The sequence below is a fragment of the Gossypium hirsutum genome, chromosome A12 (assembly GCF_007990345.1).
Source record: "Gossypium hirsutum isolate 1008001.06 chromosome A12, Gossypium_hirsutum_v2.1, whole genome shotgun sequence".
Classification (NCBI taxonomy): Eukaryota; Viridiplantae; Streptophyta; class Magnoliopsida; order Malvales; family Malvaceae; genus Gossypium; species Gossypium hirsutum.
The window spans coordinates 83,038,989-83,183,167 of NC_053435.1; the positions used below are offsets into that span (position 1 = coordinate 83,038,989).

Genomic DNA, 144,179 nt, shown 5'->3' on the forward strand with positions numbered 1-144,179 from the left:
GATATAGCTCATGGATGGCATGGAAATATTTGAGAATAATTAGCTATTGGAGTGGCTAATCGAGATTATATTTGATAATACGTATGCTTTATGTGCTAACTAATCTATGGAAATCCATAAAATGGTGAAATTGGCTATAAAACAGAATCACACAGCAGCAGTGACGTGAATTTGAAAAATCACTAAAAATAGTAGAAATATAATTAGATGATTAATAAAATATTTAATTGAAGCTTAATGAATCTATTTTCATGTGGAAGAAACAAAATAGGTAAAAAAGTTGTATTTTATGAGATATTTACGTTTTGGTGAAATAGGGTCAGAGCGATTTCTGGATCCCCTGTTCTGATTTTATAAATTCACCATAAATTGTGTAAAAATAATTAGGACTCACATTTTATATGTATGGATTCCTTATTGAGTCTAGTTTTATAAAAAACAAATGGAATAGTCATTGAAATAGTGCACAGGGAGATATCTGATTCGTAATTCACAGGGGTCAGAGTAGCCGAACCTTGAAACAGGGGAGACTTTAACTAATAAACTGTACTAATTGGCCAGACCAAAAATTCTAGAAAAAAATTAGTAAGTAGATATATGAGTCTAGTTTCAATAAAAATTTACGGAATTGGATTTCAAGTTTCGTAACTCGTGATTCGTAATTATATATTATTTGATAACACGTATGCTTTATGTGCTAACTAATCTATGGAAATCCATAAAATGGTGAAATTGGCTATAAAACAGAATCACACAGCAGCAGTGACGTGAATTTGAAAAATCACTAAAAATAGTAGAAATAGAATTAGATGATTAATAAAATATTTAATTGAAGCTTAATGAATCTATTTTCATGTGGAAGAAACAAAATAGGTAAAAAAGTTGTATTTTATGAGATATTTACGTTTTGGTGAAACAGGGTCAAAGCGATTTCTAGATCCCCTGTTCTGACTTTATAAATTCACCATAAATTGTGTAAAAATAATTAGGACTCAAATTTTATATGTATGGATTCCTTGAAATAGTGCACAGGGAGATATCTGATTCGTAATTCACAGGGGTCAGAGTAGCCGAACCTTGAAACAGGGGAGACTTTAACTAATAAACTGTACTAATTGGCTAGACCAAAAATTCTAGAAAAAAATTAGTAAGTATATATATGAGTCTAATTTCAAGGAAAATTTACGGAATTGGATTTTGAGTTTCGTAACTCAAGATATGTATTTTTTAGCGACTGTGACGCAGATAGCCAGCTTGTCTGGAAATTCTAAAATAAATTGTTGAGCTGTTTAATTAATGAATTAAGTCTGTTAACATCTCGTGCTCGACTCCGGAGACGGTCTCGGGTACGGGGGTGTTACATTTGGTGGTATCAGAGCTATGGTTTAGTCGATTCTCGGACTAACCTAGCATGTGTAAGAGTCTAGCTATACATGCCACGGATCCGTGATAGTGTGGTGCCTCCCGACGCGTATGAGCACCATCTTGTTTAGACAGAGGTACTCTCCAACCGAGCTGCACTGACCATGTTCAATGTGATGCGAAGGTGTTTGAATAAAATTACGATTATGATGAATCTCGATTCAGAAAAGTATGAATAAAAGTTTATATGTGATAACACGTGAGATGATTCATGTTGTGATAAATATCCATACTTGCTTAATGCTCATATGATGTAGTGCACTTGGCTTACTTGATAAGATGAATGGGATAACGAGAAATTCGTAGAGGTATGAGTAAAGGTTCCTAATATCATTATATGAATGAAAATGTCATTGCTTTGATTGAACGTTGAATGTTGATGAATGTCAATGATATTTTTTATGAGATAAATGATTATAATGAAATGAATTTATCTATGTTAAATTGTTTGGACTGAATTATATGATTGTAATGATATGTATATGATGATGCACGAAATGAAAGTTGCAATTGTGAAGCAAATATTTATGTTTGTTTAACCCTTATATGATGTCAAGAGTATGATTTGTTTGAGTAGATGAATGGATAAGTCAAGCTATCCAGAAAACATAGGATGCATGCATAAGTATACTTGTCTAAATGGGATAACTAGAAAATTTGTGTAAACCAACATGAATGATGGATTGCCTAAATGAATGATATGATTTTGATGATGTTGTTATGATGATGGAAATTGTGTCATATCTATATGTATGAGAAAGTCGAGTCAGAGGCCCTACAACCCCTCCCCCTTACCGAAGTGGAGCTTATAATGGAATTTCATGAGATTTGTACTGAATAAGTTTCCGGTTGAGAAACCAAAAGTTTAGAGCTAGAATAATTATAAATATGATTAGAGATTGAAGAATGAGTTGGTAAGTAAAGTCAAATCTAGAAAAGTATCAGATTGACATAAGGATTATTAGAGTTATGTACTATTCCAGTTAGAGAAGAAATTTATTTTGATAAATCGAATTACTAAGGTACAAGGTCGAGAAAAGTGCAAATCAAAATTTATTCAGAACTAGTCTTCTTTAGTGAAAAGTAATATGAAATTTGTGATGGCAGAAATAGTTGAGGAAATGATATCTGAAATGTGTAATATCTGAGTGTGACAGTTACGGCTGGACAGATTTTAACAGTTTCTTCTGAGATGTTCTATGTATTTATCCGTTCTCAGAAAAAAAATTTCTATGGCTGTTGATCTTTTGAAGAAATTCTTGTTATATGGGAATGTTTTTTAATCCTGGTGTTAGATGGATGCATTGGTAGTTCGACTGGTTTATAATTTGTATTACTGTATTTCCTAGGGGAATTTATTACATTTCGTCTGATAAGAATTGATGAGAGGATATGTATGATATTATGATACTGATTCTTCTACTTAATGCTCCATTTGATATATATGTATGGGAATATACATTGTTCTTGTTATATTTGATTCCAGTGGGATTAAATGATGCTTTCTTCTAGACTTCTTTTCTCTGAGGAATTTTCGAGATCTTCTATATTTTCCTATGAGTTAGGTTTTTGATTTTCCAGCATAGTATCGTATCTTGGATTTCTTTATTCTGGGTTTCTCTATCTTGGATTTCTTTATTCGGTTTTTTTGTTATCTTTATTCCATAATTTGTCAATTATGACTCATGTTCGAAGTGCATTCTTTAGCTCGTGATAATCATGTCAAGTATGACTATACTTCTGATTTGATTTGGGTAATGTGGTGATTTCAGTATTGGGATTTTTCTAATTTTCGTTTAAGGTTTGACAACAGTAAAGGCATAAGTGATAAAAGTGCGAGTTTCAATCGGTATGGTGGATTACTTCTCTCAAGTAAGTCAATTATAGTTAATGTCTTCAATTGAGATATTTTGGTTACTTGAGCTAATGCAATTGAGATGGTTTTGATTAACGTAAGGAATGAATAGTAAAGGATGGCATGATGAATTGTTTTGTAACTAGAAGAAAGGATTACTTGAAATGTCATTCACTGGTGATTAAGATCGACTCGAGTGTTCAATCTGTATGAATTGTAATGTGATTCAAGACAATAAGGTAATGTAATAGTTTAGAGCATTCGATGCCATGGAAAATCTGAGTTGTTAATGGGGTTAAAGACGAGCATCAGGATCTACCAGAGTTATCTCTGCCAGTATTGATATTAGGATGAAAATGAGAAAGGATTATTTTCGAGGCTATATCAGAATTATTTCTGTAGCGGAAAGAGGAAAATGTGATAGTGAGTAGTAAACTAAAAGAGTACAGTGAGGATCGACTTCTGATGTTGAATTTCAGATTGGATCTGATTCATGGTATTATTATTCTGAGGCTTATACAGAAAGAATTGTATGAAGCTCACAGTGAAAATTTGCCTATTCATTCAGAGAGTTATGACATGTACTGTAATTTGATTCAGATGTTATTGGATTGTGATTTATCGATGATGAAAATCTGTATGATTATTTCGGAAGAGTGCAGGTCCCTTTGATTGTTGGATTTCTTGGAATTCTAGTCTCCATTAACCAAATTGAGATTAGGGTTTTATGTCAAGATGACAAGGGAAACTGAGAAGGGTTGAAAATTTAAGAACAATTGAGAGATGAGTCCATAAGCTTTCAGAATATATGAGAAATTAAAGAGATATATTGGAGGCACTGCCAGAGTGAAAGTTCTTCAGCACCGAATATGAAATTGAGGAATCTAAGTTGTAGACACTCAAATTTGCCCGGCCCTTTTCAGTATTTAAAATAATAAACCCCAAAAAATAAAAATAAAACAAAGTCCAAGTCCAGTACAAAATTACAAACATATAATTTGGCCCAATCAGAATGGCCCATTACTTGAAAAGATTTAAGGTCATCTATAAGCTTGACTCATATGGAAATATAATCTTTAAGGAAATGCAATCTTAGATATGATATGCAATCTTAGATATGATACAATCTTAGATATGATATGCAATCTTAGATATGATATGCAATCTTGAAGATATGATCTTGTAATCTTGGAGATTTAATTTGTAGATATCCTTTAATCTTAACCGTTGATGTAATTGATCTGTACCGTTGGATTTGGAGAGGCTCAACTATAAATAGAGGCCTCTCCATTCATTGTAAATCACTTGAGTTTTGGGAAGCAATACAAATTCTTGAGAGCATTCACTCAATTTTCTCTCCCTCTTGCGTTCTTACTCTCTATGGTTTCTTCTTATTTTATTCTTCGTCTATCTTAGTTTTTCAACATTTTTTATTTTAATTTCTTCATTTTTCAAATATGTATATTTATTCCTATCTTTTATATATTTGATTATGTATTTTATATATTATAATATTTAACCTTTTTATATAGTTTATTTTCAAATATATATTTTCTATGCATGTATATATATTATATTATATATCATGTATATCGTATATCATCTATTATATTATTTATGTTTCACGTTATTCATTCTATTATTTATAATTCTAAAATTTGTAAATTATCATTATTAAATATCATATTTTTTGTATTGTATGTATATTTTGTTAACAATTACTCACTTTATTTTATATTTTTTATATATACTAATTCTTTTATATATTTTTATATTGTATATATCATTTATGTATTAAATGTTATTTTACAATTATTATGTGATGTTGTATTTTATGAACATGTACATTGATATTATATTACTATTTTTTTTATATATCATGCATCATTTTTTAAATTAATTATTACTTTGTATGTTTGTATGCTTTGCTTATTCTTCTTCAATATATGCTATGTATAGCTTTGTACGTATATTGTTAAGATTTGCTATATTTATTATATGTATGTATCTAACGTATGATTTTTATGTTATTGCTAACATATTGTTTAGATGCATGTTTTATTATTGCAATATTCTTTCTTATATGTTACAATGTGTATGATTCTTTACATATCAATAAAAAAGAGATTCCAAAGTTTTCAAATAAAAAAGGCAATGCTTGGTATTTGGAAGCTTCGAGAAAGGTGGTGCCCTAACTTACTGGGTTGCAGCTTTTCTTGTTGAGTTCGAATAGTCAAGCACCCTTCTAAGTTTTTAAGGTTTTCAAAATATGAGCAACTGTCTTAGAATTTCAAAGCGTTGTGTCCTAACTTACTGGATATGGCATTTTGTTGTTTCAAGATAGGGATTTTCAAAAAAGGCTAGCTGAGTTTCGAATGTCATAAAAATATTGCATCCTAACTTATTGGATGTGATATTTTGATTTATTTGATACAAGTGAACTGTAATTTTTTTTAAGGGGATTACATTTTAAAACTTTCAAATTCCCGACATTAAAGACACTTGATAATCAATTAGGTACCAATTTTGGGCGTTACGAGGGTGCTAACCCTTCCTCGTACGTAACCGACTCCCGAATCCGTTTCTCGACTTTCGTAGACCAAAACTAATGATTTTAAAACAAAATGTTTTAAAGGTGATCCAATCACACCTAAAAGATTGGTGGCGACTCCCGTTCTCGTTTTTCTTAAAGTCGATTCCCATTTTCCAAAACTCGATTTAAAAATGGTTTCGACAGCTTGGCGACTCCACTGGGGACTAATAAGAGAGTCAAGCCGTATAATTGATTACCTTTTTTCTTAATGTCGAAAATTTGAAAAATTTTAAAATTCAATCTTCTTTGCATTACATGTGTTTGTATTATTGCATATGTTATATATTCTGATACGCATTGCAGTTGCATGACCGTTGTGGTCACACCCTTAAGTGGGAGTGAGAAACTACACCTTCGTGAGGTTTTCGCCTCCGTGCAGGATAGTGGATCACTTTCGGGATACATCCGTACCTATGGTTTCGTGAGATTTTCATCTTCGTGTAGCCATAGGGAAATGTATTCCCCTGAACTGAACTCGATTCAAATGAGCCTATAATGGGTGAGAATCGAGGAATCTATTGGTTCAGGTACCTCAACTTTAGAACTAAAACCTCATATAGAAAAACCGTAAGAGCTCAACTTAGTTAGAATTATACTTTAGATATTACCTTCACATATCATTTTTGAGTTTATTAATATTATGTGATACTGACTGTTTCTTTTTTTCATTGCATGTCATTTTGCATTTAAAAGGTATCGATTCACGGTCAGTTTCTAAGTTAGAAAGTTTTATTATGGAGAACGGACTTCTTGATAGAGTGGAGGGCAACGCTAACGTCCATAGATGGTCTGAGCAAACTCAGCTAGGAAAAGGGGATAGCATAACTGTGGGATATATGTCAGAGTTGTCAGACTACACTCACATCAGTGTCACACAGAATAATCTGTAGGAGCTTAAGGCGATTTGGGATCAATGGGGCAATGAGACCAAGCAATCATTCTGCGGTAAGTGTGGAGATTTTCCCTATTTGTTTGATATTTAGGTTGATGAGAACTTGTTTCAAGCTCTCTCTTAGTTTTGGAACCCAGCATACAGTTGTTTTACCTTTGGGGAGGTAGATTTAGTGCCTACTGTGGAGGAATACACAGCCTTACTTCGGTGTCCTAGATTTCAGTGTGATAGGATTTATTCTCGAGCTACTTGTGTCCCAACCTTTGGTAAGAAGCTGATGACCATTACGGGGATGGGCGAGCAGTGGATCATGGCTAGAATTAAGGAAAAGGGTAAGAGTAAGTGCATTTCGTGGGGAGCTTTGAAAGATCTGATCCAGACACATCCAGACGAGGCGAAGAGGGTAGACATTTTTTCCTTAAGCTTACACGGATTGATGGTTTTCCCCAAGGCCTTGGGATATGTGGATGAGGCAACCACGGATCTCTTCCATCGACTTAGCAAGCGGGTCACTCCTGTTCCTGCGATTTTGGCGGAGACATTTAGGTCCTTGAATGCATGTAGGAGGGCCAGTGCGGGCAGGTTTGTTGGTTGTGCTCAGTTACTTTTAGCGTGGTTCTACAGTCACTTCCGTTTGATAGATAGGGTGGTTTGTCGGGTCTTCGAGGATTACTCCCTGTTGAAGGATATAGCAACTTCAACTAGGAAAGTTGATGTTCCTGAAAAAGTTGGATAGCACTACTTCAGAATCTGTAGTCAAAGGACGTAGAGTGGAGGGCTCCATGGATGATTCCTGGTGAGATTCTTTACCGATGCGGCAGTTTTGATTGGGTCCCTCTGTTGGGAATTTGGGGTGCCATTGGTTATGCCCCTTTGCTTATGCTAAGGCAACATGGATTGAGACAGTTCATACTGGTAACTTACGGTTTGGTTCAAAGTGAGTTCATGTATAGAGGAGCTGACTACAAGAGGAAGGTCAGTGAGATCTCTAGTGCTCGGAACAAGACTTGTCAATTAAAGGCAGTAGTTATTAGCTCTGCTACGACTCTAGAGTACGTCGAGTGGAGAGGCAGAAGGATTAATGATAACATCCCTAAGCCAAGCGTGGAAGGAGCTCGACTGATGGAGGAATATTTGCAAGTGACACCCTCGGAGTTAGAAATTATAAAGCAAGAGTTTGAGAGAAAGAACTTGGAGCTCAAGAAGAGGGTAGCAAAGCTCGAGGAAGAAAAGATATACTTGAGCCTAGATGTCGATATGCAAAAGATGGAGGTCGAGAAGGTAAAGAAGGAAAAGAGAAAGATAGAGGAAGATCGAGATGATTTAAAGGAGCACTACAAAAGGGCACAAGTAGCTTGGAAGAGAGCAGGACTAAGAAGGTCTTCAGATCAGTTGCAGAAAGAGGTCCGAGAGGAAAAGTCCAAAGCCGAATATTGGGAGAGGAGGTTCAAGAGATGCAATTATGGAATTTGACCTTAGAGAAAGAAAATCAAGGGTTAAAAATTAGGGTGACTGAGCTTGGGCGATCCCTTCATCTGCAACGAAGTAGTGATTCCACGGTAGAGGTAAAGAAGCTAAAAGGCAAAGTTAAGGAGTTGGAATCAGCATTGCAAGATAGTAAGCTTTTTATCGAGCAGCTTGAGGCACGAGAGGATCATTTAAAGGGAGAACTGCGCCAGTCTAAAAAACAAGTCACAGATAGAGATTACCTTATTGGAGAAGCCATAATTCAGATCCGAGAGGTAACTGAACACGTTTGAGACTTGGCAGTACGAGCTGACGTATTGAGTATGATGCATGAGTCATCGTCGAATGTAGGTCGAGAGTTAGCCCTTTTATTAGATAGAGTTAAAACTTTGGGCATTAGGGCGAAAGCGTATTTGTAATCCATTTATATATAAAGATATTCTTTTTCTAAATAAAGTTTTCTAAATGAGATTGAATCGAGATCGATACCTTTTGCATTCATTTGCATCTTATAGCATTTTATTGCATCATTTGCATTCAAAATTATAAAAAGACCCTAATTAGTTAAAGTTATTAAAAAGAGAAAGAAAAAGAGAGAGAGAGAGAAGAGGGTCACGGCTGAGTGAAAAAAAGTTGAATGGGAATTAATGACGTTCCCTTACATATCCCCGACTTTTGTGTCAGGAGGGATAGCTTACCCGAAGAAGAGGGTGTTTGGAAATGAAAATCATCCCATCAATGTCATACATGAGAAAGGGACTGAACAAAGAAACCTTGAGGGCATTCGCTCTTAGGAACCGGGAAGTTCTTTAACAATTGGACTGCAGAAGAACTTCCTGTAATCTTTAGGAATTTTACGGAGTAATATTCAGAACACTCTTGTTGCTCTAAAGCCTAGGAGTAATGAGATTTCTTTTGAGAAGTGGGTTCATGTTCAGACATTTTATTTTCAATAAAACATACTTTTATTATTTATCCGAGTAAATATTCTTTCATTCTGATTCTTTTGACCTTTGACATTCTTTATAAATTTTCATTTCATGTAAATAGTCATTCTTGAATTCATTTATTCCTTGTATATTCTTTTGTGTACCTATCATAGATCCCTAGATATCAATGACATGGGCAACGATACTACAGATTCAGAGTTCCTTTTGAGTGCGATATGTGTTTAGAGGAATCTCAGTACTTTGAAGGTGACAGAAATTGTGACTTATTTTTGAATTTGTTGAAAATGGTTTTTACCCCATGAAGTGGTGGTAGGAAATATAGCCTTAGAGGAAGGAAAGATTGCGAAATTGGAATTAGCTGAGGAGACAAAACAAGACCTTGTTGAGACTATTATGGGAATTCAAAAATGTGGTCCAAAGACGCATGCAGGAGGATTTACAGTTGCTAAGATAAACATGAGGTTTTGGGGCATTGTTAGTCCACCATGGAAAGGGATCGCATCAGTTGTGCAATGAATGCCAAATTTAAAGGAGTCAAGACTTATGGGGCATGTATGTTATTGGCCCGAGCTCGTCAAAAGTTTCAAGCTGACAATGACTCATCTTTGTGGACGTCAACTACTCCATTAAGAGGGGGAGATAGCTTCATATGCCAATATTACAAAGTCAAAATTTATCCATTTCAAAAAAAAAGATTATATAACTGCACAATGCCAAAAGTTTGCAGTCTTTTCAAAGGTAATGCGCCATACCACAGTACAACAAAGGTTGCCAAAAGAAAAGAAAAAGAAGAAAAAAACAAATTATAGAAGATGACCGAGACTGGTAAAAATTGGCATAAGAAACTACCGCCTACTCTCTATGCTTACGCTGGGGCAAACACCTTCAATTCCAGTTGTTTCAAAGGTTCCAACCATCATCCTTGGAATGAGTGCATTGTTTGGCTTTCCTGAGTAGTCTGATGTGCCATCAATGGTTAGCTCCAGGCGGTGGCCATTGATTTCCAGCTATGGGGCATCAGGCCGTACACAGTCTCTGAAGCTTAAAATGATAGATTCTTTCATCAAAACCAGTTTCTGACAAAGTGGATGACGGTATAATGAAGGAAGCTCTCTTAGACTTCTATACAAGTTCAGGGAAGAGGAAACCTAATCCAATCATTATTTTCAGGGATGGGGTTAGCGAGTTTCAATTCAATCAAGTTTTGATCAAGTTGTTGAAGCTTGCAAGTTCCTTGACGAGAAGTGGAACCCTAAAGATTGTGGTTATTGTTGTACGAAAAACCATCATACCAAGTTTTTTCAGCAGGGATCTCCTGACAATGTGCTACATGGTACTGACATTGAAAACAAAGTATGCCATCCAAAGAACAATGATTTTTACCTTGGTACCCATGCTGGAATGATTGGAATCACGAGGCAGACCCACTATCATGTTCTCTTAGACCAGGCTGGGTTTTCAGCTGATGATCTGCAAGAGTTTGTTCATTCTCTATCCTATATGTATCACCACAGCCATATTTGTTGTGGCTCCTATTTGCTACGCTCATTTGGCAGCTTCACAGTTGGGGCAATTTATGAAGATTAGGGATGCTTCAGAAACATCATCGAGTCATGCTCCGAGAGTAATCTCTGTACCTCAGCTTTCCAAGTTGAAGGATAAAGTCAGCAACTTCATTCTTGTCTGCTGAGAATCATTTAACCATCTTTTATAGGGTTTGACAAACAACAGCCAGGACTGCTGCTGGGGCAATCCCTTTCTCATGAGTTTATGAATCAAGATTTTTCCTCCAAGCTTTGATGGAGTCAAGAATTGAATACCTCTAGTAAACTTAACTTGAAAGTATTCATCCTAAGCAAATGTACCAAGAATGGATGACACAGACTTATGACAAAGAAGGTTCGTCCAAAAGAATTTCATAAAGGAAACCTTGTGCTGAAAGGGATCCTTCCCATGCAAAAGGATACCGAATTGGGAAGGGCCATACGTTGCGAAGAGGGCTTTCTCTAGAGGTGTACTGATTTTGACAAGAAATGGATAGGAAGAATTTATCTGATCCAGTGAATTCGGACTCGGTCAAGGAGTACTTTGTCTGAAGGAGAAGGGAAGCCAAGGTGAAAACCCGCAAAGGGCACTTTGGGACTTCTGTTTCAAAAAAAAGGAAAAAAGAAAAGAAAAAGAGGAAAAAAAATAAAAATAAAAAATAGAGAGGCCAAGGTGAAAACCCGCAAAGGTCGCCTTGAGACCAAAGGGGTTTTGAGTTGAAAACCCGAAAGGACAGCTCAAATTTGGAAAGTCATGCAGTGACCTTGCTATACTGGATTCAAAGAGAAGTGAAGTATGTTACATATCGAGGCCTCAACGAATTACTTTGGATCTTTTAAACACATGTTGAACTCAAGAAAGTCTTCATGGAGCTGGTGTATAGACACTTAAGCGGCGATATCGGGGGCATCTGATTTCTGTCCTATTTACTATCTTTGGATTCTTTTTCTTTGCAAAGATATGTTCTCAAGTTAATCTTTTTGTATTCCTTCCAATAATTTGTCCAAATCTAATTATCCTCAGGATCAATTTATTTGTCTCCCATTATTCATAAAGCATGTTACATTGAAATAATGATAGATGAACTAAAATATCTTCACAAATGAAGTTTTGCATATTACTCTAGAAATTTCTAGATAATACAAGAAACTGAAACAAAACAATTTTTTTAAGGAATTCCCATATGTGAGGGTCGGATGTACTCGGGGAAACTAAAATTTCTTCTTCATTCTAAATGATGATTGAACAAATCAAACGATTCGATCCTAGGAGAGGATCATCTTACAGACATTTTCAGCGGGTCATAGCATTTGAAGAATGGTACAAACCCACAAGTTGAGTTGGAATGAGACTTCGAGAGAAGTAAGGATAAACTTCGATGAAGGAATGAGTGATGACATTCGAAATAGGAATCATTTTCATAACATTTTGCATTATAAAATGTCTAATTAGGAGAATTTGACTCACTTCGATCATAGCATCCTAATTATTAGGCATGAACTCATACGCATTCTATAGGTTATGTCTTTTGTAGGACAATGTAGATCAAAGAAACAAGATTTGGCATCCTTGTGTTTATAGGGAACAGATCGAAGATAGCAGATTTGACATTCCTGTGCTTACAGCGAAGCAGATCGAAGATTTCAGCATGGCATCCCTGTGTTTATAGGGAACAAGTTGAAGATAGCAGATTTGGCATCCCTGTGTTTATAGGGAACAGATCGAAGATAATAGATCTGGCACTCTTGTGCTTACAGCGAAGCAGATCGAGGATTTCAGCATGGCATCTCTGTGTTTATAGGGAACAAGTTGAAGATAGCAGATTTGGCATCTCTATATTGTCAGAGATCACATCGAAGATAGCAGATTTGGCATCTCTGTATTGGCAGAGAGCAGATCGAAGACATAGCTGATTTGGCTTTCACCTGTTTACGTTGAAGCAAATCTAAGATGATTTGGCATCTATTTATTGTCAGTGAACAAATCGAAGTCTGGCATCTCCACTTCGACGGAGGGCAGACACATAGCAGATCCAACCTTCAGATGTTTATACTGAAGCAGATCCAAGATGGTTTGGCATCCTTGTGCTTACAAGGAGCAAATCGAAGACATAGCTGATTTGGCTTTCACATGCTTACGTTAAAGCAAATCTAAGATGATTTGGCATCTCTGTATTGTCAGGGAACAAATCAAAGAAGCAGATTTGGCGTCTTTGTGTTCGACGGAGAGCAGATCGAAGATATCAACATGACAGTCATGAGTTTGCAAGGAGCAGATTGAAGAAGCAAATTTGGCGTCTTTGTATTAGACGGGGAGCAGATCGAAAATAACAGATTTGGCGTCTCTGTATTAAACAGGGAGCAGATCAAAGATAGTAGATATCGCCTTCCTGAGTTGCAGTGAAGCAGATTGAAGCCGTCAATAGCCCATTTAAAGAAGATCAAGGATCAAGAACTCAAGACTCGACGAGCCCGGGCAAAATTTGTCCTTTTATAGTCTTTGCTCTATTCCTGTTACACAGCAATGAGCAAAGAGGGGCAGCTGTAGACACTCAATTTTTCCCGGCCCATTTCAGTATTTAAAATAATAAACCCCAAAAAATAAAAATAAAACAAAGTCCAAGTCCAGTACAAAATTACAAACATATAATTTGGCCCAATCAGAATGGCCCATTACTTGAAAAGATTTAAGGTCCATCTATAAGCTTGACTCATATGGAAATATAATCTTTAAGGATATGCAATCTTAGATACGATATGCAATCTTAGATATGATACAATCTTAGATATGACATGCAATCTTGGATATGATATGCAATCTTGAAGATATGATCTTGTAATCTTAGAGATTTAATTTGTAGATATCCTTTAATCTTAACCGTTGATGTAATTGATCTATACCGTTGGATTTGGAGAGGCTCAACTATAAATAGAGGCCTCTCCATTCATTGTAAATCACTTGAGTTTTGGGAAGCAATAAGAATTCTTGAGAGCATTCACTCAAATTTCTCTCCCTCTTGCGTTCTTACTCTCTGTGGTTTCTTCTTATTTTATTCTTCGTCTATCTTAGTTTTTCAACATTTTTTATTTTAATTTCTTCATTTTTCAAATATGTATATTTATTCCTATCTTTTATACATTTGATTATGTACTTTATATATTATAATATTTAACCTTTTTATATAGTTTATTTTCAAATATGTATTTTCTATGCATGTATATATATTATATTATATATCATGTATATTGTATATCATCTATTATATTATTTATGTTTCACATTATTCATTCTATTATTTATAATTCTAAAATTCGTAAATTATCATTATTAAATATCATATTTTTTTTTGTATTGTATGTATATTTTGTTAACAATTACTCACTTTATTTTATATTTTTATATATACTAATTCTTTTATATATTTTTATATTGTATATATCATTTATGTATTGAATGTTATTTTACAATTATTATGTGATGTTGTATTTTATGAACATGTACATTGATATTATATTACTATTTTTTTATATATCATGCATCACTTTTTAAATTAATTATTACTTTGTATGTTTGTATGTTTTGCTTATTCATCTTCAATATATGCTATGTATAACTTTGTACGTATATTGTTAAGATTTGCTATATTTATTATATGTATGTATCTAACGTATGATTTTTATGTTATTGCTAACATATTGTTTAGATGCATGTTTTATTATTGCAATATTCTTTCTTATATGTTACAATGTGTATGATTCTTTACATATCAATAAAAAGAGATTCCAAAGTTTTCAAATAAAAAAGGCAATGCTTGGTATTTGGAAGCTTCGAGAAAGGTGGTGCCCTAACTTACTGGGTTGCAGCTTTTCTTGTTGAGTTCGAATAGTCAAGCACCCTTCTAAGTTTTTAAGGTTTTCAAAATATGAGCAACTGTCTTAGAATTTCAAAGCGTTGTGTCCTAACTTACTGGATATGGCATTTTGTTGTTTCAAGATAGGGATTTTCAAAAAAGGCTAGCTGAGTTTCGAATGTCATAAAAATATTGCATCCTAACTTATTGGATGTGATATTTTGATTCATTTGATACAAGTGAACTGTAATTTTTTTTAAGGGGATTACATTTTAAAACTTTCAAATTCTCGACATTAAAGACACTTGATAATCAATTAGGTACCAATTTTTGGGCGTTACGAGGGTGCTAACCCTTCCTCGTACGTAACCGACTCCCGAATCCGTTTCTCGACTTTCGTAGACCAAAACTAATGATTTTAAAACAAAATGTTTTAAAGGTGATCCAATCACACCTAAAAGATTGGTGGCGACTCCCGTTCTCGTTTTTCTTAAAGTCGATTCCCATTTTCCAAAACTCGATTTAAAAATGGTTTCGACAGCTTGGCGACTCCACTGGGGACTAATAAGAGAGTCAAGCCGTATAATTGATTACCTTTTTTCTTAATGTCGAAAATTTGAAAAATTTTAAAATTCAATCTTCTTTGCATTACATGTGTTTGTATTATTGCATATGTTATATATTCTGATACGCATTGCAGTTGCATGACCGTTGTGGTCACACCCTTAAGTGGGAGTGAGAAACTACACCTTCGTGAGGTTTTCGCCTCCGTGCAGGATAGTGGATCACTTTCGGGATACATCCGTACCTATGGTTTCGTGAGATTTTCATCTTCGTGTAGCCATAGGGAAATGTATTCCCCTGAACTGAACTCGATTCAAATGAGCCTATAATGGGTGAGAATCGAGGAATCTGTTGGTTCAGGTACCTCAACTTTAGAACTAAAACCTCATATAGAAAAACCGTAAGAGCTCAACTTAGTTAGAATTATACTTTAGATATTACCTTCACATATCATTTTTGAGTTTATTAATATTATGTGATACTGACTGTTTCTTTTTTCATTGCATGTCATTTTGCATTTAAAAGGTATCGATTCACGGTCAGTTTCTAAGTTAGAAAGTTTTATTATGGAGAACGGACTTCTTGATAGAGTGGAGGGCAACGCTAACGTCCATAGATGGTCTGAGCAAACTCAGCTAGGAAAAGGGGATAGCATAACTGTGGGATATATGTCAGAGTTGTCAGACTACACTCACATCAGTGTCACACAGAATAATCTGTAGGAGCTTAAGGCGATTTGGGATCAATGGGGCAATGAGACCAAGCAATCATTCTGCGGTAAGTGTGGAGATTTTCCCTATTTGTTTGATATTTAGGTTGATGAGAACTTGTTTCAAGCTCTCTCTTAGTTTTGGAACCCAGCATACAGTTGTTTTACCTTTGGGGAGGTAGATTTAGTGCCTACTGTGGAGGAATACACAGCCTTACTTCGGTGTCCTAGATTTCAGTGTGATAGGATTTATTCTCGAGCTACTTGTGTCCCAACCTTTGGTAAGAAGCTGATGACCATTACGGGGATGAGCGAGCAGTGGATCATGGCTAGAATTAAGGAAAAGGGTAAGAGTAAGTGCATTTCGTGGGGAGCTTTGAAAGATCTGATCCAGACACATCCAGACGAGGCGAAGAGGGTAGACATTTTTTCCTTAAGCTTACACGGATTGATGGTTTTCCCCAAGGCCTTGGGATATGTGGATGAGGCAACCACGGATCTCTTCCATCGACTTAGCAAGCGGGTCACTCCTGTTCCTGCGATTTTGGCGGAGACATTTAGGTCCTTGAATGCATGTAGGAGGGCCAGTGCGGGCAGGTTTGTTGGTTGTGCTCAGTTACTTTTAGCGTGGTTCTACAGTCACTTCCGTTTGATAGATAGGGTGGTTTGTCGGGTCTTCGAGGATTACTCCCTGTTGAAGGATATAGCAACTTCAACTAGGAAAGTTGATGTTCCTGAAAAAGTCGGATAGCACTACTTCAGAATCTGCAGTCAAAGGACGTAGAGTGGAGGGCTCCATGGATGATTCCTGGTGAGATTCTTTACCGATGCGGCAGTTTTGATTGGGTCCCTCTGTTGGGAATTTGGGGTGCCATTGGTTATGCCCCTTTGCTTATGCTAAGGCAACATGGATTGAGACAGTTCATACTGGTAACTTACGGTTTGGTTCAAAGTGAGTTCATGTATAGAGGAGCTGACTACAAGAGGAAGGTCAGTGAGATCTCTAGTGCTCGGAACAAGACTTGTCGATTAAAGGCAGTAGTTATTAGCTCTGCTACGACTCTAGAGTACGTCGAGTGGAGAGGCAGAAGGATTAATGATAACATCCCTAAGCCAAGCGTGGAAGGAGCTCGACTGATGGAGGAATATTTGCAAGTGACACCCTCGGAGTTAGAAATTATAAAGCAAGAGTTTGAGAGAAAGAACTTGGAGCTCAAGAAGAGGGTAGCAAAGCTCGAGGAAGAAAAGATATACTTGAGCCTAGATGTCGATATGCAAAAGATGGAGGTCGATAAGGTAAAGAAGGAAAAGAGAAAGATAGAGGAAGATCGAGATGATTTAAAGGAGCACTACAAAAGGGCACAAGTAGCTTGGAAGAGAGCAGGACTAAGAAGGTCTTCAGATCAGTTGCAGAAAGAGGTCCGAGAGGAAAAGTTCAAAGCCGAATATTGGGAGAGGAGGTTCAAGAGATGCAATTATGGAATTTGACCTTAGAGAAAGAAAATCAAGGGTTAAAAATTAGGGTGACTGAGCTTGGGCGATCCCTTCATCTGCAACGAAGTAGTGATTCCACGGTAGAGGTAAAGAAGCTAAAAGGCAAAGTTAAGGAGTTGGAATCAGCATTGCAAGATAGTAAGCTTTTTATCGAGCAGCTTGAGGCACGAGAGGATCATTTAAAGGGAGAACTGCGCCAGTCTAAAAAACAAGTCACAGATAGAGATTACCTTATTGGAGAAGCCATAATTCAGATCCGAGAGGTAACTGAACACGTTTGAGACTTGGCAGTACGAGCTGACGTATTGAGTATGATGCATGAGTCATCGTCGAATGTAGGTCGAGAGTTAGCCCTTTTATTAGATAGAGTTAAAACTTTGGGCATTAGGGCGAAAGCGTATTTGTAATCCATTTATATATAAAGATATTCTTTTTCTAAATAAAGTTTTCTAAATGAGATTGAATCGAGATCGATACCTTTTGCATTCATTTGCATCTTATAGCATTTTATTGCATCATTTGCATTCAAAATTATAAAAAGACCCTAATTAGTTAAAGTTATTAAAAAGAGAAAGAAAAAGAGAGAGAGAGAGAAGAGGGTCACGGCTGAGTGAAAAAAAAGTTGAATGGGAATTAATGACGTTCCCTTACATATCCCCGACTTTTGTGTCAGGAGGGATAGCTTACCCGAAGAAGAGGGTGTTTGGAAATGAAAATCATCCCATCAATGTCATACATGAGAAAGGGACTGAACAAAGAAACCTTGAGGGCATTCGCTCTTAGGAACCGGGAAGTTCTTTAACAATTGGACTGCAGAAGAACTTCCTGTAATCTTTAGGAATTTTACGGAGTAATATTCAGAACACTCTTGTTGCTCTAAAGCCTAGGAGTAATGAGATTTCTTTTGAGAAGTGGGCTCATGTTCAGACATTTTTATTTTCAATAAAACATACTTTTATTATTTATCCGAGTAAATATTCTTTCATTCTGATTCTTTTGACCTTTGACATTCTTTATAAATTTTCATTTCATGTAAATAGTCATTCTTGAATTCATTTATTCCTTGTATATTCTTTTGTGTACCTATCATAGATCCCTAGATATCAATGACACGGGCAACGATACTACAGATTCAGAGTTCCTTTTGAGTGCGATATGTGTTTAGAGGAATCTCAGTACTTTGAAGGTGACAGAAATTGTGACTTATTTCTGAATTTGTTGAAAATGGTTTTTACCCCATGAAGTGGTGGTAGGAAATATAGCCTTAGAGGAAGGAAAGATTGCGAAATTGGAATTAGCTGAGGAGACAAAACAAGACCTTGTTGAGACTATTATGGGAATTCAAAAATGTGGTCCAAAGACGCATGCAGGAGGATTTACAGTTGCTAAGATAAACATGAGGTTTTGGGGCATTGTTAGTCCACCATGGAAAGGGATCGCATCAGTTGTGCAATGAATGCCAAATTTAAAGGAGTCAAGACTTATGGGGCATGTATGTTATTGGCCCAAGCTCGTCAAAAGTTTCAAGCTGACAATGACTCATCTTTGTGGACGTCAACTACTCCATTAAGAGGGGGAGATAGCTTCATATGCCAATATTACAAAGTCAAAATTTATCCATTTCAAAAAAAAGATTATATAACTGCACAATGCCAAAAGTTTGCAGTCTTTTCAAAGGTAATGCGCCATACCACAGTACAACAAAGGTTGCCAAAAGAAAAGAAAAAGAAGAAAAAACAAATTATAGAAGATGACCGAGACTGGTAAAAATTGGCATAAGAAACTACCGCCTACTCTCTATGCTTACGCTGGGGCAAACACCTTCAATTCCAGTTGTTTCAAAGGTTCCAACCATCATCCTTGGAATGAGTGCATTGTTTGGCTTTCCTGAGTAGTCTGATGTGCCATCAATGGTTAGCTCCAGGCGGTGGCCATTGATTTCCAGCTATGGGGCATCAGGCCGTACACAGTCTCTGAAGCTTAAAATGATATATTCTTTCATCAAAACCAGTTTCTGACAAAGTGGATGAGGGTACCATGAAGGAAGCTCTCTTAGACTTCTATACAAGTTCAGGGAAGAGGAAACCTAATCCAATCATTATTTTCAGGGATGGGGTTAGCGAGTTTCAATTCAATCAAGTTTTGATCAAGTTGTTGAAGCTTGCAAGTTCCTTGACGAGAAGTGGAACCCTAAAGATTGTGGTTATTGTTGTACGAAAAACCATCATACCAAGTTTTTTCAGCAGGGATCTTCTGACAATGTGCTACATGGTACTGACATTGAAAACAAAGTATGCCATCCAAAGAACAATGATTTTTACCTTGGTACCCATGCTGGAATGATTGGAATCACGAGGCAGACCCACTATCATGTTCTCTTAGACCAGGCTGGGTTTTCAGCTGATGATCTGCAAGAGTTTGTTCATTCTCTATCCTATATGTATCACCACAGCCATATTTGTTGTGGCTCCTATTTGCTACGCTCATTTGGCAGCTTCACAGTTGGGGCAATTTATGAAGATTAGGGATGCTTCAGAAACATCATCGAGTCATGCTCCGAGAGTAATCTCTGTACCTCAGCTTTCCAAGTTGAAGGATAAAGTCAGCAACTTCATTCTTGTCTGCTGAGAATCATTTAACCATCTTTTTATAGGGTTTGACAAACAACAACCAGGACTGCTGCTGGGGCAATCCCTTTCTCATGAGTTTATGAATCAAGATTTTTCCTCCAAGCTTTGATGGAGTCAAGAATTGAATACCTCTAGTAAACTTAACTTGAAAGTATTCATCCTAAGCAAATGTACCAAGAATGGATGACACAGACTTATGACAAAGAAGGTTCGTCCAAAGAATTTCATAAAGGAAACCTTGTGCTGAAAGGGATCCTTCCCATGCAAAAGGATACCGAATTGGGAAGGGCCATACGTTGCGAAGAGGGCTTTCTCTAGAGGTGTACTGATTTTGACAAGAAATGGATAGGAAGAATTTATCTGATCCAGTGAATTCGGACTCGGTCAAGGAGTACTTTGTCTGAAGGAGAAGGGAAGCCAAGGTGAAAACCCGCAAAGGGCACTTTGGGACTTCTGTTTCAAAAAAAAGGAAAAAAGAAAAGAAAAAGAGGAAAAAAAATAAAAAATAAAAAATAGAGAGGCCAAGGTGAAAACCCGCAAAGGTCGCCTTGAGACCAAAGGGGTTTTGAGTTGAAAACCCGAAAGGACAGCTCAAATTTGGAAAGTCATGCAGTGACCTTGCTATACTGGATTCAAAGAGAAGTGAAGTATGTTACATATCGAGGCCTCAACGAATTACTTTGGATCTTTTAAACACATGTTGAACTCAAGAAAGTCTTCATGGAGCTGGTGTATAGACACTTAAGCGGCGATATCGGGGGCATCTGATTTCTGTCCTATTTACTATCTTTGGATTCTTTTTCTTTGCAAAGATATGTTCTCAAGTTAATCTTTTTGTATTCCTTCCAATAATTTGTCCAAATCTAATTATCCTCAGGATCAATTTATTTGTCTCCCATTATTCATAAAGCATGTTACATTGAAATAATGATAGATGAACTAAAATATCTTCACAAATGAAGTTTTGCATATTACTCTAGAAATTTCTAGATAATACAAGAAACTGAAACAAAACAATTTTTTTAAGGAATTCCCATATGTGAGGGTCGGATGTACTCGGGGAAACTAAAATTTCTTCTTCATTCTAAATGATGATTGAACAAATCAAACGATTCGATCCTAGGAGAGGATCATCTTACAGACATTTTCAGCGGGTCATAGCATTTGAAGAATGGTACAAACCCACAAGTTGAGTTGGAATGAGACTTCGAGAGAAGTAAGGATAAACTTCGATGAAGGAATGAGTGATGACATTCGAAATAGGAATCATTTTCATAACATTTTGCATTATAAATGTCTAATTAGGAGAATTTGACTCACTTCGATCATAGCATCCTAATTATTAGGCATGAACTCATACGCATTCTATAGGTTATGTCTTTTGTAGGACAATGTAGATCAAAGAAACAAGATTTGGCATCCTTGTGTTTATAGGGAACAGATCGAAGATAGCAGATTTGACATTCCTGTACTTACAGCGAAGCAGATCGAAGATTTCAGCATGGCATCCCTGTGTTTATAGGGAACAAGTTGAAGATAGCAGATTTGGCATCCCTGTGTTTATAGGGAACAGATCGAAGATAATAGATCTGGCACTCTTGTGCTTACAGCGAAGCAGATCGAGGATTTCAGCATGGCATCTCTGTGTTTATAGGGAACAAGTTGAAGATAGCAGATTTGGCATCTCTATATTGTCAGAGATCACATCGAAGATAGCAGATTTGGCATCTCTGTATTGGCAGAGAGCAGATCGAAGACATAGCTGATTTGGCTTTCACCTGTTTACGTTGAAGCAAATCTAAGATGATTTGGCATCTATTTATTGTCAGTGAACAAATCGAAGTCTGGCATCTCCACTTCGACGGAGGGCAGACACATAGCAGATCCAACCTTCAGATGTTTATACTGAAGCAGATCCAAGATGGTTTGGCATCCTTGTGCTTACAAGGAGCAAATCGAAGACATAGCTGATTTGGCTTTCACATGCTTACGTTAAAGCAAATCTAAGATGATTTGGCATCTCTGTATTGTCAGGGAACAAATCAAAGAAGCAGATTTGGCGTCTCTGTGTTCGACGGAGAGCAGATCGAAGATATCAACATGACAGTCATGAGTTTGCAAGGAGCAGATTGAAGAAGCAAATTTGGCGTCTTTGTATTAGACGGGGAGCAGATCGAAAATAACAGATTTGGCGTCTCTGTATTAAACAGGGAGCAGATCAAAGATAGTAGATATCGCCTTCCTGAGTTGCAGTGAAGCAGATTGAAGCCGTCAATAGGCCATTTAAAGAAGATCAAGGATCAAGAACTCAAGACTCGACGAGCCCGGGCAAAATTGGTCCTTTTATAGTCTTTGCTCTATTCCTGTTACACAGCAATGAGCAAAGAGGGGCAGCTGTAGACACTCAATTTTTCCCGGCCCATTTCAGTATTTAAAATAATAAACCCCAAAAAATAAAAATAAAACAAAGTCCAAGTCCAGTACAAAATTACAAACATATAATTTGGCCCAATCAGAATGGCCCATTACTTGAAAAGATTTAAGGTCCATCTATAAGCTTGACTCATATGGAAATATAATCTTTAAGGATATGCAATCTTAGATACGATATGCAATCTTAGATATGATACAATCTTAGATATGACATGCAATCTTGGATATGATATGCAATCTTGAAGATATGATCTTGTAATCTTAGAGATTTAATTTGTAGATATCCTTTAATCTTAACCGTTGATGTAATTGATCTATACCGTTGGATTTGGAGAGGCTCAACTATAAATAGAGGCCTCTCCATTCATTGTAAATCACTTGAGTTTTGGGAAGCAATAAGAATTCTTGAGAGCATTCACTCAAATTTCTCTCCCTCTTGCGTTCTTACTCTCTGTGGTTTCTTCTTATTTTATTCTTCGTCTATCTTAGTTTTTCAACATTTTTTATTTTAATTTCTTCATTTTTCAAATATGTATATTTATTCCTATCTTTTATACATTTGATTATGTACTTTATATATTATAATATTTAACCTTTTTATATAGTTTATTTTCAAATATGTATTTTCTATGCATGTATATATATTATATTATATATCATGTATATTGTATATCATCTATTATATTATTTATGTTTCACATTATTCATTCTATTATTTATAATTCTAAAATTCGTAAATTATCATTATTAAATATCATATTTTTTTTGTATTGTATGTATATTTTGTTAACAATTACTCACTTTATTTTATATTTTTTATATATACTAATTCTTTATATATTTTTATATTGTATATATCATTTATGTATTAAATGTTATTTTACAATTATTATGTGATGTTGTATTTTATGAACATGTACATTGATATTATATTACTATTTTTTTTATATATCATGCATCACTTTTTAAATTAATTATTACTTTGTATGTTTGTATGTTTTGCTTATTCATCTTCAATATATGCTATGTATAACTTTGTACGTATATTGTTAAGATTTGCTATATTTATTATATGTATGTATCTAACGTATGATTTTTATGTTATTGCTAACATATTGTTTAGATGCATGTTTTATTATTGCAATATTCTTTCTTATATGTTACAATGTGTATGATTCTTTACATATCAATAAAAAAGAGATTCCAAAGTTTTCAAATAAAAAAGGCAATGCTTGGTATTTGGAAGCTTCGAGAAAGGTGGTGCCCTAACTTACTGGGCTGCAGCTTTTCTCGTTGAGTTCGAATAGTCAAGCACCCTTCTAAGTTTTTAAGGTTTTCAAAATATGAGCAACTGTCTTGGAATTTCAAAGCGTTGTGTCCTAACTTACTGGATATGGCATTTTGTTGTTTCAAGATAGGGATTTTCAAAAAAGGCTAGTTGAGTTTCGAATGTCATAAAAATATTGCATCCTAACTTATTGGATGTGATATTTTGATTCATTTGATACAAGTGAACTGTAATTTTTTTAAGGGGATTACATCTTAGAACTTTCAAATTTCCGACATTAAAGACACTTGATAATCAATTAGGTACCAATTTTGTGCGTTACGAGGGTGCTAACCCTTCCTCGTACGTAACCGACTCCCGAATCTGTTTTCTCGACTTTCGTAGACCAAAACTAATGATTTTAAAACAAAATGTTTTAAAGGTGATCCAATCTGTGATTGGTGGCGACTCCCATTCTCGTTTTTCTTAAAGTCGATTCCCATTTTCCAAAACTCGATTTAAAAATGGTTTCGACATAAGTAAAGACCACGTTTCCGGTAAGATTTTCAGGGACGAAAATCCCTAAAGGGGGTAGAGTTGTGATATCTTGAATTAGGGCCTAATCGGAATAGTGGTTTTGGGACCACAAATCTGAGATAGAAATAATTATTTTATAATTATTTTGAGGTCTATGATATGATTGCATGATTGTGTGAAAATTTCGTGGAGAAATTCTATGCATAAAGTGCTTAATTTGAAGTTAGGGACTAAATTGAATAAGTTGCAAAACTTGTATTCTAGAAGTTTCTAGTATGAAATTGCTTTGAAATATTAATTAGGAGGTCTTAAATAGCAATTTGACCAATTTCTAAGTTTATGGACAAAAATTGGACATGGATGGAATTTTTGAAAGTTTAGTAAGGAAGGGCATTTTGGTCATTTGGATATTAAATGAAATAAAATGGGAAAAATAACAAAAAAAATGATCATCTTCTCCATAAGTTGCTGCTGAATTTTGCTCTCCACCATAGCTAGGGTTTCAACACTTTTAAGCCTTGATTGTAAGTGATTTCTATGCCCGTTTTTAATGTTATTTACATTTTTGAAATCCTCATAACTCGATTTACCTGTTTCTACCAATATTTTGAGCTAGGGTTTATATTTAAAAATTTACCCATGAATGATATGAACGAATTTTGATGTTTTATGGTAGAATATGATGCTTGCGATTGTGTTAAACAACTTTTGCTAAGTGATTTTACGTAAAAACGACTAAAATGACATAATCGGTAAAAATACCTATGTTCATAAGTACATGTTAGAGTGAGAATTGGATGTTGCTGTAGAAGGGAAAAATTATCAGCATATCATAAAATATAAGAAAATAGGATGAATTTTAATTTACGAGCTTTGGGGGAAAAGTGTAAATATGTGAAAGTTTAGGGGCAAAATTGTAATTTTTCAAAAATATGATTTTGGGTTGATTTGAATAATATGAGTCCTAATTAGGCTATATTTGAAATGATAGAGCAAGAAAAATCGAAATTCGGGCTAAAATCGGCAAAATACCAAGTTGTGGACAAATTGGTAAAAATGACTATTTTCGCATACGAGGTAAGTTCATGTGTAAATAAGGTAACATAATTTTTATTTTAAGTGATTTAATGTTATTTATATGATATGATACTTATTATCATGAAATATGATGTTTTGTGAATTATTATTTGGTGATATGCAAATTATGTGAACAATTTAATAAGTATGAGATGTTAGCAAATATCGATTTCTATATTCCGAAGAAGGCGATCGAAATGTGTAATTGAAAAGAATCCCGTTGAACCTTAGGAATAGATTCGGATATTTGGGCATCCGAACTCGTTGAGTTAAGTCCGAGTTCACTTATGGATGTGAACGTCCGAACTCGTTGAGTTGAGTCCGAGTTTGTGAGATGTAAGTAAGCATCCGAGCTCGTTGAGTTGAGTCCGAGTTCACTTATGGATGCGAACGCCCGAGATCATTGAGTTGAGTCCGGGTCCGCTTATGGGTGGGTCACATGGTAGCTTGGCTACATATGTTGCACTTATGTGCAAACTTTCCATGTATCCGAGTTATATTTCGATGTGTTCAATGGGTAAAATTCTAGTGAAATGGAAGAATACTCAAGATGCAAGTGACGTATTGATAAGTGTTGTGGGATGGGCACTTTGGACAGGTATGTACTTAACCCTCGGGTTGAGACTTGATACGACAACAATAATGTAGTAAGACGATGAATAGTAATGTGATATATGTTTTGGTGATATTATGCTAATGTTGGTTGGTATAATTGCTTTGTTAAGTTATTTGTTATTTGCATGTGAACTTACTAATCATTTATGCTTACTCCTTTCATTCCATTCCTTGTAGTTTTGACAAGTCGGTTTGGAGATCAGGACGGTCGGAGGCAAGATCACACTATCAATGGACCATCTCGGTATGGTGGCTTGCATATTTTGGGAATATGGCATGTATAGCATTATAATCCTTTTGTGTATATAATCTTATGATATAGCTCATGGATGGAATGGAAATATTTTAGAATGATTAGCTATTGGAGTGGCTAATCGAGATTATATTTGATAACACGTATGCTTTATGTGCTAACTAATCTATGGAAATCCATAAAATGATGAAATTGGCTATAAAATAGAATCACAGAGCAGCAGTGACGTGAATTTGAAAAATCACTAAAAATAGTAGAAATATAATTAGATGATTCATAAAATATGTAATTGAAGATTAATGAATCTATTTTCATGTAGAAGAATCAAAATAGGTAAAAAAGTTGTATTTTATGAGATATTTACGTTTTGATGAAACAAGGTCAGAGCAATTTCTAGATTCCCTGTTTTGACTTTATAAATTCACCATAAATTGTGTAAAAATAATTAGGACTCACATTTTATATGTATGGATTTCTTATTGAGTCTAGTTTTATGAGAAATAAACAGAATAGTCATTGAAATAGTGTAGTGGGAGATATCTAATTTGTAATTCACGGGGGTCAGAGTAGCCGAACCTTGAAACAGGGGAGACTTTAACCAATAAACTGTACTAATTAGCCAAACCAAAAATTCTATAAAAAAAATTAGTAAGTAGATATATGAGTCTAGTTTCAAGGAAAATTTACGGAATTGGATTTTGAGTTTCGTAACTCGAGATATGTATTTTTTAGCGACTGTGACGCAGTTAGCCAGCTTATCTGGAAATTCTAAAATAAATTGTTTGAGTTGTTTAATTAATGAATTAAGTCCATTAACATCTCGTGCTCGACTCCGGCGACGGTCTCGGGTACGGGGGTGTTACAAAAAGTGAGCATGAAAGAAATAGTAGATGCTCTAAAGGCTCAAAATCTCACAAAAATTACGGCTTTTTGAGGTTTAAACCTATGAATTTCAACTCAAGATAATACCTAAACTTGGGAGAAACAACCTATAAAATTTTAAATTCAAAAGTCTACATATCATGCTTGATTCTTTAATATCTTAAAGTTTAAACAATCAATGCATGAATTCCTAAGTTTTAATTAAAGACATATCAATAAAAATCATAAATTAATTAGAATTTATTCTAATATTGGCATGAGAAGATCACATGATAATAAGACGCAATTTAGGGATTTCTAATAATGATATGAAAGACCCCCCACACTTAAGATGTACATTGCCCTCAATGTACAAAGATAGATATATTGAAAAAAATAGATTGATAATCATAAGATAGGGAGAGAAGTGAAACTTCCTGAATGATGAATGAACTCCTTGAATTGGGGTTATAGAGAATAATCGGCCAAAGCAATGATGAGGGTGAAGGAGGATACTCCGGTGGTGGTAGAGGTTGGGTTCCACAAATGCTGCGCCAAAAGAATATTATATCTCAAGTTGGCTATGGTCATGGTCGAGCAGGGCATGGCAGTCATGAAGAACCTCTCTCAGTGGAGTTTCAAGTTTTTGAGTAATAGTGAGCTTTGGAGCTCTTTATAACTGTGATAGAATCAAGAACTCTTTTAGGAAATATATAAGGAAGAATAAGTTCTCGTAATGAATTAGCCGAAATTAAAAATTGTAAAATAATAATTATAATAAGTTCTCATAATGAATTAGCCGAAATTAAAAATTGTAAAATAATAATTATAAAACCTAATAAAACTAAGATGAAAGAAAAATAAAAAGTAGTCTTAAATGAAAATAAAAGGAACAATATAAAATAATAAATAAAAGTTTTTAAACATCTTCATCGCCAGATGGTTCGCGAGGTGAGGGTGGCAATGAGATGTGGAAGTGCTGACAAATCTACTATAGAGTAGCATCAATGTTATTGAAGCGCCGAAAACACTGCTGCTCGAATCGAGTAAGGCATTCAGAGATGTTAGTGTATGAAGCCGCCACATGAACTGGACAATGAGGAGGTGGTGGCTGAGACGGTGGGTCCTCGGGAAGTGGATGGACATCATCATTAATGTCATCGGGGTCTTCCTCCTCGGTGGACTGGGCGAGGCGGTACTGAGGAGGGTGGGTTCATCGGCGCTTCTCGATCATCCTCATATTTAACATGTTCGATATGCCCTGTGGAGACATCTGGCCGATGAGAGTGAAGGAGGATGATTGGGCCGCTGTGTTGAGGAGCCCAAAGTGTCGAGCCAACCGAGTTACGTAGGGGCCAATGGAGATGACCCCCCTCCGATGCCACTCTGTCTAGTGGAGAATGGAAAGGGAAATAAAGTAGGTGAGGTCGAAGATGTACCCACTCACCATACTCTATAAAAATTAGGCGTCATGAGTGTTGATGACGCCGATGCTTTCTCGCCGGCATGTCAAAGTGTGTGCTAAGATGGTGTGTAGGTACCTCAAGGAGCGAGAGAGAGCCGATGCCTTGGAGTGGCTGGGATCGTAGGAAGCCGAGCTGGGGACCAAAGCATCCCAACACTTCAAATGGGAGTCGTGGATGTGGCGATGAAGGGTGTTGAGCTTGTTGACTTCCATGAACTCCTCCGTATAAATGCCCAAAATGATACTGAACTCGGGCAAACTTATCTGGCGAACTAAACAGCCAAGACGGAACTGGACCGTTCCAGGGTCATCGAAGTTTGTCATGACATCTTAAACATGGAAGGTCGAGGAAAGTTCAAGTGTAAGCTCAAGGTACGTCGGTTCGATGATCGCAAAGAAGAGTTCCCATGGATCGGTTGTCAGGAGGGCTCGGACATCGTCAGCCAACTGAACTTGTTCAAGCGTGGTCCAGTCAATGCAACGGCCCACACCTAAAGGTCGGGCCCAAAGTATCCAAAAAAGTTCCCCCTGATTTCTTGGTAGGAACTGGAGGAAGGGGTGTCGGTTTCCGAGATGGGACCTGAAGATAACGTTGCTCCTTTCCGCTTCTTCAAGGCGGGAACAATAATCTTTTTACCACTTGAGGACGACATTGTACCTGCATTGAAAAATCAAAGTTCAATCAATATGTCCCAAGAATAGTATGAAAAATCAAGGCTATATATTAATAGATAAAACTTAAAATAATTAAAGTAAATATATCAAGTTATAAAAAATAGGACTTATGAAAATAATGTTTCGGGAATATCTAATGAATGGATGCATGTGTGTAAGCATAAATTTCATGGAAACAAGAAAAATGGAAGAGTGTAGCATAATGTGGTAACTAAAATGACATAATTCTTATAAAGAGCAAAAGTATTATATTATTCTAACTATGAATATTCAAAAATAGTTCAATATAGCAAAGGAATCATGAAATAAGCAATATATTTAGAGAAAATCGAGAGAAAAGAGTAAACAAACACAAAAAGAAGGAACTTGGAGAATCGAAATCGGTGTTGTAGGCGGCGCACGGGCGTGGGGGGTAGGACTTGTGGAGTTACAGCGGCTAGGGTTAGGGATTTTTGGGGAGGAAGATGATGAATAGTGAGGGGTTTTTATAGATTTTGGGGAACACGGCTATGGCACACGCCCGTATGCCCTAATTTTTGCCAGTGTGTTTCGGGAATTTTAAATTTGGGCACGTCTGACATTCGACCCACGCCCGTGTTGCTCGGGCATGTGAGTGCACACGGCCATATCGCACGGTCGTGTCTCACTTTGTTTGCTTCTCCCACACCCATGTATATAGGTCCACACCCGTGTTAACTTGATAGGTTCACCCACGGATGATGGGCAAGGGTGTGTCGAACGCCCGTGCTAGTTTGACAGGTTCGCCCATGGTTTCGAGGCACGGGTGTGTCGAACACCCGTGTTGTTTTGGCAAGCTCGCCCACAGCCATGTCGTACGGTCGTGGCATCTTTATCACTTCCTGTGTTGGAAAAATTTTGCCCTGTTTTTGCACGGCCTAAGGCACGCCTGTGTACCAAGTCGTGTGGTATTTAGAGAGTCTGTGTACCATGATTCGGTTAGTACGTTAGATGTTAAAAACTCAAATTTAAAGAAATTAATACTATTAGTGCTCAAGTTGCCTCCCGAGAAGCGGTTATTTATAGTCTAAGCTCGACTTACATCTCTGGTGCGTGATCATGGTGAATCGAGGAGTTTACAATCCTTATCCCTGCTATCAATTTTATCAACGTAAGGTTTAAGACGACTACCATTTACCTTGAACGTGCCAAATTTGGAGTGGTTTACCTCGACCATACCGTATGGAAAAATACTAATTACCGTAAGAGAGGTTTCTTCATTTGGTTTAGAAGTGGCGATTCGAGGATTTGCTACATCGAGTAATACTTTGTCTTTAACTTTAAGTTGATTTTTGGAGGAATTAAGCTTCTCATGGCGTGGTTTTGGTTTATCGTGTTTTCTTGGTTTAGGTGTCTCCCATTCATCTAGCTCCTCAATTTGTAACCTTCGTTCTTCATGGATAGGTTCTTTGTTGTTGCTTGGCTTATGTATGTTCTTCGAACCTGTTTTCAACAAAGAAGGCTGCACTATATGGTTAGTTTTAGCCAAATAATTTGTACAGTCACCTTCGATTTTTGATGTGTTATTCGAATTACGGGCTTGAAGGGTGATGTTTCGTCTCCCACACGAAGTGTGAGTTCACCTGTGCCAATGTCAATAATTGTTCTGGCGGTTGCTAAAAAGGGCCTTCCTAAAATTAAAGGGACGTTGCTATCCTCCTTTATGTCTAGAACAACAAAATCAACTGGGAATATAAATTTGTTGATTTTAATGAGTACATCTTCAATAATACCCCTAGGAAATCAGATAGTTTTATCTGCTAATTGAATGCTTATCCTAGTTTGTTTGGGTTTCCCTAGACCTAGTTGCTTAAATAATTTGTAAGGCATAACATTGATACTTGCCCCTAAATCAGCCAACGCATTATTAAAATCTAAACTACCAATTAAACAAGGAATTGTAAAACTCCCTGGATCTTTTAGTTTGTTAGGAAGCTTATTCTGTAGAATGGCTGAGCAGACCAAGTTCAGCTCCACATGCGATGCTTCATATAACTTCCGTTTATTTTCCAAAAGCTCCTTTAAAAACTTAACTGCGTTTGGCATCTGCGAAAGGGCTTCAATAAACAGTAAGTTAATATGTAGTTTCTTTAGCAATTTAAGGAATTTACCAAATTTTTCGTTTGAGCGGTCTTTCCTTGTCACATTGGGGTATGGCACGCGAGGTTTATATCCTGTAATCATCGGCTTTGGCTCATTGTGGCCTACCTCATCCTTACCTATCTTACCACCGTTTCTGGCCTTGGTTCTGCAACTAGCCCTTCCTCATCTTGAATGGCAATCGCGTTGAGTTGCTCCCTTGTATTAGATTCAGTGTTGCTTGGCAGGCTACCTTGTGGTCGTTCGGAAATCAACTTGGCGAGCTGTCCAATCTGAGTTTCGAGCCCCTAGATTGATGCTTGTTGATTTTTGAGTACGGTCTCGGTATTCTAAAAATGAGTTTCTGACACTGAGATGAATTTTGTTAGCATCTCCTCAAGGTTCGAGTTTTTCTCTTCTTGGTAGGGTGGTTGTTGGAAGCCTAGAAGTGGTGATCTCTGATTCCCTTGGCCTTCCCATGAAAAATTAGGGTGGTTCCTCCAACCTGCATTGTAAGTATTGTTATAGGGATTGTTTTGAGATTGAGGATTGTTACCCATGTAATTTAACCATTCGTTCTCTATGTTGTGGCCATAAGGTGGGTATTTTGAACTGCTTGATCCGCCTCCACTTGCTTCGCATTGCATTACTAGGTGAACCTGTGAAGAACTAAGGAAACCATTAATTTTCTTATTCAAGAGTTCTACCTGATTAGAGAGCAAGGTGACCGTATCAACGTTATAAACGCCGGCTATTTTCATTGGTTTTGTCTTCATGACTTGCCACTGATAGTTATTCAGTCACATCTCCTCTATAAATTCATAGGTATCTTCAGGTGTCTTATTATTGATGGTTCCGCCAGCAGCTGTGTCAACCATTTGTCGAGTCGAAGGATTCAAGCCATTATGAAATGTTTGAACCTGTAGCCAAAGCGGTAACCCATGGTGAGGGAATTTTCTCAAGAGGTCCTTGTATCTCTCCCATGCATCGTAAAGTGTTTCTAAATCTATCTGCACAAAGGAAGAAATATCATTACGTAATTTAGCCGTTTTAGCCGGTGAAAAATATTTTAATAAAAAATTTTCAGTCATTTGTTCCCAAGTAGTGATTGACCCTCGTGGCAACGAGCTCAACCACTGTTTAGCTTTGTTTCTCAATGAAAAATGGAATAACCGAAAACGAATGGTGTCATTAGAAACGCCATTAATTTTAAATGTATCACATAGTTCCAAAAAGTTTGCCAAGTGAGCGTTGGGATCCTCGTCCTGCAAACCATCAAACTGAACAAACTGTTGTATCATTAGGTTTCAGTTCAAAAGTATTTGCGGCTACAGTCGGTCTAACTATACTCGATTCAATTCCTGTTAAAAAAGGATTAGCATAATCATACATAGTACGCGGAGCAGGATTCTAATTAACAGCAATCGCAGGAGGTAGCGGATTTTCTTGGTTTTCAGCCATCTCCCCGGATGTTGTTGAAGTATCGCCCTCTTGCTCGTCCTCTGTGTATCTTAGGCTTCGTCTTATTTCTATCCAGTTTCTGCAAACTGTGCGGTCGATCTCACCTCAAAAAGTAGTGGTCCTGACGGGTTTCTTCTTGTCATAAACTAGAAAAACCTGTCAGAAGGAAATAAGAGAAAAATTAGAAAAGAAAATAAAAATTTAAATTGTAATAAAAGTAAAGTGGCTAAAGTAATAAAAATTGAGTTTTCCTAATATCCTAATTCCCCGGCAACAGTGCCAAAAACTTGATGCGTGATATTCGTAACAGGTTTTAAAGATTTATAAATGAAACGTTCTTGAGACTAAGTTATTATCACTATTAAGGCAAGTGTACCTATCGAACAGTAGTATAGTTCAGCAAGACCGGATTGTTGAACCCAAAGGAACTACGAGTACTAGTATTTACTTCTTTTTTATTATCTAGCCTAAAATTTAAGAGGTTTGGTTGTCTAAACTAATTACTAACTAAGAATGCACAGAAAGAAAAATTTGGGAAAATACTTTTGGGAAAATTCGATTGATTGAGACAATACCTAAGGACAAATCCACCTAGACTTCACTTGTTATTTGACTCTGAATCAGACGATTTATTCATTTGACTTGATCCTTAGAAATCCCTAAGTTATATTATTATCTCTCTCGAGACTAATAACGCCTAACCCTAGGTTGAATAATTGTAATCTTTTTCTAATTAACACCCTAGAATTGCATTAACTCGATCTATGGATTCCCTTATTAGGTTTCACCCTAATCCGGTAAAATCTTGTCACCTATCTCTAGGCGCACAATCAACTCTGCTTAATTATGACAAATTTACTCTTAGACAGGCTCTATTCCTCCTCTGAATAAGAGCTTAACTTGAATCAATATCTTGGAAAATCAAAACAAGAATTAAGAACAAGTCAAATATTTATCATACAATTCAGATAATAATAACAAGATCTGTCTTAAGTTCCATTCCCTTTAGGTATTTAGAGGTTTAGTTCATACTTATGAAATAAAACATCTCAAAAGCATAAAGATAACAGAACATAAGAAAACCCAAAACTCTTGAAGGAACTTGAAGGGAGATCTCCAGTCTTGATGATGAATTTGGCTCTTGAGATGAATCAATCGGCTTTCCTTGAGTAATTTCTTGCATCCTACTCTGCATCCCCCTTCCTAAGTGCCTCTTCAAGTTTTTAAATAGGCTTTGGAATGCCTAAGAGCCGTCAAAATTGGCCTTTTTTGAATTGGACTAAACTTGGGTTCGACAAGGACACGCCCGTGTGCGATTACTGAAAGCCATGGTCAAGGCTATTAAATGGGCACGGATGTGTGATCCACTCATGTAAGTCGTGCTTCGATCCTGCCAAATTGACACGACCGTGTGACACACCCGTGTGAGGAAGTCCAAGCTGTGTTGTTTTCCTATATGGGTCAATTTTCTCCCTTTTTGGCCCGTTTCTCACTCTTTTTACCCTCCTATGCTCTCCTAAGTATAAAACATGAAATTAAAGGATTAGGAGCATCGAATTCACCAAATCTAAGAAGAAACCATCCATAAATGCGTTAGGCATGAGGTAAAAATATGTATAAATTACGGTTTATCAACGGGCATGACCGTGCTAAATTCCTAGTTTCAACCATAGTTCCTAGACACGGGCGTGTCGTACACCCATATTGGTTTGAAAGACTCGCCCACGGCCACGTTGCACGGCCGTGGCCACTTATCGTATCCCTTGCTGAGGAAAAATTTTGCCCTGTTTTCACACGGCCGTGTCTCCTCTCGTGGTGTGGGCACGGCCTAAGGCACACCCGTGTGCCTTGCCGTGTGGATTAAAGAACCTGTGTTTCAGTGACTCAGTTAGTGATTAGATGTTAAAACTAAAATTTTTAAAAAAGTTATCATCGTTAGTGCTCGGGTTGCCTCCCGAGGAGCGCTTATTTATAGTCTAAGCTCAATTTTACCTTTCTGGTGCATGGTCATGGTGGTGCGAGGAGTTTACACTCCTCATCCCTACTATCAATTTTATCAACATATGGTTTAAGAAAAGTATTATTTACCTTAAAAGTGCCAAATTTGGGATGAATTACCTCGACTATACCATATGGGAAAATACTGAGTACCGTAAGAGGGATTGCTTCGTTAGGTTCAGAAGTGGCAATGCGAGGGTCTGCTACATCTAATAGTACTTTCTCTCCAACCTTAAGTTGATTTGGTTCGACATTGAGCTCGTCATGGCGTGGTTTTGGTTTATCGTGTGTCCTCAGTTTATTTGTCTGCCATTCATCTAGCTCCTCGATTTGTAACATTTGTTCTTCATGGATAGGTTCTTTGTTGTTGCTTGGCTTATGTATGCTCTTCGAACCTATTTTCTACAAATAAGGTTGCACTATATGGTTAGTTTTAGCCAAATGATTTGTACAGTCATCTTTGATTTTTGATGTGTTATTCGAATTACGAGCTTGAAGGGTGATTGTTTCGTCTCCCACACGAAGTGTGAGTTCACCTATGCCAACATCAATTATTTTTTTAGCGGTTGCTAAAAAGGGCCTCCCTAAAATTAAAGGAACGTTACTATCCTCCTCTATGTCTAGAACAACGAAATCAACTGGGAATATAAATTTGTCAATTTTAACGAGTACATCTTCAATAATCCCCCTAGGAAATTTGATTTTTTTATCGGCTAATTGAATACTCATCCTAGTTTTTTTGGGTTTCCCAAGACCTAGTTGCTTAAACATTTTGTAAGGCATAACATTGATACTAGCCCCTAAATCAGCCAAAGCATTATTAACATCTAGGCTACCAATTAAACAGGGAATCATAAAACTCCTTGGATCTTTTAATTTGTTCGCCAGCTTATTCTACAGTATGGCTAAGCAAACCGCATTTAGCTACACATGCGACGCCTCATCCAACTTTTGCTTATTTGTTAAAAGTTCCTTTAGGAATTTGACTGCGTTTGGCATCTGCGAAAGAGCTTTAATAATTTAAGGAATTTACCGAATTGTTCGTCTGTGCGGTCTTTCCTTGTCGCGTTGGGATATGGCACACGAGGTTTGTACTCTTTACTTACCGGTTTCTGGTCATTGTGGTCCACCTCACCTTTACCTTTACTTACCACAGCTTCTTGCCTCAGTACTGGTTTAGGCACAACTAACCCTTCATCATCTTGAATGGTAATTGCATTGAGTTGCTCCCTTGGGTTAGATTGAGTGTTACTCGGCAGGCTACCTTGTGGTCGTTTAGATATCAATTTAGCGAGCTGACCTACCTGAGTTTCAAGCCCTTGGATCGATGCTTGTTGATTCTTAAGTGCTATCTCGGTATTCTAAAAATGAGTTTCTGACACCGAGATGAATTTTGTTATCAACTCCTCAAGGTTCGGCTTTTTCTCTTGTTGGTAGGGTGGTTATTGGAAGCCTGGAGGTGGTGGTCTCTGATTTCCTTGGCCTCCCCATGAAAAATTTGTGTGTTTGAGATCGAGGATTATTACCCAAGTAATTTAACTACTCGTTCTCTATGTTGTGGCCATAGGGTGGGTATTCTGAATTGCTTGATCCACCTCCATTTGCTTCGCACTGCATTACTGGGTGAACCTGTGAAGAACCAAGAAAACCGTCAATTTTTCTATTCAAAAGTTCTACCTGATTAGAGAGCATGGTGACCGAATCGACGTTAAAAACACCGGCTATTTTTGTTGGCTTTGTCCTCATGACTTGCCACTGATAATTATTCAGTGACATCTCTTCTATAAATTCATAAGCATCCTCAAGTATCTTATTATTGATAGTTCTGCCAGCGGCTGCGTCAATCATCTGTCGAGTCGAAGGATTCAGGCTATTATGAAACGTTTGAACCTACAACCAGAGTAGTAACCAATGGTGAGGTCACCTTCTTAACAGATCATTGATCTCTCCCATGCATCGTAGAGTGTCTCTAAATCCATCTGCACAAAAGAGGAGATATCATTACGTAATTTGGCTGTTTTAGCCGGCGGAAAATATTTTAATAAAAACGTTTCGGTCATTTGTTCCCAAGTAGTGATTGACCCTCGTGGTAACGAGTTCAACCATTGTTTAGCCTTATTCCTCAAGGAAAAAGGAAACAACCAAAGGCGAATGGCATCATTAGAAACGCCATTGATTTTAAAAGTGTCGTAAAACTCTAAGAAATTTTCCAAGTGAGCATTGGGATCCTCGTCCTGCAAACCATCAAACTGAACAAACTGTTGGATCATTTGAATGGTGTTAGGTTTCAGTTCAAAATTATTTGCAGTAACAGCAGGCCTAACTATGCTCGATTCAGTTCCTGTTAAAGAAGGTTTAGCATAATCATACATAGTACGTGGAGCAGGATTCTGATTAGCAGCAATTACAGGAGGTAGCGGATTTTCTTGGTTTTCAGCCATCTCCTCGATTATGGTTGAAGTATCGTCCTCTTGCTCTTCCTCTATGTATCATAAGTTTCACCTTATTTCTCTTCAGTTTCTGTGAACTATGCAATCGATCTCACAATCAAACAGTAATGGTCCCGAGGGTTTCTTCTAGTTATAAACTATAAAAACCTGCCAGGAACGAATAAAAGAAAAATTAGACAAGAAAATAAAATTTTAAATTGCAAATAAAGTAGAATGGCTAAAGTAATAAAAATCGAGTGTTCCTAATATCCTAGTTCCCCAGCAACGATGCAAAAAACTTGGTACGTAATATTCACGACAGGTTTTAAAAATTTATAATTAATAGTTCTTGAAACTAACGATTATCACGATGAAGGCAAGTGTACCTATCGAACAGTAGTATAGCTTTAGCAAAACCGGCTTGTCAAACCCAAAGGAACCAAGTGTACTAGTAATTACTTCCTTCTTATTATCTAGCTTAAAAATTAAGGGATTTGTTTATCTAAACTAATTAACTAAACTAAGAGTGCACAGAGAGAAATTGGGGAAAAAATTTTGGAAAAATTCGATTGATTAAGACAAAACCCAAGAAAAAATGACCTCACTTGTTATTTGACTCTAAATCAGATGATTTATTCATTTGACTTGATCTGTAGAAATCCCTAAGTTATATTATTATCTCTCTCGAGACTAATAACGTCTAACCCTAGGTTGATTAATTGAAATTTCTTTCTAATTAACGCCCTAGTGTTCATTAACTCGATCTATGGATCCACTTATTAGGTTTCACCTTAATCCGGTAAAATCTTATCACCCTATCTCTAGGCGTGCAATCAACTCCATTTAATTATGACAAATTTACTCTTAAACAGGGTCTATTCCTCCTCTGAATAAGAGCATTAACTTGAATCAATATCCTGGAATATTAAAACAAGAATTAAGAACACATAATTAAGAACAAGTCAAATATTTATCACACAATTCAGATAATAATAACAAGATCTTTCTTAGGTTTCATTCCCCTTTTGTATTTAGGGGGTTTAGTTCATAATTATAAAAGAAAATATCTCAGAAGAAAAATGAATTCAAAACATAAAGAAAACCCAAAACCCCTGAATGGAAATTGAAGGGGGATCTTCAGTCTTGACCATGAATTTGGCTTTTGAGAGGGACCAATTGGCTTCCCTTGAGTAATTCCTTGCTTCCTACTCCACGTGTCTGTTCTAAGTGCCTCCTCCGGTGTTTAAATAGGCTTTAGAATGCCTAAGAGCCCTCAAAAGTGGCCTTTTCCAAAAAAGGGTTATACTTGGGCTCAGCAGGGACACGCCTGTGTGACACGCCCGTGTGACACGCCCATGTGCAATTGCTCCAGCCCATGGTCAAGGCTGTTGAATAGGCACGAGCGTGTAGCCTACCCGTGTAAGTCGTGCCTCGATCCTACCAAATGGACACGACCATGTGACACGCCCGTGTGAGGAAGTCTAGGCAGTGTTGATTTCCCATGTGGGTCTATTTTTTCCGTTTTCAACCCATTTCTCGCTCTTTTTACTATCCTATGCTCACCTAAGTATAAAACATGAAATTAAAGGATTAGGAGCATCAAATTCACCAAATCTAAGGAGAAACCATCCATAAATGTGCTAAGCATGGGATAAAAATATGTATAAATTACGGTTTATCAATGGGGGTTCAGGGTTAGCGCATGGATGAAGGGCGGATCGGGTGTGTCTGTCGGGGCTTCAGTGGTTAGCCGAGGCTCTGTGTGTGTATGGCATGGGTTGTTTCAATAAGGGGAAGGGAAAGAAGGAAAATAGGAACTAAAGGAGGTGGAGGATGGTAGCGAAGGGAATAAGGGAGGAGAAAGGGGAAGGTTGGGACTGCGTGTTATGAAGGGGTGAACAGCAGCCAGAAAAAAGGGTGGTGAAAAGGTGCGGTGGCTAAGGTTTGTTGGTAGGATTTGGGCAGGAAGAAGAAAAACTAAAAAAAATTAAAATATGGGTTAGGGATTTAAGGTGTGACGCGGTCGTGTAAAGGCCCGTGTTAGGCCACACGGTCGTGTCACACGCCGGCCTTGTACACTCTCCTTCGCTTCTCCCATGTCTGTGTGACCTCACACACGCCCGTATAACCTCCCACACGCTAGTGTGGCTCGACCGTGTCTCACACATAGCCGTGTGCCTTACCCGTGTAACTCTCTAACTTATTTTAAAATTGAAAATTTTAGCTTCAGGTTTCACACGGCCAAGGACACACCCGTGTGTCCATCACACGGCCATGTCACACGTCCGTCTGGACTATTTTAGGCCGTGCCTCTATCGATTTTTGGGAAAAATTAAGGCTCAGGCTCCACACGGCCAAGGACACACCTGTGTGTCTCGACCGTGTAACTCACTGTTGATTTGTTTCAAGTTTTAAAACTAATTCAAAAGAGCCACACGGCCAAAGACACGCCCATGTGTCCAGGCCGTGTGGGTTTTAAAAACATTTTTTTAAATTAGTTAATTTCGAAAATATTATAAGATAAAATTAGTAAATTAGGAATGTTGATGTTTGGGTTGCCTACAGAGAAGCTCTTATTTAAAGTCTAAGCTCGACTTACCTCATATTTACACAGTTACGATGGTTCACGGAGTCGAAACTCCTCTTTCTCACTGTCAATTCTATTATCAACATAAGGTTTTAGCCGAGTAATATTTACCTTAAAAGTGCCAAATTTAGAATGATTTACCTCGATTGAACCGTATGGGAAAATATTCAGTACTGTAAAAGGAGTTGTTTCGTTTGCATTAAGCTCTAAAGTGGCAATTTGTGGGTCCGTTTTATCCAACAATACCTGATCTCCAACCTTAAAGTGGTTCATTCGATCCTTGTGCTCATCATGGTGTCTCTTTGGTTCATCATGTATTATTGGTTTCTCCTTAACCTGTGTCTGCCATTCATCTAGTTCATCAATCTGTAATCTTAGTTCCTCAAGAGTCATTTTTTTTTGTTACATGAGTTGGAACATGGCTCCATCACGTTTTTCTGAGGGGGTACCTGCAAAGAAGGTTGAGCCACAAGGTTACTCACATTAACAGAACTCATATATTCATCTCGATCACTAGATATTCTAACAGAATCACAAGCTTGGAGTTTAATCATATCATCACCTACACGAAGTATCAATTCACCTGTACCAACATCAATGATAGTTCTAGCAGTCGTTAATAAGGGGCGTCCTAAAATTAAAGGTACGTCACTATCCTTATCCATATCTAGAACAACAAAATCAACTGGGAAAATAAATTCATCAATTTTGACAAGCACGTCTTCAACAATACCCCTAGGAAATTTGATTCTTTTATCTGCTAATTGAATACTCATCCTATTTTTTTGGTTTCCCAAGACCTAGTTACTTAAACATTTTATAGGGCATGACATTAATACTAGCCACTAAATCAGCCAAAGCATTATTAACATTTAAACTACCAATTAAACAAGGAATAGTAAAACTCTCTAGATCTTTCAATTTGTTCGGTAGTTTATTCTGTAAAATGGCTAAAAACGGCATTTAGTTCCACATGCAACGCATCATCTAACTTTCGTTTATTTGCTAAAAGATCCTTTAAAATTTTCACTGAATTGGGATCTACGAAAGAGCTTCAATAAATGGTAAGTTAATATACATTTTTTTAGAAGTTCAAGAAATTTACCAAATTGTTCGTTGGTGTGGTCTTTCTTAGTCGCATTGGGATATGGAACTCGAGGTTTATACTCTTTACCGATCAATTCTTGCCTATTCTGGCTTACCTTAACCTTACCTTTACTTACCACACTTTCTTACCTTAGTTCTAGTCCATGTTCAACTAATCTTTCTTCATCTCTCACTGTAAAAGCATGAAGCTGCTCTCTTGGGTTAGTTTCGGCATTACTTGGCAAGCTGCCTTGTGGTCGTTCTGAAATCATTTTTGCCAATTGACCTATCTGGTTTTCAAGTCCTTGAATTGACGCTAGTTGATTTTTTATTACTATTTCAGTATTTTGGAAGCGAGTTTCTAACACTGAAATAAATTTCTTCAACATCTCTTAAGGTTTGGCTTTTTCTTCTGCTGGCAAGGTTATTGTTGAAATTCTAAAGAGGGTTATTGTCTTTGATTTCCTTGACCACCTCATGAGAAATTGGGATGGTTCCTCCAACCTGCATTATAAATGTTACTATAGGGATTATTCTGAGGTCTAGAATTGTTACCCATATGGTTGACTTGTTCGTTCATTGTGCTAGGGATGTAGGGTAGGTATTCTGGATTGTTCATCCCTCCTCCATTCGTATCACATTGCATCACTGGCTGTACTTGCATAGAACCATATAAAACATCAATTTTCTTACTTAAAAGTTCTATTTGGTTTAATAACATGGTGACCGTGTCTACATTAAAAACACCGGCTGCTTTTGTTGGCTTTGTTCTCATGACTTGCCACTGATAGTTATTCAGTAACATCTCTTCTATAAACTTACAAGCCTCCTCAGGTGTTTTATTATTCAAAGTACCACCTGCAGATGCATTGATCAATTCCCTAGTTGAGGGGTTCAAACAGTTGTAAAAAGTTTGAACCTGTAGCCATAGAGGTAACCCATGGTGAGGGCAGTTTCTCAATAAATCCTTATACCTCTCCCATGCATCAGATAGGGTTTCCAAATCCATCTGTATGAAGGAAGAGATATCATTCCTCAGCTTGGTTGTCTTAGCCGGTAGAAACTCCTTTAACAGAAATTTCTCAATCATTTGCTCCCATGTAGTGATAGAACCTAGTGGTAGGGAGTTCAACCACTATTCAGCCTTATTTTTAAATGAAAAAGGAAACAACCGAAGGTGAATGACATCGTTAGAAATGCCATTAATTTTAAAAGTATCGCAGAATTCCAAAAAATTAGCCAAATGAGTATTTGGGTCTTCATCCTGCAAACCATCGAACTAAACAAACTGTTGAATCATTTGAATAGTATTAGGTTTCAGTTCAAAATTATTTGTAGCAATAGCAGATCTAACAATACTCGATTCAGTCCCAGTGAGAGTGGGCTTGGCATAATTGTACATAGTATGAGGAGCAAGATTTGGATTTAGAGGATCTACAGGAAGTAGTTGGTTATTCTAATTATTAGGCATCTCCTCAGTAACGTCCTCTTGCTCTTCCAATGTACTTTGTCAGTTCTACCTTGCTTCTCTACGGTTTCTACGAGCTGTACTTTCAATTTTACTTTCTAATAAAAGTGGCCCCGATGGGTTTCTTCTAGTCATAAACTAAAGGAACCTGCCAGAAGCAAATAAAAGAAAAGTTAGTAAATAAAAATTAAAACAAAAATAAAATGCAATAAAAATAAAAATGACTAAATTAATAAAAATCAAGCATTCCTAATATCTTAGCCCCTAGCAACGGCGCCAAAAACTTATGATGATTCACTTAACTAACTAAAATACGACAAAGGCAAGCGCACCTATCGAATGTTAGTATAGTTATGGTGAGTCGGGAATATCTTATCCACGAGGACTAAAAATACTAGTAGTTACTATCTTTTTTATTATATAGCTGAATAAATTGAAGGGATTTATTTTAACCTAATCTTAACTAACCTAATTACTAAGACGAAACATAGAATAAAGTAGGAAAATATTTGAAGAAAATCGATGAAAGAGACAATACCCAGTAAACAATTCGCCTAGACTTCACTTATTATTCTAAATCTGAATTAAACAAATTATTCACTTGTCTTGATCCGTAGAAATCCCTAACTTATGTTAATATCTCTTTTGAGAATAAAAACAACTAACTTTAGGTTGATTAATTGAAATCCCTTTCTAATTAAAACCCCTTTTGTCGCATTAACTCAATTTATGGATTCCCCTATTAGATTTGACTCTAATCCGGTAGATTTATGCCGTCCTATTTTTAGGATTGCATGCAACTTCACTCAATTATGCCAGATCTACTCTTAAACAGGGACTTTTGCTCTACTGAATAAGCACATCAATCGTGAATTAATATTTTGAAAACATTAAAACATAAAATAAGAACACATAATTGATATCAAGAACAAATATTTATCATGTAATTCAGAAAAATCAACTAATAAGATCCGTCTTAGGTTTCATCCTCCCTAAGTATCTAGGGAATTTAGTTCATACTTTGGAAGGAAAACATCTCAAAATTAGGAAAATAACAAAATATAAAGAAACCCAAAAACTTCAAGAGAAATTGAATGGAGATCTTCAGCCTTGAAGGAGATCCTGCTTCTGAGTTGAATCTGTTGGCGTTCTTCGTGTAACACCCCAAACCTGGCCTAAGAGTTTAGGCCAAATTCGGAATGTTACATTGATCACCGAAGTGATCATGAGAAAATTTCACCAAAACCAATCGAACTTAATTTCATTTCGGAAAGCTTTAATATCAATATTTAAAACAAAACTAGAGTAATAAAAACGAATAAGTCTTGAAATAGAATTTGTACCACAGAATTAAAACCTTACATTTCGAAACTGTATATCAAAGTAAAATTCTGAATTCACAACTAATAATTTATTTTTCCACAAGACTGCCTAAGTCATCTGCATACCACGTCCAACATCCAAATTCTGAAATGTACCTAAAAGGGGAAACAGAAGAGAGGGTGAGCTACTCAAGCTCAGTGTGAGATCAAACCAATTAAACTACAGAGGGAAAACTAGGAAAACTAGATTCAGTTCAGAAATAGAACATACTTACAGACCGACTAAAACAAATACAGAGTATATGTAACTTTACAGTCATTTGGCTCTGTCATATATAGTAACGGTAATTCCCAGTAGTCACAAATTGGGCCTAAGCCCATTTTCAGAATCAGTATCAGTTTTCAATTGGGGCCTTAACCCCTCTCAGCAGTTATCCAGACAGACAGCTGCAATATCTACAAAATCCTCTTAGGCACAAGTTCCTTACAGTCAATAAGTCAATCATATCCAAATACAGTATCACGTTCAGTCAATCATATCATTCGGACATCTCTATCAAGCAGTACCATCACATTCAGTCACACAGATACAATCAGATGCATATGAATACAAATGAGTCATAAAATAACCCACCCATCCAACCAATACACAATCATGTCCCCCATCACACCTCAATAGAGCTGTAAGCTCATCCAACCAATCACTCTAGGTGGGGATATAATCAACCCATCCCTCCAACCTTACACTTCATATGATGTCATCCCGGGTTGCCCAGCAATGATAGACATTAGTAGTGTCCTCGACCTTCAGAGAAATGGGACTGCCCACGACCCTCTGGGTATTAGGGGCTATCAGTAAGTTGTACAGTGTTATGCAGAAGACCACGGTACAGACATGCAGTATGAACTGCCAGATCAGACATATTACGCAGTAAAGCTAGCGTATAAGCTTTACTATACAATACAGTAAATCGTAGTACAGACGTGCAGTATAAACTATCAGATCAAATAGTGGTACGTAGCGTAGCTAATGTACTTGCGATACAGTGCAAGGCGATAATCCGTTATACCGTTATCAGTAATTTCCACGACCCTCAAGGTATTAGGACCGCCCACGACCCTCCGGGTACTAGGGGCTATCAGTAATAACCAGCAGACCAGATGCCAGTTCAGATCAGACTCTCTTCTCTTCACAATCCCGCCTAAAATAGTTTATGCATATCTATGTATGTATGCAGTCAAATGTACACAACCAGAAAACCAGTCTCAGATAAATAACCAGAAGCAAACATTCACATCCAATCAATCAGATAGTACCCATTGCACACACACTCACCCAGTTAATCGGGTTCAGAAACAAACATGTCAATACCCAATCACAAATAGCATATTACTCAAACTCAAATCGAAGTCGTAAATACCCTCACTAGAGCTTAACCAAGGGTTAGATCATACAGAGCAGCCATTACTAGTAACTTTGACCTAAAAAGAAACCATATTTGGCGATATAGGGCCACATGCCCGTGTACCCTGGCCGTGTGGAGCAAATCAGGCCGTATGAGGGTCTAAACACCGGTGTGAAGGGTAGCACACGGCCTTGTAACAGAAGCACACTCTCGTGCGGTGAAAGGACATGGCCGTGTGGACAGGCCGTGTAACTCATTGTCCAATATCACTAAAATAAGGCGCAGAGAAGACACGGTTGTGTGAGGGTCTCACACGCCCGCATGCCCACCAGACACGGTAGTGTGTTCTGAAACACATGCCCGTGTAAAATCCCTAATCCCAAAATCAGTCACACAACCGTGCGGCTAGACCGTGTGACCTAAATTTTTAAAACTCTAATCCCCAAACTCACACGCCCGTGTAGACCAAGGGACGCAGCCATGTGAATTCTAAAAAAATCCTCAAATTAGCCACACGGCCATGTGGCCAGGCCGTGTGGCACCCAATTTAGCCTGAAACCCTAATTCCCAAATCCACATGGCTGTGTGCCACAGCACACATTTGTGTGGCCATCAGGGAGGTCACGAAACCACCCAAAACAGCCCCAAACCACCGCTTTAGCCACCAAACTTATCCCTAACCTTTGCCCTATCAACAATCATCAAAAAGTAATGATTTCTCGTCACTTTCATTGACTAAAACCCAAAATCAATGGGTTAGCACATACCCAAAATATGATGAATCAACAGTTGCAAAATAACAGTGAAAGTGGAATAGACAGAGTTGAATCCTACACCTATTTTTATGATGAAGAAACGATAGAGGAGCGAAAATCGAGGCCCTTCGAACACCACAACACTTTTGACTTCAAAAAAACAAAGAAGAAGAAAACCACAGACAAAAACCCCGAAAAGAAAAGAAAAAAACATGAAACAGAAAGAATAATAAAAAATAAAAATAAATAATAGACAAAACAAATAGAGCTAAACAATTATTAAAACAAAATAAACAAAAGTAAAATATTCTTTTTCCAAAACACCCACACAAAGACTCAAACTCAGAATCTCCAACACACTAACACCCTTACCACTCGAACCAGTAGGCTCATTCTTGTCATTAAAGTGCACAACTGAACATATACGTGCCGCCTCTTCACTGCTCCTATGCTCAAATTCCCAAAACTTCTAGCCCAAAATTTGGGGTGTTATACTTTGAGTCTTTTCTTCATTCAACTTCGCGTGTCCCCTTAGGTCCTCTTCTACTGTATATTTATAAAATTTAGAATGCTTAAAAACCCTAAAAATTGGCTTTTTTCGCGTATTAGGGAAACATGGTTCGAAATCGAAACAGGCTGGCACATGGGCGTATGGCCAGCCCTGTGGCTCACATGGGCATGTGCTCAACCCATGTGGGAAAAGGCTTGGCCATGTGGATCCTTAAAATAGCCTGTTTTGTCCAATTTTGGCCTATTTTCTGCTCCTTTTGTTCCCCTATGCTCTCCTAAGTATAAAACATGAAATTAAAGGATTAGGAGCATCAAATTCACTAAATTAAATAATAAATCATCCAAAAACGTATCAAGAATGGGATTAAAATATGTTACTTTTATGGCTTATCATAATAATATCTAAAATTAATATGGCACAAGATGATAATACATGGTATATTGATACCGGAGTAACCAAATATGTGTGCAAAGACAAAAGCATGTTCACAAAGTTCACACAATGTGAAAATGACAATTTCTTGTACATGGGAGATTCTTCCACTACAGCAATCAAAGGCAAAGGGTCTGTTGAATTATAATTCACTTCTGGAAAGGCTTTAACCTTAAATGATGTATATTATGTACCAGAATTTAGGAAAGATTTAGTGTCTAGAAGTTTGTTGAATAAGTTTAGTTTCAAACTTGTTTTTAAGGCAGATAAGTTTATTTTGTCTAAGGGAGGAATTTTTGTAAGGAAAGGGTATATGTATATTAATAAGAATAAAAATACTATTTCTGCTTATATGGTTGAATCTTTTTGTTTATGGCATTATAGATTAGGTCATTTGAATTATAGAAAATTGGATGACATGTATAAGTTTCTGTTTTTAAAAATAATATTGAAAAATGCAATACAAGTATGTTGACTAAAATTACAAGAAACACTTCCCCTAAGGGTAAAAGGAAAATAAAATTGTTTGATTTGATACATAGTGATTTACGTGACATGCATAATACTCCTAAATTAGGTGGAAAGAAATATTTTGTTACTTTTATTGATGATTGTTCTAGATGTTGTTATGTATATTTATTGCATTCAAAAGATGAAGCGCTTGATAAATTTAAATTTTATATAAATCTGAAGTTGAACTTCAGTATGAATCATTTATCAAGTGCTTAAGATCGGATAGAGGTGGAGAATACTATAACATCCCAAAATAAGGCATAGTCGGAACAGTGGTTCGGGACCACAAATCTGACATTGAAATATTTTTTTATGATTATTAAGAGGTCTATAATATGATAATATACATGTGTTAAAGTTTCATGAAGAAATTCTATGAGTAAGGTGTTCAATTGGAAAATAAGGACCAAATTGAATAAATTGTAAAACTTGGATTCTAGAAGAAATTTGTATGAAATTGCTTTATATTATTAATTAGAAGGTCTTAAAGAGAAATTTTCCCAATTTCTAAGTTTTTGGACAAAAATAGACATGTTTGGATAAAATTAGAAAGAAAGGGCTCAAGGGCATTTTGGTCATTTGGCTAATTAATGAAATAAAATGGGAAAATGAAGGCAAAAATCAGCCATTCTTCTTCCTAATCTAGCCGAATTTCTCAAGCCCTTCATAGCTAGGGTTTTCAACATTTTCAAGCTCAATAGTAAATGCTCCTGAGCCCCGTTTTTAATGTTCTTTGTATTTTTGAAATCCCGGTAGCTTACTCTCTCCATTTCTACCCATATTTTGAGTTAGGCTTCATGTATGTAAAGTGACCCATGTGTGACATGTTTATTCTTTGATGATTTATGGAGGAATATGAAAGTTGGATGTGTGTTAAACATCTTTTCCTAAGTGATTTTCATGAAAAATCCCTAAAAGGACCTTTTTGTAAAAGGTACAAAATTTGTGGTAGAAATGTGAGATAATGGAAAATGTGGGTTCCATAAGAGGGAAAAACATTCGGCTAGGCTTGGGTGATGTATAAATTTCATGCATTTCATCATACAAGCCTAGAGACTAAATCGTAAAAATGTGAAAGGTTAGGGGCAAAATGGTCATTTTATCCAGGGGAGAAATTTAGACTCGAAAAGAATAATTTAAGGTATTAATGATTCATTTTTATTGTCATAGACCCCAAGGAACAAATTTCGGAGGTCGATCGAGGAAAACGAAAGGTTTCGAAATAACCAAAATGTGAAACCGAAAAGAGTACCAGGTAAGCTCGAAAAACTTTAAGTAAACTATTAATATGCCTAATTGCATGTGTTATGAATTTATGATAATTGGTTATAGTGATGGCGTGAAAATCCATGAAATGTGTTAATAATAATGATATGATAATAAATGTCCCAGTTGAAATCAAAAGGGAAATTCAATGGGTAAACCACGACTTACTTGACTTGAGATCCCGCATGTGTTGCAAAAAAGGATTTAGCGCGAGCGGGTAATCTGTTGATCTCAAATATAGAAAAGATCTAGCCCGGACGAGTGTTCCTTGAGTGATCAAGCCTTTCGAAGAATATGTGTGCATTGTAGATTTAGCCCAGACGGGTAATCCGATTAGGGTCTGAGTTTAGCCTGGACTGGTAATTCAGATCCGAGTTCATTAAGAGTGTTTGTCGCTATAAGGGATTTAGCCTGGACTGGTAATCCCGACATCACCCTATGAGTTTACATTACAGGGGATTTACCCTAGACTGGTAATCCCGCCGTAAGATGTGAGGTTCCCGGGAATGCGTACTTGAGATGATCGCTCTTATGACTTGATGGTCAATGGATAATCCATCGAGATTTTTGAGAAATTCAACGGGATTATCATGAGATATAAAAATGAAAATGTTGGATAATGAGCTCATCTAAGACAAATTACATGGTGTATTGTTATGGGACTTACTTGTTGATTGAGTGCATGTGATAGGGAAATTATTTCATGCTTGTTGGTCTTATTGCCTAATATGGATGTATGCTAATTAATCGGTAAGTTTACTTTCCAGTTATTTTGGATTACTAAGCATGTAAATGCTTACCCCCTCTTTTCCCTGTCTTACAGAGCTCGTAGACTCGCGAAGATTGGGAGACGGTTGGAGAATCAACATACTATCATCTTGTCTAGCTTTGGTATATAGATACTCTTATTTTGTTCAATGGCATGTATAGGGATTTTTTATTTTGTTATATGTGTCATTTGTTTAACCAATATGACGGCTTATAAAAGTATACATATTCACTAGTATATGGCCATGGGAATTGGCTCATTTTGGTGTAGGTTATAACCTACCAAATTGTGCATGTTATGTTCCAATGTTCTTGCGATGATTAAATATGGTGTATTAAAATTAGTCATATATAATATGACCAAAAAACATGGGGTGGTTAGGCCACAATTTGGCAATGAGTTAAGATAACGAGCCAAGCTTAATTGAGTTACAAGTTATGGAAATCTTTATTATAAAAGGGGATAACCTAGCATGTATAAAAACCGATGAGATGAGGTTTACATGCAATGAGGTATATTAAGGTCATTTAAAAGTATAATTAAACCATATTAAGTGTTATTGAAAACTATAAGTGGATATAAATATTAGAGGGTGACCAAAGGCTTGGAAAATAGCCCAATAAGGTCCACACGGGTAGACACACGGGCCTGTGTCTAGGCCGTGTGTGACACACGGTTAGCCCCATGGGCATGTAGTTCGTCCGTGTGTCCCCTGCACCTAAAATTTTTAAGTCAGAATGCATGGTAGTAAACACACGGGTAAAAGCACGGCTATTTGTCTCAACCATGTGGAGGGCACGGCCTAGCACACGGGCGTGTGTCTTGCCGTGTGCCCTTAAATGTATGCTGATGTTATAAACAGAATGCTCGAGTTTTTGGACACGGGTAACCACACGGGCGTGTCTAGGTCGTGTGAAAACCCCTGTAGGTTTGAAATATAAAATAAATTAATTAATTCCACACGGTTAGGGGACCCGTGTCCCAAAGCACACGGGCGTGTGCATTGCCTCCACACAGGCGTGTGAGGCTTAACATAGAAAATTTTCCAAGAACTTTTGCAAGTTCTCAGTTTAGTCCCGGACCATACTCAATGTATGTTTAGGGCCTCGTAGGCTTATAATAGGGACATTAAGATGTTGTTTGATTGGTTTTATATTGGAATGAAATTTTATAGCCCGTATTTTTTGAAAATGTCTAAGTACATATCTGGTAATGCCTCGTACTGGGTCCCGATCTCGGGTATGGGTAAGGGGTGTTACAAATACTATAATCCAAGTTATTTTGAATCTACTGGAATTGTCCATCAAGTTTCAGCCCCTTACACACCACAACAAAACGGTGTACCTGAAAGGAAAAATAGTCTTGACTGAAATGGTAAATTCAATTTTATCATATTCAGGTCTTGGACAAGGTTTTTAAGCTAAAGCTTCTCGTATATTGAATAGAGTTCCTAATAAGAAAACTAAAATAACCCCCTATGAACAATGGAAGAAAAGGAAACCAAACATTAATTATTTGAAGGTTTGGGGTTGTAAAGCTATTGTCAAAGTTCCAACACCTAAACTTAAAAAGTTAGGTGAAAGAGGAATTGAATGCATATTTATAGGATATGCACATAATAGCAAGGCATATAGGTTCATGGTAATTGAACCAAATGATTTAATTTCAATTAATATTGTTATTGAATCAAGAGATTCTATTTTTGATGAAAATAGATTTAATTCTATTTCAAGACGATTACAACCACAACAATTGATTCATTCTTCAAATGAGAATGAGATTCCATTGGAACAAATTGATAATAATGATGAATCTTGTCAAGAATTAAGAAGTTAGAGGATTTAAAAGGTCAAAGATTTTAGACCAGATTTCATTATGTTTCTTGTTGAAGGAAAAGGTGAAAGTATATACAATAAGATACCTTATTGTTATAATACGAAATATGATCTTATTACATTTGAAAAGGCAATAAAATCTCAAGACTTTTCTTTTTGGAAAGAAGCAAAAAATGATGAGATTGATTCAATAATGGGAAATCAAACTTGGATCTTAGTTGATCTTCCACCGGGTTCCAAACCAATAGGTTGTAAATGGATCTTCAAAATGAAAATGAAGGTCAATGGAACCATTGATAAATTTAAAGCAAGGTTGGTAGCCAAAGGTTTTACATAAAAATAATGTATTGATTACTTTGATACCTATGCTCTAGTAGCAAGAACTGCTACAATTAGACTCTTAATATCACATACCTCTATATATAATTTGGTTGTTCACCAAATGGATGTTAAAACTGCATTTTTAAATGGTGAATTGGAAGAGGAAATGTACATGGAACAATCGAAAGGATTTGTTGTTCCAAGACAGGAGCATAAGGTATGTAAGCTTGTTAAATCTTTATATGGACTTAAACAAGCACCAAAACAATGGCACCAAAAGTTTGACAAGGTTGTTTTAGCTAATGGCTATAAAATAAATGAATACAGTAAGTGTATATATAGCAAATTTGAAAATGGAAAAGGTGTCATAATTTGTTTATATGTAGATGAAATGCTTATTTTTTGCATGGATTTGGAACAAATAGAAAAGACAAAGAAATTCTTGTCAAACAACTTTGCTATGAAGGATATGGGTGTAACAGATGTTATTCTTGGGATTAAAATAACCAGAGACGAAAGAACTATAGCTTTATCACAATCACATTACATTGAAAAGGTGCTTAAAAAGTTTGATCTTTTCGACTGTATACCAGCATCTACAACCATGGATCCTCAAATAAAATTAGTATCTAATGTTGGTAGGAAAATTGATCAATTGAAATATGTAAGTCTAATTGGTTGTCTTATGTACATAATGACTTGTGCAAGACCAGATATTGCATATGGAAAGCTTTGAATAGAGTACTTAGGTACTTAAAGAAAACTATTAACTATGGATTGTGTTATAATGGATATCCTCCAATTTTTGAAGGGTATTCAGATGCTAGTTAGATTACAAGTTTGGAAGATCATGCATTTACTAGTGGACAAATCTTCATTCTTAATGGAGGAGTCATTTCTTGGGGTTCCAAGTAACAAACATGTATTATTGATTTCACCATGGCAGCAAAATTTGTTGCATTAGCCGTTGCATCTAAAGAAGCAGAATGGATAAGAAATTTATTTTATGATGTACCTTTATGGCCTAAGTCAATTTAACCTATTTCTATCCGTTATGATAGTGAGGCTACTCTAGCAATGGCATATATCCAAGTATATAATAGAAAGTCTAGACACATTGGATTAAGACATAGGTATGTCCGATAATTAATCTTTGCCGGAATGATCACTATTAATTATGTGAGGTCAAGTGAAAATTTGGCAGATCCTTTGACAAAAAGTCTTGTTAGAGATGCAGTAAAAAGGACCTCAAAAGGGATGGGACTTAAGCCTATTAATTAGAGTCCCCCATTATGGAAACTTGACTCAACGCTTGGTATAACGTCAAGTCTTGAGTCCAATGAGACAAAGTACATCATTAGTATGTGACTGTTAACACTATAAATAAATCCATCCTAAGATTAAAGTGCTAAGTACCCATAATAATAAGGGAATGATGAGTAATGTACTCTTAATAAACCCATAACATAAATATGTTAGAGTGTTATAATTATGAGAACACTCTTGATGAGATCTACCTATGTGAGTGAAAGTGTGGCTACTTTTAGGAGCTCAAGGGCTTAGCTCTGACAACACTCATAAAAAGGGGACACAGACACATGGCCATAATAGTGTCCATAGGTACTATCCATTGATCGATGTTAAAATCAGTATGTGAGATGTGTTGGGTTAATCAAATGGAATAGTTGGTTCAAAGCTAAGTCTACTATGCAATTTCGATTAACTTTAACATATTTTCACTAAGCGAAGGTTCAACCATAAGACACCTTTATTTATGCAAATTGATTTCCAAGAATATCAAAATCTAAATATTTTGAAAAAGAGAGGAGATTGTTGGAACATTTTCAAATATTTATAGTATTCCAATAACTATAAATGAGTGGGTGTAATTAATCAAAAGATAAATCTTTTGGTCATTGGTCAAAAGTTATATCATTTGATTTTTGAAAAAGAATTATAACTGTTCAAACAATATTACTTGAATAGTTATAAAATTAAATGAATTATTATTTATTTATTCAAAAGACACCTATTGAAAGATGTCTCTGTAAAGAGACATAAAAATTCCTATAAATAGGAATGATATTTCATTTGGAAATCACACCAACAAGTTCTAAAAGTTCTTTCTATCCTTCCTCATTTTCTAATATTATCAGATTATTCTATAAAAAGTTACTATATAAATTCTTCGTAGAAATTGAGTTTCTTGCTATACATTGCTTAGTGCTTAGTGGACTATTCTCGTTAGTGCAAAACGCAATTAATCATTAGTTTCATTGTATCCTCGAGGTTAATTTGCTTGGAACTCATTTGCACACCGAGGATAGGTGGGGGCGAATATAACCTTAAAGATAGTGGTTTGATACACGCCTTGGAGTCTTATCCTATTTCTTCTTTTTCTGTTCGAGTTTTGTTCGTGTGTTTGAGATTTTCCTCACCGGAGATTTGTACTAACAAATTTCCTTTGTTGAATCATTGTTTTTAGTCAATTTCATTTTTGATTACTTGAGCTTGAAGAAAAAGACAGATATTCAATTCAATAATATATTAATATAGTGAATTTGAAGGCAAAAGCAATTTAATCATTTTAATCTTCCATAACAGGAGGTAGCGATGAACATAATGATAAATACTCAAGTGCACGATAAACTTACAAGTTAAACAACCATAAACAAGCCCGATTTTTAGAATTTGACGGCATATCATTTGTGGAACTCTATAACCCATCGGTCATAATCAAAGCACTCAAACTTAACGTTGTTGAACCCGGCTTTGGTCGCTAACGCGACAAACTCTTCTCTCTTTCGTTCTTTTCCACCGGGGCTTTGAGTCATCATTAGCATATTGAGTAGGAAAGTGGCTTTTGCCGAAGGAGTAGACTCGGCCATAACAAGAACTACTGAATCTACAACAATGACTTTGCCATTGTTCGGGATGGCTTTGTGGCAGTTATTCAACAATCTCAAACACTTCTCATCGCTCCAATCATGGAGAACCAACTTCAGAAAAATAGCATCTCTGTGTGGAACATTTACAAACATATCACTAGCAACATGTTCGATTCCTACACAAGGGAAGATATTCATTAATATTTAAGTAAGGATAAAAATAAATTTATAAGAAATTAAACGAAGGCTTACTTTCTTTAACTTATATTTGGTGAGTAAAAAAGTTACAAGTAGATGAATTTGAGAATATAATGAAGTTAAATGGCTCTGTGTTTAGGACCAAATCAAAAAATTGCTTTAGGAGAGCCAAAGATAATCATAAATTATTGGGAACCAAAGTGCAATTTTATCATTATACTAATACATAATTTCATAAAAATTTAAAAGACTAAATGATAAATCTATTATTTGGGATGAGCTAAGGCCCTTGCCTGCACCCTTTGCCTTTGCCCCTGTTTGTGTTTGCATTGATGAAAATAACCACCGAGCATTGACCGGAATATAATGAGATTATTTATTTCTATAAAGAAGTTTTGTAGTAATTTTTTTATAAAATAATATTTGAATATAAACCATGGTGAGAGAACAAAAAGAAAACTTTGTTTCTATGTTTTTCTCATAAATTTGTTAAATTAGAATCTTAAAGTTGTTTGTAAAATTTATTGTAAAAGTTCACTCTATTTATAGGAGTTTTTATATCTTTCCATAGAAACCTGACTAACTAATAAATATACTATTAGATAGACACTTCTCTTAAATTGTCAAAACTATTCAATCAAGCAATGTTTTGGAATTAGATCGGTAGTCAAACTGGTTAGACCATAATTCTTGATTAAATTGATCCGATTGGTTTAGCAGGTTAAAAGCAAATGAATTATTAAAAATAATTAAAAAAGTGAAAAAATTATAAAAATTGGTTCAATCGATTTTTGACCCTAGTTTAATTGATTTGTATTAATTCAAGAGTCAACCAGTTTTTTACCTCATACTAAAGTTGTATCTTCATCGATTCTTGATCCTGATTTATTCCAATTCAGACAACATGTTATCAAGAGAAAGTAACAGCTTTTGACCAAAAATTCTAATTTTTGGTTATTTAGATTCTTTCATTTGTAGCTATTAGAAAGCTACATATATTTAGGTAGGAAAAAGATGATAAGTATACCGGAATAGGATGGGGCATGTTGTATAACTTGAGGCAAGTCGAAATTAATGCCATTGATGTTAGGGTATTCAGAAGTGATATAGTGAAGTGTGATACCAAGGTTACCACCCCACATCTACCAGTTGCTTGATGCCATGAAAACCATCATAAGGGTGGAGCAATTTCTTGGTAAACATTGTACTTAAATTTAACATGGCTATGTTGAAAACTTGATAGAACCTAGCATTCAATCCAGGGTAGTCAAAGGCATGTGCTCCATGCACCCAGTTGAAGGTGAACCCTCCTTCTAAAACCGCATATTTAAGTTGACACCTGCAAATAAAATCCATCAAATAATCAAACATCTAATAAGTAAAAACTTTAAGAAAATGGGCAACGGACCAGGTTACCAAGGAGACTATATCTTGATTCAGGGCCATGACAGGAGCTAACGACACAGCATCTTCGTTAGGGATGAAGTAGTAAGACACTGGGGATTAACTGTAGTGTCTCTCAAGACCAACCACAGAGCAGCACAGCCAGTTGTGGCTAGCCAAAAGCCTGGCAATACGGTCCACCATGATTGGTGCACCCTGGCTTTTGGTAGGCAGTTGTGCTGCAATATCAGTGGCGGAGAGTTTGGCACCTGGACCTGCTTTTGCAATTATCTCCAATATCCCAAGCTCGCATGCTGTTTGCAAGGCCATAGGGAGGCATGTTCCGAGCACAAGTTGGGAAGCGAAAGAATATGTTTCATTGTCATCTTCACCACTTACTTCTTGTTGCTGAGTTTCTATTGAAGGCGGCATGGCCATTTGGTTCTTCAATTATCTCAACGCAGCTCAGTTTCGTCCCTAGCATTGGTTTAAGATTAGTGTCTTTTAGTCTGATTTGTTTTAGTATTAAACTAGTTTTGCATACAATTCCTAAAATAACTCATATTATAATATGTTTCAGCACACTTAAACTCATGTCCTCCTGTATTAGCAATAATACTCGTACCAATCGAAAAGAAATTGTGAATATATGTAAGTTATAAGTGAAATCTAGAATTAATTCAAAAATAAATTAATAAATGAATATACGTATCTTTAATCTTGATAAAAATCTACTTCAAAATCGACTTTAATAATATTTTTCGAGTTGTTTTCTTATATATTTTATGACGGCTCACTCCATCTTTTTATTTTTATCTTATGTCTTAAATTATCTGAAAAACTTATAAAAACACATTTTTTATAAATTTAAAATACAATTCTCGATTTCTACATAATCTTTTAATCAACATTATTACTAATTATGATCTCAATCTCGATCAATCTGAATCTCAATTTAATGATGATCAATCTAATCTCATTGGGTACACCAACTTTCAAATGGAGTTGATGATTAAGAGCAACGGTTAGGTAGCAAATTAATAAGTTTCAATGCAGCTCAGTTTTGTCCCTTGCATTGATTTAAGTTTATTGTCTTTTAACAATGGCGGTTGGGAATAGATTTCCTCTGCCGAACTTAATTATTACTGTCCTTTTTTATATAAAATATTTATTATTACAGTACCCTAAGCTATTTCTCTTCATAAATTTTTAAATTTGCTGTTTTCAAATTTAATTCAAATTGGTTAAAGAGTAAGTTCAAGCTTGGATTTTATAAGTCGTGTTTTTAGATTTAGTCTTATTTTAATCTCTATATATGAAGATTGAATTGGTTATAGAAACTTAAAATTAATTAATGTAGCGGAGGAGGGAGAAGAGTGATATGCCTCGATCTTCTCTAAAATAAAAAAAATTTATTTAAATTTTTTTATAATTTATAAAATTTTAAATTAATAATGATAAAATTACACTTTAGCCTTTTAAAATGATAAAATCTAATTTAATCTTTTAAAAATTATAAAATTATAGACTATTAAAATAATAAAATTACATTTTTATTATAAAAATATATAAAATCTAATTGGTAGTAGAAAATAGAAGTGGGTGTTGGATTGAATTAAGTAAAAAAAAATTGAGTTAATCGAATTGTTTAGTTCTATTTTATCATCTTAATTCAATTTGAAATTTTTTTCGAATCGAATCAAATCGAATTGTTCGAGTTAACTTAACAAACTAAACATGTCAAATTAAAATCTTGTTACAGTATATGTTAGAACTAAAGGGGCTCATAGGTTTAGATTAGGCTCAACTAAAAATTCAAGCCCATTTACTAGGCTTGGGCCTGACCGAGCCCAAAAAATAGGCTTAAAATTTTGCCCAAGCCCGACCCAACCCGCCCATATTAATTTTTTTATTATTTTTATATAATTTTTAAATATATATAATACATCAAAAATATTAAAAACATCACAATAAATATTTCCCAACAAATTGAAAATAAATTTTAAAAAATCTGTAGACTTAAATAACACTAAGATAAATACAACTTAACAAGCAAATGCCTCTAAAATAATAATAAAATTAATAAATTCCTTTAAAATAATAACAAATTTAACAATAAAATAAGTTTTATACAATATCCAAACTATAACAATAAAATAGTAGCAACATAATAGTAAAATAGTAGCAAAATAGGGAGAAAACAATAAGAAAATAACATTCAAAAACAAAAAAAAGAGTCAATTTTTTTTTGTCTTTTAGTGAATTCGGGTTGAGCCCGGGCCAAAATACCTTACCTGAGACTCAGCCCGTTTTTCAAACGGGTTTTATTTTTTTGTCCAAGTTTATTTTTCGGGTCTATATTTTTGCCCAAACCCTCCCACATTTTGGGCGGGCTTTCAGGCTAGGCCAGATAACCCGACCCATGATTAGGTCTAATTAAAACACATAAATTTGAAACCATATATATTTGAAAAGTTTTTCAAAGCAAAATAAAAGAAAAAGGTACTTTAGTATGATAAACTTGAATTATTAATTAACTTATTTAGGTCTCAATTTTTTTATTTTAGAACATTTTTAAAATTAATATTCTTTATATATTCTTTAGAATTTTTAAAAAAAAATTTGTGATTTTTAAAAAAATATATAAATATTGGAATTTTATAAATATTTTAAAGTTTAAAAATTATTTTGAATTTCTGAAAATTATTTTTTTGTAATTTTTGTTGAGAATGATCAATTTGTTTATTTTCAAAATTAATAGAGACCAAAGGGGTATTTAGACCAATATGTTATTCGAATTATTTGAGTTATTCAAATTGTAAAGTTCAAATCGACTTGAACTCGAAACTCGAATAATTTCGAATAACTTAATTCAATTAACTTGAAATTCAAATTTTTTTTTAATTTTTTCGAATCTAATCGAATTTTGTTCATTTTTAATTAAAATGTACATGGTCTAAATTAAATTTGGCTTTGCGATCCTTAACAAAGAAACATCCCTTTTGTACAGACACCATAAGTACAATTGTAATACCCAAAATTTCCAATACAGTACCATCAGAAATGTACAAGTATAATTATCAAGTAAATAGGTTGAGATTACTAAAATAAATTATATTGGAGATGAATTAGATATTTTAAGAGAAAGTATGGATAATGAAATTTAATAAGGATTAAATTGAAAATTTTAAATATTAAAAATATAAATTTATCATATGAAAAAAATTATGTGTGGTTGAATAAATAATTTTTTATGAATGTGGCGTTGAAATATATTGATACGTGGAAAACCAAGCTATAGGTTAAATTGAATAAAATGAAAAGTTTAAAGATTAAAATGTAATTTTATTAATTTGGGGAAAGGGACTTAATTTGCAATTTTACCATGGTTAGATATTATTAAGGGACATAATGATGAGTTTTGACAACTGTATGCTAGGTGGCCATGCTTGGTGAAAAAGACTGTCGATTAGATGAAGTTTGATTGGTTGGTAAAATTGATGGATAAAATAAAAATAAAGTAAAGTTAGAAATAAGTATGAGCTATGTTATTTTAGTTTTTTTTTTTTATGGTCACATTAAAACATTGCCTAACTAATTACATAGAAATATGCTCAAAAGAAAAAAAAATATTATTTGTCTTGCTTATTTCTAGAGAAGCTAGAATAGTCGTTGGAGGAGGGAGATTGAATACCTGCAATTTTTTTTTTTTACCAAAGCTAATTTGGTTAAATAATTAGCACCATGATTTTGCTATGTATGGGTGTAAAGCAAAAGTTATTGGTTTTTTTGTGATAAAATATTTTGAATTCATCTAATTAAGACTGAGTTCGATGTGTTGGTAATATTTTCTTGAATGGTTTTAACAATCTTCAAGTGGTTTGATTGGATTATTACCCTATCATGACCTCTTCGTTGGATAAGCTTGAGGCCTTCCAAAATGTCTCAAAACTCTACATAAAAAATTGAATACTTCTCTAGATATCGGTTACAGAGGCGAAGCCAGAAAAATTTTTTTGCGGGGGTCGGATGAAATTTTAATTTTTTATAGTTTATATCTTTATAATTTGTAAAGGATTAAATTGAATTTTTATAATTTTAGGAGGGGCCAAAGTATAATTTTACCTTTACTACTTTAAAATTTTTAAAAAAAATTTAAAGACCAAAATAATAATTTTATATTTTAGGGGGGCGGGGCTCATGCCAGCCCCCTGGCTTCGCCCCTGATCAGTTATACTTAAAGACCCAATCTTCATTCTCATCATGCACTACTCCCCAAAAGTTGTATTTTCTGAATCCAATTGTACCTCAATCAGTATTGATAAGGATCCGATTCCCAATAGTAAGTATAAAATGAAATTTGCTAAACAAATTAGTTTTGTATAGTAGAAGTATATGACCTAATTAAGGTAAAGTTAGAAATAAGTATTAGTAATTTTGTTATTTTAGTTTAGTTTTAATTTAATAGTAAGTGTAAAATGAAATATTTGGATAAATAAATTAAATGATTTAACTTTTTTAAATTGAAAGAATGATAAGTTTTTTTAATTTAATTGGGTGTTTATTAAACTATATTAGACGCGTTATTTTCAAATGCGAAAATGAAAGATGAATTTTAAGAAGAATTGAGAATTGTTATTTTAATTTGGATCACAACACTCCTCACACTATAAGTTTAAGTTCTTTGATATATAAATTTTGGACCTTAATTTGACATATATTTAGGTTTAATAGTAAAAAAATTGTGATCCAACTACACTGCACTTTGTGTACTCTTTGTAGTAAATTAATGAGAGGGTATTCATGTTTTGGACATGTTAAGAGCACCGAGTGTCAAAGCAATTACACAACGAGGACATGCATATGTTTCTTATATTCAATACATGTATAAGCAAAGGCATTAGACTCGTAACCACATTTTTCACATCTAAAAATGTTGCCCGGGGTAAGCATGAGAGGTTTTCCAAATTTATGATGCCCAATCTTTTTCAATCTAGGTAACACAACACAAGCCTTATGAAGAAATAAATCACATTGCAGACACCAATAAAATAAATTCAAGAGATGTAACATGCACCATCACAACTTTTATCTTACTCTGTGATTGTTTTTTACTGTCCGGTGCAGAAGCAATTCTCTATTGCGAAATGATCAACCATGCTAACTGCAAACTGAGAGCTTACCAAATGTGCAAGCTCACTAAAAGATACGAGCTCACCTATGAGCTCACCAGAACAGCTCACCAAGAACTACCAGTTCACCAAAATATACGAGCTCACCAACATTGCGAGCTCACCAAAGCATGAGAGTTCACCTGCGAGCTCACCAAGCATGAGAGCTTACCTGCGAACTCTTCACTCTGCAAGTTGCCAACTTGTCAACTTGCACTGAAACTGTAATAAATTTTTATTAAACATTTTGGCAGGTGATTGGACAAAAACCAACAAATAAAAAAGAAAGTTACATGAATCTAGTCACTAAATTAAACCAAATTGTAATATTTTATTACTATTTTAACTTATTTAAACATGAATTTTCATGTAAAATCAATTTTTTAATGAATAATTCACCAAAAATTAACTTCTCCATTTTTTATCTTTTGCTTCTGTTTCAACCTCTCCTTCTTCAAAAATCCAACATCCTCATACCAATTCAAAGAGGGCACTTCACAGTCAATCCCTTCCGTTGCATCACCAAGTGTCAACATGGCATAGACACCGTATTTTTTAAATTTCCTTTCCCTAGCAGTCCATACATCCCAAGTCTAGCCTTTATCGAGGAGTCGGCGGCTGATTCCCTCATCGGAATCCACCATGCAAGCAGCATCCATCATCGTGCGAAATACACTCAAGCAATGCCGATGATAGTGCTCAGGATGTTGACGGTCTATGTGCCTAATTTTAGGGTTCACGCGCATGTTACATATAAAATTTAAGGGTATTTTTTAAAAAGAATTAATTATTATAAATTTTTAATTAATATATAGACTATCATTATACCCCCAATTTGTGCTTCTAGAAACATATAAATCATTCAGAGATTTGAAATTTACAAAATCGTATTATATATTCGAGTTTTGTTAGTAAAGAGATCATAATTGTAATTGAATCAAATGAACTATTAATGTAATAAAGAGAATATTGATGTAATTCAATTGACTATATTTAAAAAAATTTGTACAATGTATGCGGTTGATCCCTAAAAATCACTCAATATGCTCATTATCGTAACATATCAAGTGGGCACTTGCACTATCATAACATTTACCCTAACATTGATTATATTTTTTTGCAATGGCCTCCCTCTCATTTTAATCTATCTCCACTCGAATTCGAGTTGATTGAGATTGACTTTTTCATATGCTACAACATTATGAATTTTGAATTTTGATAAACTATATATATTATTGGAGTTTGGGCATCCAATTCCTGGTTTAGGAGCAAAAGAAACAATGTATCGTATACCCTTGCATATGATCAAACACGTTTGCAACATAGCCTAAGACATTAAGATGAACCTTTTGGCATGCTACATAAACGTGCAAACATGGGTATCTATCCGCTTGAAAATGCCCAGTCACAATGTTGCGCTAGAAACTCGATCTTATAGTTACTAGGTGGTACCCTCCCACCAAGGGTCTACTTTCCTCAACCCGAAATGTGAGATGCTCACTGAGTAAATGTAGACGTGATGACCATTTGCGGCATGCTCATTAGCATTCAGTCTGACCTGAACATCCTTAATGAAGGTGTGTTTGCCTCCAAGAGCCTCAGCAATTTCCTCTCTCATTCAAACCAAAAGTTCATTGGATCATAGTAGCTAGCTTCGACTATGACTAAGACCGGCAAATTACGTATGGACTTCAAAACTCCATTTGCGTACTTGAAAAGGTTGGTTGTCATATGCCTCCACATTCGGCCTTTGTCATACACCTACGCCTATTGGTCCGGTCGAAGGCTTCAGATAAACTCTCTCGTTTTTCTATCCACAACATTGATAAGGTTCACCCTCTGATGGAATTTGAGGTGAACCAGCTCACAACCTATTCAACGTTATGTGAACATTAGGGTTAGTAGAAGAAGGTTGAACGTAAACCATAATCTGAAATTTATGGATGTCAATCGGTACATACTTGCATTTACAACTTGTTAGCACAATTCCTTAGCATGTGTGGCATGGTAGATATTCTTAACGACATGGTGAATGTAGAAGACATGGATTCACGGTTCATTCCAACCATTCTATTGGTTCCGTACCACTATCGCTAGTCCTACAGCTTGAACAGATTTGAAACACAATCCATCCATGTCTCGAGTGACATATAATCACATCGGTAGCACTGATTCAACATCTTCTATGCTAAGTTGTGTAGCAGTCAAAGCCATCCAAGCTACTTTCCAATGAAATCATAACGATTTCAAAGCACAAAATCTAATAAAAGCATTTTGTTTTTTATCTTCATTTTCATTATCATTAAAAGCAACAACAAAGGTATAAAAGCATTGTTTTGTTTTCCATTTCCTTTTTCATTTTCATTAAAAACGGTAACAAAAACACATGTTTTTGTCTTCAAAAACTTTAGATAATCAAAATACTATAATTTTTCTTGTTTCCATTGTTATGGTAAACATGTTCTCGTTTTGCCTTTTCATTGCATAGTCCACTAAGCAAAAAGGTAGAAGAACAATAATGAAGACAAAGGCATCTAGATTCAGTACTTACTTTCATGCTTCTATCTCAGAGGAGTTTTTAATTCAAAAAAGTCTATAAAGACGATTAAGTCAATGTAGATATTAGATAGTACAACACCACCTACACGAAAGCGTCTCGTGAGCTGCAATGTAATGCTAGTCTTTAAGATCAACATATAAAAAGGAAATAAGATATGGGAAAAAAAAATTAGGGATTGCATTGAACAAACAAACATCGCATTTGTTAATTGCATGCAATAGCGTAAAAGTCAAGTCGAAGCTTCCCCTTCTAATCGTACCCTCTTGGGACCTCTCTCTTCACCTTGACTGCCGGTGTTCATCACTCTATTTTCCTTGGCTTCCACAGAACACCTTTTGTAAGGTTTAAATCCAGTTCGGCTGGCCTTAAGTTTTGCATGTCCTAGTCCAATCCTCAGCAGGCCGTCTTCTGCATTGTTCTTCTCATCTTTTGATAGTGCATTTTTCTCTACTTCTTGACGGTCAGAACGAGAATCTAACATCTTTCTATTAAGGTCTAATGTTGTTGTCTCTCCGTCTTTCTCGACTGGATTTTGCTTGTCTGTACCTACATTTTCCTTTTGCTGCCCCTTGTTCTTCCCATCATGTGGAGGAGAGAAGCTTTGTGGAAGTACCTCTCTGGAGAAGAGGGCTTGAAAAGCCAGTCGTCCCTGAATAAGCAGTGAAGCCGTATAGCGATCAATGTACAATACAATTAGAATAATAATCAAGTTAAGCTATATAGGAAAATTGACACATCAACTCACCTCTTCAGATACCTCCTTCCAAGAATCACTAAGGTTACTGCTGCTTCTACTACGACGGTTACATTCAACTTGTGGATGATTTGGATCAGCTCCTTTTGAATCTTCCTTGTCTTTTTCAAGTTTTTCTAACATGTCTGTCTCTACCTCACTACTTGAATTGGAACCACATGAGGACCGGTCAACTTGTTTTCTGTTCTTCATTTTATCTGCATCCTGAGGCTCAATTACTTCAGCAGCCTTCTCATCATCAGTAGCTTTCACTTCAGTATTCGCTTTTGCATCTACTCTCTCTTCACAGTCTGATGATGATGAAGTAGGTGATTTAGATGCTGAATGCTGACCTGGCAAAGCTTCAGAGTATTCGGGGTATAGTCGTTCATCCTGAGTAGTTAGGGCTAGATCAGTTTTATCTTTTTGTTCCATATTTGCAGCTGGAATTTGACCATTCTCCATTGGTGGAACTGCAGCAGTGGATGCAGGAGCACAGGAAAAGCCTGTGTGCAGAGGAGCACATATAGGAAGCAGTCCATGGGCGGTCCACCATGCAGTGGCAGCTGCTACTGTTGCAGCAGCAATTGCGGCCATACTAGGAGCAGAGTTCATTTGTGTAGATGGGAAACCTCTTAGTTCATTTGCAGGAGAATCGCCAGAACTTTCAATGTTTGCATATGGCCAAAATGTAGCTGCAAAACTTGCTGCAGCATGAGCAGCTGGATTCTGTAACAAAGTAGATACAATGAGATTGGAAAAAGTGGAGCTGACATGTAGAAAGGATCGATACTCCTCTTGATCGGGCCGAAGATGTATAAAGGGAGTATGAAAAGGTGGCAATGCCTGATGAGTAGATTTTGGTGCATTATTCTTATGTTCAGTAGTTGCTGATGCAGCTGGATTTGCAAACAGGTTAGGTCCATGAACATCGCCCGTAGGGTGAAATACAGAATCTTGAAATGACATACCCAGGGAAGGATTTTGAACACATGTTCTAAGGCTTCCATCTAGGACATGCACAGCAACATGCCGAGGATAATTTTGAGCAGCTTGCATCTCATCTGCACAAAAATCACCATCCAAATCATCTTTTCTCTGGCCTTGAGCTGATTTCTCATATGAAGTGCAAGACTTCTCCAAGTTTGAAGCCTTACTTGTACCATTATCATGAAATGTCTGTTGGACATTAAGTTTATAAGGTTCACAAATTTCTTTAAGTTCAAGAATAACATAGAATTCATGTTTTTCATGATTTACTACCTCTTTTGGCAAAGGTACAAACTCCCTGAATGTACAAGAGCTTTTGAGTGCAGTTGACATTGGAATAAAATTCTTATTCATGGAAGACGCAGAGGAGCAGTTTTGTTCGTGGAGAAGGGTAAAAACCTCAGAGCAACTCTGGTCTTGATTTTCTTTCAGGTTTGTAGCCTTTTCATCTCCAGTAGGTCTCTGACAAACACAATATATTTGAAGCTTACGTTAAAAAGGAGAAAAGAAAAAGAACATAATTAAGAGCATGAATAAAGTAGTTGAGGAGGAGAAAGAAACCTCCGGAAGTGGTTCTTTCTCCAAGTCCAACATTTGCTTGCAACGCAAAGAAGATAATGGCATTTCAGATTTTCCATCCTTAGCTCCCTCTTGTACTGTAGTAGCAGCACCAGTTTTTCGAGGATAAGGATTGCTTGGTTTTCTTTTAGGGCGTGGAGGTGGAATCTCTATGTCAAGAGCTTGACCTATTGGTACACCTTTAGCAAGTGCCTCCTTCTCCAACTGAGAATGGATTATTGTCAGTAGCATCAATAAAATGATAAAACATAAGAGAAATCTTACGAGTTTTTGGAGGCACCAATGAAGCATCAATATAATATTAACAATGTGCAACACTAAAATTAATGATAGGAATGACATAACTAAATGCAACATGATCATATCTAACCAGTATAATTCCAAATATTATCAGGAAACAAGAAGTCCAAGTATATAATTGCTCTACAATCTACAAATATCTCACACAGGAGGTTCATACAAAATTTTATACTCCTGTTGTCAATTAATATGGCCTGTTTTATAACATTAGATTAGATTAGATTCTTCTTTTATCCTTTCATCCCATAACATGTCTGCTCAAGACTCGTCAGCAATATAATACTTGAATGTAGCAGACATAAACACAGCCCACAGTTGAACATATACATAGACAAAGATTGACTAAATAAAAAAGGGGGGGCTGGTTTAGCCGAGCAGTCAGTTCTGCTCGGCTAAACCAACCCCCCATTTTACTAGGAGAAGAGAGGATTAGCTGTATTTAGATGAAAAGAAAATTACCAGTGGTTTCTTAAGAAACACAGTTTAGGTACTGCATAAATAAGATTAATCAAACCATCTATAATGTTCATTGTCATGTAAAATTGAGATCATTAAAGGTTAGGACTTCAGACTGAAGAAAGTATTTGATAAAGCTTTAACCATAATATTCTTGAACAATCTTCATTTGCTTACTGTCCTGATAAGATTTATCACTCACGAGCTAATCGAGATAAAAATGTTATGCATGCATTTGTTTGCGACATCAGAAATATGAAAAGGAAAAAAAGAAGGAAGTAATGCATTACCATGTACCTAACTTTAACATAATTGGCAGGTGACTGCCGATAACCTGCAGGAAATAAGTCTTTAAGAGAAGAATCCAGTAAAATCTTACTTTTACTGAAGATGTATACTTAAGGAGGATAATCGCTTAAGACAGACCTATAGGATGCATACCTCAAATCTAACATCATAATTAGCTACAAGGCACATCTAACAGACATGCTGCTGTGAGCTTGGCTGCAAAACTTAAGGTACTATGGGGAAGATTGATCCCAGTATGATCACCTAGAAGGTATAATATAGTTTCAATTAGGACTTATCTTTCTGATTAAAAGAAAAATATGCAGATCAGAATTTTATGTTCCACATTACTAGGAAAGGAAATTAGTTGTATCATAAATGATAACATCTATATAGAAGGTATGATCCTTAAGCATAAATGAGTACCCATCTTGCATTTCAAGCTCTCCCAATTCCCAGAAATGGAAGAACAAAAATAAAATTCATTTTTTAGATCTAACGAGTATCTGGCTCACACCAGCAATATGGCTAATGTTTGAAGAGATTTCTCACCAGTAATCTAAAGTTCTAAACACATCAACAAACTCTATAATTCAACAAATTCGTGTCATCCCTGCTAGTACTAACTACTACTCATCATATCCACTCTAATGTTAGATAAGATCATTTGGTATTATGAGATCAACATCTTCAACAGCCCTAAACTAAGTAGATATAAGCCCTAAACTTCCACCACATAAAGGAGATAATAAAAAGTAGGCAATAAAATGCAAAAAAGATATAAGCCCTTGAGATATTGTCTTGAAAGGATGTGAAACTTGCCACTATAAAAGCTTTTAACAAAAAAATGATCCTAAAATCAAAAGCTATAAGCTATCAAATTTACCCTAACTGCAGATTCATTGCCAACCTTGGATGCTGATGAATTGAACTATTAGCAACCTTGAGATGCTCTACACATAAAGGATACACTAAGCGGTAATCCTAACTTGCAATGACTAGCATACTGGCCATGGATGCTAAAGATTTCAGTTTAAACCAGAACCAAAATCTATGCATATAATATAGCAACAAAGAACATGATAGGTGGGCTCACCCCAAATTCACTTCCTAGTTCTATACCTCATAATGATGTATTTTCACTCTGTATACAAACTCACTTCTTAGTTCTTACTATACCTCATAATGGTGTGTTTTCACTCTCTATACAAATTTAGACTACATGTATCTACATGACCCTTTTATCCAAAGAAACCAAATATTTTAACTTTCAAAACCTCTGCTGTGGTAGGTTAAGTACAAAATTGCTTCAGCAAGTTCCCAGACAAGAGGATGCCTTGCACATAAAAGGTTAGTGAAGGGCATATTAGAAAAAAACCTTTTATGACAACTTAAAAAACCAAAAATGCCCTTTTTTATTACGGACTCCAAGGGTGATAAACCATCTTGCGCAGCCAATTTCGTACAGAGACCAAATAAAGAGAATTCAAATAGCTTACATCCCCAAAATCAAATTCGTAGGGAAGATAAAAGGCTATCACCCTAAATACGGTTTAAATATTTAGCAGCTCAGATTCTTATTTAACTCAAGTTGCTGCCTTTTCTATATATATTAATAAACAAACTCCAGTGTACTTCTTTACATAGTTGGTTATAATTTTGATCGGTCATATATGATTGATGTTTTTGACACAGAAAGCTATACATTCGCTTCGTATATTTTCTTTGTTGTTTTAAATCTAACAAATTTGTTTATACAAGTGAGAAAATGAAGTAATAGAATAATCAGTAAGATTTCCCAACCGTTCAAGATAGTACAGTTGACGATTCGATATTTCATATATCTCAAGCAGAAACAAGAATTAAGCAGCAGAAAAAAATTACATTGAACATAGGCATAAGCATAAACAAGAAGGCACCAAATGACCTTTGAAAAGAACTTTTGAGCATGACTCCTGATCTGCACAGCTGTCTTTGTTCCTATATATTCTGCAAATCACCATGTAAAAACAAAATGGAAAGAAAAATACAACAATAAATAACAAAACTATTCAGTTGTTGGTCCTAACAAACATATCCTACGAATCTTAGCCTCAATCCACAAAAACACTAGCTCTAAAATGATAGCAGCAAAATCTAAACTAAGAGGGAAAAGCAAGTGAAAAAACCTTCAATGCGTTGCCAAGCTCGTCCATAGAGCTTCAAGGCCTCTAGAAACCTATTATGCTCTTCCTCGCTCCATCTTTCACGTTGTTTCGTAATAGTATAAGGCTTCCTAGTCTATCATTTAACATACAAAATTCAATGGTCCAAATTATAACAAACACAAACCCCCATTTTTTTACAAAGCTTCATTTAAGAGAAGAGTTTACCTTAATAACTAGTTCTTCACCAGAGGAGTATGTGTCCATTGAAACAGCGTCACCGCTGCTTCAAATCCTCTCTAACAAGCAAAGAGTATATCACAAACCTCCTTTCATTTCTTCCAACATCCAATACGACAAATAGTAATGCCGTTTTTGAGCTCCACAAAACCTGATGAATGCTATTTAATACTGCAAAAAGAAAAAACACAAAAGAACAACAACAACAAATCGATGGAGATCCGTCTCTGTTTGTATTTTTATTCCAATTAAATTAATATTAATTTCTCATCATTTAATAAAAATATTTACTTAATAAAAATTTGGGGTGAATGCTAAATCTCTGGAAAAATTAAAATAAAATAAATAAAAATTAAGTATCCACCGTAACAAAGAGAAGAGACGGCTTCTTCCAAAGAACTTAAAAGAAAATTCTCACCAAAACGAACCCGTAGACGCCAAAACCTTTAATAGAAAATGATACGAAAAAAAAAAGAAACTTTAATTAGTAATCAACAACACACTTCCACTGTTCCACATCCAATCTATCTATTGACAGCCAATAATAATTCTTCACCTTCTGTTTGGTCGCCGAGAAAAAAAACAAAAGGATTCAAATTCAATCACTTTTCTTTCGTTTCTCTACTCAGCTGCATATAAAGAACACAACTTCCAAACTCAGCTTAGCAAAGCCTTTAAGGAAGGCCCTAGAAATGAAGTGTAAATACCTTAAAGAGATAACCATGGAAGATGACAACAATGGAAGCAACGATCACGTATCAAAAATGGGTTCACCGGAAACCAGCCGGAGAGCTCATAGTTTCCGGCAATGACAAGATCGGAATCAACAGAATTGGAAAAATTAAAAGTAGTCTTTTTTGGGAGAAAAGAACTTGAATAAACCCAAAAAAAAGTGAAAGCAAGCTTATTTTCTGGTGATAAACTGAAAAAACACCAGAAACTACAGTATGGGGAAGAAACAAAAGGAGAAATCTCAGCCACTACAATTTCATGAGGATTTATTTTTTGGAAAATTACAAAAATTGGGCAGAAAATTATGTGAGGCTATAAAAGAATGAACGGTAAGATACATTAGATGTTGCCAAGTGGCAATAATTTAGTGGCTGATTCAACTAAAAGCCCACCGTTGCACTTTTTCCCTTATTTTTTTTATCTTTTTTTCTTTTTGCCCTTCTTGTTTCCTACCTTCATCTTCAAATATCAGCCACAAGCTCCCAATGGTCTTGGTGTTAAATTAGTAAAAGCGCCATTTGGTATACCACATGGTTCCTGCCGTCAACGTTTACGCAATTCGTTGGCGTGGGCAACCGGTACGTGTCGGTTACAGGGGTAGCTTTGGTGTTAAAAGCCCCGGATTTGTGACCATTAGCCACCGTATGAGGTGATGAGATTTTAGGGTTGCAACAAATCTAGGGATATGCTATGCTCCCTTCCATAAGTCCTTGTATTTTTTATAGATTTGAAATTTAGTTACTGTACTTTTATTTTTAGGAATTTAGTCATTTTACTTTTCAAATTTTTAAATTCAGGTTTTACTGTTAACATTGTTAAAATAATTTGTTAAATTCAAGTTCATTATAATATTATTTTTTTAGTTAAGTTGCTACCAAGTGAATTTTTTTTTATTTCAATATGTAATATAAGCCAATTTAACGAAAAAAATTATAACAATGTTAACAATTGAACCTAAATTTTGAAATATAGAAAGTAAAGAGACTAAATTTTAAATTTACAAAGAGTACAGGGACATGACATATTTTAACCTTTTTTATTAAACTTGTGAGTTACAACTTAATTCCTAAATTTGAATTTCATTAGAGTATATTAGCGTGTCGCTCTAATATTAGGTCACATTGTCATTTGAAAATTTTAAAAATTTTATATGATATCTAAAGAATGCAAAAGGAAAAATTAAAGAAATTCATGTGGCGATGTGAGATAATCTTATAATGTCACATTATTATACTTTAACAAGATCTAAGATAAGAAACCAAATTGAGAAAAACTATCAAGCTTAAAGACTAATGTGGATAAAAAAAAAAGTTGAAGGATCAAGATGAAAATTTTATCAAATTTAAGATCTAAATGTTGCTTTATGATTATTTTTTTTTTATCTTTTTAAGATAAGAGTAAACTCCATCAATATTCTCTAAACTTCATTTAAAAAAATGATGTATCATGTTTTGCCATTAATAATAATCAGACTAAGCTCATTTTAAAACAACGCCCCTATTTATTGTAATGATATAGCATTATTCTTATTCAAGTGCCTTGATGTCCTCCGCTAATGGTTGGAGCCTCCAATCGATGGACCTTACATCCTGCTCAAAACTCTTGCATAAAGCTTTCATGTTAGGTGCAAAGATACCAATAGTGAATCCAAACCTCTTTGCCTCAATCATTGCTTCTCTTATTACGAATAAAATAGCTTGCTTAGTGGTAACCTCATGTAATGTGCTACAAAAACTTGTAAATTTTATTCATTGAATATTAAAGATTGTTAGAGACACTCCGAGGAAGATAGTCCCTTTCTTCCAAGCTACCAAAGCAATTCCCGATATAGTACCATGAGGAACATTCGATCTAATTGATTTGCTCTGTTGTATTCGAAAATACCTCTCCGTAGCATTCTTCCATTTCTTGTCCTCAAACACCTATATTTCATAGTCCTTGAAGATTTCAAACCCTGTTGATTACACTTAAGGATTAACATCATATCCTTTAAAATAATATTCATTTATATGAATCCATATATTCTATAAGATGCAAATAATCACTTAATGCGTATCATCTATTAATAAAAGAGAAAAATTGATGTTGATTGTAACACCCCTAACCCGTATCCACTGCCAGAACAGGGTTTCAGAGCATTACTACCATTTACAGATCACTAAAAAAATTTAAATACTTACCGATTCAATGCATCATATAAATAAATATATTACCATTCAATCAACAGTTTGACACTTGTATAAGCATCAAACAGCAACATTGTTAGTATACTTGCACATATCTCATATAAATTCAACATTGATATATCTATTTTCTCGACATATCGCACTTGAGTTTAATAATAGTCTCAACTTACATAATTTCCTTGTATCAACATATCAAAGATAATCATATATGTACATGTCATGAAACATATCATGCTCTTACCGTTTCTTCATAAGCATATATCATTCATTTCATTATATCAATATTTCATACTCCATCATTTCCATATATTTTATGTATATTTATTCCGGTAATAGCTTATATCAAACTTAACATAAATTATATTCCATGTACTTATACTTATTTCGTTTATCTATCTTCATAATTATTTCATATAACCATTCGTCATCTGATACATATTACCTGAATATCAATTGTTCAACAGATGTTAGAGCGTCTCCCATCCACGGTCTTATTTATCTTTGACATGATGCCATAGTGTCTTTCAACTATGGTCTTACTCATTTTCTGTCATGTTGCCATGGTATCTTTCAACCATGGTCTTGTTCATTTCATATCACGTTGCCATGGTATCTTTCAACCATGGTCTTACACATTTCATATCAGGTTGCCATGGTATCTTTCAACCATGGCCTTACACATTTCATATCAGGCTGCCATGGTATCTTTCAACCATGGCCTTACACATTTCATATCAGGTTGCCATGGTATCTTTCAACCATGGTCTTACACATTTCATATCAGGCTGCCATGGTATCTTTCAACCATGGTTTTACACATTTCATATCAGAGAGCACACTCCCGCGAACCTCATCCTTACAGTGGGATTACCAGTCCAGGCTAAATCCCTTGTAATATAAACTCATAGAGTATTGTCGGGATTACCAGTCCAGGCTAAATCCCCTGCAACGACAATTACTCTAATGAGCTTGGATCTGAATTACCAGTCCAGGCTAAATTCAGACCCTAATTCGGATTACCCGTCCGGGCTAAATCCATTTTACACGTATTCTTCGGGAGGGCTATATCAAGATAGGATCACCCGTCCGGGCTAGATCCTTTTTACCGTCAATTCCTTTTCAGAGATCCATCGAATTTTCCTTTCATTCAACCGAGATTTCTTCCCATTTTATCAAATATATCAATGTTTCATAAATTTTCATACAATGAACATTCAAATCATATTCACATCAATAACATACAATCTCAAGTATTTAAGAATATAATTCAAGTTACACGAACTTACCTCATTGCTTGTTTGTGTTTATAATTTCATTAATCCGATATCTTTTTTTTTCCACGATCAAGTCTCATATTTGAGTCGTCCGGATCTTTATAAATAAATTTGATCATCATTTTCATTCATTTCATCTTCTAATGCATTTAATTAATGCTCTAGGCAAAATTACCATTTTGCCCCTAAACTTTTAATTAATGACGATTTCGTCCTTAGGGTCAAGAAAATAAAATTCTTGCAATTTAATCCTTATTTCCAGCTATTATTCTCATATATATTGATAACAGTCCATGGATTCTATAAAATATCATAATTTTCCATAATTTCAACACTTTTCAATTTAATCCCTAAAACATGTTTTCCCCCGATCTTGAACTAAATTAATAATTTCATTCAATTTTGTAATTTAAATAATAAAATAATCCATTTCATGCAATTTGGTTATTTTTGACATTTTTACAAAATTACCCATAAAGTTTTACTTTTATTCAATTTAGTCCCTAAGCCTAAAATAGGCAAATTAACCATGCTTAATGAATATTCATATATGTTTTCCTCCTCCTCCTCTCCATTCCACATCCTTGATGTATGTAGCACACTTGTAAGTAACATTATCTAAATCTTTATTATTTACTTTTATGAATATTCGAGCTGTCCATCTGTATCATAGTCACTAAATTATTTATATCTAGATCTATAGGACTCCAAATTAATATCCGCTAATTTTCCCTGAAACTAGACTCATATATCTTCCATAAAATTTTCAGAATTTTTGGTTTAGTCAATAAGTACAGTTTATTCTTTAAATTTACCCCTATTCTGCTGTCTGACAGTTGTGACCCTTCTTCACTAAAAATTAATTATCTCCTTGTACAGAATTCGAATGATGTTCATATTTGTTTCTATTGAAAATAGACTCATTCAGGATTATAAACATATAAATTTAATCCCCTAATTATGTTTATCCAATTTTTTTATGATTTTACAAATTCAGAATAGGGGAACCTGAAATCATTCTGACCTTGTCTCACAAAATTCATCATATTTCATGATTTAGAATTCCATTGCTTACATAATTTCTTCTATAAGAAACTAGACTTAATAAGATTTAATTTAATATTTTATTCATCCTATAATTAGATTTCTACAATTTTTGATGATTTTTCAAAGTTAGACTACTGCTGCTGTCCAAAACTGTTTTATTACAAGATATTAATTACCATGTTATAACATCCTTATTTTCTTTTTCTACACCATTACTCATCACTTTCTCTTATTTTTTCTTCACTAACATATCAAGAACATAGGACCTTATGTAAGAAAACTCTACTATAACATTATTTCCATGCTTTATCAATAATAACAAACTTAAAAACATATTGAAATCTTGATGTACTTACCTTTTCTTATTGACTTCAATCTTTAACTTGATTTTTCTCTCTCCTCCAGCTTCGATTTCTTGAATCCAACTTGATATTCTTGCTCCCCATCATCTCCTTGCTATCTTTCTCTCTTGATGGCTATGGAAATTCTTTCAATTTTTAGGTGAAAATAATGAATTTTTGGTGGAATGACTAAATTGTAAAGAAAGCAAACTTCTTTTCTTCTTCTTATCTTGCGTTAGTTTGCATGGGAAAGAAAATGTGTTGATAATTCTTCATCTTTCCTTCCTTTTATACTAAATAAATAATAATATAATAATAATAAACATCTCATAAAATATTAATAAAATAATATTTATCTAATTAATTAATTTAAAATATCATCAACATAATCATTACATTCTAGAATTCTCTCTCTTAATTAATTGACCATTTTGCCCTTCATGATCTTTTAGAATTCCATCCTTGAGTCATCACTTAATTTGGTAAAATTACGATTTAGTCCCTCATAATTTTTTTACCTATTCAATTTGGTCCTAATTCATCAATTTTTCTTGGTTTCTAGATCATTCCACCCTTAAAATATTTGCACCATTAGTCCTTCAACTTTTTATATTTACACTTCAACCCCTTAAATTTTGAGTATTTACTCTTGTGCAACAAGACTTTTCTCATCTTTGCAATTTAGTCCTTTCTTGAATTAATATATCATAATATACTTCTCAATATTGACATCACTCAAAAACTCCATTTTGGTCACTTTATTTCCTTATTTTACTATATCACGGATAATATTTTACTGTAAAAATTTTCGGGGTATTATATTGATGCATTTCCTCCTTAATATAACATGCAAGATAAAACTCTGAATATCACAATTATTAACTTCAGTCGGCTTAAAACCTAAAATTAATTCCAACCAAACTACTCTAACTAAGAAGAGATGATAATAGGATTCCATATATTAGCCACAAAAGCTACAAGTTGTATCAAAACAATTAATTCTTCTACCTATTTCCTCTTTTAAAGGCAAAACTTTGACACATATTTTTTATAGAAATAGGTAATTCAAAAGATTAATAATTAATTTGAACTATCATTTTAATATTTTTAAAATTTTTTTAATTATTTTAAAAATTACTTAAAAATTATTAAAATTTTAACCTAATCCTTTAAACCGGAGCTTTTGGGTTTTACTCTCTTTTTTTTTTTTAAACTTAATCCTTTGATGTTTTTCTTATTCTTTTTAAATCACACCAAACTGTTATTTTAGCGTATACCAATGATTAAAGTATACAAATTCTCAAAATTAGAACAGTTATTTTTATAATAAAATTATTAAAATATAAAAATAACTCAATATTGAATCAGTTATTTTTCAATTTAACAGATATTATTATGGAAAAAAAGCTGGGTTTTAATTAAGAGAACCCAAAACCCCAATCTTTAAATTCTACTGATTTAATCAAATTAGCAAAAGTTAAAAAAAAAAAACGACAGTTAGACTACAAGGGAAAAACCAAAAGAGAAAAAAATTTATTTTCATTCTTTTAATGATTTTTATAATTTTTAATTATTTTTAAGATTTAAAAAAATTGAAAATATCAAAATGATATTTTTAACTATAATTTAATAAACAAATTAATTGTTAATCCTTTAAATTAAGTATCATGTTGTTCCCTAACAGAAATTAACGGACGAATAATTAAAACATAATATTTAAATAATATTAATAATCATTTCGTATCTTTTAAAAATTCAATCATTCAATTAAATAAAATTAAATATTCAATCGTTACACAAATTACTAGAGCCATTGAAATAAACCAAAAACGGTTCTTAATTTGTCTACAAAGTCAACACTCTATCCTATACACTCACATGAATAAAATTTCAATTCGGTCAGCCCCTTAATTATTAGATTTATTCATGTTATGCTAATTATTCATTATCATCCAATTCATACATTAATTTGCCTTAATTATCCTAAATTAACATAGTTAACAATTAATCAAGAGGGAAAACAGTTCATTTGAGTACTCACTATTTAATAATTTCCAGCCAATAATGAAATCAAGTCCTTGATATAATTACACTCAAATCCCTCTAAACTTTTATTACTTTTTAAAGTAGTCCCCACCAATTCACATTTGTATCCCTCCACTTTAAGCATTTATGTACTAGATAATCCCCACTTCAGTTTTCCTACTATTTTCTCTTAAATTACACCATCTCAATTTACTTATTTCATCATAAATATTTAAGTTCACTGTTTATCTCGAAATTTACTATCCGGATGATACCATTTCGTGGTCTAAATTTTGAATAGTTTAAAATTTATAAATTTTAAAAAAAATCTCTATTTTCACCAAAAAAAAATCTCAATAAATTTTGATATTGAATAAATTGTTCTTCTAAAAATATCAAATCAATTTAATCCCTGACAAGTTTAAAAATAAACACTTAAGACAATTAATCACACTGTAATTATTTTTCATGATATATATATTATTAATACAATTACAAATTTAACCCACAACATTTATATATTGTATCAATCCAGTTTAGATGTAATTAATTTAATCCACAAATTTTTCACATTGTCAACATTTATGTAGAATATATAAACATTAAAAATTAAATTTATTATTATACTAATAAAAATTATATATATAATTGACGGAAAAACATCACTATTATAACCAATTATCATTAGTTGCTATTTTTTAAATCTACAAACATCAATTACTCCAATTTTGAGAAAAATTTAAAACCGGACTAGAGTAACCAAAAACAAACTTTACTACCGGACATCCAGAGAAAATATCCATAGTAGATGTAGATCAACTATATGCTACGGAATTAATTTCAAAAAAGTTCTATGCTGGAGAGATGTCGGTACCATTTGTCTTTTCGTCTTCAAAATCTTGAAAAATATGTTATTATTGTTTTGGGAAATATGTTTTCCTGAACTAAAGTAAATTGGAAAATATTTAGTGCATTGGTAATTTTTAAATATTATTTTTGGAATAAAAAATTATATTCTCAATGTATTATATACTAATTCAAATAAGTTTTAGTTAAAAATGATGATAAACTAATTTTTAATAAAAGTAATATTAAGTACTAAACAATTAAATACATCAAAAGTAACATTTTTATTGTATATAAAAGTGAATAAAATATATACAAAACATAAATAATATGAAAATATATTATTTAATTTTAATATTGACAACACTACTTATCAGATATATGTATACATTTGCAAAGCTTCCGAAAACAAAAAACCACAATACAAAAACAATGAGTCAATTGGTAACTAAACACTAAAGCAAACAGACAAGGCTTGGAAGGAAAAAAAAGAGTAGATATACTTTTTGGTTCTCTTATGACTTTATTATTTAGATTGGTACTTAATAAAAGAGTCGACTTCTTGGGGCAGCCAACTCAAACTCTCAACAATTGAAAATATTGTATTGACATTAAGGTTTTGTCTAGCTTCCATAGAAAGTCATGTACAGTTCACAAAAAAAAGTACTTTAATTAATGGAAATAGATATCTACAAAACTCGGAAAAAATATCAATATAAAGTGTGCAAATAATAATGAAAATACTTAGGTACCCCACAACTTAAGACACCAAGGTACCTCCATTATTATTCACCCACCTATACTCTCACTTCTCCCGAGTCTTGCAGGTGACTATTTCCACCAACTGAGGTACCCCTTGATAAATCGTACATGACTCTCCATAAAAGTTAAAGACAAAACCTCGACACAAGGATAAAACCTTCAATTATAGAGACCGAATCAACTACCCGACAAACGACATTCCAAGTAGGAGCCAATCCCCCTCAATAGTACCTAATTTCTTTATATTTTTTTTTCAGACTAAAATTTGATTTCCACCACACATGTTAGCCCATTTTTGAACCTTCGTTAATCTTGATTTAACCACATGGGACACATCATGTCATCAACTATGTACCTACCATGTGTAGTAAATTTATTGGACCACATAATCCAATTTTAAAAGAGTTACAAAAAATTGACTAAAACCTGTAAGAAAAGCCAAATTCGAGTACCAATCTGAACAAAAAAATATATATGTACCAATTTATACATCAAAACCAAACGTACCAAAAAATATATCTACCTAGAAAAAACTAAGCATAAAAACAGTTGAACTATGAACTCAGTGGGGCAATCTGTTTAAATTGCCTTTTCATGCATAATAAAGGTTTCAGCTTCAGCTAGAGTTCACTAAGCAAAAGGTATAAGAATAATGATAAAGACAAAGGCATTCAGATTCAATACTTCCTTTAAATGCTTCTATCTCAGAGGGAGTTTTTTAACTGCAGTAGCAAGCATAAAAAAGTCCAGGAAAGCGAATAAGTCAATGTAGATATTAGATAGTACACAACACCACCTACACGAAAAGTCTCGTGAGCTGCAATCGAATAAAAGTCTTTTAAGATCAACATATGAAAAGGAAATAAGATATGGGGGAAGAACATTAGAGATTGCATTCAACAAACAAACTTTGCCTTTGTTAATTGTATGCAATTGTGTAAAAGTCAAGTTGAAGGTTCCCCTTCCAAGCGTACCCTCTTGGGACATTTCTCTTCACCTTGACTGCCAGTGTTCATCACTCTGTTTTCTTTGGCTTCCACAGAACACCTTTTGTAAGGTTTAAATCCAGTTCGGCCAGCTTTTAGTTTTGAATGTCCTAATCCAATAGTCAGCAGGCCCTCTTCTGTACTGTTCTTGTCTCTTGATAATGCATTTTTCACAGTTTCTTGATGATCAGAACAAGAACCCCATGTATTGCTGTTGAGATCTAAAGTTGATATTTCTTCGTCTTCCTCAGCTGGATTTTGCTTGTCTTCACCTATATTTTCCTTTTGCTGCCCCTTGCTCTTGCCGTCATGTGGAGGAGAAAAGCTTTGTGGGAGTACCTCCCGGGAGAAGAGGGCTTGAAAAGCTAGCCGCCCCTGAATAAGTAGTGGAGCCATACAGTGGCAATGGTACAAAACAATTAGAATAATAATTAAAGTTGAGCTATATGGGAAAATTGACATATCGACTCACCTCTTCAGATACCTCCTTCCAAGAATCACTCAGGTTGCTATTGCTTCTACTACTACGACGGTTACATTCAACTTGTGGATGATTGGGGTCAGCTCCTTTTGAATCTTCCTTGTCTTTTTCATGTTTTTCTAACGCATCTGTCTCTACCTCACTGCTTGAAGGAGTGTTGGAGCCACATGAGGACCGGTCAACTTGTTTTTTGTTCTTTGTTTTATTTGCATCCTGAGGCTCAATTACTTCAGCAGCCGTCTCATCATCGGTAGCTTTCACTCCAGTATTCACTTTTGCATCTCCTCTCTCTTCACAGTCCGACGATGATGAAGTAGGTGATTTAGATGATGAATGCTGACCTTGCAAAGCTTCAGAGTTCTCAGGGTCTAGTTGCTCAACCTGCAGAGATAGAGCTTGATCAGTTTTACCCTTTTGTTCTGTCTTGGCAGCTGGAGGTTGACCATTCTCCATTGGTGGAACTGCAGCAGTGGATGCAGGAAAACAGGTAAAGCCTGTATGCAGAGTAGCACATACAGGAAACAGTCCATGGGCGGCCCACCATGCAGTGGCAGCTGCTACAGTGGCAGCAGCGATTGCAGCCATTCTTGGAGCAGAGTTCATTTGTCTAGATGGGAAACCTCCTAAGCCGCCTGCAGGAGAATCGCCAGAGCTTTCAATATTCGCATAAGGCCAAAATCTTGCTGCAAAGCTTGCTGCAGCATGGGCAGCTGGATTCTGTAACAAAGTAGATACAATGAAACTGGAAAAAGTGGAGGAGACATGTAGAAATGATCGATAGTCCTCTTGATTTGGGCGAAGATGCATAAAGGAAGTATGAAAAGGTGGCAGTGCCTGCTGAGTTGATCTCGGAGCATTATTCTGATGTTCAGTAGTTGCAGATGCAGCTAGATTTGCGGACAGGTTAGGTCCATGAACATCACCCATAGGGCAAAATACAGAATCCTGAAATGACATATCCAGGGAAGGATTTTGAGCACATGTTCTCAGGCTTCCATCTAGGACATGCACAGAAACATGTCTAGGATAATTTTGAGCGGCTTGCATTTCATCTGCACATAAAGCACCATCCAAATCATCTTTTCTTTGGCCTTGAGCTGGTTTATCATATGAGGTGCAGGAATACTCCAGGTTTGAGGCCTTACTTGTACCATTATCATGAATTTTCTGTTGGACATTAAGTATATAAGCTTTATAAATTTCTTTAAGTTCAAGAGTGACATAGAATACATGTTTGTCATGATTTACTACCTCTTTTGGAGAAGGTACAAACTCCCTAAATGTGCAAGAGCTTTTGAGTGCTGCTGACGCTGGTATAAAATTCTTATTCATGGAAGAAGCAGAGGGGCAATTTGCTTCGCAGAGAAGGGTAAAAACCCCAGAGAAACTCTCATCTTGATTTTCTTTCAGATTTGTAGACTTTTCATCTCCATTAGGTCTCTGACATAAAAGATATATTTGAAAAGCTTAGGTAAAAAAAGGAACATATCTAAAGGTGAGAATGAAGTAGTTGAGTAAGAGAAAGAAACCTCTGGAAGTGGTTCTTTCTCCAAGTCCAACACTTGCTTGCAATGTGAAGAAGATATCGGTGTTTCAGATTTTCCATCCTTAGCTCCATCCTGTACTGTGGTAGAAGCACCGGTTTTTCGAGGATAAGGATTGTTTGGTTTTCTTTTAGGGCGTGGAGGTGGAATCTCTATGTCAAGAGCTTGACCTATTGGTACACCTTTAGCAAGTGCCTCCTTCTCCAACTGAGAATGGAATACCGTCAGTGGCATCAATCAAATGAAAATATAGAAAAGGAGATTACAGAAGCTGCCAATGAAGAATCAAATTTCTAAAATTAACTGTGTGACACTAAAATATACTATAGGAATAGCATAATTCAATGCAACATGATAATATCTAACCGGAATAATACCAAACATCATCAGGGAACAAGAAGCCCATGCATATAATTGCTCTAACATCTCCTTAATATGGATGTTTATCATGATAATATCTCACACAGGAGATTGTACAAAATTTTATACTCCATTGTCAATTAATATGCCTTGTTTTATAACATTATATTAGATTTATCTGCTTCCCACCAAATAATTAGAATCCATCAGCCAAATTTGTACAACATTTGTTTTACCCAGCTTCCAGAAAGTACATCGCAATTGTGTCCTTCAAATCAGGTAAGCTCATACCAAAAGGGGAATCCTCTAAAGCACTTTTAAAGAATCATCAAAAATAAACTTTTTTTATTCCTTTAAGTCTATCACATGTCCCCTCAAGAATAGTACGCTATCTTAACATTTGACTGTAGCATACACCCAGGCCATAGTTGACCATATACATACACCAAGACTGACTAAATAAAAAAAGGAGGCTGGTTTAGCCAAGCCGGCAGTTCTGCTTGGTTAAACCAACCCCCACTTTACTAGAAGAACACTTAAAATTGTATATATAGAGGGAGAGAGGATTACTCCATTCAGATGGAAAGAAAATTACCAGTGGCTTCTTAAGAATCAGAGTCTAAGTTCTGCATAAAAAAGTTTAATCCTTCAAATTGCCAACTTATCCCATATAATGTGAACCAAACTATCCATGATGTTCTTTGTCATGTAAAATTGATATCATTAATGGTTAGAACTTCATACTGAAGAAAGTATTTCACAAAGCTTTAACCATAATAATCTTGAACGATCTTCATTTGCTTACCCTCCTGATAAAATTCATCAATTATGAGCTAATTGAGATAAAAATGTTCGAAACTACTAACAACAGAATGTGTGCATTTGTTTGTGGAATCAGAAATTTGAAAGGAAAAAAATTGCAATGCATTACCATATACCTAACTTTAACATGATTGGCAGGTGACTGCCAATACCTGCAAGAAATAAGTCTTTATAGACGTGCTTGGTTAAGTGAAAAAATGAGAGGGAGGAGTGGAAAATTGGAAAGAAAATGAAATTGAGTGTGCTCGATAAGAAAGGAAAGAGAGAGAGAAAAGAAAACAAGAGAGGTACCATTTTTCATCCTAATGCACAAAAACAAATCATTCCAAATTGGAATGATAAGAGGGGGGAAACGAGAGACAAAAGTAAATTCAAAATTACGCAATTTTCAAAAGTTCCAATTTCTTTCATCTCATTTAAATTCAAAATTTTGCATTTTTCAAAAGTTTCATTTTCTTTCATCTCATTTTTCAACTCAATGGAAAGAAAAGTACTTTTTTTCTTTTAATTTTTCCATCTTACCAAGCACCCCAATGGAAAGAAAAAAGATACTATTTTCTATCTTTCTAGTCTTCCAATTTTTCATCTTTCCAATTTTCTCTTAGCTCTACCAAGCAAAGCCAAAGAGAAGAATCCAATACAATTTTATGAGTGATACCTTTTACTGAGGATGCATACCACATTCATTAAATTATTAGTAAATTTACGCTTTGGTCACTGAATATCAAAAAGTTAAAAAATGGTCCTTAGACTATTCGAAAGTTTTCATTTAAGTCATTGAATTATTCGAAAGTTTTTATTTAACTCCCTGGGCTGTTAAGTTTTTTTTTTTTAAAAAGGCCGTTTAGCAAGCTCTAACCAACAATCCGACTATCAATACGGTCGATTAGTACCCATTGATGAGTAAAAGAACATACCTTAAATCCAAGTTGATTTGACGGTCACTGTTGGATATCAAAGAAGAAAGCTGTTTGAATTTTGGTTCGTGGATTCATGACGTTTAAAGTTGTTTTATGAAAGAAAAACTGAATTGTAGAAGAAAAGGGGAATGAGAGTTTCGCTTAATGCAAGCGGTGCAAATAGAGAGGACCATACAGTAGCGATTTTAACAGCCCAGTGACTTAAATGAAAAGTTTTGAATAGTTCAATGACCATTTTATAACTTTTTAAAGTTGAGTGACCAAAACGTAAACTTACCAATAGTTTAATGTCCTTTGGTGTAGTTTACCCGAAAATTTTATGAGTGATTCCTTTTATTGAAGATGCATACCAAATTCACTACGTATGGGATGCATGCCTCAAGTCTAGCACCACAATTAGCTACAAGGCACATCTAACAAACATGCCCCTCCTAAGCTTGGCTGAAAAACTTAAGGTATTATGGGAAGAATGATCCCACTATTCACCTAGTAGGTATAATATAGTTTCCAGTTATGACTCACATTTCAGATGAAAAGAAAAATATGCAGATCAGCATTCTATGTTCCTCGTTACCAAGAAAGGAAATAAGTTTTGTGTCATAAATGATTAATCTATATAGATGCATGATCCTTAACCTTAAATGAGTAGCCTATCCTGTATTTCAAACTCTCCCAATTCCCAAAAATGGAAGAAAGAAAAATAAAATTCATATTATAGATCTAACAAGTCTCTCTGGTTCAAACTCGGTAATATTGCTAATGTTTAAAGAGATTTCTCACCAGTAATCTGAACGCATCAACTCACTCTAGAATTCAAAAAATTATATCCTTCATCATAAGACTTGTGGAATCCCTCCTAGCACTAACTACTAATCAACATATTCCACTCTGATGTTAGAAGATCATTTGGCATATGAGATCAACATCATCAAACACATCTTGACTCACAAAGGGGAAAAAGTCCTTTTTCTAGAAGTAAATCAAGACCTTCAGCTAGGCTCGATATAAAAACAGCCTTAAACTAAATTTTGAACTTCCACCACATAAAGGAGACAATGGAAAGAAGGAAATAAAAAGCAAAAGAAAAAAAAGGGGGGGGGAAGAAGAAGAAGAAGAAGACAAAAGCCCTTTAGATATTGTCTTGAAAGAATGTGATACATGCCCTTATAAAAGCTTTAATAAAAATGAACCTGAAATTGAAGACTAGATGTGAAACTTGCCACTATAAAGGTTTTAACAGAAAACGATCCTAAAATTGAAGACAACTATCAAATTTACTATAGGTTCAGATTCATTTTAAACCATGGATGCTGATGCATTGAACTATTAGCAACCTTGAGATACCCTAAACATGAAGGATACACTAATAGGTAATCCTAATTGCAAATGACTGGCATACCACCCATTGATGCTAAAGAATTCAATTTGAAGCAGAGCCAACATCTTGGCATATAATATAACAACGAAGAACATGGTAGTTAGGCCTAGCCCAAATTCACTTCTTACTACCATTCCCAAAAAAGAATTAACTTCTTATTACTTCATAATGGTCTATATTCACTCTCTATGCAAATTCAGACTATATGTGCCTGCATGACCCGTATGTGCCAAGTAACAAAATATACTAAATTTCCTCCGCTGTAGTAGATTAAGTACAAATTTGCATCAGCAAGTTCAAAAGTGATCAGGCAAGTGGATGCCTTGTGCACAAAAGCTGGTGAAATGCCTATTAGAAAGAAAAGAACCATTTATAACAACTTGAAAAATGAAACACACCCCTTTTTTTTCAGACAGATCAGACTCCTTGGGTGATAAACCTATTTGCATAGCCAATCTCATAAAGATTCCAAATAAATAAAATTCATATAGCTGACATCTCCAAAACCAAATTTGTAGAGATGATAAAGGCTATCGCCCTAAATATGATTTACAAAAATTAGTATTTAGTAGCTCGGAGTCTCATCTAACTCAAGTTGGTGCCTGCCTATATAATAAATAAACTCCAGTGTGCTTCTTCACATGATTATAATTTTAATCATTTATATGCAACAGATGTTTTTGACGAAGAAAACTATCATTGATATGCAACTGATGTTTTTGACGAACAAAACTATGTAATCTCTTCATATATTAGGCATTAACTCTTTCTCCTCAATCTATTAGTTGAATATGCCAAGGAAACCTCCTATATTCTCTTTGTTGTTTTAAATCAACAAAATTGCTTATACAGGGGGGAAAACTGAAGTAGAGAATAATCAGTAAGATTTCCCAACCGTTCAAGATAGTGCAGTTGATGAATCGATATCTTATATATTTCAAGAAAAGACATGATATAAGCAGCAGAAAAAACCATTGAACATAAGCATAAGCATAGACAAGAAGGAACCAAATGACCTTTGAAAAGAATTTTTGAGCATGACTCCTGATCTGCACAGCAGTCTTCGTTCCTATGTGTTCTGAAAATCACCACGTAAAAGAAAAAGGGAAAAAATCTCCAATTATGACAATAAATAACAAAAGCATCTAATTTTTCAGTCCTAACAGACATATCCAACAAATCTTAGCCCACAATAACAATAGTTCTAAAATGACAGCAGCAATTGAAATATTACTGAGAGGGAAAAGCAAGTAAACACCTTCAATGCGTTGCCAAGCTCGTCCATAGAGCTTCAAAGCCTCTAGGAACCTATTATGCTCCTCCTCAGTCCATCTTTCACGTTGTTTGGTAATAGTATAAGGCTTCCTAGTCTATCATTCAACATAAAAGTTCAATGGTCCAAATAATAACAACAAAACCTCCATTTTTTACAAGTCCAACAAGCATAACTTACAAGCAAAAAATAAAAATACTCAATTTATTTTGATAATTAATACCTTAAGAACGAGTTCTTCCCCAGAAGAGTATGTGTCCATTGACAGGACCTGGGCAGCGCTACCGCTGCTTCAAATCCTCTCTAACGAGCAACGGGTAAAACACAAACCTCCTTTCATTTCTTTGGACATTCAATACTACAAATAGTAGAGCCGTTTTTGAACTCCACAAAACCTGATGACTGCTATTTACTACTGCAAAAAACAAAAAAGCCAACGACAACAATCGATAGAGATCCGTCTCTGTTTTCTATTACTACTCCAACAAATATTACTGCCTCATCATTTAATAAATTTTTACTATTTTAATTAATCATATAGTAAACTTCAGGTGAAAGCTAAATCTCCAGAGAATTAAAATAGAAATAAAAAATTTAAGTATCCACCGTAACAGAGAGAAGAGACGGCTTCTTCCAATGAACTTAAAACAAAATTCCTTTATTCAGAATCCTCGCCAAAACGAACCCGTAGACGCCAATACCTTTCGAGAAATGACCAAAACAAAAAATGTTAACTAGTAATCAATAACACACTCCTACTTTCTCGTATTAGTAACAACCAATAACAATAATTCTTTACCTTCTGTTTGGTTACCAAGAAAAAAAAAACAAAAGAATTCAAACGCTTTCCTTTTTGTCTCTCTACTCAACTTCGAATAAACAACATAATTTTTTAAAACTCAGCTGAGCAGAGCGAAAACGATCATTTTAAGCAACCAAACGGAGAGTAAACAAAGCCCTAGAAATGAAGTGTAAACTTTAAATACCTTGAGAAATAGCCATGGAGGATGAGAACACTGGAAACGACGATCACGCATGAAAAAATTAGTTCACCGGAAAACAGTCGGAAAGTTCATAGTTTCCGGCAATGAAAAAAAGATCGGAATATACAGAAATTGGAAAAACAGAACTTGAAGAAAGCAAAGCAAAAGAAGTGAAAACAAGCTCTTTTTTTGTGAGAATTAAAACACAAAAAATACTACGAGAAATCTCAGCCACTATAATTTCATGTGGATTTATTTTTCTGGAAATTTTTTGAAAATAAAAAAAAATGGGGGAGTTTAATTTGAGGCTGGAAAAGAGTGAACGGTATGTACAGAACATAGAGATGCATTAGATGTTGCCAAGCGGCAGTAATTTAGTGGCTGATTCAACTAAAGCCCACGCTTGCGCTTTTTCCCTTAATTTTTTAGTTTTTCTTTTTGCCCTTTGGCCAATAGCTCCTATTTCCTACCTTCGTCTTCGAATTTCAGCCACAAGTTGCTATGCTCTTTGGGGTTAAATCCGTAAAATTGACTCTAGCTTTGCCACGTGGTGCCCGACGTCAACGTTTTGGCGATTCGTGGCACAGGTGGTCGGTACGTGGCGGTTCAGGGGCTGCTGCAGAGTCAAAAGCCACCGGGTTTGCGACCATATTAGCCAGGATCTACGGTGATGATTTTAAGATTGCATCAAATCTAGGGACATTCCTATGCATTGCTCCGTTTTTCGTTCTTTCTTTTTATCTTTTTCGTTCCTTACGTGATAAGAATAGCAGCTTGGGTTCGGTTCAAGCTATAAGAATAAAAGTATGATAATCAAAATTTAGATTTGGGTTTTATAAGGCTAAAGTTGAGTCTATATATATTTTTTAATATATAAGATAAAATTAAATATATAATAAGAGAAAATATTTAGTATACTGTTATCGGAATTTTTTGATTTCAAAAATAAAATTAGAGTTTGACAATTATATAATAAAATAAATAAATATTTATAATAAAGACACATAGTAATTTTTTAAGATTACTTTTAACCAAAAAAAAGAAAATATTTGATAGACCGGGAGTTTTAAACTTCACCATTAGTGTTGGAGTGATGATAAGTATCATATAAAGGTATAATAAAATATTTTAAAAAATAAATATATAAAAGAAATTGGACACATAGCAATGTTTATATTTAAAATTTGAGATAATATAATTTTTGGCTTCTGAACTTGACAACAAAATTCACTTTGGTATATGTATTTTCTTTTGGTTTTGAACTTGAAAAAATATAAAAATTTGATGATGTGAAACTATGAAATTGTGTCACATTTTTCAACTAATTTGAGCGTCAAATCAACAATAATTAAAATTTTATAATAAAAAATAAAATTGTATCAAACCGATTCAACTTATTTCATTGTCGACTTTGTCTTTGTTTTTGTTTTTTACTAATTTCAAGCAATTTTCGAGTCAATTGATTCAACCCCTTTGGTCAAACTATTATATTGATCAGTTCTTGGTTTGTCCGATCTAGTCTTGTTCCAGTAATACTGGTCACTTCATCAAATTTTGACAAAATCCAAGTTTAGGGATCAAAAAATGGATCTAGTTAACAAGTTCAAGAACTAAAGTGAACAAAAAAATATAGGTATCAAAGTCAACCTAGTTGCCAAGTTTAAGGGCTAAAAATTATATCATCCCTTAAAATTTTAATAAAAAATCTAAAATATTACATTAAAAATATTTTTTTAAAAATAATATCGCATGTCTAAAAATAAGTTTAGATTAGCTTTTCATAAATATAAGTAAGTTTAAACAAAATTTTAAGTCTAGATTAAGTAAACATTAAAATATATAAATATCATACATAAACATGATCTAACTTGACCCATACACACTTAATTTGATAAGTTTTTCATGGTTGAAAAATAGTATTTTCAAATAAAATTTTTAAACCAAATAATATTTATAGGTTAGTATGTATTTTTTTCACAATACACTTCCACATACGTACACTAGTAGACAATTTTCACGATACGAAAAGCATTCAATTCTTACTATTAGATATAAAGATAAAAACTCTTAGCTAATGAACTAAATGTTTTGTTTTAATTTAATTTGCCTTTTGAAGTATATTAGTTTTGTCATTGTGGTAGTTAAATTTTGTATTTCCACTTATAGTACTTGCCTTTCATTTTTAGTATAAACTATTAATAGCAATAAGATAAAAGGTAATACATCTAGATGGTGATAGCACACTGTATTTTCATACACCTGTCATTTAATGATGTGATATGCATAGAAAATCTAAAATATATAATTTGAAAATATAAAAATTTAAAAAATTTAAATTCTTTGAAATTTTATTTTTTTAATATATAAATTATATAAAATATTTTAGAAAGGGCAAGTAAATAGTTGATGAAGTTTTAGCTTGATTAGTATAGACATTATTGCTAACGCAGGAGGACGTACTTTTATTTATAAATTGAAATGAGATTATAAGTAATTTTAAATATTATGTAAAAAAAATAAAAAATTGAGATTAAAAATTAACTATATATATAAATTCTAAAGAAAAACCGTCACATGTTCTATTTAAAAAATATTTGGTATTATATATATATATAATCTTTAGAAATCTATCTGAAGAGTTCTTATCAAGAAAACAAATCTATTTTAAAGAGTTTGAAGTTTAAAATTTTTTATTTGATACTAATTTTTCGAATTTTAATATTTTGGTCATTTCTTCATATAACTCTTAAATATTTATAAATTTTATCAATTTGGTCTTAATTCTAGAAACATCAACAAATTTAACTCTCAATTTTACATATTCTATCAATTTAATTTTAATTCTTAAAAATTCAAAATTAAAATTAAAAAAATTAAAAAAATAAAAATATATACTTTTAAGCATTCATTTTTTAATAAAAGTACATAAAATATTATAAAAATACATACACAATTACAAGTAAATGAATACTCGTTTTTCTCTTTTTCCAACATGAAATTTATTTATTAAAATAATATTTTTATAAATAATATATATTTTAAAAATCTACAAACACGCCCGTATCTTAGACCGTGTGGGCATTCGAAATAGGGACACACAACCGTGTCTATACCCGTGTAACTCTCTGGCTTGGGTCACATGGCTAAGCCACACGCCCGTATGTCAGGTCATGTACCCTTTCGAAGTGGTCTCGCACGCCTGTGTGCTAGTCATGCGTCTTACACGGCCAACTCACACGCCCATGTGTCTAGCCGTGTAGACTCAGAATGTACATTAAACAACAAGTTTACCATTTCCTGCAAGCTTGGACACTAAGTAATTCAAAAATCATTCGTTTAACCAGTTTAGAACACAAACAAACACATTCAAATCATGTCAAACCAATCATCGTACCTAACCAATGTACTTTCATTGGTACCATATTTATATCATCCAAACATATCATCAAAGCATTATTCAAGTCCAAATTATAAACATACATAATTTAATCCATTTTGCTTGGTTTATGAACACTTAAACATCAATTTAACATGCCATAATATAACTTCAAACACAAACACATATTCATATGTATATACCAAATCATTATTAAACTTAAAACCTCATTTACAATCAAACCACAAAATAACTATTATTTTGACACCCTAGGTACATGCCGACACAAAAGATAGACATCACCACACTTGAATTCGGGATTGTTGTTGGATGTTGAATCAGTGATCAAAAGTTAAGTACCTAACCTGCTCACGGAAAACAAAACCGTACACTGAGTAAAACTCAGTGGTATTTCTATAATCCGAACATTTAAAGACAAAACAATATAATATGCTCAATTGAATTATAAGGACATATTAATGTCTAGTATCATAACTATCATTTTTCATTTGTTAAACAATATCCCAATTCACACAATTGCTATATAAATGGTTAGTCACATATCAAACCATATTTATTCATACAATGGCATTAGTCATGCAACACTCAATTCATGAGTATATAACTCATATACTCCATGTATTGCCAACATATTTCATATTCTATTTTCAATTCACTATATCACTTCCATTTCTCATACCAAGCCATTTCAATATCAATTATAGAACTTTATTATTTATTTACCCCAATTAACACGACTTGGACTCGGACAGATACACGGATCCAATCAATACACCAGTTTGGCACCCAGTGCCTCATCGGATAAATCTGAAATGATAACTGTGCTTAGCGCTATATAAATTTGACACCCAATGTCTCATCGGTTAAACCGAAGTAAATTGGCACTTAGTGCCTTATCGACTCGAAGTCGAAGAAATCGTTAAACTTTTTCAATCCTATTGCATGCCATCTATATTGACTCAACTCGATACAGTTAATAGGGTTTAATTTCACATTTCAAAAACAACCAATATCCGGTATCAATTTTTTTATATAATCACTTATACACATGAATTCAATTCAATTCAAATAATTAATACAATCATAATATATATACCAATTCAATCAATTTCCATCAACTTTAATTCAATTCAATATTAAAATGTCAAATACTCACCTCAACCACTTACCATAAACATTAACTCAAAATACAACAACTAATAACTAGGTTCGGATTATAAAAATACAAACAAGGAATTTCGAGCTATTCCACATCGACTTTATCTTTTCCCTTTTTAGTCAAAAATTCTGGTATGACGTTAGCTACGGAATTAAAACAATTAAAATTCATCAATATAACACAATTCAATTTCATATTGAATATTTCAATTTTTACTCAATATTTTCCTAATTTTTAATTTAGTCTCTAAACCAAGACTAACTTTATTTCTTTACAATTAATCTTATATTTTCATACAAATTCCACTTAAACTAAATTTAACTCCCTTACTTAAATCCCTAAATTTCAATTTTTTATAATTTAGTCCCTATTACACAAAATTTACAATTTATTCTACAATTTAATCCTTTTTCACTTCTAGCTTAAAAATCTATCAATTTAATCCCTAATACTAAAATTATTCAACACTAACAACATTTAAAAACTCAATAATTGCTAAAATTTCGACATAGGTAGGGTAGTACTTAACACCGAGATTCCAAAAACATAAAAATTACAAGAAAAAGGGACTAAATTGACTAACCAATTGAACTTGAAACATTAAAACCCATAGGGTTGTTCGTCTCCTTCTTTCTTCTTTTCTTTCCTTTTTTTCTTTTCTTTGTGTTTCATTTTTATCTTTCTTTTTCTTTACTTATTCATTTGTTTTAGATACATTAGTTTATTATTATATTATATATATTTACTTAAATATTAAGTAAAAGGCATATTATAATATATATATTTTAACTTTAATTTATTAATAATATATAATAATTTTACATTTATGTCGCCTCACTAAAAATAATGGCATAATTGTTTTTTAGCCCTTTTAATTATTCTTTAATCTATAATTCAACTTTAACCCTATATGCAATTTAGTCCTTATACCTAATTACTCTTAATTCATGCAAATTCACTTAACCAAAACCTAATTAACTACACAACTTTACAAGTCTGATTTACAAAAATAGAGTCTCGGGAATACACTTTCTGACACCACTGACTTTCGGGTCGTTACACTTCTCCCTCTAATTAAATTTCGTCCCCAAAATTTACCTGAAAAGAGGTGGGGGTACTAAGATTTCATTATCTCTTCCAATTCTTAAGTCGCTTCCTCAACACTATGATTACGCCATAACACTTTCACTTACAGAACTCGTTTATTACGCAACTCTTTCACTTCACGTGCCAAAATCTCAACCTATTCTTCTTCGTACGACAAATCAAGTTGAATCTCAATATCTTCCGTCGAAATAACATGATATAGATCCAATCGATATCTTCTAATCCATATTTAAAAAAGAAGAAGAAGAAACACATCTCAATTTTTTAAAATTGCTTGTGAAATAAAAAATAATACATTACCAATATCTCAAATACTCACTTATATTTTATTCACTTGCCAATTTAATTTTTTTTTAAAAATTTATGAAAATTTATTTTAAAACTTGATTAAAAATTGTAAAAAAAAAATTATTCTGACAAAATATAAAAATTAGAATCTAAAATTAATATAAAAATATTTGAAATTTATAAACTATCCGAAAAAAAATATAAAAACTAGATCAAATTACCATCTAATTTCAACGCTATATAAGATTTAAGTGTGCCCAAAAGGCGCGCCAGCTCTACTTTGGGTGTTGGGAAATCTTTTTTTGCATCATAGATAATGACATCCCCTAATCCTCAGACCGCACATTCATATTATTCTTTTATTTTGCAATTACTGTCGATTTAAAAAATCATGTAATTTGCCTATTACGTCTTAGCTCGATTAATATGTAGTGGTGGAGTCAGAAATTTTATTTGGGAATTGGAATTAAATTGTATATTTTTATAATAGTAAAAATACAATTTCATCATTTTAATAGTTTATATCTTTATATTTTTTCAGGGATTCATCAAATTTTTATTATTTTTAGGGGGCTAAAGTACAATTTTACAATTACAATTTAAAATTTGATAAATTAAAAAGGGCCTAAATGGAAAATTTTTCATTTTAGGGCCTGCTAGCACCCCTTGTTAGTATATATATTGTTGTCAATGCAGGATGAATTGGGTTCAAGTGGAGAGGAGCTATGAGTAGTTTTAGGTATTGTGTAAAAAAAGAACAAATATGATCAGAATCTTTAATGGAATTATTAAAAAAAAACAGGCAATTTGCGCTCATTCAGCCTTACCTAATTAGTATTGTATTAATAAAATCCTTGACTGAGTTGGTATTATAAGTTAATTGAACACCAACTCGATTAAGAAAATTACAAAAATATCTTTTATATTTAAATTAAGTTATATTATTTGAGGGATACTTTAATTTTTTAAATTAAAAAACAATAGATAAAAATCATGCAAACGAGGGATTTAAACTCATGTCAATTATATTGAAAAATCTTAATTTTACTATTCAACCAAGGTTATATATCGATTTATTTATACATTTTAATTTTATTATGTACACTTTATTACCTCTACCGATTGTATAAATTAATAATGTTGTTGATAAGAAATTGTATTCCATTGGTATTCTTATTTTTATGTATTTATATGTTTAAATTTTGTTTTATTTACAATTAAATCTATTTTAATTTTAATATTATACATATTTCACGTGTTATTATTTTTAATTAGTTTCAAACAATGCATTTTATTATTTATTATATATTATTTTTAAATATATATTTGTATTCTAAATACGTAATTTTTCTATTATATGATAGAATTTTTAATTTATAATAATGAAATTTAAAAAAAATTGTGTTATCCACGAACTATTATAATAATAACAAGATTACCTTTTACCCATTATATGAGTGACAATATTTATTTTATATCTCATAACTATAATTATTTTATATTAGTGAAAAATAATTTTCAAGAATAATAATTTGTTAAAGAAAGATAAATTAAAACAAATTTATATTAATTTTATAAAGCGAAATGGTGAAGTTGGGAATTTAATAAATTTAAAGTTTTAAAAAAACTTGTTTTATTCTAATTTTATATAAAAGTATAAAAATTCCTAATACAGTATACGGAAAGAATTGTATGAAACAGTAACGTCACGTCATTTATATCCCTTTCCAATAGTTTTATGCCACATCAATATTCTTATCATGTATTTTAGAATTTTATCCTGAATTTTAGGATTTTAATTTGGATTTAATTTTTTTTAAGATAAAATCCTGAAATTCAGGATAAGAATATTGATGTGGCATAACACTATTGAAAATGAATACAGATGACGTGTCGTCACTATTTCATTCAATCTTTTCTCATGCAGTATTTTAATAATTATATTAAAAATGATTTTTAATAATTATTTTATCGAAATGGCGTGGAGCTAATTTGAGAAATCAATATAACAATAAAGAAAGACATTAAGGAAAAAGTGGTAAAACCATGCATTTTTTTTGAAATAGATGAAGATTATTTAAGGGGTTTTAATCATAAACCATCCCACACGTAACAAAAATACACACTGTCCAATGACTATGGGGTTAACAATTGTAGCCCATTCTACAGACCAATCTTCTTCACTTCCCCAACTTCCATGGCTACTCTCCTACGCTATATTACCACCCCCGATGTTGCCATGTGGCTAGCTTTCTTGCTCCTTCTCTGTCATGGCTCTTATCTGAAAAATGGCTGAACCTGAAACCATGAACATGGTGTTGGTTTTGTAATTAAAAGCCAAGAAGATAATGTTCTTCTCTCTCAAACAGCAAGTTCATTACAAGGCAATGTTGTTGGCTTTACTTTTAGTTTCGTTTACTCTCTCATCTCGACCAGTTATGTCTTTGGTTCCAAATCAGTGCAATGACCAATGTGGCACCATTCAAATCCCATTCCCATTTCACTTAAACATTTCATGTCCTTCCATTTCCACTGCTTTCCATCTTTCTTGTTTAAATTCCACCACCCTTTACCTTCATATTGGGTTCAAAACCTATCGAGTCCTCGATTTCTTCTCCGATGGTGTACTTGTAGACTTCCCCGGAACCACCGGTTGCCGTCAATACAACGACTTGAACGCTTTCGGGTTTACCAAAAACGATCACTTTGGTATCTCTGGTGACAACGTTTTAGGCCTATACGATTGTGAAGACTCTTCTTTATGTAAAGCAGCTTGTGAAACAAATGACTTGCCTGGTTGTGATGGCAACAATGGTGGTTCTCTTGGATGCTGTTATCCACTTTCTGATCATAGTATTTGGCATTTTGGTGATGGGTTTTCGTTTTTTTCCAAGTTTGGATGCAGAGGATTCACATCATGGGTGGTTTCTCGAGGGACCAATACTGGAAAACGTGGGGTTAAGTTGGAATGGGCAATCCCTAGGAACATATCTGATAGAATTTGTGCTAATAATGCAGATATGGTGAATGCCACTACAATTGAAGCTGGGGTTAGGTGCTTGTGCAAGGATGGGTTTGTGGGTGATGGATTTGCAAAGGGTGCTGGCTGCATCAAGGGTGAGTACTTAAATCATTTATATATAATGAACTTGCACCATCTACATTCAGCTCTATCTTCATCTTTTTAGTGATCATTAGCATTTAGAGAACATTTGTGAACTTAAGTTATTGATTCTGGTTTACTGGTTTGGTTGTAAAATGCCCAAAGCTCGATCTATGAATGCATTTTCATCTTATCGAAGATAAGCATATTATACCCCTGAGCATCTTCATGTTGGCCCATCGGGTTATCCGAACTCAAGATTGGTGTGGATGACCCGAGATTGGTGTCAATTGAAGGCTTGAGCAGCTACTCTACTGTGGATTCAATCCACATGAGGTCCACGATTTTGTATAGGATAAATATACATTTTGATACCAGAACTTGGTTTCAAGCTTCAAATTGATACTGAATTTTTTTTGTCTAATTAATTATCTAAACTTTTCTTGGTCCAATTACGTACTTGAACTCGGCTTCATAGTTTAAGTTGGTTCAAATAACTAAGTACTAATTTGGACCAAAAAAAACCAAGTTCAAGCACTAGATTTGCACCAAGAAACCAAGTTCAAGTACTTGATTAGACCAAGAAAATCAAGTTCAAGTACTTAATTGAACCCCCCAAAAAAAAATCTTAGGTACCAATATAAACCCTGAAACCATTTTCAAGTACCAAAATGTATATTTATCCTTTCCTATGAAGCAAATTCTAAATCCTGCAAGTTACTGAAATTAAGCATGGAATAGTACAAAAATATTTTCATTTTGGCTGATCAAATTAGGCTGATTTGTAGCTAAAATAAGAGCATATAACCATTTATGAAATTCAATGTCTTGTATCTCCCTTTTAACAGCCTGCATCAAGGAGGGACAAGAAGCATATGGGAAAGAATGTGACGGGCCTAAACATAGCCATAAGAAACTTGTAATTTTGGCTGGTATGTTATTATAAGATTTGATTGTTTTGCTAAAACATTATCCTTAAACATAGTCATATGTATGTTATTTTTGTGCCATGCAGGTGTTCTTGCTCCAATTTTCATCCTTGTCTCCTTATTCTTATTCCTCTGCATACTGAAACGACCTGTTAAACCAGGTTCTTTTCAACTCGACCAAGCTCGATATAACAGTACCTTATCGTTTCGGAAAGGTTGTAGGACTAGACTGTTTAGTTACAGAGAGCTAGACGAAGCAACTAGAGCATTCGAAGACAGTCAGATGCTAGTAAATGACAAAAATGGCACAATTCATGCAGGTATCCTTAGTGATGGCTCACATATAGCCGTGCAGAAAGTGCAATGCGAGACTGAACGAGACTTAATCGATGTTCTATCGAGAATTGAGCTTATATCATCTGTTGTACATAGGAATTTAGCTCGACTGGTCGGATGTTGTATCGAATCTGGTTCCACTTTATTGGTGGTATATGAATATCCTGCAAATGGTACCTTGGAGAAACATTTGCAATATAGCAAGGGACAAAAATTTGTTCTGGATTGGTACAAGAGATTGAGAATAGCTACTGAAATTGCAAGTATCTTAGCATACATGCAATATGAGATTGCTCCACCAATCTTTCACCATGGACTTAAATTGTCTGACTATGTTTTTCTCGATGTGGATTTCTCGGTTAAGATTTCCGGTTTAGCATTGCTTAGCTCGGGGTGCGGAGATGGTCACAACAACTATGAAAACGATGTTTACGACTTCGGTTTGTTACTATTAGAGATAATTTCAGGAAACAAATATACAAACATGCCAACAGTAGCTTTAGAAAAGATCAAGAGTGGGAAACTAGAAGAAATAGTGGATCCGTCTCTTTCCTACCACGAACAACCGATAACTCGTCGAGAACAAATTGAAATAGTTGCAGACATAGCAACAAGGTGCTTGTTGTTTGGTGCAGATGCCAAGATTGGAATGATTGATGTTGCAAAGGAGTTGGTACATATTGCAAAAGAGGGAAATAAGAAGGGACCTGAATTTGAAGAAACATTTTCAAACTCAAGCTTGCTTCAAATGATTTCCATGTCACCTGATTCTATACATGTCCCTTGAAAATCGCATCTATTTTCATAAAAATCATCCATGAATTTCAATAAAAATTATCAGCTACGAAGTATATGCTGAGCTTACCTTCATTCACATATCTAATTGCATGTATAGGATTCACAACTTGTATTTGATGAAAACTACTTGCTGCTGGTTGTATTACTACACAATGTCTTTCATAATATAGTTAGTGTATGAATATTGCAAAATTTGACACTTCCTCATTGCAATTTCCCTATGAGTAGAGTGGTACGGTTTCAATTTCAAGTCTTACAGATGAAGAAAACAATGTTACTATGAACCCGACGAAACAACGTGGAAGGACAATCAGTGTTCTTTCACTCCCAATAGATCAATTCAGTAACTATGGACAACCTAATAACATAATATATAAACAATCGATGCAATAAACCACAATATTGTAAGCAAAAATAATAAACTGAGACTCATAATTTTTACGTGAAAAACTCCCTTAAAAGCAAAGGGTAAAAACCACGAGACTTGAAAGTCCACTAAATGCTCTACTGTATAAAAAGTCTTACTACAAGATTACAATACAAAGCCACAACAAAAGGGTATAACTCAACAAGAGCTATCAAACAGTTAATCCCAAACAAATTTAAAAACAAATTAAAGAGAAAAGTTGAGCATTTCATCCAAAAAGTGGCTGACTTTGAAAGCTGAAAACCTGAAGCTACAGTAATCCAAACGAAAAATGGACCATACACATTTCAGATCTTCGAGTCTACTAGCTACTGTAAGAAATCAGCTCCAACAGACACCGGATGGACCTCTAATCGAAGAAAATATGAAAGTTGGTCTGGGTGTTAAAAATACTGCTCTCAATCTTTTGTTTTCGACTTGTGACAAAAAAAAAACAAAGGTTTTACTACCCCTAAACATAAATAATAGGACTCACACAAACAAGTGAGCTATCGCATAATGAGACAATCTACGACCCAACATATTTGACTATTCACATAAGAACAAACATAATTATTTATTACATATTAATAATAATCAATCAGGTAAAATTTGAGAGTAGGCAAATTTTTAGCAAAAAATTAACCATATTTAAAAGTAAAAGCCTAACCATAGAAAAAAAAGGGAGTGCAGAGAAGACGGGGGACATTGAACAAAGCCTTAAACCAAACCCCATTTTTGTCTCAACAGCAGACACGAGGCAACTACATGCCTTAAAGCATTGACCACCCTGTTTTGTCTCTTGTTCAAAATTTCAAGTTTCAACACTCCATGCTATATATATTTTACCTATAGATCACCCACAGCTTTAGGATCAATAATCTAAGGCTTTTTTTTTTTCCTTTATTTTTTGTGTTTGTATAATATTCTTAGCCCACAAACAAGGTACGTACATGTGTTTTCATTTTTTGCATTGTTTAGGATCACAAGAGAACCCCTTTTTATTGTTTTGTCTATAGTAGAATGCATTGCACGTTTGAAACTTTATTCAGCTCGTATTTCATGGCCATATCATTTCTGGGTTTAAGTGCAAACGCACAAGTTCCAGTAAGATTTTATTGAAATCCTACTAGAATTTATGTTTCAAAGCTTTGAACTTTGGGCATAAGTGTAAAGCATTTTTGTCCATTAACATTGATGACTGGACTAACATAAAATTATCATAATTTGATTGAAAAAAAGATGGCTGAAGGAGAAGCAAATGCAAATGAAACTTCACGTCAAGCACCTAAGTTGAATGAAAGGATCCTTTCATCTTTATCAAGGAGATCAGTTGCTGCACATCCTTGGCATGATCTTGAGATTGGTACTTATCCCATTAATGAATGATTCATGTTTGTGATATTGTTTAAGTGAATAATCACATTGGGAAACTAATCTTTTGGTAAAATATCGTCTACAGGGCCCGATGCTCCGAATGTTTTCAACTGTGTATGTGTTCTTTCTAAGGGCTAAAAATTATGTTTGACATTACATTCATCCATACAAGCAAATTTTTGTTTTTGTGTTCAACTGGACAGGTTGTTGAGATAGCAAAAGGTAGCAAGGTCAAATATGAACTTGACAAGAAAACCGGAATGATTAAGGTACGAAATGCTTTACATCAGACCGGTTGTTCCGTCCCCATCGTTCAAATACTACCGGTCATGTTGCATGTGTTCTCACTGTTTAAAACGAATCTCAGGTCGATCGAGTTCTGTATTCTTCGGTGGTCTATCCACACAACTACGGTTTCATCCCTCGTACACTATGCGAAGACAACGATCCATTGGATTGTTTGGTTATAATGCAGGTGAACTTCCTGCATGCCAAATTTAGATTAGTCCTACAACTTGATTGTTACATATGACATTTCGTTCTGATAGGAACCTGTTGTTCCCGGATGTTTCGTGCGAGCCAGAGCACTTGGACTAATGCCAATGATTGACCAGGTATATTATCATCATTTCCTTTGAAGTATATCCTTTTTGACACTTCTTTTTTATTCTAACTACTTCATCATTGTCAACATAGGGGGAGAAAGATGATAAGATCATTGCAGTTTGTGCCGATGATCCCGAATACAAACACTACACTGATATCAAAGAACTTCCTCCTCACCGCCTTACCGAGATCAAACGTTTCTTCGAAGACTGTATCCTTTTCCATCTCGAATCCATAAAAATCCCATTGTTCCCCCTATTGTTCTAGATTTTCTTAACATAACACAGACAAGAAAAATGAGAACAAAGAGGTGGCAGTGAATGACATTTTACCTTCAAGCACTGCATTTGAAGCCATACAGCATTCAATGTAAAACCCTTTCCTTTAAAACATATATATCTGATAAGGTAATTTCCCATATCTGATACTGCGTTGTTTTTTGCTATGGTAATGCAGGGACCTGTATGGAGAGTACCTTCTGCAAACTCTGAGTAAATAGGCAAAAAGAAGCTATTTTTATCAATTCATCATGCATCATGTTCATAATACTAAATAAAACAATCTTGCCAATAAGATTGATTACATTATTTTTTTGTAGTTATTGAAAATTATATTATTGTTTACTGGATTGAAAGTTAAAATTCTCTTGTAGGGGAAAAACAATATTGATAAACACAATGTTGATCACTTACTAGAATGGTGATTGGGATTTTCTCCTATCTTCTGTAATCTTTGTAGAGATATTTTTGATGAATAATAATAACCTTACTGAAACAACTGTGATAAAAAAAAAAAAAGGGTGCCATTTGTTATTCATAAAACATATGATCAATCATGGTTCTCTTTCATATTTTTGTGACCAAAATTTGGTTAAAATATTATTGAAGTCATTGTACTCTTCCTACAATTGAAATTTAATCTTTCTACTTTTATTTTCATAAATTTAGTCTTTACATTCTTCAAATTTCAAATTTTAGGTTCCTTGTTGATACAGTTAAAATTTTTCTATTAAACTCACTGGTTTGATATTTTGAAAAAAAAAATCATTTGATACTATGCATGTAACAAAAAGATAATATTGTATTGAATTTGAATTTAATAGAAGAAGATCCTTTTTTGGCTCTCTCTTTAATTCTATGTCTCTTATCTCTAGGAGGTCTTCTTCCACTAGTAGGTTTTTTTGAAAAACTCTATTTATTTTGGTATGGATGGCAACCAGGCCTATATTTCTTGGTTTCAATAGAACTCCTTACGAGCGTTATTTATATATACTATTATCTAAAAATAATTAGACTGGACGAAACTAAGAAATAACCCCTTACGTGCGAAATTATAGAAGATCTCCTTTAAGATCAAACAATTCCATCGAATTAAGTATGATTGCATGTGTGATAGCATCTACTATACTAGGAATATCAATTAACCCAATTATTACAATTGCTCAGGATACCTTTTTTAGTTTAGCTTCTAGAATCTATTTCTTAGTTCAAGGTCTCTCTTTACTAACTAGAATCAAAGAATTAGTAGATTTGTCTCGCTTAAACCGTGTTAATAATTAGACTTACATTTTAAAATTTAAAAAGTAAAAGCACTAATTCCTTTCTTTCCGAGATTAAAGGAAAAACAAAATTGATAAATAGAATGTTATTCACTTATTAGAATGGTGTCTGAGATTTTTTTCCCTATTTTTGTAATATTTTTAGAGATTTTTTTTCTTTCTTTTTTGTTGAATAACCTTGTTGAAATAACTGTGATCAGAAGGTGCTATTTGTGTAATACATCATAAAACATATGATCTGTCATGAGCAAAAACGGGTTAAAATATGCTCAAAATTTATGTTTTTTTTTAAAGAAATTAGTTGATATATTTTTTAGATTTAAAATTTTAGTTTCGTATTGTTAAAAATTTTCTGCTAAATTATTTTCCTAACATTTTGAAATAATAAAAAAAAATCTTATAATGAAGTGACATAAAAAATCTCATAATAGTTGGATCTTGTCTGATTCTTTTAAATAAACAGTTGAGATAAAAAGGGAGGAAAAGAAACACCAATTTACTATTGGTCATGCCACGTAAAATTTGTATTAAAAAATATGAGTTTATGTTTTAACCAATTCAATGGATTTTAACATTAAAGAATGAGATAAAATATTTTTTAAAGGAAAACAACATATTGATAAATGGTTTAACAAGTTCCATGCCAAAGCACAATTTCCTAGTTTCTAATGTGGTTAAATTAAGTGGTTACAGTCTCCTCAATTTTATTTTTTAATTATGATTATTGATTTAAAAGGTATCTCACTTTAATAATATTTCATCTCAAACATTATTCTATAGGAGATTTAAATTTAACACAAAAAATTATCAATATTAACAAAATTTTTATTTTTAATTCTAAAAAATAAAAAAACTAAAATATTAAAATATTAAATTCCAAATTATGTCAGTCAGCCATTATTCATTTCCTACACGTATTTAGGCATGGACTCATAGGTCTTAACTTGATCTATTTATCAGTTAAGTAGCGCTCTGGGCCCGATAAATAATTTTGCATTTTGAGTTGGTTCCGCCCAAATTTAATTTAAATAATAAAATTATATTTAAATTTAATTATAAAATATATAAAAGAATTTTGTAATCGAGATTCTACCTAATTTTTGTAAAGTTTTTTTTTTATTTTAGGGTAAGAATAAAAGATAGAGATTAAAATTTTTTATATAATGAATCTCATAAATAAGATAAAAAAAGAATGACGACAGATAAAAATAAAAAATCTCTAGAGGGATTTGTTGTTGCTCATATTTTACAAAAAATATCTACTTATAAATCTGATCATATTAGAGTTCACCTAAAAGCATTTGAGATTACGACCATTGGAGGAACAATACTTAAATCTGAAAATGTTCTAGAGTCTTTTTGATTGATCGTTCGAGAATTATGCTCTTTGGCTCTGGAATTGAATAATTTCCTTGTATCTAAGAAGAACTTCCAAATTAATAAGGAGGAAGCTTAATCAGAATACTCAAATAACAGTTTTTATTTTTCTTCATTTATTTCATTTCTCCAATAATATTATATATATATATCTGTTGTGGCACTAAGAAAATTAAGTTGAGATTGAAGTTGATTTTAAATTTAAGTCGTGTTTAATTTAATTTTGAGATTGAAATATTTCATATTTAAATTATTTTAAATTTAAATTTCATTTTGAATTATTTGAAATGTGTTTGTAAGTTTAATAATTAAATTTGTATTATTCCAAATCACAATCCTTAAAATCTTTAAAATTCAAGACTTAGATGCACCGCATTGAAAGCTGCCATGGAAGCCAAAATTGCTCATTAAATTGAAATTTGACATCTAAGGCCATGGAAAAACATCAAGTGAGTGAACAAGCAAACCATCAATTCAATGTTTTGGGTATTTTTCAAACATAGAATTATAAAATTTTCGAATTTTGAAACATTTGTAATATTCACTTTGTAAAAAAACTGTCGAGGAATTAAGATTTTTAATAAATTTAAAATATTTCTACATCGCAAATAATTTACATATCACACGTTATGGAATTAAATCTAACTTTGCTTACTTCAAAATATTCCTACTCTATGAACACGTCAGAACTCTCGACCATATAAAAAAATAAATAAAACCTTGTTATATCTTTAAAATGGATATAGAACAAGGACCCTCAAAGATCTGAAATTGATAATACACACACTGCAACGAAAATGATTAAGGGCAGCCGACATGATGATGATGATGATCAAATTTATCAAAACAGGTACACGTAATATCCAAAAAGGAGAGTCATAAAAATTGGGGGATTCGATTTTAACCACCGAAAGGGTTAGATTTTTATGGCTTTTGGGATATATTAAGTTAGGCCAATGGACCGACATGACATCATCATGTTCAATGTCAACTATGTCTGCTGAAATCCAAAGGGAATTTGGGGTCCTTTCAAGTTAAATCTTGACCAGGTAATTTCAAGGATATTTGGTTTTGCATTCTATATATAATGTGAAACCAAATGCGCATGAAAAAGTGTATATAATCTAATAAAAGGACTATAAAGTATAGCTAAAGTCCCACCAACATTAGACCCTACTTTACAAAGTGCATCTGTCTCACGCTTCCATTACATCATCGTCATTATTATAATAATAATAATTAATAATCGTGTCCCATCAATTAACTGAGATTTTAAAAATTTTAACAAGTTTATCCAAAGCTGAAACCATAAGAAAGGTAAAGAACTTAACACCCTCTCAAATGAGAAATTTTAATTGATAATATATACATATTTTTTATTTTTTAAGTTTTTTAATCATTCAAATAAATTGTAAATTTTGTAATTTTGGGCTCTTATAAAAATTAATAATATAATTTAATTCTTTTTAATATAAATTTTTTACCTTCAACTTTCTTTTGACAAAGTTTTTGGCTTCGTCCTAGTTTCATCTTATATAAATGTGTGAGTTTTTTTTCGTATTGTTAGTTAGCATGATGAAGTTAGGGTAAACAATTATCTTGGTCTCAAAATAATAAATTTATTATATAGTCCATTCGAAATTTATGAAATCATAAGTTATTATAACAATAAAATTACATTTTAACTTACAAAAAAAATCATTATTTATTTTTTTATCTTCTGAAGTAATTTTTTAACTTCGTGCTATTAGTTATTCAATTTAATAGTTGTAAACTGTTATTCAATTCAAATAGGAAATTTTAATTAATATAGTTTCTGCAAGTAATAAATTTTCATTTTTAAATTTTTTAATCTTTTAAATAAATGAAAATTTTCTAATTTTTAAAAACATAATTTAATCCTTTTTTAAAATAAAATTTTTATCTTTGGCCTCCCTTTGACGAAGTTTTTGACTACTCCCTAGTTTCATCTGGGTTTTCTTTCATATAGTTAGTTAGCAGGGTGAAGATATGGTAGACAATTGACATTAGTCTCAAAATGATAAATTTGTTACATAGTCCCTTTAAAAATTATTAAATCACCAATTAATATAATAGTCAAACTACATTTTAACTCAAAAAATTATTGTTCATTTTTTATCGTCTAAAATAATTTTCTGATTTCGTCCTATCAGTCAATTTAATAGTTGTAAAGGTGACCGGCCGTCCACTCACTGCATTGTACACCAATTTGATAAAAGTTTCAATAGATTTCATTTTTCTACTTTATGCATTATCAAACAGAAGACCTAATTATAAGTTTGATATACTTTCGAGTTCTAATTATAACACCCCAAACCCGGCCTAGACGTTATGGCCGAATCTGGGAATGTTACAAAGAATGGTTCAGAATCCAATCTTATCATGTTAAAAACCTCGTATAATTTATTATTAAAAGAGTCCACATTTTGGGAAAACATATTATTATACTCTTTAATGAAACCATCCATTGTTTATCTTTAAGTAAAACAAAAATTTGCAGCGAAAGTTTAAAAGTCGTTATATTTTGAAAACTGAGTTTGTGATGTGAGCGTCCCAAGACAAAAATAAAAACACATCCAAACCCAAAAATCAACAACAAAACCAAAAGTCCAAAGAGTCCTATATTTACAAAACTCTAAAGAAAAACCAGACATTTTAATAAACTATTAAGTAAAAACAGTTCACGGACCAGTGGTCACCACTGAGCCTCTGTCGCACCGACCTGCCTATGCTTGAAGATTACCTGAACAAAACAAACAAACAGATGTGAGTTTTCAAAAACTCAGTGTGTAACTTAACGGAAACATACATACATATATATACTCAGATTTCTCACATAACAGAACAGATACGGACATAAGTCCTTAACAAAATTAGATTATCTCAAAATCATGCAAATATGCAAAGTCTTACCTCCATCCTTTACACACCAATTCCGACCATCCCAATACACCACGTGGGTTATAAAACACCACCCTACCCCACACACCACATAATGTCCTTACGACACTTATCAGAATAAGTTGCAGCCATGCTACTAGTATATTGGCGAAATGTCGCCTCACAAAATACTTCCTCCATATATGCATATCCTACCCCATACACAGATACAAATAACAGAATAACAAATATGTCAGAACTAACATGTCCCGCTTGCTCATATACAGATATTACACATGTTTATACATAATAATCAAATCATACATATTGTATTTCATTATACTCAAACCAATCTAATAGAAGAGCAGATTTCATGCTTTAGGGTTTGTTTTGCCCTTATCAACCCTACGGAAGACCCACAGCTGATCGAAACGATATGTGCGACCCTAAAGAAAAATTTTGAATTTTGGGCCCACATGCTCGTGTAGCTTACTTGTGTGGGCCCACACGCTCAAATCGGCCAGGTCACACGGCCGAGTGCAGCCAGGCACACGCTTGTGTGGCGTCAACAGGCTAGTTTTTCAGCTTTCGCTAATCGACGTTTTCTCGCGTTTTTGTTACACACCTGGTTCATTTTTTTTGTGAAAGCAATCTCGAGACCTCCGAAACCTAAAAAAAGTATACCAAACACCGTTTTAGCAATTAATTTACAAATTCGTCAACACTAAACCGAACATCGCACACAACTTATAGTTGACGAAAACCACCACTAACACAATTTAGGCCATTAGAGCGAAACCCACTGCTTCACATCCTTCTCCTACACAACATGTTCGGAGAAAATCAAACTCCCTAATTACACACCATTACGCTATTATGAAAATAATAATTCTAAATGGCTTTACAGAAATCGAAAGCTACAAGCAAGTGATACCCCACTTACCAAATCGTACGAAGAACATCGAAAATTTGAAATGCAACAATAAAAACAAAAGATTGTGAACAGAATTGAAGGGAAAACGAAAAAAAAGTTGTAGAGAAAGGAAGAGGAGGAAAGGTCAGAAAGAGAGGAAATTTTGGGGAAAAAATAAAAATAAAAATATTTTTAAAAATAAAAAATCACTAAATTCCCCAAGTCCCCACTTACCCACTAACCAGTATAATCCCACCAAATTCAACACATCAATCCACATCCAACTACCTCAAAATTTCAACTCTATTGAACCTTTATCAGACAACCGAAATAAAAATTATTATCCATACTCACACAGGGATTCAAACATGAAACTTTAAGACAAGTTAGCACCTTACCATCTGAACCAACAAACTCATTTTGATATGATTTGACTAGAAATAAAATATAAATCAAACCTCCAAGGAAAAGGCTAGGATAAAACATAACATATTTTTCCAAAAGTGGGACTTGAACCCAAGACCTCAAACATACACCCACATCGCTTAACCACTAAAGCAAATACTCAATTGTAACAATTTTCACAAAAACAAAGTTAAATAAATTAGGGCGTTACACTAATAATCATTAGAAGTAGAGTTTTCTTTCATTTATACTTCTTATGTCTATAAATATAAACTTTGGAAAAGCATTGTAAGCATCCTATTGATGAATAAAATATCGTAATTCTTTTGCTTTCCTAATTTCTTTGTTCCTTACTCTCTTTTACCTTTATTTCATAACACGTTTCAACATGATTTTCTTCTAAACTTTCTTATTCTTAATTATTTCTTGTAGGCTAAAAATAAACTTTTTTTCTTCTTAATCATTTCTCGTAAACCCCAAACAAAATTATGGAAAAAAATTCATAGCTTAACTAGAATCAAACCCAAGGCTTAGAAGTTTATGGCTCATTTTTTTAAGGATTCAACCGACCAAATATTATCATTATTGTATGTGAAGAAATCTATAAAATCAATTGTCCTTGTATTTCAAGAAAAAAAGTTCTCATAAGGAATCAAACCTATGCCCTATTTATTTCACCCAAGTTTTTTTAACCATTTAGCCGTTCAAAATTTATCAGTATTTTAAATCAAGAAATTTATAAATCTTATTACAGCTAGAGAAGAAAAGAAAACCAAAACAAGCGCAACGAAAGACCTTCAACAACTCTCTCACCTTTTGGCCGTGATTAATTTTAATTTTTATTCATGATTAATTATGATTGATTTGATTGTTTTAATTCTATTTTTTCAGGATGGTGAAAGATTTGATCTTAGCATTGATTTTGGTTCTTGATCTTGGATTTATCAAGCAAACTTTAGATAGGTATGGGGCTTCAACTATTCAGTCACATCAAATACTGTAACACCTCTCACCATATTCAATTGTCGGATCTGAGTTACAAGATGTCACATTCGTTGCTGGAGCAACTATAGTCAAATACACCGTAAATATATTATTCAAACATACAATCATGTCAAAAACACATTCACATTATGATATACAATTAAATCTGAGCCTTAATCAAGCTTACAAAAGCTCTTTATCATCCTGAGAATGAACTTGGACTAAACTAAAAATTTTCAAAATGTATCAAAATGGTATTGCGATATCTAAAGCACGATATCGCGAAACTGAAAGTAGTATCAAAACTTCAAAATAAATTAGGTAGGTATTGCGATGTCCAAGGTCTGGAATTACGATATCAACGAAAGTAGTCAAGCTTCCCAACTTGAGGACCCAATTGAAAAATTCTCAAATACACAACAAATGGGTATCACAATATCTAGGGGGTGATATCGTGATACCAAAAATAGTCCACTAATTCCCCTGTTTTTTGCCAAAACACAACTTTTGTACCAATTTCATAACAGCCTTTCAAACTTCTCATTTGGTGGATTTTGCACTATATTTTCTTGTATAAAAACATACAAATACATGCCAAAACATAGTATTTAACCAATTACAATCATTCATTCCAATATATCTCAATTTCGCATCATAACCTACCAATTCAACCTATTCAAACTTAACTTATACAATCATGCCTTTTAGCCATTCCAACCATCATTTCTGTCATTCTATTTCACACTCAAATTTAGCCATATATATAACTTAACACATTACCAAAACACACACACACACACACACACACACACACACACACACACACACACACACACACACACACACACATATATAAACATTATCTCTCCTAAAACCAAGCATTAACCAAGGTTCAAATCAAAACTATTATTCCCAAGTCAACACATAAATAAACTCCTATGAACATGCCACATAATCGAACTTTAGAATGTTTGAAAAATTACCAAATTAATAATGGAATAGTGTGAGCTTCTCGACAATCCGCTTGACATGTTCCACAAGTTGGCAATATACAAGGGAAATGACAAATAACAGGGTAAACATATCGATTGCTTAGTAAGTTCATAGGCATTAAACAACAACTTACCTCAATTTACAATTTAATACAATAAGCTACTAGCTTAACTAGTTGAGTTCAACATATAATCATATCATATAATAGTTCACTTAATCAATCAACATTTAATAAATTCACTATCTTATTCATATCATTCCATCTATTTATCAACAATACATCCAATTTCAATTTAATGTCAATCACTATTTCGTTTCATTAATCGAATTCATTAATTTGTCACATTTCTATATCGGCCTTCCAGGATCGTATAATAGGTTCGCATGACCTTTCACATGTTATCGATATTCGCTTATCAAAATATGTATTCGTACCATCAAATCATAATATCAACGTAATTCAAGTATCATTTATCATATTTACATTTTATATCCCTATTAACCTGACTTGGACTCAAACGGATACACAGATCCAATTTGGCACTAGTGCCTTATCAGACAAATCCGAAGTAAATAGTTTGCACCCAACGCTCATTGGTATAATTGAAGTAAAAGTTGTGTCCAGCATTCATCAACATGTAGTCGAAGTAACTCGTACTCTATCTATCTTATGGAATACCAACTATATTTGACTTTGCCCGAACAATTAATAAGGTAACAATTTATTCAAATCATCATTTTGTTTAATTCGAAATTCATCAATTCAATCATAGTTCGAATCATCAATTCATCACATAGCATATCTCATTTCAACCTAATTCAAAGTTAATTCCATAAGTTCACCGAATTACACCATTTTTAATACTATTTAATTTAGTCCTCTATCTCGATAATCAAATATAATCATACCAATTTGATTCAATTCAACTAATATATTTCAAATTGCAATTCACCATATTCAATTTATCATTTCATTACAATTTAGTCCATATCTCACCTTTTGTACCAAATCGCAAACAATTTAATTTACTATCAAACATACAAAAATTCATAATTAAAATATATAACAACTTAAGCATAACCATATCATATGAACTCACCTGGTTAAATAAAAAAAAGTGAGAACTTCAAGGGCTATTCAACAATTTTATCTTTTCCTCGATTAATTATAATTTGTTCCAATTCTTGATCTATACAACTATTCAATTCAATTTATCAATTCCAAACATCTTATAACACCCTTTTTTAAGTATAAACCAGTTCAATTTCATCTTTTGAATTCCCCTTAAAATTTTGCATTTTATTCAATTTAATCCCTAAAACTAAAATTGTCATAACTTTCAAATTTGAGCTTCGATTTTGAAATCGATTGATAAACCATAAAAGTAACATGTTTGAATCTCATACTTGATATGTTTTTGGATGATTTATTATGTAAATGAGTGAATTTGATGCTCCTAATCCTTTAAATTTATGTTTCTATACTTAAGTGAGCATAGGAAAGTGAAATGAGCAAAAAAGGGGCCAAGATTGGACAAAAAAAGCTATTTTCAGGAACCACATGGGTTGGCCACACACCCATGTGCCCGCGCCTGTCGATTTCAAGCCCTGCTTCTCTTTTACGCGAAAAAACCCAATTTTTAGGGTTTTTGAGCATTCTAAAGTTTATAAATACATATCAGAAGAGGACTAAGGGGAGCACGCAAAATAGAACGAAGAAATTACTCGAAGAACGCCATCGAAATCAACCCAGAAGCAGATCTCTTTCAAGATTGAATATCTCCATTCAAATTTCCTTTGAAGTTTTATTCTAATTTTGAGATGTTTTCCTCCCAGATTATGAACTAAATTCCCTTGATACCTAGGGAAGATGAAACCTATGATGGATCTTATTATTTGATTTTCTGAATTATATAATAAATACTTGATTCTTGTTCTCAATTATGTATGCTTATTTCTTGTTTTAATATTTTCAGGATATTTATTCAAGTGTGATGTGCTTATTACAGTGGAGCAAAAGTCCTTGTTTAAGAGTAGATCTGGCATAATTGAGTGGAGTTGCATTTAATCTTAGAAATAAGACGACATAAATCTACCGGATTAGAGTCAAATTTAATAGGGGATCTATAGATTGAGTTAATGCAACAATAGAGGTTTTAATTAGAAAGAGATTTCAATTAATCAACCTAGAGTCAGCTGTTCTTACTCTCGAAAGAGATATTAACATAAATTACGGATTTCTACGGATCAAAGCACAAATGAATAAATCGTCTAATTCAGATTCAGAATAATAAGTGAAGTCTAGGTGGATTCTTTCCTAGGTATTGTCTATATCATTGGTTTTCTTCAAGTATTTTCTTAATTCATTCTCTGTCTGTAACACCCCAAACCCGGCCTAAAAGTTTAGACTGAATTCAAAATGCTACATTGATCACCAAAATGACCGTGAGAAAATATTTATATAAACATCCTTTGCTCGATTTTCGAAAAACATAAATATCACATGTTCAAAGTCTGAATAATAAAATGATTAAAACATAAAACAACATTCTACTATAGTGTTAATAAAAACCTTACTTTCAAAACTAAATAACAAATAGAAATCAGAAACCATAACTAATAATTTATTAGTCTCAAATTGCCTGAGTCCTTCGCATACAGAGTCCAGCAACAAAATTCCGAAATGTACCTGAAAGGGGAAATAGAAGAGGGGGTAAGCTATACAAGCTTAGTGTGAGATCAAACTAACTAATACCGAAACAAAAACAAATACAGTAAACTTGAAAATAGTTCAGCAACGGAACATACTTACAGAGTGGCTTAACAAAACAGACAATATGTAACTTTACAATCATATGGCTCTGTTAAACACAATACCTAAAATTCTCAGAAGTCACAAACTGGGCCTAAGCCCTTTCTCAGAATCCGAGTCGATTGGGCCTTAGCCCATCACACAAAATTCCTTTAGGCATGAGTGCCTTCCAGTCAAATATTGCAATTGGATTTTCCAGACAATCAGACAGAAATGTTTCAGTCAACCAGATATAGCAGTCACAGAACAAACAGATGCATATGAGTGCAAATGAGTTATAAAATAACCCACCCATCAAACTAACACACCATATTCGTCCCCCATCAAACCTCAATAGAGCTATAAGCTCATTCAACCAATCACTCCAATTAGGACCTCGAAAAGGCCATTTAACCTTATATCCCCTATACACTGTCCACGACCCTCAGGGAATTGGGACTATTAGAAAGCTGTACAGTGCCATGCAGAGACTGCGATATAGACATGTAGTATAACTGCCAGATCAGATACATTACGCAGCAAAGCTAGCGTATACTGTACTGTGTTATGCGGTGAACCACGGTACAGATGTGCAATATAAACTGCCAGATCAGATAATAGTAAGTAGCGTAGCTACCGTACATGCGGTACAGTGCAAGGCGGTAAACCGTTATACCGTTAATGGAAATGTCCACGACCTTCAGGGTATTGGGACTGCCTATGACCTTCTGGGGATTATTAAGGCATTCAGAATGCAGATCAACTGCCAGATCGTAAATCTCCCTTCTCTTCAACAACCCACCCAAAAAGGTTTATGTAGATGAATGTATACGATGGTATGAATGCCAATGTATCAATCCACAACACAATCTTAAACGGACATTCAGAAAATATTCACTTGCAATCAGTCAATCAATTACAGAAACATGCACACTTGTGCACTCAGATTCGATACCTAACATGTCACACTTCAATCAAAAGCAGTATATAAATCGAGGTGAGAATAGAGTCATAATCACCCTCAGAAATATTAGTCGAAAGGTTGGAAAAAACAGAGATCACGAATACACTTAAATCAACCTAAAATCAAACTTGGCGAGATAGGGCCACACATCTGTGTGCTCCGACCGTGTGGAGCACTTCAGGCCGTGTGGGGATCCATACGCCCGTGTAAGGAGTAGCACACAGCCGTGTCGCAGAGGCACACACCCATGTGGTGCAGAGCCATGGCCGTGTAAGACACTGTCCAATTTCGCTAAATTCAAGTGCAAGGTAGACACGACCGTGTGAAGGTGTCCCATGCTCGTGTGGCAATTAGACACGGCCGTGTGTCCCACAACATATGCCCGTGTGGAATCTCTAGGCCCCAAATTAGCTACACGGCCGTGTGTCCTAAAACACACGCCCGTGTGAGAACCCTAAACTTCCCAAATCAGTCACACGGCCGTACGGCCAGGCCGTGTGACCCTAAATCTCAAATCCCTAATTCCCAAACTCACACGCTCGTGTGGTTCCCGACAAAAATCCCCAAATCGGTCACATGTCCGTGGCCAGGCCGTGTGGCCCCCATAACTAGCCTGAAACCTAATCCCCAAATGCACAAGACCGTGTGCCTCGACGCACGCCCGTGTAGCTGTCAGGGCAATCACAAAACCACTCCAAAATAGCCCCAAAGACACCGCTTAAGCCCCAAAACAACCTTTCCCTATCAACAGTACATTAGAAAGTGGCGATTTTCCACTACCTCCATCGACTAACATTCCAAAAATAATAGTTTAACATACTGAAAAGAAGAGCCAAAACAATTACATAAAACAAAAGAGAAAGTAGTCTTAGTTCGAATCCCACACCTGTTTGACGGTGAAGAAGACATGATAAAGGAGTCGAAAAATCAAAGCCCTTCGACCCCACAACACTACCGATCCAAAAACGTGGAGAAGAAAACAAGTGCTAATACCAAAAAGAAAAGAATAGAAACTAACGTACAAAGAACAAGAAAATCAAAGAGAATAAAATAATATAAATTGGAATAATAACTCATAATAAATGATAATATCCCTAATCACAATTAATAAAACAGTTACTTAAACTTAAACTTAAAATAGAAATAACTAAAAAGTTTTCTAAAACGCGCACACAGTAACACGAACTCCAGACCTCCAACACACTAACACACACCTTAACCATTAGACCAGCAGCCTCATTCTTATCACTAAACTGCACAACTTAGCTTATGTGTGTAGCCTCCCCACTATCCCTACGCTCAAAACCCAAAACTTCTAGGCCCAAAATTTAGGGCGTTACACTGTCACAATCTTAGTAATTAGTTTAGTTAATTTTAAATTAAAAACATCCCTTTTAATTTATAGGCTATGTAATAGGCCTATTTTACCCGGCCCAGGCCCAAACAAAAAAAAACCAAGCCCATTAAAAATAGGCCCAAACTATGGAAACCATAGCTCCTTTTGCGTTGCTGCCCACATCCTTGTGCCGCTGCCCACTTGCTTTCGCAGCACACCCACTACCCGAGATTTAGCCTCCTTGCACCAGAATAGAAAGGTTCCCCCGTTGACCCCAGCGTCTATAAAAAGGAAAGAAAAATAGAGCACAAAATGAGGTTGAAGAAATAGGAAGAAGATTGAAACAAAACAATAGCAATGAACAGTGGATTAGGTTGTGTAAAATCGGCTATAAAAGAAGCCACAAACACAATGTATTGGGAGACATTGGGATTTAAGAAAAATATCAATTGATACAAAAGAAAAATTGCTAAAGGTGCTTTTTTTTTTGTTTCTTTTCCTTTTCATTTTTAAGATTTTATTTAAAAAACAACAAAGAACAAAAAGGGGAAGGGGTTTACCTGAGTCGATCTGCTTCCCTCCGATGACCATCGTCGGTTCCTAGGCTCCTCGCAACCCGTTAGGTTCTCGATGAGGGTAAAAAAGGGGAAACGAAGTCGAAAGTCTTGTTTTATTTATTTCTTTTCATTTTCGTTGTTCTCTTCGGTTCGAAAATGCCCAAAATCGGGTTCGTAAAAAGAAAGGAAGTCTAAAGGACTGATTTGGCGCACCTCCAGCCACCTTCTACGGTGGGGCCTCTGTGGTGCTGCGACTGACCGCCGGTGACTTCCCTGGCTGATTTCTGGGTTCAGCCCAGATAGAGAGAATGGCACCCAATTTTTTTTAAAGGGGCTGAAGAAATAAAAATTTTTGTTGAAATTTTAGTATTTATAAGGGTACCATACGACGTTGTTTTGGGCCCTGGTTTCAGATGCCAAAATGGCGTCGTCTAAGGGAAGCCGACCTGACCCAACCAATGATCCACTAGGATCCACGCATTTGGGAAAAATAGGGTATTTATGCGCTTGGCCCTTCCGTTTTCCTACTTGTTTTAATTACATCCTTTTTGCTTTCTTTGTTGTTAATTTGACCTGATGATTTTATTTTTATTTCATTTTAACCCTTACTAAAGCTGTGCGTTTTGAAGGACTGGGGATATTTTCCCATCTCGTCCTCATTTTATTGCTTGCGTTTAATTTTAGTCCCTATTTCGGTTTTTATTATTTAACTTATTACGATATATACTCAAGTTTTGTTTAAATTTTCAATTTAATCCCTTTATGATTATTCGTTTATGTACTATTATTTAAGACTTTAAATTTCATTTCAATTTCAGATTACCTCTTTTACTTTGTTTAAGTTTCAATTAAGCTGTTTTTATTTTAATCCATTTATTTATTTATTTATCTATTTACTTGTTTACATGTCCATTATTCCTTCAATCTTTTTATTTTTTTGTTTATTCTTTTGTTATATACGTAGTTCACCTTAAATGGTTTTATATTTCATTTGTTAAATTTTTACATATCATTAAATTGTTTTGCTGTTCATTTTAAATTGCTCTATTGTTATTCATTTTAAGTGTTTCCACATATTATGTATTTTAAACTATTGCCCATTTTAAATTTTATATATATATATATTTTTAAAGTTGTTATACATATTACTTATTTCGATCTTTATCTATTTATCTTTTGTTTTCAACTATTATATATATGTATTATCTGTTTTAAAATTTTTATATGTTATTTAATTATACTATTTTATATGTTAACCGTTTAAAATTCATTTTTATTATTATTTACTTTAAACCTTCCGTAAATTATTTATTTTAAAATATTTTTATATATTCTTTATTTTAGATTATTCCATATATTATCTATTCAAATTTTCATGTATAGTATTTAATTTACACTTTTTATATGTTATTCATTTTAAAATTTATATATATATTATTTATTTTAAAGCTCCTTTTATTATTTATTTTAAGTTTTTATACATTGTCCATTTGAAACCCCTTTTTATATTCTTTATTTATAATTGTTTCATTTGTTATTTATCTTAAACCGTTTTATTCACTTCAAAAAATTTCATATATTATTTCATTTCATTCTTTTGTGTTTATTAATGTTGATCTTGTAAAATAATGTATTATGTGAACATGTTCATTTTGTGACATCTTACTGGATGTGACATCTTACAATCTCGAGACGAATAAGTCTTTGATGCTCGTTTCAACGTAATTCAAGCATTTTAAAATTAGCATTCATGAGAAGGGATCGTATTTTAAAATTTATTTTAAAATCTTTTTAGCTTTCGACATTAAGATGTTAATTAATCAATTAGGTACTAATTTTGGGCGTTACGAGGGTGCTAACCCTTCCTCGTACGTAATCAACCCCGAACCCTTTTTTCTGGATTTTGTAGACCAAAAATCATCGTTTTAATAAATTTTAAATTTTTGTTAAAACGATTAAATTACTAGGTGATCCGATCACACCTAAGCCAAAAAGATTGGTGGCGACTCCCATTTTTTTCATTTTCTTTTCAAAATATAAAGTCGACCCCGTTTTTCAAAAAATGTTTTCGACAGGCTAAATAACAAAAAGATAGTAATTACTAGTACTTTTAGTCCTCGTGGATACAATATTCCCGACTCACCACAACTATACTACTATTCAATAGGTGCGCTTGCCTTTGTTGTGAAGTTAGTTTAGTGACTCATGAAGTTTTTGGCGCTGCTGCCAGGGACTAAAATATTAGGAACACTCAATTTTTATTAATTTAGCCATTTTTATTTTATTGCACTCTTTTTTTGTTTTTAGTTTAATTTTTGTTTTCTAATTTTTCTTTTGTTTGTTTCTGGCAGGTTTGTAATAACCCGAACTTTGCGGTTATCGGAAAAGTGTATTTTCGTGTCTTTGTTACTAAAAAAAAAGGATCCATAAATATTTATCAAAAATATTTAAAAAGTTCAGAGTGGTTAATTAGAGTTTAATTAAGTGAATTTAGCTTAATTAAGGATAATTGGATAAAAGGATTAAATTGAATAAAGTGTGAAAGTTTAATTATAAATTAAAAGAAAATAAAAAGGACCAAAATGGAAATTATGCCATTTAGCATAAGTGAGGCAGCATATAAAATAAAAACCTAAGATTTTTACTTAGATTTTAATTAATATATATATATTAGTAATAAATGATATTAAATTAATTTATTATAATTATATTATAAGATATTTATATGATAAACAAATTAATATAAAGACAACTGTATAGTAAATAAAATATACAAGTGTATGGATAAAAATACATATATTTGTAATACATGTATTAGATATTAAATAGATATTTATTAATTAAATAATTATATTATAAGATTTTATATGATAAATATATTAAATAATGACAAATGTATGGTTATAAATGGATACAAATGTACTAATAATATACACATGAATAAATAAATAATACTTATTATTCAAATATAAATACATGTGTGTATATATAAAAAAGGGAAAATAAAAAAGGAAAAAAGGAGTGAAATAAAGAAACAAAGCAAACGAAACAGAAAGTAGGGGAAGGAAAGAAAGAAAAAGAGAAAAGAAAGAAAAAAAGGGAAAATCAAAGGTGTGAAGCTTGGAAGTTTAATAGGTAAGTCAATTGAGCTCTTTTACTTAATTTTGATATTTTAGAAGCTTTGGACAAGATTTTGATGAAATTAAGTTGATATTTTGAAAAGATATTAGATTTTTAGATACTGTTCATGTTGAGTAAAATGATGAAATAAGGGTTAACTTGATAGAAATTCAAGTTAGAAATGAAATAAGGATTGAATTGTAAAGTAATTCATAAGTTTTATGTTGAAGGGCTAATTTGAGGAAATTTTGAAACTAGTTAAATAAGCTGAAAATTTAGGAGTTAAATTTGAGTTGGGATGGAACTTGAATAGAAATAGAGTATGAATTAAGTTAGTAAAATTAGTGGAAATTGATTTTAGGACATAATTGTGAAAATGTTGGAATTAAAGTCTAGTGCTGAAATTATGATTTCCAAAAGTTGTAAAGTAGTTTAAAGTGATAGAATAAAGTGTTAATTGAGAAAAATCAGCTCAATTGAGAGGTAATTGAGTAGGGACGAAATTGTTATTTATTAAAGCTTAAGGGAAAAATGGTAATAAACAACTTGCAGTAAAACAATATTGGAAAGCAGCAGTAGACTAACTTTGAAAAATCACCATAAATTGTAGAAATCAAATTAGAAGATGAAAAAAATATGAAATTAAATCTTATTGAGTCTAGTTTCTCATAGAAGAAACGGTGTAAGCAATAGATTTTTAAATCATGAGATATAATAAATTTTGTGAGACAACATCAGAATGATTTTGGGTTTCCCTGTTCTGACTTTGAAAAATCATAAAAAATTGGATAATCATAATTATGGGCTTAAATTTATATGTTTAGAATCTTGAATGAGTCTAGTTACAATAGAAATAAACTGGAACATCATTAGAATTTTGTACGAGGAGATAATTAATTTTTAGTGAAGAAGGGTCACAACTGTCAGACAGCAAAATAGGGGTAACTTTAAAGAATAAACTATACTTATTGAATAAATAAAAACTTCTGAAAATTTTATGGTAAGAAGATATATGAGTATAGTTTCAGGGAAAATTAGTGGATATTAATTTGGAGTTCTAGAGCTCCAGATATAAATAATTTAGTGACTATGACACAGATGGACAGCTAGAATATTCATAAAAGTAAATAATAAAAATTATAGATGATGTTACTTACAAGTGTGTTATATACATTAAGGATGTGGAATGGAGAGGAGGAGGAGGAAAATATATATGAATATCCAGCTAGCATGGCTAATTTGCATGTTTTAGGCTTAAGGACTAAATTGAATAAAAGTAAAACTTCAGGGGCAATTTTGTAAAAATGTCAAAATGATCAAATTGAAGGGAATGAATTGTTTTATTATCTAAATTAATAAATTGAATGAAATTGTCAATTTAATATCGGGTGAAAATTGGGAAAATGGTAAATTACCAAAATGTCCCTAAATCTTGATATTTCTACAATTTCACTAGGTAAGTTTATGTAACTTGAATTATATTCTTTAATGCTTGAAATATATGTTATTGATGTGAATATGATTTGAATGTTCATTGTATGAAAATTGATGAAACATTGATATATTTGATAAAATGGGAAGAAATCCCGGTTGAATGAAAGGAAATTTCGATGGATCTCTGAAAAGGAATTAGCGGTAAAAAGGATCTAGCCCGGACGAGTGATCCTATCCTGATATAGCCCTCCCAAAGAATATGTGGAAAATGGATTTAGCCCGGACGGGTAATTCGAATTAGGGTCTAAATTTAGCCTGGACTGGTAATTCAGATCCAAGCTCATTAAAGTAATTGTCGTTGCAGGGGATTTAGCCTAGACTGGTAATCCCGACAATACTCTATGAGTTTATATTACAGGGGATTTAGCCTGGACTGGTAATCCCACTGTAAAGATGAGGTTCGCGGGAGTGTGCTATCTGATATGAAATGTGTAAGACCATGGTTGAAAGATACCATGGCAACCTGATATGAAATGTGTAAGACCATGGTTGAAAGATACCATGGCAACATGATAGAAAATGAGTAAGACCATAGTTGAAAGACACTATGGCATCATGCCAAAGATAAATAAGACTGTGGAAGAGAGACGCCAAGATATCTGTTGAACAACTAATATTCAGGTAATATATACCAGATGACAAATAGTTATATGAATTGGTTGTACAAAATGGTTGTGTGAAATGTTTACAGGAATTGGTCATATGGAAATATATGTACAAAATAGTTGTATGAAATAATTAAGAAGATAGATAAAGGAAATAAGTATAGATACATGGAATTTAATTTATGTTAAGTTTAATACGAACTATTACCAAAGTAAATATACATAAGATATAAGGAAATGATGATGCATGAAATATTGATATAACGAAATGAATGATATATGCTTATGAAGAAATAGTAAGAGAACAATATATTTTGTGACATGTACATATATAATTATCTTTGATATGTTGATATAAGGAAATTATGTAAGTTGAGACTATTATTGAACTTAAGTGTGATATGTTGAGAAAATAGGTATATCATTGTTGAATTTATATGAAGTATGTGCAAGTATACTAACAATGTTGTTGTATGATGCTTAGACAAGTGCCAAGCTATTGATTGAATGGTAACATGTTTAATTATAAGTAGCATTGAAATGGTAAGTACTTAGATGAAAATATAATTTAAGATTTTGCGAAATTTTTTTATGATCCCGATTTAATTCCGGTTGGTTTTTAATGTATGTTTGGGGCTTCGAGGGCCCAATAGAGAAACGTTATGGTTATTTTCAAAATATGAATAATAAATGACTCAAAATTATCTGAAAATGTTTAGTAAACTCTGGTAATGCCTCGTACCTTATTCCGACAATGGATACGGGTTGGGGGTGTTACAAGGTTCTTTTAGTATATGACTAGAAGAAATCTATCAGGACCTTTAGTATTCGACAGTGAGATTAAAAGCACAGCTCTTAGAAATTGTAGAGAAGTAAGGCAGAGTCGACAAAGTGCAATGGAAGAGCAAGAGGACGTTATTGTTATTACTGAGGAGATGGCTGAAAATCAGAATATTAGCTACCTCATGTGGTTGCTGCAAATCCTGTAAATTTGAATCCTGCTCCTCGTACTACGTATGATTATGTCAAGCCCACTCTAACTGGGGCCTAATTGAGTATCGTGACGCTTACTATTGCTACGAATAACTTCGAACTGAAGCCGAAGATTATTCAGATGATTCAACAGTTTGTTCAGTTCGATGGTTTGCAAGATGAAGATCTAAATACTCATTCGGCCAATATTTTGGAATTCTGTGACACTTTTAAGATGAATGGCATTTCTGACAATGCCATTTGCTTTCAGTTGTTTCCATTCTCATTGAGAAATAAGGCTAAATAATGGTTGAACTCCCTACCACGAGGTTCTATCACTAGATGGAATCAAATGACCAAAAAGTTCTTATTGAAGTATTTTCTATTGACTAAGATAGCCAAGCTAAGGAATGACATATCTTACTTCGTGCAAATGGATTTAGAGACCCTATATGATGCATGGGAGAGGTATAAGGATTTATTGAGAAGGTGCCCTCACCATGGATTACCTCTATGGCTACAGGTTCAAACCTTCTAGAATGGTTTGAATCCCTCAACTAGGCAATTAATCGATGCAGTAGCCGGTGGTACTCTGAACAATAAAATACCTGAAGCGGCGTATGAGTTTATAGAGGAAATGTCACTGAATAATTATCAGTGATAAGTCATGAGGACGAAACCGATGAAAGCAGCCGGTGTTTTTAATGTAGATGTGGTCACTATGTTATCAAATTAGGTAGAACTTTTAAGTAAGAAAATTGATGTTTTATATGGTTTTACGCAGGTACATCTGGTGATGCAGTGCGATACGAATAAAGGAGGGATGAACAATCCAGTATGTCTATCCTACCGCCTTAGCATAGAGAACGAACAAGTCAATTGTATGAGTAATAATTCTAGACCTTAGAATAATCCTTATAGTAACACTTATAATACAGGTTGGAGGAATCATCCCAATTTCTCTTGGGGTGGTCAAGGAAATCAAAGACCACAACTCCTTCTAGGCTTTCAACAACCTTACCAGCAAGAGAAGAAGTCAAACCTGAAGGAGATGCTGACGAAGTTTATTTCAGTATTAGAAACTCGCTTCCAAAACACTGAAACAACACCTAAAAATCAACAAGCGTCGATTCAAGGACTCGAGAACCAAATAGGACAGCTTGCTAAGTTGATTTCAGAAAGACCACAAGGTAGCTTGCCTAACAACACCGAAACTAACCCAAGAGAGCAGCTTCATGCAATTAGGGTTCGAGATGAATAAGGGTTAGTTAAACCTTGTAATAGCCCGATTTAGACCCCATACGGAACGGTGGTTTCGGGACCATGAATCCGAGTCAAAAAAATATTTAAATTTTTTTTCTGTGTTTATTATGTCTGAATTAATCTTCGTGAAATTTTCATGTTTTAATTTTATCGCTTGAGTGCTCGATTTAATAAAAGGGCTTAATCACGTAAAATAAAAATTGGATGGTTTAATTTGTAAGGGCCGAATTGTTGTTGTTTTGATTGCATGAGGTATTTATGTTACAATTAGACCATATTTATAAATCATGGACGGTTAAGGACATGAATATAATGTTTGTATAATTATATTCTAAACGTTAATTTACTAAAATATGTAATAATATGTATAAAATAAACATAAAAATTTAAAAGCCATATGTTCATCTTTTTTCTTTAACCGAAACATCAAATAAAAGAAAAGAAATAAGGTTTTCAAAGGTTTGACCATTGTTAAGCTTAATCAAGGTATGTAACTAGCCCGATTTTTGATAATTTCACGTTTTGAGATCGTTGCAGTATAATGTACAAAGTCCATGCATGAATTTCTGATTTTGATGAATATTTTAAGTTATGCCATTGATGAATATTTGAGTTTTGTGATGTTAGTTGATGAATTTTGAAAGATATGTTTTGGATTAATATGTTTTGTATTGGAATTTTTGTTAAATTTGAGTAATTAGGGCTAAATTATAAAAATAATAAATTGAGAGACTAAAATGTGAAATAAATGAAATATATGGACTTGTATGAGCATAAGTAAGATTCGGCCTAAGCATGGTGTGTGCAAATTTTGCATGTTTTGTGTTTTGTGCAATTTGGACTAAATTGTAAAAGTGTAAATTGTTAGGGTAAAATGGTAATTTGCCCATTTTTGTGTTTTTGGTCTAAATTGGATGAAATTATGTTTGAATGAGTTTAATTTGAATATGTTTAGATCAAGAACCAAAGAAATCAGATTTGGATCGGGAAAAACCAAAGTTGTTGATTAGTCGTCCCGTTCCGATTATCGTTGTCCGAGGTAAGTTTAGAAGCAAATAGATGTTATTTAATTGATTAAATATGAACTATATATGCTGAAATGTATAATGTGATAGTATATATGTGAAAGCCGAATATGTATAAGCTTAGAATCTATGTGTACGGGTTCGACTCGATCTAGTTACGACGTCCGAAAGCCTCGTACGAACCTTAGGAATAGCTAGGATACATATGTCATGACATAGGATCTCCGATATGTGTTCTCCTATAAGACCACGTCTGGGACGTTGGCATCGATATATGTGATTATGTGTAAGACCATGTCTGGGACATCAGCATCGTATTTGATTCGTGTAAGACCTTGTCTGGGACAGTGGCATCGATATGTGATTACATGTAAGACCATGTCTGGGACGTTGGCATTGTACGATATGTGTTATTATCCGAGCATCCTATTCAATTTCGAATGGTTCAACGGGCATTGATAAGTTGTGATCGAATGTGTAAATCGAGCTAAGTGACCAGGTATGAAATAGTTGATTGCTTATTTGAAAATAAGGTAAGTTGGTTATTTGAAATGTGATGCAAAATTATACCTGATGTTAATGTAAATACATATGTGTATTGGTGAAGTATATTCGGCCACATGATAAATAAATAAGTAGGAGATACTAAAGTTTGATTTAAGAATATATGCTTATGAGTGTGTATATTTGGTTATATAATGGTACTATGGTTTTGAAATTGATTGTTACTTTGATAATAGATACATGTACATTCGAACAAGGTAAAACTTATATATGAAAGTATATGTTATATATGAAATTGTGAGCTTGAAATTAAATGTGATTATGAAAGCATAAATTTATTTGGTTAAATTGAGTTGATATTGTCATTGAATTATTGGTTTGCTTATGACTTACTAAGCTACGATAGCTTAATGTGCGTGTTTATGTTTGTCTCTGTTTTATAGATTTTGGAGGCTAGGTACGAGTTCGAGGATCGTCAACAAAGTCTATCACACTGTCGACTGTTTTTTGTATTTTATAAGTTTGAACTTGAACCTATGGCATGTATAGGCTAGATTATATTTGGTTAAGTTTGAAGCTGTGTATATATTAAGCCATACAAAAATGGCTAATATGTTATGTGAGTATATGAAACTTTAGAAAAGTTTGTATGTGTTATATGCATTGAAAATGGTTGGTGATTTTGGATGTGGTTTGTTTGAATCGGCCATGGTATATACATAAGTATGAATTATGTTTGTTATGTTACTCATGGTTAAAATGATTCGTTTATGTCTTGTATTTGATAGTAATGGTTTAATTTGGTTGACGAGTGTATTCGGCTAAATGTTGAATTTGGGTAATGAATATGTTTGATTGATGATTCGGCACTTGCATAAATATATATTCAAGCATACGATGTATTGGTTATATATATATTATCTCAAGGTATATATGTTTGAGGAGTTGGTTATATGTTTTGGTAATGAGAAACATCAAGTATGATTTTATAATTTGGCTTAGTAAGAGATAAAATAATGAGTATATATATTGTATGTGAAATGTTTATATAGATTAGTTTGTTAATTGAAGATTAATGAATGTGTATAAGTTAATTTTTGCTAGTCGTATAGATAAGAGAAGAATTGGTCCTGTGTATGATATTTTGGTATGATGTATAACTTGTGAAATTGGCATGTTTTGATTTGGCATTAATATTTATAAATTTGGTTTATTAAGTCATATAGAAATGGTATGAATTATTTGTATGTGTATTAATGACAGAATAGATGATGTTTGAATGGTTAGTATTATGCATATAAATTTTAGTATGTTTTGATTTGGTAATTGTGTTAAAAAATGTTCCATATTAATATGGAAATATGCGCATGAATTAGTAATGTAAAAGAAGGATATTTGGCTATGTTGTAATGCTAGCTACTATCTTTTATGATAATGAATATCAACTATGGTATAAGGTGATATAATATACAAATGTATATTGATTATGTTTTCAAAAGCTAATGCCGCATATATTTTATATGACTTTGAATTTTTATTGATATTTGTATTATGATTTAAATTATGTGTTTAATGTTTAAACAGATTTATGTTTTAGTTATGTGAATATAACATATGTGTATATGTGAATGTTCAAAATTTTGTGTCTCGTCCAGTAATACCTCGTAACCTCATTCTGGCGTTAGATTCGGGTTAGGGGTGTTACAAACCTGAACCAGAATTAAGGCAAAAAAGTGTGGTAAGTCAAGGTAAGGTTGAGGTGAGCCACAGTGAACAAAAACCAGTAGGTAAAGAGTATAAACCTCATGTTCCATATCCCAACGCAACAAAAAAAGACCACACAGACGAACAATTTGGTAAATTTCTTAAACTTTTGAAAAAGTTACATGTTAACTTACCGTTTATTGAAGCTCTTCCATTGATGCCCAATTCAGTAAAATTTTTAAAGGAGCTTTTGGAAAAAAAATGGAAATTAGATGATTCGTCGCATGTAGAGTTAAATGCAGTGTGCTTAGCCATTTTACAAAACAAAATACCCAACAAATTGGAAGATCCAAGGAGTTTTACTATTCCCTGTTTAATTGGTAGTTTAAATGTTAATAATGCTTTGGCTGATTTAGGGGCAAGTATTAATGTCATGCCGTATAAAATGTTTAAGCAACTAGGTCTTGGTAAACTCAAACAAACTAGGATGGTTATTCAATTGGCAGATAGAACCATTAGATTTCCTAGGGGTATTGTTGAAGACGTACTTGTCAAAATTGACAAATTTATATTCTCAATCGATTTTGTTGTCTTAGACATGGATTAAGATAGTGACGTACCTTTAATTCTAGGTCGGCCCTTTTTAGCAACTGCTAGAACTATCATTGATATTGGTACAAGTGAACTGATTCTTTGTTTAGGTGATGATACAATCACTCTCCAAACTCGTGATTCTGCTTAGATATCTAGTAATCGAGATGATTATATGACTTCTGTTCATGAAAGTAACCTTGTGGCTCAACCTTTTTTGTAGGAAATCCCCTGGAAAAATGTGATAAAGCCACATTTCAGCTTATGTGACAAAAACAGAATGACTCTTGATGAACGAATGCTATAAATCGATGAATTAGATAAATGGAGGACACATGTCAAGGAGAAACTGAAAATACACAATGTAGAACCAAAACGATGCCATGGCGAAGTTAAGGATGGAACGAACCAATTTAAGGTTGGGGACCAGGTATTGTTAGATAAAACGGACCCTCGAATTACCACTTCAGAGCTTAATGCGAATGGAGTAACTTTTTTTACTGTACTCAATGTCTTCCCATACGGTACAATTGAGGTAACTTATTCTAAATTCGACACTTTTGAAGTAAATTTTACTCAGTTGAAACCTTATCTTGATAATAGAATTGACAGTGAGAAAGAAGAGTTTCAACTCTATGAACCACTGTGACCATACGAATACGAGGTAAGTTGAGCTTAGACTTTAAATAAGAGCTTCTCGGGAGGCAACCCGAGTGCTAACACTGCTAATTTCTTAATTTTCTCTCATGATGTTTTTAAAATTAATTAATTTTAAAAAAATATTTTTGACTCACACGACCTGGCCACACTGGCGTGTCCCTAGCCGTGTGGATAAAAAAAGTCCGACTGTGAGTTACACGACCTGGCGACATGGCCATGTGACCCACACGGGCGTGTCTTTGGTCATATGGATCCTGGGACTTAATTTTTTAAAAATCAAAAGAGATACGGTCTAAAAGATTTCACACGGGCGTGTCCTAAGCCGTGTGAAACCTGGAGCTAAATTTTTTTATTTTAAAACAAATCAGAGAGTTACACGGACAAAACACACAGTGCGAGACATGGCTGAGCCACACGGGCGTGGGAGAAGCGAAAAAGATTGCACACAGCCATGCGACACGGCCGTGTGGGACATACGGCCAAGACACACGGGCGTGTTCGAGACCTTATAAACACTGTGTCAAAATTTTTTATCACACATGGGCTGAACAAGTACCACACGGTCGTGTGAGGTCCATTAAAATCTCTAACCCTAAATTTTATTTTTATTTTATCTTCTTCTCAAACTCCTAACCCTAAGCCGCCATCAGTCTTTTCATAGCTATTCTGACCAGACACCATTGTTTTTCCCTTTCCCTTTCATCGTCGAACAACCACACCCCTCGAACTCCTTCAATGCGTACAATCCCCCTAACCCCGTGCACAACCTCACCTCCTCTCTGCCCAATTTTCCCCATTTTCTCTTCTTCTTTCCATTGCATACCCCCATCTCACGCCGGCCGAACTAGTTCTCTCCCGCACCCCCTTACCCCTTTGTCACCCTGTATAACTACTCCCTCCCCGACCTCAACCCAAAGCCCCAACAGCCCCTAACAGCACTAGCCCCTTTTCCTTCTCCCCTACGTAGCAACCACCCTTTGCGTGTCGCCGTACCTTTGTAACTCTAACCATCGCCCTGTCGGTTTCTCCTTTAACCCTTGTCATTATCTTAATTATTAATTAATTAATTATTTATTTTTCGTTATTTTGTTATTTTATTTTGAGTTTCTTTCTTTATTATTTCCTTGACTCCAGTTTGATTCATAACTAGCTATATAGTTTTTGGATGGTTAAGACTTTGTGTCTATCATTGTTAGTAATAGATTTCTATCTTGACTACTTAGGATTATATATTCTCAAACATGTGTTTGAATATTTGGTAAGGCTTTATTTATTTACCCTTAAATTTTTCTTTTTAGGCACATCATGACGAACACATGTTGTAAGACTAAGGCCATCATCCAACTTCAAAAAAGCGGAAGACCCATGGTGGGACCTCCTCCTCGAGCACTTCCACCGAGGCCCGGCACCCTTATCTCCAATTTTTGGCTACTTAGACATTGCCCACTCTGTCTAAGCCGCTCTATCGATTAGGCCGCGTTGGAGTAGGTACGCTTAGCTGACGATGTTCGCGCCTTCATTACTACAGCTTCGTGGGACAGATTCTTGTCCATTATTAAGCCTGCCTACATGGAGCTTACCTTGGAGTTCTACACAACGTTTCTTGTACAGTAGGTCATGATGACTCATGACGAGCCAAGTATCATCACTTTTTGACTTGGTAGTTTAATGCTCCACATGAGCGTCCCCGAGTTCGGTGCTGCTATGGGACTTTACAGTGAGGAGTTCATAAGTGCTAAGAACTTCCTTCATCTACATCGGCACATCCATTACACACCATTACAGTGCTGGACAAAGTTTACAGCTAGCCAGACAATTTATTATGCGAGTCGCTCCAAGGCGACGTTTCTCTCTCCAGCTTTACGGTACCTTCAGGCACTTTTAACACACACTTTGACTGGTAGGAGAGAGAGCATCAGAATTGTCAGTACTCACGATGCATACTTTTTATGGAGCATGGCCACCAGACATATCTTTGATTTGGCATACTTCATCGCCTTAGCATTCCGCCATCAGACTGACCGCCATAGGAAGGGCCCCATCTGTTTAGGCCCTTATGTGACTCACCTCGCTCGACACTTCGGTCTCCTAGACACACTGGAGTAGTCCTCTACACTCACACTAGTCGGCTAGATGTCCCATCAGGAAATCTCGAGCATGATAAATATGAGGATGATCAAGCGGCGTCATGGAGTGGATCCCCCTCAATATCGATTGTTTCATTCTGACGCTCAAAATGAACCCGAAGACTTCACTGATGGAGTTCCTCTCCATCACGAGATCCACCACAACATCCACCTTCAAGTCACCGTCCTATTCCTTCTGCTCCTACTTCCGAGGACGTCTCAGAGCGGCTCACTCGCTTTGAGCAATACTACACTAAAGGTTTGACAGTCTTGACGTGACATTATAGAGGATCTGTCAGCATCTCCATATCTCCTCTCCAGCGCCGACGACTCACGACACCGATGTGTCTGATGATGAGGACCATTGAGTCCATTTATTTTATTTTTATTTTTAGTTTTATTTCTATTTTTATGTTTATTGTTATTTTATTAGACTTATTTTGCTTTTATATTTTGAACGACATTTTTATTTATTATGGTTGTTTCTAATCGAGTAACCCTTTAATCTTATTCACCACTTATGTTTATTTTCTTATTAGTTTCTCAAAGTCATGCACTACATTTAGATTAGTCTATAATTTCGCTTTACACTATTCTGGGGATGTCATTTAATATTCAGGGCAGTTTCAATTCTCTCCCTTTCTTATGATATTCTATTTCTACTGTGATTATTTTTGTTTGTGCATTGAGGACAATGTACATCTTAAGTGTGGGGAGGTTATTTATATGATTATTAGAAAATCCCTGAATTTTGTCTTGTGTTCAAGTAATTTTCTCATATTACTATTAGAATGAATTCTTATCGATTTGTAATTTTCATTGATATGTTTTAGATTAAATTCATAGATATTTGTGCATTGATTGTTTGAACTTTAAGACATGAGCGAACCAAACATGATAAGTCTATTTTTAGAATGAAAAATTTTTAGGTGGTTTCCCTGAATTGGGGTATTACCTTGAAGTTTGAGATTTGCAAGATTGATATCAAAAACCATAATTTTTTGTAAGATTTTGAGCCTTTAGAGCATACAGTTTTCTTGCTCATTTTATTATTGGTTATGAGTTTGTCAATATTGATTGGTTATTCTAGAACTTGTGTAACACCCCAAACCCGGCCTAGACGTTATGGCTGAATCTGACATGTCACTTTGAAGTCTTTAAGAAAACCTAAGCCTCTTCCAATACCCTTCTTAGTGTTTTAAAAGATGGTCTTTGCTAAAGTGAATGGAAGCTGAGCACCAGGTAGGTATCCGAAACAGAGGAGGTGAGCCATGAAGGCTGCTTAAGTACCAGGCTCTCGATTGGATCCAATCCTAGACATGCTTACAACCATTGCCACACTTTGGTGCGAGATTAGGTTTTGTATGAAAATCTAGCTGTAATTCATTTAAATAGTTGTTTTGATTAACCAATTGATTGTATCGTTGCGTAATTTTGGAAACATGTATCATTTTGAAAACGCACCCTAAGTCTAGCCATTTTAGATTAATAACAGTAAAACATAGAGTATAAAATAAAATAATCCCAGAAAAAATAAAAAGGCCTTATTACAACCCAAAACCAAATAATAATAATAACTACGATAAAACTTGAAAAAAACTAGTTACTTATTACAAAGTTCGAAAACGATCAGCACGGCCACTCTGAATCCCCTCCGGCTTTAAGTCTCCACATCAAGGCTCACCTGAAAGGTTAAGGAAGGGGGGGTGAGTTTGGAAACTCAGTGTGCAACAAGCCCCTTTCAGAGCCCAAACTAATCCCAGCATACTGGGCCTAAGCCCAAATTCAGTCTCAACATATACTGGGCTGAAGCCTTTCATAATTTACAACACTGGGCCGAAGCCTTTTCAAAATTCAAATCACTGGGCCGAAGCCTTTACTGTAAGCGGTATGGCCCATAGACCCATTTTAATATCAAATGTAATATTAATGAATGTATGCAAGCCCTTTTGGGGAGACTACTCAACCCACCATCCGCTAGTCTCCACCCGTACCAACCAAGCTCTCCTTGTGGAGAATAACTCAACCCACCCAACCAATCTCTCCACTGGCAGCATAGCTGCTTTATCATAACCGGAGGCCTAGCCTCTTTTAATAACTGGGGCAAAGCCCTTTTTGATAAACTGGGGCAAAGCTCTTTTCGGTAAACTAAGGCAAAGCCCTTTTTGCACTTCCTCCATTTATATCAAACCCAACCCATGCATATAATGAGTATATCATGTGCATCTCATAACATATCATGTGCATATCATGTCATATCATGTATATCAAAATCTTCTGCATCATATTCATAATTAAACCCTAGGGGTATAATGGTCATTTTTACTTAGGGGCAAAACAGTCATTTTTCATATTTTAAGGGTAATTCTGTAAATTTGCCAAATATTATAGGTTTTCCACGTTCATTAACAATTATCAAATTCCAAGTGTTTAAACCATGATTTTAACGCGTTTTAACAAAATCGGGCTTTTGGGCCCAAAACCCCTAATGGGCCCTACGAATGCCAATTTAGCCCACTAAGCCCTCTTAACCCAAATTTTACAACTGTACTCACCGTGTTAACATGCAAATTTTTCCAATTCCCATTATCTATCAATTTTACCCAAATGGCCCGAAGCCCATTGGGCCCAATTCCAGCCCATTGAGGCCCAACTTACCAACGTGTACAAAATTTGCGCTCTTACCTGTTCCATTGATCCGAACACCGACAATGTCGTATCTATCACATCAAAAACCGCATGCAAAATCTCAAGTTTCCAAAATGCTGGATTTAAACATTTCGGCTTTTCAGCGAATATTAATCTAAGATCTTACGGAGTTATTACACGCCTGCTTTGTGACGTTCGCTAACAAAGTCTCCCATGACAACCTACAATTAAACATCACCATACTTAGTTTACAGTTCAAGCAATCAAACTCAAAGTCCACCTTACCATATTCGGCTAAGGAATCCCTAATAGCCATAGATCCCTTACCTTCACAGGGTCCGACGATTCGATTCAAGCTTATCCAAAACTGATACTCCAAGCCTTGCTGCTCCTCCAAAGTTATCTATTTTACTACACAAACCATATAGGTCAAAAGGAAAGACCCCCATAAGGCCTATGCTTCAAATCGACAACCTCCCTAAACAATAAGGGGTTTCGGCTTTTCTCAATGTTTACCACTAAAACAGTTTGGAAAATGAGTACTTACCAGATGAAGGGGTCGGTCACCACAAATAAGGAGAACAGAAAAGATGCTGGTCTAAAAGCATACGGCACAACCAACCTTCAAAGGTTTCGGTTCTTGTGACGATTCGGCAAGGGGGATGAAAAGAAAGGAAGTAATGATGAAAAGAAAGGGAGTATTGGTTTGGTTTTGGCAATAAAAGAGAAAGAAACTGGATGAAGAGAGTGGTGTTTTCGGCTAGAGAGGAAAAGGGAAGAAAAGAATGACTCTATGGTGTTTAACAAAAGAAAATCAGCACAACTATAGCCCCTAATGCCGAAATACTACCCTTAAAATCCCCAAGCCGATTTCTCCTCCCTAATCCCCACTATTCGGCCAACTCTATGCCTCCCTTCAAATCCCTAAAATCTCTCCCCTTATCACTCCTTAATTCAAGCATTCAACTGATTCAAACTCTCTCCAACAGAGTTCCATTCGGCTTCAAACTTCTGCATGCTCAAGGCATAAAAATAACAACACAATTGCCAGCTTAGCAAACCGAACCTTGGCCTTCCCTCAACCACTTACACGCCACCTTTATAGATCCCTAGTGGCGTCACTTAGCTACTTTGCCAGGGGCTCTCTTGTGTTACATTTTACCCACATCTTTTAATAAGGCCACCTATCTAATGCCCCTAACTCCTTAAGTCCAAAATTAAAAAATTTTACCAGGTTTTGGCCAACACATGGGCCTTCTATAAGCCCATTTACATACTCCAATTATGGATTTCACAACCAAACAAAATTTACCAAAATCTTAAGAATTACGAAAATCCCGAAAATCAAGGTGTTACAACTTGCTTCGATTATGCATATCAAGACCACACTTTTGATTTGATATACTGAGATGATAAAGGCACTTATGTTTTAACTCACTTATCCTATGAAAAGCGTACCTTCATAATTAACCCTTAGTGAACCCCTTTGAGCCTAACACATTGTTTCTTGATTCACCCATTAATGATAGCCTGTAACTTATTTTGTGTTCATTAACAATTTTTTTCATTTTATTGACTCCATTTTTATCGAGATTTGATTTCGTTAATTGCTTGATTAAGTCGTTTGATTAAGTTGCTGAATTATTTCTTCTTATTTACATATCAAATAAAAAAATGAGAAAAAAATTATACATATATAGTTTTTTAGTTATTTCTTAATTGAGCTTGAACAGTTAAATTCACATTTTGAGAAGAAGCTTGTGTTATTTTTGAATAGATTCTATTGATGTAATTATTTGTAATTCAGCATTTGTTATTTTTCTAGTCTGGTAGTTTATCAATTCGATCTCGATTCTAACCCTTCTTTTTTAACCTTTCTCCACACCTTTAACCTAAGCCCCACTACAACCTCTTAAAGACCTTTTGATTTGTGTATCATCTCATCTTATAGTGGTGGAGATTTGATTTTCATGCAAGCTTATGGTAATGACTTTTCATGTTTGACTATTGAATGCTTAATTTTGGAATCTTAAACACTTTGAATGATTTGAGTGAATTTTTAGTGAAGATGTTGATTCTTGTTGATTTTGAATTAAAGATAATTACTTAGATAAGGGGAAATACTTGTGTTTTCATGCTTTAAAATGTTCGACTTGGATTGTTTGAATCTTTAATGCTCTTTTAGTTGAATTATCAATGTATGATTATTTGTGAATTATGACAAAACATTATTGATGAAACTTATGAGTTAAGAAAGTTTAATTTTAATTGTGAGTTGAGGATTTTGCTTTAAGATAAGCAAACGCTTAAGTGTGGGGATATTTTATAAACCATAAAAGTAACATGTTTTAGTCTCATACTTGGCATGTTTTTGGATGATTTATTATGTAAATTAGTGAATTTAATGCTCCTAATCCTTTAAATTTATGTTTCTATACTTAGGCAAGCATAGGGAAGTGAAAGGAGTAAAAAAGGGGCCAAAATCAGACAAAAAGAGTTGTTTTCAGGAACTACATGGCCTGGGCACTTCCACACGGGCTGGACACATGCTCGTGTGAGCCACACGAGCTGGCCACACGCCCATGTGTCAGCCCGTGTCGATTTTGAACCCTACTTCTTTTTTACATGGAAAACCCAATTTTTAGTGTTTCTGAGCATTCTAAAGTTTATAAATACATATTAGAAGAGGACTAAGGGGAACACGCAAAATAGAACGAAGAAATTACTCGAAGAACGCCGTCGGAATCAACTCAGAAGCAGATCTCCTTCAAGATTGAATATCTCCATTCAAATCTCCTTCGAAGTTTTATTGGGTTTCCTATGTCTTGTTGTTATTCTATTTTTGAGATGTTTCCCTCCCAAATTATGAACTAAATTCCCTAGATACCTAGGGAAGGTGAAACCTATGATGGATCTTATTATTTGATTTTATGAATTATATGATAAATACTTGATTCTTGTTCTCAATTATGTATGTTTATTTATTGCTTTATTATTTTCAGGATATGAATTCATGTATGATGTGTTTATTTCAGTAGAGCAAAAGTCCCTATTTAAGAGTAGATCTAGCATAATTGAGTGGAGTTGCATGCAATCCTAGAAATAAGACGACATAAATCTACCGGATTAGAGTCAAATCTAATAGGGGAATCCATAGATCGAGTTAATGTGACAATAGAGGTTTTAATTAGAAAGAGATTTCAATTAATCAACCTACAGTCAGTTGTTCTTACTCTCGAAAAAGATATTAACATAAATTAGGGATTTCTAAGGATCAAGGCACAAGTGAATAAATCGTCTAATTCAGATTTAGAATAATAAGTGAAGTCTAAGTGGATTCTTTCCTGGGTATTGTCTATATCATTGGTCTTTTTCAAATATTTTCTTAATTCTGTCTCTATCGCATTCTTAGTAATTAGTTTAGTTAATTTTAATCTAAAAACACCCCCTTTAATTTATAGGCTAGATAATAAAAAAGATAGTAATTACTAGTACATTCAGTCCTCGTGGATACGATATTCCAAACTCACCATAGCTATACTACTATTCGATAGATGCGTTTGCCTTTGTCGTGAAGTTAGTTAGTTTAGTGACTTATCATCGATCTCAATCACATCCTTATATAACCCTTTGTTATCTATAATTATAGAATTTAACATCAATTTTGAAATTTACACACTTTAGTCATATGTTAAAAAACTAGCAATTAAACTTTACAAACTAGTCTTTTTTTTCACTTCTAAACTTAAAATCAAACAATATATTACAAAATTCTTCAAGTATTCATCAATGAAAACCTTTAGAAATTTAATTTTTTTTCAAATTTTATATAAGCTAGCTAAATCAAGCTCTTACAACCTCAAAAACATAAAAATTACAAGAAAATGACTAAATTGAATTCACTTACCAAGTATTGAAAGTTTGAAGCTTTAAAAACCATGGCTTATATGTTTTCCTTAGTTAGAAACAGTGAAGAAGAGAAGAAAAATAAAATATGATAAGCTAATTTGGCTTATATACTTAGTTAATTTTAATTTATTTAATTAAACTTAATTAAAGTAATGTTAAGCATGATTAACACATTTTGTGGGTTCCAACAAACATCCACCACCGCTTAGCAAATTACCAATGGTCCAATTGTTCAATTGGTCCTTCGGTTATTTAAAAATTAATAGTGATTAACTGTTACAATTTTTACAATTTAGTCTTATACATTAATTAACTATCCAATTGATAGAATTAAGAGACTAAACTTTAATTAACCTTTATATTAACCTCATAAATATTAAATAATAACATTTACGGACTTGAACATTAGAAATGGGATTCTGTAACTGCCGTTTCCAATACTATTGACTTTTGGGTTTTTACATTTACATCGTAAGAGTAATATATTATTTAGATTTATATATGGTATGCATCTAGTTTTCTTAAAATTTTCTTTTTGAAATTATATTTTTTTGAAAATATTGGATCGAATCGGATCTAATTCGTCTATAGTGGGGTAGTATAACAGGTCGTTTTTCAGTGGTGTCAAAAATAGTGGTTTCGAAACCATGAATCTGACATGTCAGTTAGTAAATACTGATTATTTAATATCTACGAGATCATTAGTATCGTATTTGTAACACCTTTAACCTGGCCTAGACGCTATGGTTGAATCTGGGTGTGTTACGAAGAAGGGTTTTAAATTATATCTTTTAAGTTAAAACATATCGTTTTATTTGTTTACCAAACGGAGTCTTCATATCCAGAAAAACTTGAGTTTATAATCTTATTTGAAATCATTTTAAGTTATCAAGAATTTATAGTGGAAGTTTAAAAATTGTTTTATTCGAAACCAAGCTCGTGTTTCCAAAAACCATTTGTTTGCGTAAAGTATTTCTGTCAACATTGTGAAAAAGGAAGCAAAACAAAATCCAAATCCAAAAGTTAAAACCGTACAGTCCAGATAGTCCCCAAAATTACAAACTCTCAAGAAAACTAGATTTTAAAATAAAACCGACCTTACTAAATAAAAACAATTCTGTCGAGTGGTCACTGCTGAGCCTCTGTTGCACCGACCCCTCTAAGTCTGTTAATTACCTGAACAAAACAAACAAACAGATGTGAGTTTTCGTAAACTTAGTGTGTAACCCAACAGAAATAGTCATGCAACATACACAGAATTCCATATATCGTCAGATACAGATTCGGACTTAGGTCCATAACAGTAACAGATATCAGATAACAGATCAGATGTACAGATTGCTACCCCCATCTTCTACACACCATCTCTGTCCATCCCATCACACCATGTGGGGTTAAAAACACCCACTTATCCCTATACACCATATAGTGTCGATGCGATACATAACAGATACTATGCAGTCAAGTCGCCAGAATATAGTCGAAAAGGTCACCGTACGTATCACTTCCTCCACATATACAAATCCCACGCCAAACACAGATATAAAATACAGATGCAAAAATAACGGAATAAACATACTTAACATGCTTGTATGCAGATAAATACAAACTTAACAGTAAAGTCAAGTATACATATCAGTTTCCTTCACAAATCTCATATCCTTACTGACCCTATAGTAGGTCCACAGTTGATCCGAACGACCCGTGCAACCCCAGAGGAAATTTTAGAATTCTAGCCTACATGCCCGTGTAGCCCACAGGCCTAGAATGGCCTTGCTCATGTGGCCCGTACGGCCTGGCCAAACCCCACACGCCTAACTTTGCCTAGCCCATGTGGCCCACACTCACACCGTCACAAGACCGTGTCAAGCGCACGACCACACCTTCGTTAGTCAGACGACCGTGTCTTACACACGGCCAGCCACACGGTTGGCCACACACTCGTGTGGCATCGGCAGACCCAACTTTTGGCTTTCGTCAATCCTCAATTTTTCGTGTTTAGGGTACATAGCTGGTACAGTTTTGATGTGAAAGCAATCCTGAAACTTTCAAAACCTAAAAGCAGAATACCTAACACCGATTTAGTAATTTGATTAACGAATTCGTTAACAAAAATCCAACAACGAAACTGATTCACCGCCAACGATAAACCACTTCTTATACCGTTCAGGTCATCGGAGCAAAACCTCCTCCTTTACAGCCTTCTCCTACACGATATCTCAAAAATGTCAAATTTCTTAACTACGCATCGTTATGTCATTTCAATAGAACTTTCACAAACGCTTTACAAAAATCGAAGGTTAAACACAAAACAACAAAGTGCACCACTTACTAAACCGAGAATGAACACCGAAAATCGAGACATAACGAATTGCGTAAAAAAATTTGTGACAGAATCAGAAAAGTAGGAGAAAGGAGAAAATTTTGACAGTGAACAGAAGAAAATGATACAAACGTAAGAAACACAATCAATTTTTGGAAAGAGAGAAAATTTTTTAAAAAATAAAATACGATATAATTTGATGAAAGCATCCCAACTACCCACTAATACCTAAATCTCCCAGAATCTTACCCATTAACCACCTCCACTACCTCAGAATTCTACCTTCGCCGAACCTCTATCTCACAATTGCAGCAAAAATATCATCCACGCTCACACAGGGAAGTAAACACAAGACCTTAAGGTAAGCTAACACTTTACCACTTGAACCAATAGGCTCATTCTGATATAAGTTTACCAGCAATATAATGTAAGCCTACTCAGCAGAAATAAGGCTAGGATAAAAATAACAGAATTTGCAAAAAGTAGGTGTAACAACCCGATTTTTAGTGGTGTCAGAAACAGTGGTTCGAGACCACCAAATTCAACGAGTAAGCTCATAAAATTTAATATTTACTATTTACGAGTCAAATGTGGTTTTAGAAAGATTTTTGAATTAGTAATTTGTGTTTTATATGGATTTATTAGGTCAAGTGGTTTAGAAAATGAGGTATCGAGACCTTGATTCTATAAACTAAGCCATAAATATTTTTATAAATATTTATAGAGTGTCATTAGGTAGTATTGAAGTTTCGTTAGAAAATTTTAACGTTTTGATAGTTAATTAATTAAAAAGGACTAAATTGAAAAAAGTTGCAAAACTTGCTAATTAAAAGAAATAGTGATTAAATGGCTTAAATGGTAAATAGGGAGGACTTAAAGAGTAAATAAGTGAAAATGAAATGGCTGAGACGGCATAAGTAGTAAAAATAATAAAAAAATAGCCATTTAATGGCAAAATAGTAAAAAAGCAAAATTAAAACTACAAATTGAAATTTTAAAGGTTTCTAGACAAATTCTTCTTCAATTTTGAGCCAAAAACAGCCTTAGGAGAGCTCCTTAAGCTATTTTTTATATTTTTACTTGAAGTGAGTTTAATTCTTACCCTTTTTTCTTGTATTTTTATGTTTTTGAGACTTTTACAATTAGGTCCAACTAGTTGTTACCTTAGTTTTTGATTTTATTGAGAATTTTGAAAATTACCATTGATGAATACTGGATGTTTTTGATAAAATAACAAGGACTTAGAGCTTTGATTTTGTTGTATGATGATTTCATAAAGTGATTTTTTGTTAGATATTGATTTTAGGACCAAATTGTGAAAAGGTTAAATATTAGGGTTTAGTATTAAATTTTTGTTTATCAAGGCTGTATAATAGCCTATAATGTTTATATAAATTATCAATTTAGAAAAATTAATTCATTTAATGGACTAACTAGTTAAGGGATTAAATTACAAAAGTTGTAAAAGTTGGGGTAATTGTGTAATTTTTAAAAATTAAGGGGTATCGAATGTGAAGTGAATGGGAACTGAAATATATGCTAATGAATGAGTAATTTTATATTTTAGATCAAGAGCCTGTAGATACTCGTGAAAAAAAAATTAGTAGAATAGTCCCTAAACTTCTACAAATCTTACAATTTAACCCATGTAAGTTCGTACGATTAAATTTTAATATTTAAATTGATTTGGTGAATGGTATTTTGTATTTATTCTATTGTAATAAATGAATTATTGTTGGAGTTATTCTTTTGAATTGAATATCCGGATTAAATGGAACGCAATGTTTGAGTACAATCGTTGTGTGGCGCAAGAGTGGGAATTGACGAAAAATTACCCAAGTAAACTGAAGTTCAGCATTTATTGCAAACTTTTGTGCTTACTTTCCGTTTAGCTCTCACAACTTCTGTTTAACTCATATGAGTTTCCATTCAGCTCTTTTGAGCTTCTGTTTAACCCTTATAGGTTTCTATTCAAAACTTTTAAGCTTTTGTTTAACCTTTATGGGTTTCCGTTTAGCTTTTACGAGCTTCCATTCAACCCTTATGGGTTTCTATTTAGCTCTCATGAGCTTCTGTTCAGCCTTCGGGCTTCTGAAAACGATGTACTCCTATCCATAAGTCGTTCTTTGATTTAGGAAGATTTGGTAAGTGATTATGTAATTGAAATTGAAAGACATATTGTTTGTTATTGGTATTGATCTGAAATAAGTATATTCATCGTTTGAAGTTGTGATTGGAAGGACTTACATTAAATGAATTTATCTAATTGATTTGTTATAGTAGGTTCGAGAAGATTTATGTTTAACCCATCGAACTTACTAAGCTTCATTAAGCTTCCTCATATTATTTAATGTCTTTGTAGATTTTTGAGAGGTTGGAAAATCATATCAGCACATCAAGTCACACTATCCAGCTTATTCTGGTAGCTTTTGAGACATACACTATGGTTTATATGGCATGTATAGGGTTGGAATGGTTTTGAGTAAAGTTGGTTCGTGTAAATATTATGAATTATATTTTGTTCATATTTAAGGCCCTAATTTGTGAAACTGTTAAATATTTTAAATTGTTCCATTGTTGAGTTTGAATTATTTCTTGAAAGCTTTGGTAGAATATAAAACTTTAATGTTTGGGTGAACTATTTTGTAAAGTGATTTTTAGTGATTTTAATGTTTGAGGACTAAATTAATAAAGAGTAAAATTGCTAGTATTTAGTGAGAAATAATAGTGAAAATGAACTGTTAGAGAATTATAGGATTTTCGGTTGAACTGGGTTGTAAGATAAAATGGTTAAATTACATGTTTGGGGCTTAAGGACTAAATTGAATAAAAGTGAAATGTTGGGTGCAATTTTGTAAAGTATTAAAAAAGGATTAATTGCATAAAATGAATTAATTTTACTATTGGTTTTATTTAGTTAAATGGAACTATTTTTTTAGATCACGAATGTAACACCCCGAACCCTTATCCGTCGCTGGAACAGGATTACGAAGCATTACTAGGATTTACAGATCAAATGCAGACAATTTCATATCATTACACTTTCATATCATAAACCAGTAATAATCAATTATATCATCCCATAAATGAGCCCTCGAGACCCAAAATACGCATTAGAATCAAGTCGGGACTAATCCGGAAACTCAAAAAAATTTCGCAAAATTTCAAGATTTTTCCAATATGTAGAGGACACAAGCCCGTGTCTCAAGCTGTGTTGGCATTCGGGGTAGGGACACATGACTGTGTCCCAGCCTGTGTCCAATTTAAGGTGCTTACTAACTTGGGTCAAACGGCCAAGCCACATACTTGTGTGCTAGGCCATGTAAGCATACTGACTTGCATTAAATAGGTGCAAGGGTCACATGGCCAAGTCACACACCCGTGTGCTAGGCCGAGTGAAAATTTTTGGGTATTCTGTTTTGAAATTTTAAAGATACAAGGGACACACGGCCAAATCACACGCCCGTATGTGAAGCCGTGTGTCATGCACGACCTAAACACACGCCTGTGTCTCTACTCGTGTGGACGAAACTAGGTTATTTCGAATGTCACATTTTTCACCCAAATTTATCTTCCACCTACATAAACACTTTAACACAATCACAAGCCAATACAAGACATTCAAATTAATCCAAAACCAAGTTTAAACAAGTCATATTATCACATATATCTTAGCATTCAAATTTACCTTAATGATCAAAACACATATATGCTTACTTGTACCAAATATACTATCTCAACTCATTCTTCAACATGCCTATATGCTATCCATCATTCAACCATACCAAACATATATCAAGCATGATAAGACCACACATATATACATCAAAATATTTCCAACACAAGCCATTCCAATGGCTAGTCTGTAATGCCCCAAAACCTGGCCTAGAAGTTTAGACCGAATTTCGGAATTCACATTGATCACTAAAGTGATCATGGGAAATTTTATTTTAACAACCCGAAAAACCTTACAGTATTAATTATGGAACTTACGGTCCAAAATCATTTACATAAAATCAAATTTACAGAAAACACTTTATTAATCAATTTTAAAATATAATGTGACGCTTTCGAGACCTTCGCAAATCGAGTCTAGCTTTAGAACACGTAAATATACCTAAAAGGGGAAAACACTAAAGGGGTGAGCTACACGAGCTCAGTGTTAGTTCGACAAGCGAAAAAGACTTACAGATATACGCAGAGTCAGAAAGTAAACTTGGAACCAACGTTCCAATAGAATACACTCAGTCACAAGTATTATTCAGTCAAATAACCTTACACCCAGTACACTCAAACATATGCATATGAATCAAAGTAATAAAAACCCATCCATCCAGTCAAAACACCTCTCCGTCCCTCGATCACACCCCAAAATATTGTTTTAAGCTCATCAAGCCAAAGACACCACATAGGACCTCCAAAGGCCCATCCAACCCTACACACCATGTATGTGGACTAAGCCACTTAGATATTAATGTGCAGTAGGACTGACTTATATGCAGTACAGTGCAATGCGGTAATTTGCTGTACAGACACGTTGCAGTTTAAACTGCTAGATCAGATAATGGTACGCAGCAAAGCTGACGTATGTGTGGTATAGTACGATAAACAGTTGTACGAATAAGTTGTAGTAAACTACAGATCAGATCAGAATCAGTTTTCCTTCTCTTCACAACCAAAACCCCAAAAGTTTTATGCAAATTTGCAACTAGATATACAGAATCAAAATGCAAAATTTCCATACATTCATTTGGACACAACCACTCATACACCAATAACTCAGAACCAGAATTGCGTACATTCAGCTACCCAGATTCAAAATCAATTGCATAGTAACCTCAAGTAACAATCAAACAATCTGCTTAAATAAAGGTATATTTATATCACCCACACCAATCTAGGCCGAATCAAAGTTCTAATCACCTTTGCTAAAACTTAGCTAGGAATCGGAACATGTAGAACCACAATCAAGCTTTAATTTGACACAGAACAAAATTTGGGGAGGTCGGGCTATACGACCGAGTGGAAATGCCTAGGCCATGTGGGGGTCAACACGCCCATACGGAGGGACACACGCCTGTACTGAAGGAGGCACACACCCGTGTGACTTAGGGACACGACCGTGTGATCCGGCCATGTAATTCTTTGTCCATTTGTGCTAAAATAGAGTGTAGGGCAGACACGGCCATGTGAGGGTATCACACGCCCGTGCGCCCACCAGACACAACAGTTTGTCCAACAGACACACCCATATGGGATCCCTAAATCCCTAATTCCTGAATACACACGCTCGTGTAAAATTCGACTAATTTTCCCAAATCAGCCACACAGCCGTGTGGCACCCAATTCAGCCCGAAAACCCTAAATCTCAAAAGCACACAACCATGTGAACCTCCTGTGCGGGGGTACACGCCCATGTGGCCATACGTGTGGTCACGAAACCATACCGAAATAGGCTGCAAATCCTGCATTTGCTGTCAAAACAGTTCCCAAACCCTGGGTAACTCAAAATATGCCGAAAACATAGGATTACATGCTAAATTGAACAATTTCAGAACACACAAAATTTACCAAATTTCCACAGAAAAGTTAGCAATTCAACATCGAAACTTAACGATTAAAAAAACACAATAACCACTGAATTACACA

General features: G+C 34.1%; 4 protein-coding genes, 4 non-coding genes and 1 pseudogene across 40 annotated transcripts; 5 read left to right on the top strand and 4 right to left on the bottom strand.

Annotated features, from left to right (window-relative positions):
* The first annotated feature begins 32,187 nt into the window (after window positions 1-32,187).
* LOC121211877 (small nucleolar RNA R71) lies at window positions 32,188-32,294 on the top strand. Its single transcript, XR_005907094.1, has one exon. It is a non-coding gene; the product is annotated as a small nucleolar RNA R71 (small nucleolar RNA).
* A 4,322-nt stretch (window positions 32,295-36,616) lies between these two features.
* Window positions 36,617-36,722, top strand: LOC121211571 (small nucleolar RNA R71). The gene has a single exon (XR_005906793.1). It is a non-coding gene; the product is annotated as a small nucleolar RNA R71 (small nucleolar RNA).
* A 5,025-nt stretch (window positions 36,723-41,747) lies between these two features.
* On the top strand, window positions 41,748-41,854 carry LOC121211670 (small nucleolar RNA R71). The gene has a single exon (XR_005906889.1). It is a non-coding gene; the product is annotated as a small nucleolar RNA R71 (small nucleolar RNA).
* Window positions 41,855-54,034: 12,180 nt separating this feature from the next.
* Window positions 54,035-56,499, bottom strand: LOC107923202 (caffeic acid 3-O-methyltransferase-like; annotated as a pseudogene).
* Window positions 56,500-63,569: 7,070 nt separating this feature from the next.
* Window positions 63,570-70,543, bottom strand: LOC121210912 (protein LATE ELONGATED HYPOCOTYL). 28 transcript variants are annotated; one of them, XM_041082880.1, is made up of 11 exons: window positions 70,048-70,543; window positions 69,897-69,969; window positions 69,759-69,784; window positions 69,329-69,491; window positions 69,125-69,236; window positions 68,884-68,945; window positions 65,895-66,116; window positions 65,607-65,795; window positions 65,190-65,522; window positions 64,356-65,072; window positions 63,570-64,259 (listed from the first exon to the last, which is right to left on the bottom strand). In XM_041082880.1, the coding sequence occupies exons 4-11, from the start codon at window positions 69,365-69,367 to the stop codon at window positions 63,840-63,842; spliced, it is 2,094 nt and encodes a 697-aa protein (XP_040938814.1). In that variant the 5' UTR covers window positions 69,368-69,491; window positions 69,759-69,784; window positions 69,897-69,969; window positions 70,048-70,543; the 3' UTR covers window positions 63,570-63,839. The 28 variants fall into 28 exon arrangements, with proteins under 28 accessions (XP_040938814.1, XP_040938789.1, XP_040938812.1 ...); XM_041082855.1 differs by adding an exon at window positions 66,959-67,002 and having other exon boundaries at window positions 64,356-65,522; window positions 68,841-68,945; XM_041082878.1 differs by adding an exon at window positions 66,959-67,002 and having other exon boundaries at window positions 68,841-68,945; window positions 69,329-69,784; window positions 70,048-70,366.
* An 8,680-nt stretch (window positions 70,544-79,223) lies between these two features.
* On the bottom strand, window positions 79,224-87,939 carry LOC107923194 (protein LATE ELONGATED HYPOCOTYL). Of its 5 annotated transcripts, none has more exons than XM_041082886.1 (9): window positions 87,304-87,939; window positions 86,924-87,018; window positions 86,541-86,732; window positions 86,303-86,414; window positions 86,061-86,122; window positions 81,550-81,771; window positions 81,272-81,460; window positions 80,012-81,187; window positions 79,224-79,914 (listed from the first exon to the last, which is right to left on the bottom strand). In XM_041082886.1, exons 3-9 carry the CDS (start codon window positions 86,577-86,579, stop codon window positions 79,498-79,500), a joined length of 2,217 nt encoding a protein of 738 aa, XP_040938820.1. In that variant the 5' UTR covers window positions 86,580-86,732; window positions 86,924-87,018; window positions 87,304-87,939; the 3' UTR covers window positions 79,224-79,497. The 5 variants fall into 5 exon arrangements, with proteins under 5 accessions (XP_040938820.1, XP_040938821.1, XP_040938819.1 ...); XM_041082887.1 differs by having other exon boundaries at window positions 86,541-86,729; window positions 87,304-87,660; XM_041082885.1 differs by having other exon boundaries at window positions 80,012-81,460; window positions 86,541-86,729; window positions 87,304-87,660.
* Window positions 87,940-95,384: 7,445 nt separating this feature from the next.
* Window positions 95,385-98,565, top strand: LOC107923105 (probably inactive receptor-like protein kinase At2g46850). Its single transcript, XM_016853318.2, has 3 exons — window positions 95,385-96,368; window positions 97,203-97,286; window positions 97,370-98,565. The coding sequence occupies exons 1-3, from the start codon at window positions 95,600-95,602 to the stop codon at window positions 98,404-98,406; spliced, it is 1,890 nt and encodes a 629-aa protein (XP_016708807.1). The 5' UTR covers window positions 95,385-95,599; the 3' UTR covers window positions 98,407-98,565.
* A 1,066-nt stretch (window positions 98,566-99,631) lies between these two features.
* Window positions 99,632-101,580, top strand: LOC107938536 (soluble inorganic pyrophosphatase 1). 2 transcript variants are annotated; one of them, XM_016871723.2, is made up of 9 exons: window positions 99,632-99,768; window positions 100,066-100,189; window positions 100,286-100,314; window positions 100,404-100,469; window positions 100,568-100,675; window positions 100,749-100,814; window positions 100,897-101,017; window positions 101,094-101,175; window positions 101,263-101,580. In XM_016871723.2, the coding sequence occupies exons 2-9, from the start codon at window positions 100,066-100,068 to the stop codon at window positions 101,303-101,305; spliced, it is 639 nt and encodes a 212-aa protein (XP_016727212.2). In that variant the 5' UTR covers window positions 99,632-99,768; the 3' UTR covers window positions 101,306-101,580. The 2 variants fall into 2 exon arrangements, with proteins under 2 accessions (XP_016727212.2, XP_040938822.1); XM_041082888.1 differs by lacking the exon at window positions 99,632-99,768 and adding an exon at window positions 99,812-99,930.
* A 20,596-nt stretch (window positions 101,581-122,176) lies between these two features.
* On the bottom strand, window positions 122,177-122,283 carry LOC121211759 (small nucleolar RNA R71). The gene has a single exon (XR_005906977.1). It is a non-coding gene; the product is annotated as a small nucleolar RNA R71 (small nucleolar RNA).
* Between the last annotated feature and the right edge of the window lie 21,896 nt (window positions 122,284-144,179).

Bases quoted from the DNA above. Each gene is read 5' to 3' on its own strand.
- LOC107923105 (XM_016853318.2), top strand. From the start codon at position 95,600: ATGTTCTTCTCTCTCAAACAGCAAGTTCATTACAAGGCAATGTTGTTG. The intron at 96,369-97,202 runs GTGAGTACTTAA...CCCTTTTAACAG, and splicing joins GGGTGCTGGCTGCATCAAGG to CCTGCATCAAGGAGGGACAA. The intron at 97,287-97,369 runs GTATGTTATTAT...TGTGCCATGCAG, and splicing joins GAAACTTGTAATTTTGGCTG to GTGTTCTTGCTCCAATTTTC.
- LOC121210912 (XM_041082855.1), bottom strand. From the start codon at position 69,367: ATGGACACATACTCCTCTGGTGAAGAACTAGTTATTAAG. The intron at 67,003-68,840 runs GTAATTTTTTTC...TATTTCCTGCAG, and splicing joins TGCTTATGCCTATGTTCAAT to GTTATCGGCAGTCACCTGCC. The intron at 66,117-66,958 runs GTAATGCATTAC...ATCCATTCTCAG, and splicing joins ATGTTAAAGTTAGGTACATG to TTGGAGAAGGAGGCACTTGC.
- LOC107938536 (XM_041082888.1), top strand. From the start codon at position 99,847: ATGCATTGCACGTTTGAAACTTTATTCAGCTCGTATTTCATGGCCATA. The intron at 100,815-100,896 runs GTATATTATCAT...TTGTCAACATAG, and splicing joins TAATGCCAATGATTGACCAG to GGGGAGAAAGATGATAAGAT. The intron at 101,176-101,262 runs GTAAAACCCTTT...ATGGTAATGCAG, and splicing joins GAAGCCATACAGCATTCAAT to GGACCTGTATGGAGAGTACC.
- LOC107923194 (XM_041082884.1), bottom strand. From the start codon at position 86,579: ATGGACACATACTCTTCTGGGGAAGAACTCGTTCTTAAG. The intron at 81,772-86,060 runs GTCATTTGGTTC...TTCCATTCTCAG, and splicing joins CTCAAAAATTCTTTTCAAAG to TTGGAGAAGGAGGCACTTGC. The intron at 79,915-80,011 runs GTGAGTCGATAT...CTACTTATTCAG, and splicing joins GGAAGGAGGTATCTGAAGAG to GGGCGGCTAGCTTTTCAAGC.